Source organism: Dipodomys spectabilis, unplaced genomic scaffold (assembly GCF_019054845.1).
Source record: "Dipodomys spectabilis isolate Male_0828 unplaced genomic scaffold, ASM1905484v1 ptg000125l, whole genome shotgun sequence".
In the NCBI taxonomy this organism is placed as follows: domain Eukaryota; kingdom Metazoa; phylum Chordata; class Mammalia; order Rodentia; family Heteromyidae; genus Dipodomys; species Dipodomys spectabilis.
Window position 1 is genome coordinate 23,527,336 of NW_024870802.1, and position 144,179 is coordinate 23,671,514.

At 37.0% G+C, this 144,179-nt stretch overlaps 1 protein-coding gene across 3 annotated transcripts; it reads right to left on the minus strand.

The window, feature by feature from the left end:
* Positions 1-13,933: 13,933 nt before the first annotated feature.
* Positions 13,934-75,630, minus strand: A1cf (APOBEC1 complementation factor). Of its 3 annotated transcripts, none has more exons than XM_042689516.1 (12): positions 75,535-75,630; positions 61,611-61,754; positions 44,502-44,636; positions 42,208-42,338; positions 38,596-38,834; positions 36,654-36,818; positions 31,981-32,078; positions 26,678-26,951; positions 24,693-24,874; positions 22,298-22,434; positions 21,118-21,269; positions 13,934-17,590 (listed from the first exon to the last, which is right to left on the minus strand). In XM_042689516.1, exons 2-12 carry the CDS (start codon positions 61,707-61,709, stop codon positions 17,439-17,441), a joined length of 1,764 nt encoding a protein of 587 aa, XP_042545450.1. In that variant the 5' UTR covers positions 61,710-61,754; positions 75,535-75,630; the 3' UTR covers positions 13,934-17,438. The 3 variants fall into 3 exon arrangements, with proteins under 3 accessions (XP_042545450.1, XP_042545449.1, XP_042545451.1); XM_042689515.1 differs by having other exon boundaries at positions 24,693-24,898; XM_042689517.1 differs by lacking the exons at positions 61,611-61,754; positions 75,535-75,630 and having other exon boundaries at positions 24,693-24,898; positions 44,498-44,557.
* Positions 75,631-144,179: the final 68,549 nt, after the last annotated feature.

Sequence of the window (144,179 nt, forward strand, 5' to 3'; positions counted from 1 at the left end):
TTTGAGAAATAGCATAGGGTAGTGGTTACAAAGATGAACCTGGAAATTACATGGCTTCGGATCGAATCTCAGCTATTATCACTGAGATAGAATTATTTTATCAATAAGAAGAGAAAAAGTGTGATGGACTCAAGGAAGTAGAGGTAATTCCTGCCTGTCCATCCTGGCCATGTTCATGTCTTCTGTGCTTATGTCTCTAATTGGAGCTAATCCTTCATCTCATTGTTGTAATTAAAGATATATATATATATATATATATATATATATATATATAATCTACATTTATCAGAATGCTTGGCATATAGAATAGACTCGGTAATAGCCTGTAGCATGGTTATATAGTATTTTTTATCGAGTACTATGGTTTGAAGTTGACCTCCTGCATGCTAGTTGGATGCTCTACTACTCCAGCCCTTTGTTCTTTAGCAATTTGTCAGTAAAATTTCATTTTTTTTCCCCAGGGCCAGGCTAAAATCATGATCGTCCTACCTATAATCTCCTTGTAGCTGAGATACCAGGTATGCATGTGTATATGTGGCTAGTGGACTGAGATGGGGGTTTTCCAACCTTTCATCCCCCTGGGATGATCTTGAAGCACAACCCTCTCACTCTCCTGAATAGCTGTGATTACAGGTTTGAGCCACCACAGTTGGCCTTTTTGAGTCAGGCTGTCACTAGGCAAGCTCATGCTTGCCTTGAATTTTATGATCCTTTTGTCTCAGCTTCTTGAGTGCTAATATTTTAGGTATGTACAACCATACCTGGCTACTTATATACATATTTAAAGATTTTTACTATTAAAAAATGGAAGAAAATTTTAAAATTGATTAAAAAAATCTTGTATTAATTCCAGATGCTGAGGGTAGACAACACTGCCTTCTTTGATAAATAGGTGAAGCTCATTTTTACTACTAATGAGAAAACACATGATACTAAAAGCACCTGTCAGAACACCATACTGGGAAAGAGTTAATGGGACATGCAGTACAACATGGAGTGTACTCAAAATGATGATGTTTAGCCAGGACTAGAGAACTGTCACATGTTTAAGGGAACACAGAGGGACTTCTTTGAGATGCATAAGTGTGTGATCAGGGAAATAAGCAATTTTGTACAAATAGTGACCGTGCTAAGGGGTGGGTAATTGGAGAGCATGTGAGAAATAGTGATCTTTGTTGTGTACATTGGCCAAAGTCACATTGACCAAGGGCACAGAACATATTCATGTACCATGGTTCCCCCAGCGTATGCACCAGCACCTTATCTCTGTGTTCTTGCCTTTAGCTGTGCACTGGAGACACCTGAGCAACTTAAAACAAATGTATTGCTGCTTGGATGTGCCCCAAACAGGAGATCCCAGGGTTAGTACTTAGTAATATCTTCCAGGTATTTCTAATGGAAACAAGGGTTGATATGTGAAGATATGATGACTATTTACAAGAAGATGAAAGAAAGAACGATGGACAGAGGAAAGAAGACAGGAGGTAGCTGGCACCAATCCACCTTATATATTTTGTTATATATTTTTAGTAATGGGACAGAGTTTTATTATTGTGTTACATAATTTTTTGAAAATTAGAAGAAGGTAGTATTGACTCTTCCTAAAAGCTGACATCCCTAATAAACTTGTGGCCAGTCCTAGAAGAACATCATTCAAGGCAACATACACTAGCTGAGCTCTGTGCCAAGAGTGAACGTGGACAGGAAGCCAGAAGAATTTGACTCTTGTGAAAGAGCTTATTCATTATAGTGTAGCTTTCTTTTTTCATTGTGAAAACATCACAGAATAACCTAAATGTCCTTTAAAAGGTAAAGTGGATGGGAAAATGGCCATGTTCTACACAAGGACACACTGTAGATGCTACTTTTCTCCCCAAAGGTGATGCTAAAAGGTGAGCAGCAAAGCATATATACTGCATGTTTGTTAAGTATCATTGAGATAAGATGTGAAAGCATGTGGAATAATAGCTCCTGTTATATACCATGGATTATGATAAATTTATTCTGGAGCTCCATACACTGAATTTGAGATGGTGATAATTTCTGGGTTGTATAACTTCCACAAAAGTATAAGGTTTTGTTTAATTCATGGATACATTTCTACTACTTGAACAGGGGCTGGCGCTTAGCAGTGCTTGCTAAGTCTTGTTGAATGAAACAATGAATGATTGGGGTAAAGGCACCTGAAGTGGATTAACAAATGGGTAAAGCAAAGCAATTTAGGATGAATCCATGTTTACTCAATGGAATTTTTCCTTCATTAAATCTGTAGTGCCATCTACTGACTCAAACAGGAAGTAATACAAAGACAGTAAATTGTGCCAGATAATGGTAGGAGATCCTGCTTTTTATGACACCACGTATTTTAATTTCACAGTTTAGCTGCACTTATACATTGGTATGTTTTAAAAATATTTTAAAGGCAAATTTTTATATTATTATTTTGAGACACCATTTCACTGTATACCATAGGCTGGTCTGGAACTCACTGTGTAGCATAGAATGATCTAGAACTCTTGATCGTCCTGCCTCAGCTTCCAGAGTGCTTGGATTATAGGCATATACCACTATGCTTAGCTCAAGTTAATAGGTAATATTTTAGCCGAACACTTTTGATATGTTTTCACAACGATTTTTAATTCAATATTGATTAAATTCACAGATGTTGTCAATAATACATGTGGAATGATTCATTTCCTTTTTTAAAACTTAGCATTTTAAATGAAAGTCAATAACTCAAAACACTTCTGGTGGCATCTTTGTAAAGACCAAAACATCTTATTTAAATGTCAGCTTTGGAGGAGATGGGGCAAAAAAATTCTAGATGAGGGAAGAAAGGATGTGAGCAATGTTTGTTAGGGTCCTTTCTGATTTTGTTCCAAATAATACAATGTTCCAACATTGTATTATTGTCAGGAGAAATTATATAATCACCTAACTTTGGTAATTTTCTTATACTCAATTCATAATGTACATCAGGGCAATGCAAGGTTTGAGAAAACCACAGGCGATAATTCCACATTGCCTTATTCAATACTTCTTCAATGTAGTTGAACTTGGCCTATTTATTTAAACATAGTTCTGCATTGATCTCACCTATGCCAGACACTGTGCCAGATCCCATTATAGTCTTGTGATTTTGTCTTAACAGAGGGGAATAGGAGTGGAGAGAGCTACTTGCACAGAACATACACTTAGAAAGTGGTATTGCTACACAGGCCTGCCTGATTCCAGAGCTCATGTGGTCCCCATTTTACAACAGAGCACATCCACAAGGCCTTGTAGTTTTCATATACCTGAAGACAAGACTTGCTTGACAATTAGGGTCACAAGATTCTCACTTGCAATTGTTTTTTCTCTGGATAGAGCTATATTAAAGACTCTTATTGGAGAAATAAGCCATGTATTCCCTTTGGGTTTTGGAAATTGTGTTTTGCTTTTGAGAATGTTGTGGGTCATTCCTCAGAAACATCCCACCTACCAACTCTTAATGCTATTCTTTTTTGATTATTTGAAGAGAAAGGGCTTCTAGGGAGAGATTTTTCCCTGCCTCCCCTCCCCCCTTCTCTCCTTCTCACCCTTCCCTTCCCCTCCCTTTCTCATGGCTGTCCCTTTCCTTTCCTTTCCTCCTCCTTTGGTTTCTTTTTCTATGTCAGACAATTTCTTTATCTGTGAGCTACATTCCCAGTCCTTTGCGAAATTCTTAGTATGTATAAGACACATCACCTCTTGTGCTTTCCAAGTTTGTATTAGGCTTTAGGTTTTTTCATCATGAAGGCAGAATTTATAGTTTAATGTTCTGAGATTTCCACTTTAAATCCACTCTCTTGAAAAAGATCACACATTTTTTTTCTACCTTGCCAGTAAAAACAGATAATTGAGGAACATATCATCCCAGAAAATCACTTATCCCGAAGCTCTTCGTAGGAAGCTATTTTAAGTGCTATATATATATATATATGTATATATATATATATATATATATGAGAGCTTGTTGTGAATGAACCTATAGGAAAATGGACAGAGCAAGAGGTGTTCTGAATTCTAGCTCTAGCCCTCACATTTTTTTGGTGACAGTCTGTTTCCCTAAGAATCAACAGAAAGTTGATGTCTCTCTTTCTCTGTGCTGAATTGAATACCAGATTAGGTACTGACTATCTCATTCTCAGATTTCAATCTATCATGCAACTATTACATCCCACAGAAACAATCATATAGGAAAACATATAGAAAATCCCAGTTGAGGAAACTTGAATACAGGAACCATGTTGTGACATATATTTTATATTTCTGTCCCCATCCACTCCTCAGCTAGGTCTGGCTTTTGACTTTCTAGAGACAAGGAACTTTGGTTTGCTCTTGGCCTATAGATGTTTGCCAACTACTTGGCTTTCAAGTAATTTCTTTGTGGAGCATTAATACAATTTGGTATTTATTGAATCTCTCTCCCCACCTTATAGGAATTGCTCACAAATATCTTCAAATCCACATTATCTTGTCAAGAACATTTCCCTCCATTAGGCTACTTTTTCAGGTCAACCTCAGTGAAATCTTTAGCAGTTGAGCTAGCAACTCTGTGAGGGACTACCTGTGCCCTGTATTTTATTGGGGATGAGGTTCTCCTTGCTAGGTATATGGTGAGGGGCCAGCCCTGACACCCCATTATAGTGTCTGTTCCCTTGGACTATTTCATTGGTCCCCAATGGTTGATACCATTTGTATCTCTTTCTTTTCTTTCCATTTTGAGTCACAACTCGACTTTCATCTTTTTGCTAATTAATTGGAGATAAGAGTCCTACAGACTTTTCTTCCCAGGCTGGCTTTGAATCTTGGTCCTCAGATCTCAGCCTCCTAGGTAACTAGGTTGACAGGCCTGAGCCTAGGGCACCGGCCTAGTCTTTCAAACAAAAGCAAAAAACAAAACAAAAGCTGAGATGGATTAGACAGGCAAGAGAGAGGAACTCCCTAGGGAAAACATTCTCTTGGCATAAAGGAAGGAAGCAGGTTGAAGAACTTTCATACTCTAGTGCATATCAAGCCCTTGAGAAAGAAGAGGGGGAAAAAGTACTGGTTGGATAGGTAGATCCTCAGGCTGTAGTACAATCTTGAGATCATGAAGAAGATCATGAAGGGAGAACTCTAACCAAGGATACTTGAGAAGAGGGTCCTGAGTTTGGGTAGAAGTGCTCAGCTTTAGTATTCTGTTAAGTTTAGGCTCTGCTGGGGGATGCGGCATGAGTAATGCTTACTAAAGTATTTGTCTTGAAGAAGTATGAGGAACACCTCACCATGGCTTCCAAGACCACTCTAGAGCCAGGGTCCTTGGGTTTGAAACTTGGTTGTGACACTTATTTGCAATGTAACCTTTGGGAAGATTCTCTAAGTTTTAGTTATCATATCTTAAATCATGAGGTTCTTAATCTCATAGGCAAGCTGTGAGACTTGAATACATATAAAACATATAGAACATGGCTTGGTATACAGAAATGACAAAAATAGCAGCTAAAAATAAGCAAAATGGGATTATGGCTTGTGTTGGAATGTGTTCTCTTCTTCAAGTTGGTTTCTTGCTCTTGGATGTGAACTGAAAATGTCATTGTATTACAGAAGATGGAATTCATTCTTAATGGGGAAATTAGGTTCTTTAAAGAAGAGATTTTTTTTATTATATTTGTGTTAAATCCTTAAATTTTGATGACTGGAATGTCTAAGAATATGAAAGAAGCAAAAAAGAAGTGGGCAACAGGGAGAAATACCAAGTAGAAGAAAAGGTATAGCTGGAAGAGAAACAGAGAAAACATTTCCTGGGGGAAATGTTGAAATGTTGAAGTGGTCCATCCCAAAACTGTACATGAAAAGAGTGAAGACATCTTGTTAGAAAGGTTATTGGTGGCTATGTATTTGAATTCCCTTCCAAGATTTGGGAAGTATAAGTGAAAAATTAAATTCTTTGTAAACAGCTTCTTGAATGCAATTCTGCTCTGAGACTGCTCTGAAAGTCAGTTTTATCATGACAAAACAGGCAGTGGGTATGGAAAATCACTGTTCTCTAAGAATAGAGCCTCCATATTTGTGGCTAAGCCTGTGACTAACAGTAGAAAATTTTGTGGCTAGACAAGGAATGACTTCTGACTACTCCTGGTTATTATGCTCAGGGGTTGAGAATGTGGCAAATCAAAGCTCATCTTCAAGATAAGCTATTAACTACATAGAAAATACTTTCATTACCTTAAATTTTAAATCTTTCTAAATTAGATTACATGTTTCCTTACTTGATTAAATGGAGGTCTCTAGGAATAATTCACTTTGTCTTAATGGCTCAAGGCTATCATTATGGGCATTAATTATTAAGCCAGGCCATATTGGATAAAGCCTTTGGAACTTTAAGTCTGTCAGACTTTTTGTCTCTTGTGCTAATGGCACTCCCTACAAACTCAAGATCCATTGTTAAGAATTTATTCATTCTTCTTTTGTCTTCTAATGTTTGAAATGAGACAGTAGGTTCATTTCTAGTCATCTGATTGTCAGAATGGAAGCCAAATGATGACTCTGCCTCTTCTGTGAGGTTTAAGCATAAGATCTTGGTGATCATACTTTGTGGCTGAGAGGCCTGATCTGGAAGTAAACGTTTTTATGATGGGGCTAGGTGTAGTAACTCAGATCTCAGAGGGTGAGATCATGAGGATTTCCTGGGCAAAAAGTTAATGAGAGCCCCAACTTAATCAATCAACTGAGCACTGGTGGTCTATGCCAGCTACACAATAGCTTTCAAGCTTAAGTAACTTTTTTGGCATCACTTAATGATCCCCCGACTAATTTCCACATTTGTAATGCAGAAACTTGGAAACATGTTCTCTGAAGTCTCAGGAGGATTCACATAGCTTGGTGTCAAGGAGTTAGGTTTCATTTAAAAGCTGATATTTTGCAGGCTTGGTAAGCAGTCAGGCAAGTTAACCTCTGTGCCTCTTTCTGTTTCTTTTTCCATTTTGATGGAAAATAATATTGGTCTCTGGATTACTGTGAAGCGTGGCGAAAATAAATGGCCAAGTTCCTCTTGCATTGCCTGATCTCTGTGGAGGATGCTTGTTAGTTCCAGTGGCTTTTCTTCCACTGAAATCTGTTCAGCAAGATAAAATGCCAAGGAGGTCAGAATTCCCCAGGCTATTTGAAAGTGTCATTAGCCAAATAGACCACTGGATGTCATACTTGATCTAATCTATTCACATATTGTCTAGTGTGTACTTAACTTGGATAGTCATAGATTTTTGAGTTGGAAAGGGCCGTAGGGATTTTGTGAAGCCAGATTTTGAAAAGTATAGGCTGCAGAAAGGTTTGTCTTTGTATACTTGTCTTTGTTTTCATTGAACTTGAAAATATTTGGATAAAAGATGTACTATTTAATGTGACCAGTGTTGACACAACGGGGTCCCATTATCGAGAGTTCTTTTGGGATGTTCACTTCAGTGAGTGTAGGAGCCTCTTATCTTGTTTTACACAGGAGCAAGTTGAGCACTGGCCTCCTTGAACGATTTGATCAAGGACACAGGTTAAACTCATAGTATGTCTAAGACTAGAACTCCGATGACTTGACTTCCAGGCTGGCCCATGTCATACAGTCAGGCACTGTAGAGATATATCAGCATGATATACCTTTAAGAAATTTCTACTATACTGAAACAATTCAGAAGAATTTTTATTCGGCTCTGCCTAAACTGTCTAATTACAAGCCACACACATTTCTGTCTTCATACCAGACTTAGATTGGAAGTTTTAGCTCATGAATATTTTATTGAATAAACTTAGTTGAGAGTTGAGACTGTGATTGGTCATTGCAAAATGATTCCCAAGGCACTTAGCAGAGACACATTAGGCTAACAATAAAGTCTCTAGCAGGAAATCAGTAAGACAAGCCAAGGGCCATGCTTTATCCCAGCTCTTTACAGAAAATGCAAGCCAAGAGAGCTCAACATCATTACAAATAAATTATATTGTAACCACACGTGTGCCTGTGTGTGCCTGTATATACACACAAGTGTACACAAACACACACATGCACACAGGGGCTTCATTTTTCCCAACTATCAAATAGAGAATATAGATTGATAATGTTCATATTCTACCCATTGGCTTTAAAAACCAGGCCAGAGAAAATACTTAGCTCTGGAATTTAGTTATCCCTGATTATTTTCTCAGTATAATAGTAGAAGGTTATTTGTGGGACTATGTTGACAATTGCAGATCTACAGGAACTACTGAGATTAGAATGGCTTGGGTTTTCTTTGAAAGCATTTGCTCAACTCTGGCCCTTGATTTGAGATGCTGCACAATTTGATGAGGAAGGGATCCATGGGAATCAGAAAATGTTTCAAATAAGCCATTTAAAAAATGTTTTTTATTATAAAAATAGTGTACAGAGGGGTTACAGTTACATGAGTAAGGTGATGAGCACATTTCCTATCAAGCATTGTTACCTTCTCCTTTGTTTTCCCCCTACTATCTCTTCCCTCCTCACCTCCACAACTCCCCCCCTCAAGTTGTAAAGTTCATTTTCAACAGAGTGTCTTGTATATCTCATTGTTATAATGTGTCAACCTGTATCCTTGTCTCAGCATTTTGTTATTTCCCTTGCCCTCCCCAAATTAGCAAAATGTATATACAAGACGCAGGGCACCTACGTCAATTACATTGAAAACAGGGGTTATACCATACGGGAAGAACATACAAGAGAAACAAAAAAATCACATAGTACATTTTAGATACATTAAAAACAATAGCAAGATAGAAAAAAAAACAAGTTGTTTCCCTATCCTTTTTTATGTATTTTTAATTAATGTATATTTTGACATTCTCTAAGGAATCTCACCACAGTCTCTCTAAAGTCACTCTTGAAAAACCTTGATATGGTTAAACATAGTAGTGGTTAAACACAGTAGCCTAATCATGGTGCAAATAGCAGAGAGAATGAAATTTTAGTACTTTAACTCATAGTATCATCCAGAGACAATAGAGTATTTGCTGATAGTTACCCAGCAATCTGGTTGATACTGTACTTTCTTGTATGGAGACCACTGGAATCTTCTTTTTGTGATTTCACTAAATACCCTGTAGCTTTTCCTATTTCACATTCGTTTTGTTGTTTTGTTTTTATATTAAGGATTTATTGATACATAATTAAATGCACATAATATGCTTGTATAATTCAATGTTTTCTTTTGTGTGTGGTGTGCTGATACTAGACTTGAACTCAGGGCCTTGCACCCTTGCTTGGCTTTTCGGCTCAAAGCTACTGCTTGAACCATACCTCGATTTCCACCTTTTTTGTTGGCTAATTGGAGAAAAGAATCTTGAATTTGTCTACCTGGACTGGCTTCAAGCCTTGATCCTCAATTCTCAGCTTCCTGAGTAATTAGGATTACGGGCATGAGCCTCCAGTTTCAGGCAGCAGTTTGATACATTTGGAGAACAGAGTTTTCAAGAGATGAAGTAGAATTGAGGACTTCAAGCAATTTTTCTAAAATCAAATAGCAGTTGGCAAGGCCAGTTGCCTCTGCAGTGCCTAGGCTTGTCCCACTCTGCTGGGCAGCATGAGATACAAAAGGCCTTTTGGAACTTCAGTGAGGTGAATCTTGAATGTTGGAGTGACAGAACTCAGGGCAGAACCACTGCAGGAAAGGAGAAAGTTCCTTCATCTTTCTGTAGCTTAACTTGACTTTTTAATTGACCTCTCATATGTGTGGTTCAGGGAAATAAAGCTTTTCAGACCATCTTTGTGTTCCAAGATTATGCTCTAAGCTTTTGTATTTTTCATAGGTAGAAGTGGGAAACTTGATGTTTGTTTTTTGGTTACAAGGATAATGTCCAAGCAGGCTAATCATTTGCTGGACTCCCTTCAACTCCTTTTGAGAAGTCCCTGTCCTGTTTGGGGGCATGGTTGTATATACAAGGCTGCTTGAACTTGTTATTTGCAGTTATTCTTTGAGATCTTGTCTTATTTAGAAGCAGGGTCTCAATTCCTTGGTTCTTAAGATTCTATTCCTGTTTCTCCAACCCTGTTCTATTTTGGGGAACGATGAGAACATCAATTCTTTTTCCTCCTTGCTACTCAATGATTATTTTTTATTTTTTGGTCTCTATTATGAATTTCATTCTCCCACTCTTTTCTTTCTCTGGAAAAAAACCTGTAAATTCTTTCAACTGCTAAAGCTTTTGAAAAAGTACAGCCAGAAATGCTTGCGGGAAATCTGTTTGATGTTTGGACAGACACCTTTATTAAAGCAATGATAGACAGCTAGATCTGCTAAGAAAGGTGGGAGGTGAGGGAGCAGGGAAATACAATGAGAACAGGAGTCAGTTAATGTGTAAAATATTTATATAGTCACACAGGGTAAGACACCTGTAGCTGATTCAGGAGACCCACGCTTGGGTCATGGGTCTTGGAAAGGCCTTATGTTTCAAAAGAAGTTATCTTTGAGTGGTTTTATTAGTGATAACTTCAGGGATGTTTTTGATGTGTAATAAGGAGGAAAGCAGAAATTCATCTGCATGTTGGTTGACTACTAGTGACTACTGGGAACCATGGGTTGAAAAGGAGTCTGAGACTACGACGAAGACCAGCAGGAGACCCACTGAGTCATTTATGGATGCCTAGCAAAGGTAGGAAAGGAAGAAAGTCTGTCCTGTGTCAGCTATTTGCATTCCCCACTGTGTTTTATCATATTTTCTTCTTGTTGGGAGCAAGCAAAGGGGATAGAAAAATTGGCAAGTTGCAAGCAAGGAAGTAATGTAGTAATAATATATTGACTTGGTGCAGGTGAAACATTGCCCTGTCTGCCATTGTAAGCCCACATTTTGATTGCTGTCCTTTGTTGCAGAGTGTCTGTCAGGCAATAAGGGCAGTTAGTGGCAGAACTGACATTGAGGCCTGAACTCTTTTCTGAGTCCACTCTTTTCAGATAGTATATTAGATATCCTTTTTAAATTTCAGATTGGAATATTGTATTTTGCTCAGTGAATTTTGTTTTACTCTAAAATGGTTCCTATCACAATACTGTTCATCAAAAGGAAAGTTCACTCATTGCTTGAGATAAGGGAGCAAAAAGCATTAACTCTTTGCTGTTACTCAATATCATCCCAGTCTCTCACCAGTTGCCTTTCTCTTTGTGTCTCCCCTTCGTGTTTCCTTCCCTTCCTCTCTCTCCTTCCATACCTCCCTCCCTTCTTACCTCTCTTTTTCTTCCTTTCCTTCACTCCCTTTCTTCACCCATTCTTCCATTTCCATTCTTCTTCCTGCTTCATAAGCACTGACAAACATCTGCTTTCTGTCACCTACAGAGCAAAGGATTTTCCCATAGCCTTCATTTCCTCCCCCCGCCGCGATATGGATGCCGCAACTTACACCCCAAAACCTCAACATTGAATTGGTTTCTCTGATTTCATACAATGGCTTCTGTGACTCTCAGATAGGTAACACATTTGAATTCACCACAGCTTTGCAACTTTCTCTGCTCTATCAGTTACCTATTGCTGTGACTGGCGGATAATATACACATTTACTTTGTAATTTCCCAAGTATTGTTTCATAAACAAATTTGGGAAACTTGTTACCTAAAAATATGACATGATAAGGCCTTCCTAGTTTCTATGAGGCAGGAGCCAGGGGTAGCTCACTGTTCTCTGTTGCAGTCTTTCTAGCTGCAGTCTGTCTGGCTGCACTCAAGGCCCATAGCCAGGCCTGCAATTCTCACATGACTCCATTGAGGAGAACCTTGCTTCCGAGCAGTCATGGGGTTGTTGGCAGGACTTAATTCCCCGGGCCACAGGCTGCTTGTAGTTCCTTGCCATGAGATCTTCCCACAGCATAGTCTACATGGCAGCTTGCTTCCTAACAATGAGCAAGCAGGAAGAGCCTGCAAGATGAAAATCATAAGATTTTTCTAACCTTGGAAATGACAGCTATGACTCAGGCCATAGTCTACTCATTAAAATCAGGCTACCAAGGCCAGCCTGCCCTCAAGGGGAGGGGGTTACACAATGTTTTGAATACCAGCAGATGGGCAGGGGAGAGGGGGCATCACTGAAATCCTCCCTACTATATTTCTATTTCTTTTTTGAAAATTCTGTTTGTTTTAATGTTTTATTTTATTTTTTTATGGAGTGGTAGAAGAAAGACCCTATGTTTGGGACTGTCCTGATGCTGCTGTTGCTGCTGCTGCTTTTTTTCCATCCTCCTCCTCCTCCTGCTCCTCCTCCTCCTGCTCCTCCTCCTCCTCCTCCTCCTCCTCCTCCTCCTCCTCCTCCTTCTTCCTGTAATAAGGCTGTTTATTACTATAAGTTAGCTTGATGGTCTTTTTGACGTTCTTGACATTCTTGTTATTTTTAATATTTTTTATTGTAAAGATACTGTAGAGAGGGATTACAGTTACACGAGTAAGGTAATGAGTATGTTATTTTGTGCAAATGCCTGTTTCTGAATTCTTTTATCTAAGATCAGAGATTAATATATTTTAGTTATTCAATAAATGTGAATACAGGTAATATATTAAAAGACATATATCATAATTAGTGGATGCTTTAATCAATTCAAAAATAACCCAAAACAATGCAAACAATATATGGATCTTATTTTTGATCCAGTCTGCTATTCTTCTTTTGATTGGAGAATTGAGGCCATTAATAGTTAGGGTTATTATAGAGAGATGTGTCATGTTTCTTGCCATTTTCAATAAGCAATAATAATTCAAGAAAGTCTAACATAAATCATTAGTGTCCTTTTAGTTGGTAAAAGGCAGGATGAAGGAGAGTTAGTAGTCAAATACATCTACTATGTACCAAGTCCAGTACTAGCTAATCTTTTGTGCGTTACTTCATTTAATCTTCACACTTTTCTAGTGGTACAGATATTGGTAACAGGCTTTGCTAGTTTGCCTTCAATATTTACTCTTCCAACCTTTCATAGTAAAATCATGTGTTTGGCTGCTTAGATGAGAACTTCATTTCCCATCAACTCTTGTAGAGTGTTGTGGCCATGTACTATTTCTGGCCATTGTGATAAAACAATAGTGTTGTGCACTTTACAGTAACTGTTGTTCAGGGAAGTCAGTAGGTGTTCTTTCTCTTCTATTTTTTCTCTTTACTTGGAATGTAAATCTTAGACCATGATGGTGAAACTGTACGCATGAAGTAGCAGGAAGGGACCTGTGTTTAAGACATTATGAGCTTGACACCAGACCACACTCCCTTTTCAAGCCTTTGAGGTCAAATTTCTGCTAGTAGGGGGGTACTGCTATTACCATCCAAACCTAATGCTGGTTAGTGAGAATTCAATACCTAGAAGTAAGGTACTGTGTGGGACAGACACCAAAATATTCAGTTTTGTCTTAGTGCAGAGTTGGCAAACATTTGCTATAGAGGGCTGGATAGTAAATAGTTTTGGTTTTCAGGCCATATATGGTTATACAGTTACAGTTTCTTCCTTCCTGTTTTTCTTTAAAACAATCTTTAAGAAATGTAAAAAAAAACATTCTTTGCCAAACCCTTTATAACCATCACAGCCATTTTTAGCTCTAGTACCAACAAAGGAATATTTAGTCCTGGAGGCATGTTTGCCATTGCCGATGCCTGTCTTTATTCTCTAGGGATAAGAAGATGCCGTCAAGTGTGGGCTGCAGAGAATACATGGCTTGCTGGAGTCCTGTTTTCTCTCTATATTTATTTTTGGAGTAGTTCTTTAGTTTGCTTTATTGATTGGATGGTAAATCACTTAATTACTAAAAGTTCCATTTACTCTCAGAAGACCACCAGTAGAAACTCATATAAAACTGGGAATGCATTCATCAAAATCAGATTGCAGTTGTGGATTCTTAATATTTGGATATACCCCAAAGAAGTAAAGTTGTAGGTTTTAGAAAAGAAAAAAGTAGTAAACTCATATTGATCATTTCTAAAACTTTATTGTGTTAGGAAATTCAATTAAAACCATTTCATTATCCTAGAATTACAGACTATTATATTTCTCTTTTCATGTGATTTATGATTTTAAGGTTACCAATATATTTATGTCTTCCAAAACAATGATTATTTTTTCTAATAAGTGAATGACATGATTTTAGTTAATATAGTTAGATAGTCACAGAATTCTATAAAACATTGTACACAAAGTACAAAATTGGTGTGGTATGCACACTCTTTAATACTGCTTTTATCTCTTTCTTTTGGCACCTTAGTTAACTTCATATAAATAAAAATAATAACAAAACATAAAAGAAGAGGTTGCTTAACATCTGGAAATTAGAAATTTATTTCTCTGACAGCTTTTTTTTTATTAAGAGATAAAGGCTAAACATATCTTTATTGCGGTTAGAAAAATAGGGGAAAAAGAATTCTATCAAGTAGTAGATATAAATCCCAAACTACAATTACTATTCAAACTGATGGTAATGATAGTGGTTTTAAATAGATGCATTTGCAAAGACCTCTTGGAATTACAATAGAAAATGGTGAGTTTCCAAACAAAATTGTACACCAGCAGCAAACTATGCATATACAAGAGGAAAACATTGATTGCCACATAGTACAAGTAGTATGGCTAAAGCTTGTTGATCAGACTTCTAAGTTTTATAAATGCAAGTATAATTAGAAAACAGAAGTAGTTAATGTTCTCAAGTAAAGGAAAAGCTTGTTATCCACTCATTCACATCCCATATCAGTAAATTTGATAAAACTTCTTCAGATTCTCTAACTAAACCTTCTTTTCCCTCTTCCTATTTTTGCACAGTTCTTTCTATTTCTCATGGGAATGCACTTGAAAATTCATTTTACGTAAATGACAATAATAGGTCAAGTGTTAAATTCATCTTAAAAAAAAAAAAAAGGACTGTACCAACTCAGTGTTTGGCAGTCACAGTGGAAACTTAAGGTTTAGAATGGAGTTGATTTATTTTTGGGATTCTGACCAAGTGGCAAAACCTAGCAGCTGATTCAATTATATTTAGGTTTGAAAAATGCAGATGGACCAATAGACTGTGTGCCTCAATGAGGAATGAAATAGGAAATATATGCATTTGTATTCACAGTTTCTGGCATAAAACTATGTGCATAGGAAACATAGATCACTCACATATTCTGTGAAGAATAGGTTGGTGATTGGTTGTTTAATTATCCATATTAGTGAAGAGAATAAGAAATGGCCAAAATGCTGTGAAAATGAATATAATCAGTCAATATTATTTTCCATTAAAAACAATAAGCTCAAGCCAGGCACCAGTGGATCATGCTGGTAATCCTAGCTACTCAGTCCTTTTATTATGCATTAATTGAGCATGAAGAATGGCTTTTGCCATTTATTTTCAAAGATTCTACAAGAAATAGAAACTTTTGCTCTTGGAATTTGAAATGCTTTTTCAGGCGGAGCAGAAATTTGTCTGTCCCAAAGGACATTTGCTTTGTCAATGTAGTTACTCTCCTTGATAATAAAAGCAGATTTGGAGACAAGAGTGTCAATTTGGATGTAAGAATTACCTTAGGAGCCATTTTTTTTTCAGTTTCTCATTTTAGAATCTGGTTCAAGTTTGAAGCCAAAATGAATTACATTCAATTTCATACTGTTTATTAGGTGACTATATTTAAAATATGATTTGGCTATTTGTTTTAACTTAGGCAGTTGTTAATGCAATTTCTATTTCATTAAAGTGAAAAAAACCCCTAAGAGACAGTGACAAATTAGTAGTTCCTAAACTTAGTGGCCCATTGAAATTACTGAAGAATCTAAAAAATACTGATGCCAGGTACCTGTTCCAAAACATTCTGATTTAATTGGTGTGAGGTGTGATTAAATTATCTGCTGGTGTTTGCAGGCAGCCAGCTTTGAGAACTACTGTCCACCTGATAGTGAAGCAGTAAACGTGAAACCCAAAGCATAGTTCTCCAGAATTTCAGCTCTGTGCTTAGTCCTTTTCATGTCTGAATGCAATTCATCTGATCTTGATCAAAATCTAGCCTGTTTTTTTTTTTTTTTTTAAATGACCAAGTTCCAACAAGAGGTTGACAGAATTTTCTGGACCTTTGCATTTGTCTTCCTGAATTCTGAAGAACTTCACAAGAACCTGAGATTCTCTTCTCTTCTCTTTTCTTTTTTTACTGCAAAGTCTTGTGCTCTACATCTTGAACTGTTAATGAGATTCGAGAAAGAACAACACAGTGTTTGTACTGGACTTCTTAAATGAGTTCTGTTTTGAACAAAGCAATCCTTTACAAGTATGCAAACTAGGAATATCATTTCTGGTTTGCAGCACCCTTCTTTTGGAAGAGCACCAAGACTCTAGAAGATTGGGCAAATATACTTGCCGAGCATCTGGACAGTTTCTAATCTGCAGTGACAAATGGAAGGTTTTCCTGTGATGGTTTTAAATAAACCACCAGCTATGGTAGAGGTACTTTTGCTTACTGAAAGAAAGTGTAAGGAAGGGAAGGTAGAAGATGATTGACAGATTTAATATAAATGAGAATTCCAGGAAAGCCTGAGTTAATAAAACTGTTTAGATCTTGGTGCTGTATGCCTGTAATCCCAGTATTTAGGAGGCACAGGTATAGTAGAGACAAATAAAATGAGTCCAAGCTGAAAGTAATTAACAAGTCAAAATGTTAAATGAGAAAAAGTCGTTCCTCATTTCAGCACTGTAGGTTGGCACAGGTTTTGCAAGAGTCTTGGGGTTGAGTAGAATTTCCAGGTAAAAGTAGGTATAGGATAATGAGTAGAAAAATCATGGGCTTGGACTTCTTTCAAACTTATCTAAAAGATGGGATATCAATTTGTAGGAAGTACGCAGAGGCTTCAGGGGACAGAAAAATCCTCACTGATGACAGATAGACTAGATAGAACTTTTAGGCTGAAGTGATGCTGAATTCATACTCTTGGGAAGTTTTTATGAGGGTAGGCTTGCGGTCATGTCCCCACAATAGTGGACCGTGGTGAAACATCTTCCTACCTTTCTTTCCTCTTTGTGGCTTTGCAAATCACAAAGCAGCTGGGAGTCAAGGGTTGATTCTAGAGTTTATTTAGCTGTTCCTGGTGTTCCTGGCTGCTCAGGCCTACTTAGAATCAGCTTTGGCCGGCTAAGACCTCTTCCCATTCTGTCAGGGTATGTAAACATACTCCTAGAATATTCAGGAACCCTTGGAAGAACAACTTTTCTTTTTTCTTCTTTTTTTTTTCTTTTGCTGTCAATGGCTCTTCACTCTTCAGTTTTCTGTTGATGGAAAAACTCCTTAGTGTTTGATTTCATTGAGAAATAACATTCACAGGTCTTGATTCTACAATGAGTCTTAAGTCATGTAGTTTCAGGAAAGGCATGACTTAGGATCACTAGGGCACTGAGTTAGAAGTTTATTTCTTCTATACAGAGTGTTGTGTGTCTCACTGTTAAAGTACAAGAAAGGTATCTTCAGAAGGCTCCATATCCATCCCCCCGGGCAGTCACTGCAAAAGTCGGGTAGACCTCATACGCTGTGTAAGCTGTAAGGTCTTGTCCCAGGGTCACTGCTTGCTTGAGTTGAGCTGCAGACACCGGTGCAGTTGCGTTGGGGACAGCATATCCTAGAGGAGCAGAGGAAACTTCATGAACAGAGGTTCAGATTGGCTCAGATTTTGCCATATTTTATTCTTTGGATGTATTAAAGCTAAAAGCAAGTGTCTATGGTATACAAGATGTTCTCAGGAGCTGTGGGAGGTGGCCACAGTGATGTCTAAATGGCATCTGAAAGGCCCTGGGCCAGTCATCCTCAGAGAGGAAACCACCTGCATCAGGTTCACTTCCCACTTGGAAAATTAAACATTGAAGGTCAAGAGAAAGAAACATAACTGAGTGCTGAGTGACAGGAACGTGCACTGTGGAACTTTATCAGAGGATCTAAGAATTTAGGAAGGAGAGCAGGCCATTGAAAGATTTGCATGGCATGGTGGAGGAGAGGCCATACCTGCCTAAAATCCCACACCTGTCCTTAAAAATCCCACATCTGCCTAAATAAAACATCAGAAACGATTGGCTTCAGCCAAGAAGGACGAATAGAAACAGGATAGATCAGCAGGAGAAATACTGAAAGTCCTTGTAAATTTTGACATAGTGCCATAAAACCACCTGTCCTGTTAGACCCTTCTCACCACATCATCAAGCTTATCTTGATGTGTGCAGAAGTTTTGGTGCTGGACCTCCCTCTCAGAGAGCTAATGGATCCAAATGATAAATACCTCACTCATGTGCTGTCATATGAACTTTATGTCTACTTGTAAAGAATGGCTACTCTCTAAAGCAATATTGCTTTGTTAATGTTTTAAGCCAAACCTTGGTATTTCTGAAATGATCCCCAAGCTATGAGAGATAGTATGAAAAAGACACAGGTATACTGAAGGAACAAATGACAACAGAATGGGTTTGTGTGGTGGTGAAAGTCAGCCTAACCCCAGACACATTGATTTTTTGTTATAGTGGCTATTCAGGAAACGGCTGCAGGAAACCAGTTGGACTACATTTTAAAACTTGAATTCATGCCTGGGTTGTTTACTTTAGTCAGTGATGCTAATGAGTAAGTAAAGTGTGGTACATTTCCCTTAGGGTTTGAAAAAGCCAATTTCACCATTTTAGAAAGTAAACTAATAACATGAATGTGTGTGTGTGTGTGTAGCCCAGATCTCAGCTTTAGAAATTTTGCATTTTCTTTTTTAATTGGTGATTGTTATAAGTACAAGAATGTGCTTCAGATTCTTCCTCGAGAGCCTATTATTCTTTGCTTATTTCTTTCCATCACAGTGAGGAGAGGCTCTTAAATTCATAGGTGTTCATTCCCAAGACAAAATTCGTGCCCTAAATATTTCTAACTTTTCATTCAAGCCAATAGCAAAGAGGATCAGATTGTAAAAGTGTTGGGGAAACACAGATGCTTTCCAATATAAAAATAAACTTTAAAATTCTCTTGACAGTGGTTCATTTATTTTTATACTAGTTAGATGTCGTTGGGGTACAGCTTACTGCAAGGTAGAGGTTCATCTTTAAGACTTGAGAGGTCCTGCCCTGAGTCCTGGGTAGATGATCATTTAAACACCTGGCTGCACAGAAGCTGAGGGCTGGCACCGGCTGGGGGGGGGGGGGGGGGGGAGGGACAATGCTCTCTGCAGTGTCAGCTGTTGTCTTGGTAACTTGGGATTCATTACAGAACATCTCTAAGTTCTTACAGAGAAACAAAGCTAGAATTGAGATCACATTTGTTTAGGAAGCCTGAATAGTTTTATCTTCATTTGCCAAAATGAGACACTCATCTTTTTTTTTTTTTGAGCAACAAAGTAAGAGCCAGGTAATAATTCCAGCACTAGGGAGGCTGAAGCAGGAGGACCATGAGTTTGAGGCCAGCCTGGGCTACACTGTGAGACTCATATAACAACAACAACAATACAAAAAATAAGGCAAAATAAAATAAAGGAAAAAATAAAAAAATGAGAAGCGTCAGCCCAGGTGTGAATGAGCAATATAGAATTCATACACCTGTACATTATTGATATAAGAATTAATAGGAGTGCTGTAATTCTAGGTCTAGCAGAAACTCTAGTTTGGTAATGTGGGAAACATACTGACATAATGGCAAGTCAGAATGAGAGATTTCTGCAAACGAAATGAAGTTTCATTACTAAAACAGAATTGAATACTACTGAAAGAAGTTTCTTGCCTGATCCCCTTTAAAGGATTTTTTGGGGGACAATACTGAGATTTGAACCCAGAGCTTTGTGCTTGGTAAGCAGATGCTCTATCACCTGAGCTATTCTCTCAGTCCCCAAAGATTCTTGTTCTCTCTTTTTTTTTTTGTCGGTCGTGGGGCTGGGCCTGGGTGCTGTCCCTCAGCTTTTCAGCTCAAGGCGAGCGCTCTACCACTTGAGCTACAGCGCTACTTCCATCTCTCTTTTTTTTAAGTAAACAGAGTAAGTTTATTTGAAGATAAAAAGAAAGCTATAAAAAAAACTAGGAAAAAGAATTAGCAGACTTCCCAAACGAGGTGGGGATTTTCCTGTCATACCATGAGGGAAAAGTCCCCTAAAGAGGGGCTGGGAAGGCGGCTCAGTGGTAGAGTGCTTGCCTTTCATGTATGAGGCTGTGGGTTTGATTCCTCGGCACCACATAAGCAGAAAAAACCAGAAGTGGCTCTGTGGCTCAAGTGGTAGAGTGCTAGCCTTGAGCTGAAGAGCTGAGGGACAGCGCCCAGGCCCAGAGTTCAGGCTCCATGACCGACCAAAAAAAGAGAGAGAGAGAGAGAGGAAAAGAAAAGAAAAAAAGATGCCCCCTAAATTCACTTTTTATTTGTTCATTTTCATTCATTTGTTGGGCATACATAATAAATGGAGAAACCTTTTAAATCTAATCCTGCAGGTGTGTTGATCTACAGATGGACTTTCTACTAAGCAATCTGCATCTGTACCAGCCCTGATTATTCACCTATTGATAGTATCATTGCTTGTCTATTTACCTCATTCATGCATAGACACTATCTATACACAAACACACATTTTTATTTAACATTTTTTATCTACATATTAATTTCAGAAAATGAAGTAATAAAAAGAGAATGAAGGTTAGAACAGGCAGGTTGCACAAGGATGGCTTAAAAGTTAATTGACATTGATTACATTACTAATTTTTCCCAGTATGTAGTTTCTTCATCTGCATAATGAGCATTAGGATCTAACCTAACTCTTACTGGTGTCACAAGCAACACTGAGATAATATAAAGCTTGCAGAGCATTTGAGTGAGAGCCTAGTCCATAGTAAGTGCTCAAATAAACACCATCTATTAATAAATGGCACTTAAATCTACTACTAAAAGAAAAAAACTAACCCAACTCAGATTGGGCTAGGCTGACAAGATCATGCAGCTACTTAAAGGAGAGACAAAACTAAAACCAACTTCTTTCCTGCTCAGTTTCCCATCTCACACTTCAATGGTTCACTCAAACCCAATTCTTTTTGGTCCACAGATGGTACAAGCTGGAATTATTGTAGGTGTAATGCACACACTATCTTATGAATATGTGTTACCGAGAAGAAGTTACTGCTATTTCTGTCAAGACAGGTTTCTCTATACCTGGGAAAACTGTAGTAGAAGTGGCAGCAGCAGCTGCAGTCCCAGGGTCCCCTCCATCAGTGGGGATGCCGAGAGTCTGCAAAGTGTATTCCGCTGCATAAGTCTTCGCTTCATCCACATAGGCACTTAGCTTTGGAGGTATGAAAGGATAGCTGGAAAGAAGAGACAGTCAGAGGAGGCATTTTTAAGCTTGTGAATTGAATCAAATGAAAACACAAAGGCATGATTTGTTTGTTTGTTTATGTCATTTGTGGGGCTTGAACTCTGGGCATGGGCACTATCTCTGAGCTCTTCAACTCAAGGTGAGTGCTTGACCACTTGAGCCACAGTGCCACCTCTGGTTTTCTGATGTTAACCGGAGATAAAAGGAGGAGGACACAATAGGAAATGTACTTATTTCAATAGGAAATGTACTCATTACCTTGCTCATGTAACTGTAACCCCTCTGTACAGCATTTTTAGAATAAAAAATACAAAAAATTACTGCTCTGAACAAAAGCTGTCACAATGAAACAAGGGAAAGGTACACAATTTGAAGGGGAAAAAATGTCTCATTGACTTTCCTGCTGGGACTGGCTTTGAATGATTCTCATATCTTAGCCTTCTGAGTAGCTAGGACTATAGGCATGAGCCACCGGCGCCAGGCCTAATTTTTTTAACTGTTATTTTCTTTCTTTCTTTCTTTTTCTGGTTCGTCATGGGGCTTGAACTCTGGGCTTGGGTGCTGTCTCTGAGCTCTTTAGCTCAAGGCTAGTGCTCTACCACTTGACCCACAGCACCACTTCCAGTTGTCTAGTATCAGAAGAGTGGCCTTATTCTTTGGTCCAAAACTTAAATGATGGGAGCACAGTATTATGTATAAAAACGGCAGCTTCACGTGCTTCAACCTAAATACTATACAGATAAAAGAACTGATTATATATTTTTTTGTTCCTATTACCTTTAATATTACTAGCTGTTCACCATTGGCTGATTATATGATGTAGTCCTCCTCATCTTCATAAACTTTGGGGACTTTAGTTGGTAATCTCATAGCTAGCACCCAACTATACATGGCAATGAATTTAATGACTTGAGCATTACTATCTAGATGCTGATCAAATTTATCAGCAAATTCATAAGCAAAATAAGCAAATCTTGTCCTAAACTGTTAGACTAGGAAATTGGAGAGATTACTCACATTGCAGGATTCTGGCTTGCAAGGGCAGGAATGGTGACTTTGTATAAGAACAGTTGTCTCTGGTCTTGTCCAAGGGCAGAATGTAGCTGGTACACTGGCTGTCCCCAGTTATTCTTCTGACAAATTTCTTCTAATATCTACAAGAATAAAAAAAAGATGATCTCAACCTCAAATGTCACATTTGCATGATTTCTCTAGTTTTCACTTTCTAAGCTCAGATCTCAGGGTTTGAAACTAATATGAGATGATATAAAATGCCACATGGTTTAATGACTCATAAAAATTCAAGTTAAACTCAATTTGAACTGCATCAAAAGTGTGATAGCTATTAGTTCGTAACATTATTTTCATACCATTTAATCTAATACTGTTTTAGTTTAGTCCATTATCTGTAATTTTTTAACCAAGGACTTAATCCCATGATTTATTTGTTTAATTACAAAGCAATTATAGAATAGCTGTTACTGGGAGATAGGTGGCTGTCCTGTTTAGCTCAGGTGAGCCAAGGCCAAAGGAAGGCCAATGGTTACAGCAATTGCTCTCTTTTCTGGTTGGACATTCATAATTCTGCAACACAGCTTGTAGGGCTCCATCTGGGTTGGTTAGAGTGGCCTGGTACTTCATTGCTCAACTATATTTATAAAAATTCAAAGCAAATTAAGATTTCATTAGGCAAAAGAGATGATTCCTTATGGATGAATAGCAAGAATGATCAATTTCTGAGTTCAATGTACAAATCAGAAGACTTTGTTCATGTTATAGAAGCTAGAAGCCTTCAGGATTATATACGGAGTTTATGATTATTATTAGTTAAATTTTGCTTAAAAGATTTGTAGCAGTCTCAGCTCTTTTCTCTTTACTTCTTCTTTTTGGCAGTACTGGGATTTGAATTTAGGGCTTTACATTTGCTCAGCTGGTATTCTACCACTTGAGCCATGCCTCTAGTCTGTCTTTCAGCTGGTTATTCTGGAGTCTCATGGAATTTTCTGCTAGGACTTATTTTTGAACCAAAGTTCTAAAGATCTCAGTGTCCTGAGTAAATAGAATTACAGGTATGAACCACCAGAGCTCAGCTTGCCTTAGTACTTTTAATTAAATAAATTAATTAGCTCTTCATTTTGGGTTTTGACCTTACACTACTTGTATACTTTCTGAGCAAACACCATCACAATTATGAGTTGGTATCATTATAATTATGCTACTGGACATGCTACTGGATTATGCTACTGGATTGGCACCTTATTATTGTTGTTGTTATTGTTATTATTATTCTATGTGTGTGTATGTGGTTCATGTTTGATATGGTCTCATACTTGGTAGGCAAATGCTGTCATCTTATTTTTGGTGACAAAAATTTTGTCATATTCTCTTTTCCATCTCTAGTACCTAGTACAATACTTGATACATAAACAGAAATCCAATAAATACCTTTAAGACAAACGATTTCTCTATATTGCTGTGATAGGCAATCTTTTTATTTTTCTGTTTGTTTGAATAAGATTAGCAGAAACCTTAAACAAATCAATTTATGTGTAAAAGAAAATAATAATACATATTTTATACATACCCAACTCAATTTTTAGGCAACTATGTCTATGCAAGCATAATGGTTACTTCCTTAAAATTCAGGCTTTTGTACCTTTGGAAGAAGCTTTTAGCACAGCACACAAACAACTCTGTCCATCCAGCCAAAGTGGATTTCTCAAAGACAGCACCCCAACAGGGACTATCCTAAGGGTTAACATGGATTCCATCTTGATTTATTTTCAAACCTGATACCCAGTTTCCATACTGGAACAACCTTTATAAGTTTTTAATTTTCCACTAATATAACTCACAGCCTTGTGCAGAAATGTGGAAAATTAGGACCATTAAATAAAAGCCATCTAAAAAACACCATAATGCCCAATTATGAGCATTGTAGAAGACTTAATTTGATGTGATTTCTGGCTCACACAGTTAAAGATCACCTCAATAGCATGGAGAAACTTTCTCTAAATACAGTGTTTCCAAGAGAAAATGTCCTCAATGGTCTCTATAGGGTTCCCTGCCATTAGTACTCTATTTACCAACCAACCTAGATCAATAGGCATTTATTCTGAGCTAGACTATGCCTCATTTTATTTTCACTTAAGATACTGACAGTCCTTAATAGTTCTTTGCATTTCAGTGAAAGAGTAATGTTTTAAATTTTATGGTTAAAAAAAAAGGAAAGGACCTATAATGGCATAATGGCACCCCCAATCAGTATTCCCACAGAGCTGATTAGCCACTTTATCTATTAACAAAACAAGATCAAACAGCAGTCTAAGTAAATATCAAGTCAATGGTTGAGAGATGAAGGATAGTCATTGGCTCAACTTACAGCACCTATCTTTGGAAAGCTATTACTTACTTGGGGAGCAAGTTTAATTCCTGGGGGTTTTAAAGTGACAGGATTCATTGGAGTGAGCTCCATTCCAGGTAAGAGGTCATAGAGTTTGTCTTCTCTCTTGTCTCCTTTGACCTGGTATCCACGCCCCAGGCCTGTGTATGCCAAATAGCCACGGCCGCCCAGTCCTCTCACTCCCGCAGCCCCTACAGGTACATTCATGTAAATTTCTAGGAATGTAAGAAGGCATTAAACTGAATCAAACCACCAGGAAATCACCCTGAATCTTACTGTAATGGAAAAGTTAGCCCATGTCACATTGATTACTGTCCTGAGTAGAAAAGTCTAGGATTCTAATGTAATGAAACTCAGCAGAAAGTAAGGCTCACCATAGGTGCATCTTTCTTTTAAGGAAACAATCTGTGGAAGAGAGCAACACCATCAAACCTATTTATAAGGACAGAGAGAGAAATTTGACAACATATCTCTCCAGTTAAACTTCGGTTCATATTTTACTCTAAATGAATAAAGGTTGGGAATACACATATTGACCCACCCCAGCATAATAGGGATACTTGTGTGGCAATCAGTCTTGCATAGAGACTGCCACTGACCAGAAAATCAAAAATGAAGTCTTAACTTCTCCAATTATTCTACCACTCATGACTTACCAACATTTAGAAAGCATGTTTTAAGGTTCACCGCCCTCTTTTATATTGTCAATGTGAGGCTTACATTTCCATTGTGTTTCATACATAGATTCCTTTTGATTTGTGTTTTGCCATATAACTATTTTGATTTCCTATTTGTAGCAAAAAGAGATAAAAATTAAATCAATTACCCTTTATCCATGAATATTATTGATTTTTTCTTGTTATATGCATATTATTATTATAATTTCTTTTAGAGTTTTTTTCCTTTTTCTACATCACAACTGGTTGACAATTTATATTAAATAAATAGATTGGTTAATGGCATATTTTAGAGATATATTAATAATGGTTCAATAATAGAAATGATCATATATGTAAGTGGTTGTGAGGGAAATCGTGATGATTTCTTGCACATTTGGCAGGAATGATTGTATTCTGAGTATAGGATTTTCAAGGCTATTGAGGAATAGAAATCCTATGAGGGTAAATTCAGTTCTCCTGAAAAATAAAAAGCACAGTGAGATCATTCTTTCCACAGTCATCTGAATGTGACTCTCTTTCTGCTTCAAAGTGAAACTCAACAGTAGATTTAAATACATTGTTTGTTGATATTGTCCAGATTGTTGTTATATTTGGAAAATAGGATTAGGATCCTGATAACATCAGGGACATTCTAGAACAACCACACTGAAGGACACTATTAGGCAGAGACAAACTATGTTTTTAGAAATAAAAATATGATCCTTATCTTTATACTGCTTAAAGTAACTGGGCTTGGAAAACTGCATGGATACTGAAAATTTTTGTAGGAAGGAGAAAGAGCAGAAAAAGTGGACACCTTTTTGGGGAAAGTCAGATAAGAATGTTTCATGTTAGATTATGTTGATGGTCATTTGTGACTTTTATGTACAGCTGTTACAGAGACATTATTGAATGTTTATGTGCATTAAAATATTGTTACAATTTGAAATAGTTGGTTTCCATTAGCCCATATTACTCTCCCTTTTGACAAGTTGTGTCAAGAATAATGTATTACTGCAAGATAGTCATCTAATAATTAGGAAGAAGCTAATGATCATAGAACTCAGCGTTAGCTTGTACAAATCTTATGGGTCTATGCAAAAATCAAATTATAGGCTCATTTGCTTATGTTCTAACCAGCTTTTTTCAACAACCAGTTGTAAAGTGAAAAAAGGAGCTTCCTGTGGAGTGAGAGCTATGGATATATTTGATTTTCAGTATATAATTTTCTAGTCTTTTTCTCCCAGCACACCCATGTAATGTGTCTAAAACTACCACACTATAAATCATTTGGGATCTTGACATCATTCTTAGGGAAGAGCTGACTAGTGTTACCTCTAACAGAAGGGGCTCGGATTATGGTCCTATTGTTGAGATGGCCTTTGTTGGCTGGAAAATGAAGACTGGGAATTGCTGCATAGGCCTGGGGGGCATAGAAGACAGGTGCTCCAAGGTAGGTTGTGGTAGGATCATAAACATGGCCCAAAGAGTACGTGTATTCTCCTTGCAGCATGGTGCCCCTTCCACCAGTGCCTCTGGTATATCTAACATAACTGTCCTTGTCTACTGGTTTGGCTAGGGTCACTTCAATGGGGGAACCATCCAGCACCTGTCATAGAGAGCAAGAAAAAAGACACAAGAGTACATTTAGATACTTCAGTTGGGCTGAGACCTAGTCACCTGTCTGTGTCAGACTATTTGCTGAATATTTACTGACCTTCAGTGATTAAGTTCTTATCTCTTCTTAGGTTGATGTTTGTATATTGGTTGAATTTTCTTTGTGTGGTTGTGTTGGTGAGTTGCACAAGATGCCCACAGGTTTGACAATGACATATTGATTACTAACCTCCGGTATATTTGTTATGAATTTATAATCTATGTCTAATTACTGCTTTCTATTCCATATATTTAAAATTATGCAGTTATAGAATGACAAGAAATTGTACGAACATTATGGGTGGAATATAAATTCCACTGCATAGTGCAATAAAATGAAAATGAAGGAAAACAATACTAGAGATCTTTCAATGTTTAACATCATGTCTTAATAGTCCAATCAGGTTTTTCCAGCTGACATGCAGCTAAGTGTCCTGCTTATTAATGCAGCTACACAGTAGTTAAATTTTCACTGAGAAAGAAGAGATGCCTAGGTAGGGCTTTACTCATGGAAGAAATTTATGAAGCTATTACATTGTTTTCTCTAGGTATTTCTGCAGCAAACTTTTAATCTGCTGAGCAGTCAGGAACTAAGTGGAATAGAGTGGGAGCTGAATTGAGGAGTCTCATTTCAATCACTAATTTAAGATATATCCTTAAGGATTATTAGAGTAGATTTCTCTGACCAAAGTTTGTGAAATTTCAACTGTGGGTGCAATCAAAGATAACAGCTGTGAGATCTATCTTTATGGGCAGTGAACTCCTTTACTCTGTCTGCCTACACAAGAAACAAAAATGGTTCACAACAAATTCTTGACAAATTGACGTATTATCTCATGAAAAAGACAGTATTGCCAAGTACTGATGGTTTGTACATTCAATCCTAGCTACTCAGAGGCTGAGACTTGCCAACCCAGGCAGAAAACTCATGAGACTGTTTCCAATTGACCGTTTCCAAATGCTTGTCTAGAGGCATGGCTCTAGTGGTAGAGCACTAGTTGTGAACAAGAAAACCAAGCAAGAATACAAGCAAGAATACAAGGACCTGAAAGAAACATAGGTCCCAGGGTTTCCCTTATTTGCAATAACTAGTAGATGTCTGAGACAAGCAGAAAAGGTCAGATAAGTTGATGTTAGGCGAAATGAACCCCAAGATAAGGACTCTAATATTTTTTCTTTCTTGCTATTGTTTCTAACATATTTATAAGATATTTCTTTGTTGCTTGTATGTCCCTCCCCCACAGTATAACCCCTGTTTTCACTGTATTTGCTGTTGGTATCATTTGTGGAGGGGAAGGGAAAAAACAAATTGTTTAAGTAGGGATATAGGTGGACCCATTGCAACAATGAGATGTACAAGACATTATGTTGAAAAACGAATGTTACAACTTTGGCGCTGGGGGAGTGGCAGGGGGAAAGATGGGAAGGGATAGTATGGGGAAACAAAGGAGGAGGAAACAATGGTTGATAAGAAATGTACTCATTACCTTGCTCATATAACCCCTCTGTACAGTATTTTCACAGTTAAAAAAAAGATTTAAAAAAAAGAATACAAGGACCTGATTTCAAGCCCTAATACTAGAAAAAAAGTGTTGATAGAATATGTGGTTTCCTCTGACTATAAATAAGAATAAGATAGCCACTTACTTTTATATACAGAAAATAATGTAAAGTGTTCTTCTAAAAAATCCCCTTCACAACAATAGCTATCACCATCATGAGTACTTCAGTGGTTTTTGGATTATTGAAGAATACTGGACAAAGCTGTGTTTATAGTCATACTTACTATTCCAGATAGCTTCTGTGACAATTTGTTCCTAGTTTCATGCAACCACCTTAATCTGTGAGTGTGTGTGAGTGCGTGCGTGTGTATGCGTGCGTACCCACAATGGTCCTGGGGCTTGAACTCAGAGCCTGGGTGCTGTCCCTGAACTTCTTTTGCTCAAGGCTAGTGCTCTACTATTTGAACCACAGCTCCACTTCTGTCTTTATTTTTGAGTAGCTTATTGGCAATTAGAGACTCATGGACTTTACTGCCTGGGCTGCCTCAAACTATAGTCCTCAGATCTGAGCCTTCTGAATAGCTAGGATTATAGTGATGAGCCACTGATGCCCAGTCTACTTTACTTGTTATCAGGAAACAGTGTCATACATGGCAAATAGAGTCACACTAAGAAATAGACAGAATCCAGTTGATACTCAATACTCCTCTATAGATACTGACAAAATGAGAAGGGACTTAGAACATTGAAGGAAGGAGTGACCTTAGCTATAATAGATTATATATCTTTACCCTTGTTTTTGAGGAAAATGAGCACCTCAAATAGGTCTCTGTTGATGAGGATATGTTTTGAATGAAATGTTTCTTTATTGTAAAACCAGACTTATTATTGTAATAAGTTATGTTCTGTTTTCCTCTGCCCTCTCCAATAGCATTTAATACCACTATTATATTTTGTTATTTAGTTTAGAATTTCAAGAGCTATGACACTATCTTGTTAATTTATAGAGCTTATTAACCCAGCAAGATTTATTTCCCATCCAAGACATTCACAAATACTTGTAGAATTACTGAATAATCATGTGTAAAACTCAATTCATATACCTCTCCAAATATGATTCTGACTTCTGTAACATCCTTCTACATGGAAGAACTTACAATGACCTCTCTTCCTCAATTTCATCTCCAATCAGTTCCTGGGTCCTTTTGATTTCATTCTTCCACAGTTCTGTGTAAAGTTCTCATCTACATTCCATTACTACTATATGCAAGCTCTTCTTTTTTTTACCATTCTGTTAACCATAATAGCTTTACTACCTCTCCCACTCAATAAAACTATGTTCATTTCTAGAAATTGTAAATACAATTATTTCCTTACCTTACCAAAACACTTCAGTCTTTCCTTGTCTGATAAATTACATATAAATATCTCAAGGCACGCTAAGATGCCTTGATAGGTCCTTGGGAAACATTTTATTTTCCCATACCATATTATACTTGAATAAAACATTCAATATATATTTGTAAGTAATATTAAATATATTTAACTACATAGTATATGCAAACATTGCTCCAAAAATATCTAGCTGCAAAATGATATGAATACTTTTCTACTGTTAATAAGTCTAACATAATTATTCAGCCTTTAATTTATAATTGCTGTGTCTTCTCAGCAATCATCATAGATACTCAGGAATGTTTCCAAATAGAGAAAAAGCTAATTTGCAATAACACTTTTATGATACTAAGTATAATAATCAATGAAGAAGAAACAGTGCTTTGTTCCATCAGCACATATTTAAATATAAATTTGTTTTTGCTTTGCAGTTTTCTGTTTGCATTTCAGAGTCAATACCCCCACCCCTTCCAGGAATTAAATATTTTGAAGACCCTGAAGGAGCACCTATCATCCAGGCTCCACTGTATCTGAAAGATCTTGCCTCTCCTCTGCTCTAATTGGGTGTTATAAGTAGGCTCTTCTTTAGGACTCCAGGACCTTCAACATTAATGTTGGATTTGGGTAATGTAGAACCCTAGCAGGAGGCTGATAAGACTGTGAGTCTGGGGATACTTATTCTCTTGGCTCCCTTTCTTAAGAGTTCACCTTAGGCTGGCCATATCCCTTCATAGACAAGATCAGACACATTTAAGGTGGTATGACTGCATGTCACCATTCCTTTCCAAGAGACCTCCTCTTCCCCATTCTGCCCTCTTTTAGGATTTCTACTACTATTATTCTTTTTCCCCTTGTTCCTTTAATTCAGAATACTGTGAGCCCCAGGTTCTTCAGACCTCTTTTGATCCCACTTTTCCCCAATCAACACTTCTGTAACTTATTCTTTTGACATTTGTTTTCTGTTGGGACCCTAACCCAAGCAAGCACAAATGGGTAAAAACAGGCCTTGCCACTCAGTTGACTATTCTTCAATTTTGTCTTGCTCTTCCCAAGTTCTCTGCTTCTGAGATTGACTCTCTTATTCATATTTTTTCTTTGAAGTGACCAATGTCTTAACATGCCTTGTAGGATGTCTTCTAATATTCATGACAATTTTTTGCTGCCTGATGACCAGCTTCTTCTTTTGAACTTTTATTAATTTTTAATGTCTTATTGATGCTTACTTGACTTTGCATACGTATTTGAGTTCTTACTTTATTGTTCCACAATACTTTCAGCTCTTTGACAAGTATCTTTGGTTTGGTTCTTTTAGTATCTCAGAACTTATTAGCAGATAAATGGTCTGCAGAAGGTTTTTGGTGTTTGTTGGATAGATGTACATATTATGTTGGTTCCCAAGACAAACTGGAAGGATTTAGAAGCTTGTTTTCCCCCAACTGTATTCTTGAAAAGGAAAGAAATTCTAAGCCTTGCACAGGTGAAAGATCCAATTCTGAGTTCAGAATGATATCTTCTATGATCATTGGCCTTTAAAATACCATATTACCAAGTGTAGGTATGAAAGAATATTGGGATTTGGGGTGAAAAAATCATGTCCCATCCTCTCTTTAAAAAAATTGATGACCAGTAACTTTTCCATATCAGAAAGAAGTTGGAGGTGTTTCCCATAATTTCTCTATTGTGTATCTTTAAATGATTGCAGCAGCCATCACAGATAGGGGACAGGTGAGATAAAGTCATAGGACTTGTCCCTCTCTCTTTCTCTCTCTCTCTCTTTCTGGTCAGTCATGGGGCTTGAACTCTGGGCCTGGGTGCTGTCCCTCAGCTCTTAAGCTCAAGGCAAGCACGCTACCACTTGAGGCACAGCACCACTTCTGGTTTTCTGGTGGTTAATTGGAAATAAGAGTCTCATGGACTTTCCTGCCTGGGCTGGCTTTGAATTGTGATCCTCAGATCTCATCCTCCTGAGTAGCTAGGATTACAGGCATGAGCCAGCAACACCCGGCTTGGGACTTTTCTTTTGAATAGAAGTTCCACAGAAAAATTGGATAGAATCTGTACTTTTTTCCCTTTCTCATATGTTACCTTTCCATTTAAAGCTTTCATAGCTTCAACGGCATCTTCTCTGTTACTGAAGTGTACAAAAGCATAATCTCGGATTTTCTTCACTCTTTCCACAGAACCTGTAAACAGAGTGTAAGCAGCCCTGTTAGGAAAACTGAAATGTCCCTGAAAAAGATGTAGTTCGCTTCCAAGAGTGTATGTATCCTACCATCAAGGTTTAAGTTTTTACATATTTAACAGAAGATTGTTACTAATGTTCAAATAATGGTTACAGTCTGATTGATCCTAATTAGTTATGGATTTAGTTCAATTTTTGTTTAATTAATTTATTCTGATGTAGATATTAGAAGGCTGTATTTGTCACACTATAAGGGATATTTGTAGTTCATGAGCTAGGATCTAAAATCAGATATCCTATATCATTATTTAATACTCTTTAAATTAAGAGACATAAAGTTGCTTCTAGCAGAACATTTGAGATCTAAGACCATTTCCTCCCATACTATCATATCTAAAGATTGGAAAAAATGGAGATCTTTATTAATTCTACGTTGGGGAAAGTTTTAATACAAAATTATTTACACACATGTATAAGCATTGTGCGTATACATGTCATTTATATCACCAGTGAAGTGGTATATCAACCTAATGGCCGATTTTACAGGAATAATTAAATCTGGCATATTTATATTGATATCAAGAAATTTTTTAAGAGAGCAGAATAGACCTATGTGTACTTACTTGGAAGAACACTTTTGTTTCTTTTAAAAAGTTATAAAATAATAAGAGGGTAGAAGTTACGTTTTAGAAATCTTCACCCTTCTTATGTATGCACAAATACAGATCTACTCAAAATGGACTAAACTAGACAGACAGAAACCAAACTTTTAATGAGGAAGGGATTCATAAATAGAGAGGAAAAGTGGGGAGAATGAAGGGAGGGTATTACATTTTAATTGGTATTTTTCAAATATTTTACAAGTTTATCTATATTATTGTGTAAAAAAGCCCCCCAGCCTATTTTTATATAAAGGACACATTGTATCATATTGATGGTAAAACAAAAAATGAACAATTAAACAAATAGGATTGTACCAAGATGGTGTCTTCTACAGATGTTTTTGTTTATTCAATTAAAAAAATAGATCTTTTCTGACTGTGTATAGTGGTTCATGCTTGTTATTCTAGCTATTTGGGATGCAGACATCTCAAGGACTGTGCCTCAAAGCCAGTCTAGGTCAAAAGTTCTTGATCTCATCTCAATTTTTAAAAGAGTTGATGCATTGGTTCATCCTTTGTCAGCAATTCTCACAAGACACTGTTGGAAATGAACTTTACAAATTGTGGGGTTGGAGTTGGGGGGGGGAGGAAAGTAGGAGAAAAACAAGGGAGGCAGTAACAATGTTCAACAGGAAATATACTTATTTCCTTACTTATGTAACTGTAACCCCTCTGAATATTATGAAATTAAATTTTTTAAAAAGCTGAGCATGGTAGCATGTGCCTGTCATTTCAGCTGTTCCCGGAGGTATAAAGTAAGAGAATCACAATCCAGGCCTTCCTGGACAAGAAAGATGGGAGTCTAGCTGAAAAATAACTCATACAAAAAGTAATTTTCAGTGCCTACGTGGTAGAATGCTTGCTTAGCAAGTACAAGGATCTGAGTTTAACCTCAGTAGAATAAAAAAATAAATAAAAATAAAAACTAGAAACAAGTGAAAGCTTAACCATCAGTCAAGCCTGTTAATGATCTTCTATGAGGCTACACTAACATGAGTGTCTCTTGAACGGCCAGATTCTCTTCTCTTCCTCCTAGTTTCCAGAGAAAGCTTGGGATAAGACAATTATGCTAAGGAAAATAATATTGAGAGAGAATCCATTCTCTATCAATGTTCAGTTCTTCTTTTAGATTCAAGGTTGCAAAGGTAATTAGAGTGTCTAGTCTACTACATGGGTCAATGACTATGAATTACTTTCTTTGAAGTAAAGTTGACCTATACTCTAAGCATAATTTTAAAAGACTGGGATTGTTCTTTTTATTCTCCATTAGCATTCAGCCCTTGACTTCATATTCTAGAGAGTAAAATTATCTGGTTAAACTGAGAAAATTAGTAAAGGTATTTGAGACCATAAAGATTGGGACATACAATTAACGGAATTTCCAGTGGTCTTTATTTTCTTTGGTGATAGGTGGGGTGGTGACTGTGGCTTAACTCCTTGGCTCATCTTGGTAATTGAGCAGTAAGAGGTCAATTAGGATGTATTTCAATTCCATTCTCCATGTGGCTCTGCTGGTATCTTATATCTTAGCTTCCTGAGAATGGAGGTTTGCTTCAGTGACATCTACCCCCTTCACTCAGTTCCTGTTTACTGTGCTGGACACAGGCCATTTAGAACTGGGAAGGGGCGAGGTATTTGCATTCAATTCACCCCAACTTCCAGCATTCACATGCATTACTGGTGTTTTAGATGGTGATGAATTTAGGTATTCTGAAATGCTGATTTCAGATATTGAAAACCATCCTTCATTATTGAATTATAGTGTTCAGGTATACCTGCTTTTGGCAAACTGAATATGTTAAAATTTAGCCCCATAAAACATTGAAACTAGAGAGTATGAGCTTGTGTCATAAAAGCTGGCACTCTTTCCAGCATGCACTGTGAAACTGCTCATTGAAATGCCAGACACACAGTGATGCCATGAATCATTTGCAGACTCTGTATTAGCCCTGATGAGCTTTCGGTATGGCACTGTTGATATGTTGGAGCCAGTGTATTGCACTAAAATGTCAGGGAAGGCAAAGTCTTATAGCTGTTAGGTGGATCTTTGTAAAGAGAAAAATGACACCCTTATGAGTTGTCTAAAGGCCAGCTTATTAACCCAGAGTTGGAACAGACAATATGTATGAGTGTGTGAGGTGAATATTCGCAGTGATTTAACATGGTAGCACTGTGACTGGTATATATCTATAGCCTAGCTAGTCTGTTAGGAGCCTGAAAAATTCTTAGTTTTGAAAAGATATTATCGCAATGGTAAACTTAGGCTGTCTGGATGTATTCTATGACACGTAAGTCCCACCAGCTGCTCTGGCATAAAAGAGGATCCATTCTCCAAAAGTTTGGGAAGTGAGACAACTTATATCTCTTCCTAGAGACTTTGCAAACATATTAGATTAAAAACTCCAAGTCCCACAATTTAAAAAGTCCACTTAATTTTGCAAAGCCTGGTATTTATGAGCTTATTTAACCAGAGACCATTTTATCAGTACTAGTCACTAACAGTTTCTAAAGTTTATGTTGTAAGTTGGTTTTCAAAAATTCTGATTTGGACAGTGTTTCCTAAACTGATAACTTCTCTCAGTGTTGTGTCTTTTTTTTTTTTTTTTTTACATTTTTTTATTATGAAAATACCGTACAGAGAAGTTACAATTACATGGGCAAGGTAATGAGTACATTTCTTATCAAGCATTGTTGCTTCCTCCTTTGTTTCCCCTTCCTGTCCCTTCCCATAGCCCACTTCCCCCACCAATACCTCCCCTCCCCAGCCAAAGTTGTAAAGTTCATTTTTCCACGTAACGACTTGTACATCTCATTGTTGCAATGGGTCCACCTGTATCCCTATTTAAACGATTTGTTTTTTCCCTTCCTCTCCACAAATTATACCAACATCAAATACAGAGAAAGCAGGGGTTATATCGTGGGGGAGGGACATACAAAGCAACAAAGAAATCATCTTATAAATATTTAGAAACAATCACATGAAAGTAAAAAAAAACATTTGAATACTTATCTTGGGGTTCATTTCACCTACCATCAACATATCTGACCTTTTCTGCTTGTCTCAGACATATACAAGCAGAAAAGGTCAGATACATTGTATCTTGATAAGAAGGGAACAGAGTCAGTTTTATGACTTGGAATTAAAACTAAAAAGTATTGACATGATGGATAACAATTAATTATCCCCTTTCATCTTCTGCCTATTCCTTTCTTTTTTTCTTCATCCAGATAAGTTCCTTAGGATTTTTACGTCCTTACTTATGTACCTAAAAGCCACATATATATTCCTTAGCATGGTTCTCACTTGGGGAAAATTTTGGACAAGTCTGGAGGTAGTTTTGGTCATTACATCTTGGAGATTATTACTGGTATTTACTGGGAAGGGAAGTTGGAGGCTACTGATTAATGTGTACTAAATATACTGCACAGATCACTATCACTAAGAATGGTCCATCCCAAAATGGCATTAGTGCTGAGATTCAGGTGGATAGGTGTATAGTGATAATGGGGTTTGGACAGACATTCTACTACTTGAGCTCTGACCCTCATCCTGTGTTAGAACCATAGAAATAGCCAAGCATCTACTGATGTAATAAATATGTATTGATTATTTATCTACCTGGGCCTTCAGAAGTATAGGACTGAGGAGATTATAAGAGGAAAGAGAATTCAGGGAATTCATAGTTTAGTAGAGAATATGTATTCATTGAATATCTTCGCCATTAAATGTAAAATTATAGTAGCATTTAATGCTGTAGAAATATTTTCAAAATAGTTGAAGTAGTCTGCATTTTGTTATGAGAAGGGGAGACATAGAAGCTATTCTTTTGACAGGTATAGAAAAATTATCTGAGTCATACATAAGTGCTTTGAAAGTACATTTTGAACAAAAAGACCTTATATGAGAGTTCTACCTGGTTTAATATTGTTGAATTCCTTTTCAATCATTTCTTCAGAGGTAGACAGCATAAGATTTCTTACATACAGGATTTTCACTGAAGACATTGTATCCTCATCGACTTCCACTTCTGGTTCAGCCCAGTCTACTGCAATAGGATGTCCCCATAACTGAATTCTTCCTGTTGACAGTGATCACAAGAATAATAAATTATTTAGAAATAAGGACATCCTCATCTTAGTATTAATGGACTTTTAAATTGAACCAACCTTTAAGATCTTGAACGAATAAGACCATTAAAAAAGGTTGTTATTGATTTTAAGACATACAAATAAATATGAGTTGGCTAGTAGGTAGTTCTGTGTGACTAGTGGCTTATTAAAATGATTGAGAATGAAAGGAAGTAGGATGTGGTTTGAAATGGAACAGAAACGAACCAGAAGCGAGCATATTTGACTCTTAGGATAGCGTTTAGGGTAAATGTGGTTGGTTAAGGTGAAACAGAGTCTGAGTTCACAAAACATTAAAAGGGGCTAGGACATGTGCCTGCTGCTCTAAGAATTGATGTCATATAAGCCAGAAAGTAACCAAGGAGATCTACAGAAAATAGTACCAGGGCAAGAGTTATTGCATCTTAGGCATCTCTAGTTTTTGTTGCCATTTTGTTTTACATGACTTTTCCATATCTTTCATGAAAAAAGTTAATTCCAAAATGACCAAGTGTTTAATCTATCATTATCATTCTTCATTTTTCTCCCTTCCTGCCCCCCAGTGTGTGTGTGTGTGTGTGTGTGTGTGTGTGTGTGTGTGTGTCTTTTTCTTTCTTTCTTTTTTTTTTTTTTTTGGTTGGTTGTGGGGCTTGAACTCTGGACCTGGGCGCTGTCCCTCTGATCTCAAGGCTAGCGTTCTACAACTTGAACCACAGTGCTACTTCCAGTTTTCTGGTGGTTAATTGGAGATAAGAGTCTCATGGTCTTTCCTGTCTGGGGTGGCTTTGAATTGTGATCCTCAGATCTCGGCCTCTTGAGTAGCTAGGATTACAGTGCAGTACCTGTCTGTCTTTTTCTTTTATAAGATTATGGTGGCCCAGGCTGACATGAAGCTTCCATTTGTCCAGCTTCCGCCCCAAGTTCTAGGCATGGACCATTATGTCTTGATAATTTTTTATTCTTGAATTTCTCTTATTTTAATAAGAATTCATGTGAACATGTAACTTTGTATAGTTTTTCTGAATATTCTCAAATGATCTGGGTATCTTGAAACATTTTTTTTCCCCCAGTATCTTGCTGAAATCTTAAACACAGGAAATGATAGCTGTTGACTACCTGTGGTGGGAGAATTCAACTAAGGTACACTTTTTTGAAGAACTTAATTTTTTAAAATTATCTTTAAGTGACTGTACAAAGAAGTTCCTATTCTACTAAACAGTACGAATACAAAGTGTCTGATAACATTGTCACCCATCACTCCTAACCTACCCCTTCTCTCACTTTTCTTCTTTTTTTGAAGAAGAAGAACTTTTAATTCTTTTGAATAGAAAATTATTAGACACTAAGGAGCCATAATAACTTGGTTCACTTAATTTTCACTGAAGTCATGTCTCACGGGCAGGTTAATTATGTCCACATTGTAATATATCCTTTTTCTAACAAGCCTGATCACATTTGATATGCACACATACCATGACTGGTGCACTTAATTTTTAGAAGGTCCTTTACTTTGGGTCCACTATCTATGGCTATAACCATCTCCAGTGAAGGTGAATCACCCACGCAAGAGATGTTTCTAAACCAAGTCTGTGAAATCTCCCGAGTATGAGATAATTAAGAGAGAGGAAGAGAGTTTAAAAGTCACCGGAAGTGAAGACCAATGTGGGGGAACAGGACCAGTCAGCACTTGTTTCCTGTGGCAGGCGGGATGGAGTGGCGGGGTCTGGTGAGTGGGCCAGGGCAGCTCACCTGGCAGCAGCTTTCTCCTGGCCATGGCAGCGGCCCTGTGACTCTCATACTCCACAAAGGCGAAGCCCCGATTTTTGGTCTTATCTGCAGCGCTCGGGTAGACAATGACGTCCACAACACCTTCGGTGACCTTTTTCATCTCTGCTAGGATTTCCTCTCTCTTTTTGGTTTTGGGGATTCCCCCAACAAACAATCGGCAGTTGTCGACACTGGCACAGACCCCCAACAGACGCCCATTTCTGCCATAAAAATAAAACCAAATAAATAAATAAAGAGCAGGCCAACAACAACAACAAAACCCCGAAGTGGTGAGAATCCTACTCTATCTTGGCCAAAGGTCTAGAAGTGACATTGAGGAGAATTTTCGGGTGATTGTTCTTCATGGGGGGGGGAGGGGGTTAAAAGCAATTGGGAGGAGGAGGGTTTCAAAGCATTGTGTGGAGTTTGGCTTCTTAGCTATGTTATTATCACCTCTGTATTTGTTAAAGGAGCTATATGATATGCAGCCGAGCAGGACCTGCACTCTTTAGGATAGCTATGGATTAGGCTAGATATGGACATCTTCACCACTGCCTGATGGGCTCATAGCACTGTGTCTGCCACTCCAGCCTAGATTCCTCATGTCCCCTCCCTGGCTGTGCGGAAATGAGTGCTCATACACACAGCCCTTTGTCCTGGAATAGACATGCTTTCTCTTTTGAGCCACAGAGAGGAGCATTGCAGTGGGTAAGATAGCCTTGGCCTCCACCTTACACATAAAGTACTTGAGGCTCCAAGAAAGTGAATTGACTCCCTTAAGAATTTACACACTCTAAGGGAGAGACTGGCCTCCATGGTCTGTCCCTGTTTCTTTCAGTGAGCAGAAGTGGTTGATTAGTACCCAAGGTAAGGGCTACCTTCCTTGGCAGAGAATGGATTAAACTACTCCTATGTGGACGTGGCAAAAAGTGTCAGAAATCTTAAATGTGTATGATGTGGGACTGAGAATACTCCTACTGGGAATGTGTCCTAAGTAAGAAGGGGTGAGCATCAGTCTTTATGTATATCAGTAATAATGTGTTGTTTAAAATAGCTCGCCAAATTGGACTTGAGCAGTACTTCATAATCAGGAACTGCTCTGATGCATCTCTAATGAGAAGCTTTAGCCTTATGACTGGATATTCTCTCACTAGATAATGTAGTATATGTATCATCTTTATTTCTTGCCAATTGAATGCCAGTAATTATCCAATCAAGTCATCAAAAATTGCCCTTCACTTTCTAAATATCTCTTATGATGGAGAGTTTTGCACCTGGCTAAGAATACCAGCTAAGCAAAGGATAGGAATTCCTGCCACAGAATGCTTTGCTGGCCTTAAAAATAGTAATATCTATTGGCTAAAATGACAGTTCACAATATGCTGCTCATGTTTTTTTTTTTTTTAAAAGAGTATTAAAACAGAGAGAAAATATGGAAAGACAATAAAATGCTAACTTAGTGGTTATCTTTAGGCACTGGGGTGAAGGAAGAATGGTTTCAACTTTCATTACTTAGTGCTTTTTGATATTTTCCACATGACATGTATTAGGCCATATAGGTTTTTGTAATAACATGGTGTTATTAAAAACAGGTAAGGTATCCTTAACAGAGGCAACCCATTTGTCATGAATAAAAGCTTTTAGCCAGGTGAGTGGGAGACTGGTCTGCTGTCTTGGGAACGATGGCTCTTGATTGTATGCCAGGCATTCTGACCAGGTTGGGCCACTGTCCTACTTGTCTCATTTCCTATGTTTTCCTGGAGAACCAAGAGCCTTGTATCCAGTCTATGACAAGTCTACCTCAGTCTGGTGACATTGCCGATAGAATATGTTTTTCGGGAGAGGTAATAGGTGATACAGCTATCTTCCAGTTGTTTGGTTTTTAGAAATTTGCCTTCAAACTTGGATAAACGAACTCACAGTCCAACAAAACAAATGCAAAGAAACTGACCCTGAGTTCAAGCTCCTGGACTGGTATATACACACATACACACATACACACCAACACACACATACGTGCACACACACACACACACACACACACACACTAACACACACTCACACATTCACATACTCATACAAAAGCAAAAATATTTACCTAAAAAAGACTAAAATCCTCTCATAATATATTTACTTAAAACTCATAATTCTGATAGCTAAAAGACTGGTCTAGTATGAGTTACTGGAAAGGGGAGGATAAAATGTCTATTTCCTATTTTTAAATGCATGTGGTTTGTTAGGATTCTTTCCCAGAATTACATGGAGATAAAAAGCCATCTCTCCAAAGCTGAGGGCATGACTTTAATGTGTCTAGAAGCCAGGCATTTAGATGATGTTCAGTGAATATTTGATGAGGAGGAAGATGATGTGATAATCATGAGCCTTTTTGGATTGAAGTCTCATCCATCCCCTGAGAAATGGTAGCTGAGAGCAAATTGAAGGTTATTACCTTCTCTGCAAGAAAGGTTTTCTCTCTGGCAGGATTGACCCAAGATAACATAAAAATCTATGAGATTGCCTCTGGGGTCTCTATTTGACTATTTCATATTCCATTGATCTCGCTTCCTAATTTGTACAATATCTTTGCTACTTTCACCTTGCTCTGTCATCCAACTAGAGCTTTGCCTGTAGTCCTGGACACTAATGCTCTCTTTCCATTTTTGTCATATTTCCCCTTCTTTTCCCTTCTCTGCCATATGATCAGTGGTTAAATTTTATAAAGGACCTGACATTTGTCAGGTGCAGAGATGTGCATTAGTTCATTTTTTTTAATAACAGCCCATGAGTTAGGTCTATTTTATCTCTGTTTTACTGATAAGACAATGCAATTAACAGTGGATGCTGTTAATGACCAGGGATCACAATAGATTGATTTTATTTTCTACACCTTCTCTATTTTAAAGTATTGACAGTTCCTACTGGGTGGCAAGGTATTAAGTAGATACAAGAAACTGGTGATTTTCAACAGAGTCAATTTCAGTTCTATATCTATTTCAACTCAAAAGCCATGTTTAGAATAGCTCTGTTAGTATGTCCAGATTTTATGAAAGACTAAAGAATAGAGAAATCTTCCAACTTTGAAATCATATGCATAGAATATTATACTCTACTCAATATAGCTTTTTGTAGTGCTTTCTAAAGCACATTGATGTTTATTATTTTGTAGGAGCTCAGAAGATCTTGTGTGATCAGGTTATGATAATAATAAAAGTGATGTTCAAAAAAGCCAAAGGATTTTTGTCCAAAAGAACCTCAGCTAGAACTTAGGTCTCCTGATTCTACTTTAATTTCCTACACACCACATACAACTCTTTTGAGTCCATGGAGGTGTGAGGGGGAGGGGACTGTCCTTTGTGTTTTCTTCAACTCTGTTCTGAAATTCAACCTTGACATCACATGGCCATACCCAATTGTTATTCCTGTGCCAAAAGAAGTGATTTGTAGAATTATAAAGAAAATGTGTGAATTACTGTATGCCTTTATTAAATGGGAGAAAAATACAGATGGGAAATTAGTTATTGTATAACTTGATAGAAAAACAGAAACAGATTAATTATCTACTTCAGTTTAATTTATGAGCTGCGTAGATCTTACCTAATTTCATAATTGTTAAGTTGCTTGATTGCATTCTTGGCTTCTTGTTTATTTGAGAATGTTACAAATGCATATCCTCTATTGTTGCCATTAAAATCCATCATCATTCTCATTTCATAAATTTTACCAATCTGTAAATAACAGAAACATTAAATTAGTATATTTATATGTTTGTACTTACAAATGGACATGGGTATACATGCATATATATATGTGTACACACACACACACACACATACATGTGTGCACATATAATAGTTTCTGAATTCTGCCTCCTGCTAGTGTTTGGCATTTGAATTCCATTAATGGTTTTCATAGTTTTATGCTAGATTTAGATTAATTATCTGACTCATGGGAGTCAGATATTTAACTCAAGTTAAATAAAGATATTACGTGCAAGTGGCATTTCAGTACAAGTTAACAGAATGTGCCTTTGACAGAGCAAATGACCTTTTGTCCTGCAATTACCTGGAGATTTGTGCAATGTCTTAGAGACCAGAAAACACATTTATCATCAAATGTACAATTTCTTACTAGATTTGTCCATGTCTTCTAAATTGGCTTTCAAAGTCTCCCTGATTTGACCTTTACTTGGTCATCCTTTATCACTGATGTTTAAAATATCAGTGTTTAAAACAAAATTCAGAAACCCTCATTTAAGACCTTGGTAAATGAACTGCTTTTACCCTGTCAAGATATCAGAATAAAAGGCTGTGTTGTTATTTTCTCAGTATAGATTGAAGGTGAATGCAGCTCAGTATCATTGACACAGGGTTAGGACCACCCTAGAAAAAGAGTATGCACTCTATCTAACTGGCTTTTGTCCTCTACTTGCTTATATTTGACTCCCTCCCATACCTAACTGTTCTTAATAATCCAGACTTGGGCTGCTGTAAGACCCTGATAGAGTCAATAGGCATGTGGGGAAAGAAAGTAGCTCTGTGCCTTAGTGTTGGCTTTTCTCGCTGCTCAGTCTTATCTTACTCTACCCGAAAAGATTCAGTGTTGGACATTTGTTTCCTCAGTGCTTATTGAGAGTTAGAGCATGTGTCATCTGTATTTTAGGCATCTCATTATGCTCATTTTTCAGGTTAAGAAAAATAAAATTCTTATAGGATTAGGTCCTTCAAGTTTGTATATATGACAAATGGAATTATATGTACAAAGTTAGTTATGATTCTGAATCCAAAGCTAATCTATAGAATGCAAACATATAAACATGTGCACATACAATTGATTTTGGCATTTAGGGGAAGAGCTGCACACTCAAATTTACTAAATTTGTCCAAGAATGTGATTGTTGTTAAAAACCACTTGATAAATTACTAAAAAAAAGAAATTTAATTTTACACTCTTCTTTTAGTTTTAACTTTAGTAAGAAAGCATAAAAATTTTGTATCATACCCAAGGAAGTGTATTTCTTGGTAATTATATAACAACATTGAGAAACTATGTCCTTAACCTTATTGACACATTGGGCTGAACAAGATTTAATAAAAATCTTGTTTGGAATCAATATGTATAGACACACATTTGAGCAATGATGAGTATACACATTATTATATTATAATTCTGAATTTCATAAAATCATACTAAAATCTCAATTTGGAGCCCGATCTTTTATTTTCCCTTCTTTTCTTCCTTCCTTGCTTCCTTCCTCCTTCCCTTCCTTCCTTCCTTCCTTCCTTCCCTCTTTTCCTTCTACCCTCCTTCCCTCCTTCCTTCCTTCCTTTCCTCCTTTCTAACTTTCTGTTTGTTTGTTTATTTATTTATTTGCATTAGGATTGAATCCAGCACCTTGTATACATTTTACCATTTTAGCTATACCCTTAGCCCTTTTGTTCTTATTTGTCTTAAGGTAAGATCTCTCTAACTTTTCCAGGGCTTTCTTTGACTTCACAATCCTGCTTAAACCTCCTGAGTTAGCTGAGATTATGTAAGTGTCCCACCATGCCTAGCTAACAATATCTTATTGTAGACAGAGTATTGTTGCACTTTTCCAGATTAACAGACATGCCAAATTTTGCCAATAGAGAGGTTGGGGGATGTGTTACAAACTTGAGAATCATTGGGAGTGATAGTTAGAGGTGTCCTGAACAGGACAAAGAGTTGAGTCAGGCAGTAATAATGAGTTGACTGAATAATGAGTCCTAAGACTTTAACTGTGTCCACAATGGAGTCCTGGCCATTGGAAGAGGAAAGAAACCATTGGTGATCAGATAGAACAAGAGTGACAGCAAAGTGAATGTTATTTTTCCCTTGGAAGAAAAAAAGAATAACAAATTTAGACTCACTTTTTCACATAATGGTATAAGTTCATCCTCAAAAAGATCTCGGGGGAGTTTTCCAATAAAAATCTCACAGCCTCTTTCTGGGGGTGCAGCATCCCAACCAGGTGGAGGGCCACCATATTTCCTCTGTCCATTTTCCTGCAATTCCAAAGCAGGGTTATGAGTAGAGAAGAAAATCATAAAATATTTAGTTTGATTTCCTTGGTTACTTTAAGAAAATCATTTTACCATAAGGAAAACCATTTTGAAAACCATTTCATGATATATTTGCCATTGACATGTAATAAAAGTGATTGATTGGAAAGTAAAAGTCTTTGATATGATTGATGACATCAAAGATTTGTTCAATTTAAGCCTCTTTAAAATTTTTTAAATGCTAGACTAATATAATGGTGCTTTAAAGATATTTTAGTGTGAGAGAATGACAGCTATCTCCTTAACAAGTTAAGGAACTGTTTTCCTATCATTATAGAAGCTTGATCATCAAATGACTGTCATTGGAATCTGGGGCTTTGCTTTAACATTGAGGCATGTGTAATATGGTTGCAAGGGTCCTGGAGCTGGAGTGCTTGGCTTTGTTGTTCAGTATCTGTGGGACTTTAGGCAAGTGAGTTCAGTTTTCTCAGATACAAAGTGAGTTTAACATCAGACTTTGATTTAGGGGACAAAATTCATCAAATACACATGGCATTGCTCTTAGTCTGTGATACATACTCAGCACTCTCTCCCTTTTTGCCTCCCTGGATTTAAATTATGGCATAAACCAAGTCAGGCAATGTGGGCTCCTAAATAAAAACATTTGTAGATGGGAACTGGCTAATTTTGAAGCTACCTGGTAATTAGGATTTAAATCTGTTCCCAAAGCTAATGAAAATGTAAGCGTACTTGACTGAGGCTGGCTCTTTATGTGGGGAACAATGAGGTACTTAGTTCAAATAGAATGAACTTCTTCCCTTTACCCTCCCACCTTTGTTCTAAGAAATGTTCTTTTTGAGAAGGAGTGACATTGATGTTTTCATGGAGTGCTATATTTGTTTTTCCATGGGTTAAAGACCAAAGTGAAGTATGGGGGCTAGTCCACCACTATTGATCTGAAAGTTCATTTGCTAGGGAAAGATAAACAAATTACTTTTCACTCTAGCACATTTAGAGCTTTAGGGCACTATATTTTATTGCGATTTGTGTTGAAATGAAAACATAAGGAATTAAATGTTGACCAGCAATTTTTACTAACTTCACAATGAATATTTCAGGAGGTTTATGCCATAAGAGGACATGTGTAGTTTGTGAACTAGCATGATAATGGACAGAATTTTAAAAATTCCCTAGTGTATCACTTTATCATCCTGAGAAGTCATTTTTTTTTTTTTTTGGCAAATGTCAGCTGCCTTCCATAACACTTTCTATATATACTTTTGTTTCTTTGGCTGGTTTTGGGGCTTGCACTAAGGGCCTGGCCACTGTCCCTGAGCTTCTTTTTTCTCAAGGCTAGTGCGTTACCACTTGAGCCACAGCTCCACTTCCAGCTTTTTCTGAATAGTTCATCAGAGATAAGTGCCTCACAACATTCCTGTGCCCAGGCTGGCTTTGAACTGCAATCCCAAAATCTCAGCCTCCTGAGTAGCTAGGATTATAAGCGTGAGCCAACAGCACCGAGCTCTCTATGTATATACTTTTAAAAGATCTGGGCTAGTTTGTTTTGCATAGTAGATGTTTATTGTTTATAGAATCACTTAAGTTTTTATCCACCTTAACTTGAGCCTTTTTCAATTATTTTTTAAGGGTTTGCATAAAGGCTCTTCTGATCACAGCATTTAAATGATACCTGTGGGCAAGATCACTTTTTTAACCTCATGATGATTTGGGTATAAATCCCAAACAATGCTAAGTCAGTGTTCTGTATTGCCTTAATTATTCTTGCTTCAGGTAACTGAGCATTTTTCAACCTGCTGAATATTTTGACTCTCAAGTACTTACTTATAATTTCTTTCTTAACCTGTGATACTTTCAGGATCACCCAACGTTAGTATCACTGATAAATCTGAGAAATGGACTATTTCATGCTTTTAGAAAAGAAACCTAAAGAATTCAGTCTGTATCCCAATGGAGAATCTTCTAAAAATACAAGTTTGATATTTGCAGAGATAGTAAAGGTTTTTATTTATTTTCTTGCTTTCTAACAAATCCCAACATCTCATAATTATTTGAGGTTACATGGTTATAGTTTGGAGAGGTTTTAATTTGAACACAGGAAATCTGCCTGAGTTTATCAACTTAATTGCTATTATCTACTGCCTTGGATATAGGGAAGCCTAGATATTTACCACAAATGCATACCTTAAAACACTCCTTATTTATGAAAAAGTTTATCCTGACACTGAGTAGACAACTCCCTGATACATTTGAAACCAGTCATTGTATCATGCTAGATTTTAGGGAGAGTGTATCTCACATCTCTTTTTTATAAAGGATCATGTTCTTATAACTAACCATTGTCTTTCTTCCTTCCTTCCTTCCTTCTTTCCTTCCTTCCTTCCTTCCTTCCTTCCTTCCTTCCTTCCTTCCTTCCTTCCTTCCTTCCTTCCTTCCTTCCTTCCTTCCTTCCTTCTTTCCCAACCTTCTCCATTTTAATGATGATAATCCCTCTTGCATTCTTTTCTATGCATCTTAGATGTTTACAACATTCAATTAATTACTAGAATAAACATAGTATGGATTTAGCAATATTTTTATACTTGAAGTTGAGAAAATCAACCTGTCATCTCCTACCAGCAAATGGCTATTCCAGAATCTCTAATTTGCCGAGCTTCATCTGAAAGTTTGAAAAGAAATAAATAGGCAACTTGCAGGCAGACCTTTTTGTTTTCCCCTTCAACCTTCTTGATTGCTAAAATTACTGAAAATACCAACAACCCGTTTTCTGTAGAGCATGGGCATGAGAGCATTCATTTGCTTATGATCCAAAATGATTGGTTCAAGCTTATAAATTGTGTTTCTATGGTTTCTATAAACACTTAAAAAATTCCCAAGAATAGCCTTTGGAATTGCAGGCTGACTAGTTCAGAGATATTCTGAAGTTCATATAGTGGGGGATATTTGTTCTCTGCACAACCCACTGGGCTTGGAATGCATCCGGAGAAGTCCAGACCAATTTAAGACAGGGACTGGGTGTTAGTCATGGAGTTAGAATAGCTGTCCATTACTCAGAAAGGACACTGGGACTCTGGATTTCTGATATTTCAGGCACTATTTTTATAGTTGAAGAATTTAAGATAGATAAAGCCTAATTATTACTGCTCTTTTCCCAGCTGACATATGTCTTTCTCATGGGATGCAGTCTACCCAATGGCCTGAGTATATCATAGTTCAGAAAAAGAGAATATAGAGCATGGATTTTTCAAATGACAGAATTGTTATTAAACTGAAAACTTTTACTTTCAACTCAACCTCTGAAACTTTTCTCTCTAGTCACATATAAGTAGGTAGGTGGCCTGTAAGTGTATAAATTAAGAATTGAGAATGCAATTCTAACTATAAGTCAAATGGCTTCATTTTAAGTACTAGATATTGAACCTATCTAGTAACTTAGTTTATGTCAAGAACATTTTGAAATTCTTCCTGTCATGATAGAGTCATTAGGTCTTAAGGGGACTAGTTACTCTTATTTTGGTGGGTGGTACTGACGATTAAGCTCAGGGCCTTGCATTTGCTAGGCAAGTGCTATACCATTTGAACCAGCCCCTTGCCCTGCCACCCTAGTCAACCTGCCATGTTCTTGACCTTGAATAAAACCAGACAGCCTTCTTCAATAGATCATTCTGGACAAGAAACTTTAACACGAAGGTTGAAAAGACTGAGTTCATTCTGGCCATGAAACATCAGAATTTTTGTATAGAACTTCCCTTTTTTACAGGATTGTGGGTGTAATGGTAAGGATATTGGAGTGAAATAAATTGGAATGCTGATAGAGAAATTGCAATGGTGTCATCTTTGGTGTTAAACATTTGTGATAATGGGTCCATTTCCTTGTTACAAATTTGTGATGTGATTTTAGCTTTCATACCTCAATAGCTTACCCTTGAATCTAGTTCTCCAATTACAAAATTCCTACAATCCAAAACTCCTTTAATCCATTTTTCTGCTTAATTAACCAGAATTATTTTCTATCATTTGCATATAAAAGTAATAGCAGAACAAGTGTTGACTGTAGTTGAGTTATACATTGGCATAAGTATTAACATGTGTCAACTTTAATCATCCAAACAAAGCTATGAACATGAGGAATCCAAGCACAGAGTGTGCCTAGATTCATATAAATACTGACCACACAGGCAAAATTGAGTCCTATGGGTGTGCGAAATGGAGTCCATAGACATTTCAGGAACTGTGATTCAATTTATTGCATAATTCTTAGCCAGATGATCTTCCTGGAATAGAGCTGTCAAAAGTTGTGGTCACTTTTGTTCTAGGTTTACTAGCCTCATAATTCTACATGATATGCATTATGCCTACCTTCCTGTTCCAAGTCACTAATCATGAAGACTAAGTGGCTGTTTGCCCCCTTACGTGAGCCCATTCATAATGTGGAAAGACACTAATCAATGAACTCTCATCCAGTCAGTAATTCCTCTAATGACTCTGGAAATTTTACTTTCTAAATCTGCAATCATCTTATAGTTCTCTTTTTTCTTTCATTCATTTTTTTTTGCATTTTTTCTCTCCAAAAGGAAAGAAATTACATACTTTTCTTTTTCTAAACTGCTTTCAAATGTCCTCTTATTTTCTAACTGAATGGATTTTTATTCCTGTTCTTATTTTCTCTCATTTTGGGCAATTCACCTATGCTTGGTGGCATATTGAGCCTTTATATGCCTTCCAAACTCAGAACAGTGATTCTATATATGGTTGTCAGAGTTGATAACAATGTATTGGGAATGTCTCTTTGGATTGTGCCTAATAAGATGAAGCCAAAGTTACAGAGATACAACTTTGCATTTAGTCTTCTTACTAAGTTTTCTTGCCTAAGTACAAAAGATATCAGTATGTGGAATAGTTATTTTGTTAATTGTGCCAAAAGACAATTCTCTGTTGTGCAGTGTGTACATTTTCACATTTTATTATGATCAACAATATCATTTTGGCAAAAATCTATTTTTTTGTCAGTTGTGGGGCTTGAACTCTGGCCCTGGTTGCTGTCCTTCAGCTTTTCACCTCAAGGCTAGCACTCTACCGCTTTGAGCCACAGTGCCACTCCAGTTTTCTGGTTGTTTATTCAAGGTAAGAGTCTCTTGTACTTTTCTGCCCAGATTGGCTTTGAACCACAATCCTCAGATCTCAGCCTCCTGAGTAGCTAGGATTATAGGCATGAGCCACTAGTGCCCAGCACAAAATCTATTTTTAGACTGGAAAGTTGTAGTAAGCATTATTTACTAAACTTCATACTTACACACTTCTGCAAAGTTGTGTTATTTTCATAATCTTATAAGGCATATGTGACATAAATACTAGATACTCTTCTTTAAAAACCTACAAAACCTCCAAACAACCCACCAGACTATTGAATGGCTATTGTACGGATATGTAGTCAACTTGAGTTATTCCTTGTTTCATAAGAAAGCAGAACCAATTTTTTTAAAAAATTAAATTGATACATTTGAGTTAAAGGAAAATTATTTTTAAGTGATATCAACTGATTCTCAGGGAGTCAGTATCTCAATATTTGAAGTATTTGAAGGAAAACAGGCTTTTAGTAATAACTTGTTTTTTTAAACTTTTTATGTTGTAAGATTTTGGCCATTTATAGGGATATTAAATTCAACAATAAAAAATCTAGGAGTCAAAAAACTTAAAAACAAAAGCATACATATGTATGTATGTATGTATGTATGTACATATGTATGTATGTATGTATATATGTATGTATTTTTATGTGAAAGGGCAAGTAAAAAGCCAACTTGCTTCTAAGACCTCTGGTTTTGCAGCAAAGTTAGTGTAAGGATGGGCTGTAAAGCAAGTGTTTTCTTTGTGAGACGAGGCATTGTTGGATTCATGCTCACCTGTGGTCACAGACAATGAGTCTTGACCTTTGATCCAATCTACAAAGGCCTCTAAAATCTATTTAAGAAGTAAGTTTGCTGATAAATTCACCTGTTTGTGTCTTTTAGAGTTATGTAATTTATCCAAGAGTCCTCTCTAACTTTTTTTAAAGTTAGAGAGTTGCTTTTGTGAATTAGTTAATACTATACACACACACACACACACACACACACAAACACACACACTTTATATATATATATATATATATATACTCTCTCTATATACAGTATATATATATATATATATATATATATATATCATAGCTAAAGATCTGATGAAATTATTTCAACTTCTTCAGGCAGAGAAAGATATAATAAGGATCATTTGGCTTGGATGGTTTCTAGTTCAACATACGCCAAGCGCAATCTCCTCAAATGCATTTAGTTTTTGGCATGCCAGGTATTCAATAATAGACATTATTCTCTTTCTCACACTCCTGTGAATTTTAATTTTTTATAAGCTGGGAAAATTGGCAAGTTACTCAATCTTTCCTAATTTTAAATTCTTCACCTATAAAAGTGTGGAGTTTCTTAGGTGAACTGGAGGCTAATTCGGACACTACATTTAATGTGGAAAAAATGTTCATATGGTGTTAAGTGACTTAAGAATAGAAACCCTATATGGAAAGTTATTGGAATTTTATTGTAAAATATATTTTATATTTTTGTTGTAGTATAAGGTTTGAATTCAGGCCTTATGCTCTAGTTGGGCTTTTTGTTCATGACCAATGTTCTACCACATGTGACATGCAGCCATCCTGGTGTTTTGCAGGTTAATTGGAGATAAGAATCTTGTTAACTTTTCTAACCAGGTGGATTTGAGCCATGATCCTTATCTCTTAGCCTCTTGAGTAGCTAGAATCACAGGCATGAGCCTCAGCATATTGTTGGAAAATTAAAAACAAAAAAACAATATATCACTAGTCACATTTCTTATCCATGTGACACCTTTTCTTTTAATTACCTCATGACTTAACACTGATTTACTTACAGAAATGTAATACTGCATATTCACTATATCTATATTTTCCATATGGACTATTAGTATCATTTCTCAAAAGTGCCTAGTAGGTATATAAACAGTTACAAAACAGGGCAATGATGATCACTTTCTAGCCAGCCTATGTCCCATATAAGTTCTAAACCATTGTCCTGATCTCTCTGCTCAAAAAGATTAGAAGGACTAGAGAACTCTTTAGTCTGAGAGCTAAATTTCCACATTAAAAAGTCTAAGAGAATGGAAAGCCAAATCACTGTCTTACTATGTATTGAGTCTAAATGCTGTGGCAGTGTACCATTTGACATTAGCTCAACTTTCTGCTCAGCCCTTCTGAAACATTATTAAAAGGATCTGAGCTGCTAAAAGTCTTAGAAAGATTCATGATATGTAGTTCATGTTCTCACTAGTTGCATCTTTTCTATTTCTGATGACTACTTTTACATTTTACAATGATTAAGTTCTAGGTTCTAGTCAATACTTTGGGTTGCTAATACATATTACCAAATATCACTTAAAAATTCTGAAGTTGTCTGAAAGCAACCTAAATTCAAAATCCCTGTCCATTTTTCTTCCTATTTGTTTCTTTCTCTTTTGTGTGTGTATGTGCATATACTATTTCTGGTGCTTTAATTCAGGGCCTGGGTGTTGTTCCTGGGGTGTTTTGTTTTTTTGTTCATAGCTAGTACTCTACCACTTGAGCCATAGCTCTACTTTTGGCTTTGTGGTGGTTAATTGGAGATAAGAGTTCCATAGACTTTCCTGCCCAAGCTGGTTTCTAACCTCAAGACTTCAGATCTCAACCTCCTGAGTAGCTAGGATTACAGGGATGAGCCACTAATACCTGGCTCATATTTGGTTCTTGAAGTTCATGCTAAGTTTTCAGCTGATGACACAGAACAAAGGCAATCATGCTATTTAATCTACGTGATATGGAAAATGACCTATGTAACTTGTGGGTAGAAATGAGAGGGGCAAACTGGGAGAGAGCAAAGGAAGGGTTGATGCTGTCCATGAAAAGAAATGTGTTCATTACCTGACTTAAAAATGGTAACCCTCTGTACAACGCCTTAAAAACAACAATAAAATTATATTTAACCATATGCCATGGGCCTGTGGCTGGCTGAGGTGATCAACCTGGAGAAGACCTGCCTGGGATGACCTACTAATCTCATCTTGTTCTCATACTTCTTGATACCTATTTAAAGTATTGAAATCCCTGCACTTAGTGGATAACCTCAGTACTTGGTGAGCAGGTATATCAACAAGAGGTGAAAATAGACAATAGATGACAAAAGACACAAAAACTACATTTTTACACTATGAAGTCAAATTCCTAATTTAATGTTTGCTTTTTGTGCAGTGATTGGGAAAAAGGTCAACTTATCATATTGTCTCCTTCCTTCCTTCCTTTCCCCCATCCCCTTCCCTCCCCCTCCCATCCTTTCTCCCTCTCTTTCCCCCTCCCTCCCTTCCTCCCACCCCCCTTCCTTCCTTCCTTCCTTCCTTCCTTCCTTCCTTCCTTCCTTCCTTCCTTCCTTCCTTCCTTCCTTCCTTCCTTCCTTCCTTCCTTCCTTTCTTTCTTTCTTTCTTTCTTTCTTTCTTTCTTTCTTTCTTTCTTTCTTTCTTTCTTTCTTTTTCTGTTGGCTTTTCTTGCAGTCAGTCTACATAAAGCCAGCTAGAAAACATTTGAATCTCAAAGTTATTTATTTTGATTATACTATTCAGAACCTCTGGTTCAATGACTTCTTTTTATCATTATTTAATGATCTCTTTCACTTGTTTATAGATTTTGACCTAGAGTGCATTTTATCAGGTATGTGTCTAACTTCTCCCATTCCCTTTGCATTTCATTTGCATGGCAAATCTTTTTCCATTATTTCAGTTTATGTGTATGTCATGATGGTGGGGCAAGTCTCTGATAAGCACCCTTAGATGGGTTCTGTTTCCCTCTGTTTGTCTATCTTGACTTAACTAAAGAATCTAATTCTTTTATATTCAGGTAGTTATTGATAGGTAGATACTACTGCCCTTTTAGTTTAGTAATTTTTCTTTAGTAGCAGGTTTTCACTTCTTGTGTTTTAAAAATGTATCTATTTTGAATTTTGCTTTATGGTTATAATTAGCGTATAAAAATATAAGGTTAAATTTTTGAAGGATAGTATTTTAGCATAATGGAGTTAAACTAGAAAAAATTAGAAAAATAAATACTTCCTGATCCCTGTACATGAAACATGTGAAAATATTCTTTAACTACCTTCCTTTTAGATGTCACGATTTGTATCTTATATTCTTCTAAAAGTCAGCATTGTCTTCCTCCTCCTCCTCCTCCTCCTCCTCCTCCTCCTCCTCCTCCTCCTCTTCCTCCTCCTCCTCCTCCTCCTCCTCCTCCTCCTCCTCCTCCTCCTCCTCCTCCTCCTCCTCCTCCTCCTCTTCTTCTTCTTCTTCTTCTTCTTCTTCTTCTTCTTCTTCCTCCTTCTCCTTCTCCTCCTTCTTCTCCTTCTCCCTCCTCCTCCTCCTCCTCCTCCTCCTCCTCCTCCTTCTTCTTCTTCCTTCTTCCTTCTTCTCCTCCTTCTCCTTCTCCTTCTTCTTTCTTCTTCCTTCTTCTCCTTCTTCTTCTTTCTTCTTTCTTCTTCTTCTTCATCGCAGCAGTAGCAGCAGCAGTATTTGTAATGCTAGGGATAGAATCCAGGGCCTTCTACATGCCAAGGGAGTACTATACATTGAATCATGCATGAAACCCTGTTATTGCTATTATATTTTACTTGTAATAGTTCCATTTCTTGCTCTTTGTACTAAATATATAAAAATGCCAAGATTATAATAATAGAATATTCTGAATTTCACTGGATCCTTGCTTTACCACTGAATTTTTATATCTTCAGATGTTTTCCTTCTATTCACTAGTATTCTATTGTCTTGAAAAAACTTCCCCTTATCTTTTTCTGTAAAAGTTCAGTGATGACAGATGCCCTCCACTTTCCTTTATCTGTGAAAGTCTTTATTGTTTTTATTTCTGAAAGATCCTTTTGCTAATACAGTATTCTTTATGGCTAGCAAGATAGTTTCCTTCAGAACTGTGAATGTATTATCATATCCTCCTGGCCTATAAGGTTTCTGCTGAGAGCTATGTTACTGTGTTACTGTGTTATACACCCACTGAAATTCCTTTTCATCTTATTTGTTTCTTCTCTCTCCCTGCCTCTAGGATTGTTTTTGTCATTGACCTTTAACAGTTGATAGACCTATTGTGTCTGCTCTAGAACTGTACATCTCAACTTTAGTATCAAGTTTTCTGAAGAAGGTCACCTGAACCTGTTATACAACCTGGTTTTTGATATTCACAGCACCTATTTCCTTTGCTTACTTTATTTCTTCACTTATTTTCTGTCTTCCCTCTTTGTAGAGGCAGAAACCATGTTTCTCTTTGTGGAATCCATAGGTAGAATGAATGAGGGTTGAGATCTTGAGTTATCATTGAGTTATATTTTGAGCTTCCTCTGGAGAAACTCAAACATTTCTCTGTGATAGGGTGTTTTGTTTAAGATCTATTGGTTGGCTTCTAATGCAGAGTAGTGGATGGGATGAATATTTAGATCACAAATGTTTTCTGTAAATAGTCAGATAATTGCTGTTTTTGGATTTGTTTTAAAGCAACCATTAAGAAAGAGTCAAGACCATTTGTAGCCTTCACCACTAGGAAAATAGCTTTGGCCACATTTGGCCCACGGATCATAGTTTGTTTACATGGGCTTTTAAATGTGTAATTTTGAGGCTTATTTCCTACCTGCAAAATAAAAATATGAGACTATCGACAGAAAGCAAATATCAAATGTATAAAGGATTAGAAAGAATAGCTGAATGAACCTGTATGGAAATAATGAAAAATTTCCGTAAAATTTTCCCAGAATTTTTTTACTCTTAATGTGCAGTAATTATACTTTAAATCAGATATAAATCCAGTCCTGAAAATTAAATCATTCTTGGAATTTTTCTACATTTTTCTTTTATCACAAAAGTATCCATATTTATTAGAGAAACTTTAGAAAGTAAAGAGGAGCATCAAACAAGAAAAATCATGCCCAATGACAGATTGTATATTTTTTATTTTCCACTTTTAAAAATTGCATGTTAATAATTTAAAATATTTTAAACAAATATAAGTAGCATTCAGAATTTTAGTTAGTTATTGGGATGTAGACACTCATAACCAAGAAAAGAATTTGAGGAAGTAGTTTTATGTGGTTATATAACTTCAAAATATAAAGATGATTTTGTTTTAATGTAGCCATCACATTTTATTAAACAGTTAAGAGATATTTAATTTTAAAAATATAAATTACCCTTGATAAATATCCCAATATGTAAATATTTTTCTCATTTCAGGCATAAAATGCAGGAAATTATAGGTCCTTATCCAAAAAATACCCTTATCTTTTTTGGTATTGTTTGCTGTATTCCTCATTTGAGCCTGCCTTATGTAATCATTTTAATCTTTGACACATTCATTTTAGCTCATGTATTTTATATGTACTTTATGTCAGGAAATGTTTTATGTATCTGCAATACCAAGGTATACCATTGATTCATTGTTTTCAATAATAGAAAGAAAACAAACAGAAAAAAAACTTATATTTTTTCCCAGGGCAAGCATTGGTTTAAAAAAGTGATGAGACTATTAGAGCTCATAATCATGAATTGTGCTATGATGACTTGAAGAAACAACAGGTGATCAATAGGATAACTGTACAAACTAATAATATAGTTTAAACTATTTAAAATATATGATAGCATTGTCATCCTGAGTCTGCTCTACTCTTGAGTCTACCTCTTTCTTAGGTGTATATTTAACATTAGTTATAGTAGAATTAAAATTAGTATAACGACCCACATTGGGTGGGAAGCTTTCTGAATGTGTTCATCTATAAGAATGCGCTTCCTCATTCTAAGGAGAAATTTCCAGGTGGGGGAACCAGCCTATTTCCTAGTGTATATTCACTCTCGAGAAAAGGATAATTAGAATGTGAGAGTTTTCTTTTCTTTTCTTTTTCTTTAACTATCAAATAAATGCACACTAGCTTTAGAAAATCTGAGAAATACTATTAGGAATTTTAAAAAAAGAACAAAACCTCACAAAAATAATTCCATTATTCAGACTCAAAGACTGCATGTTAACACTGTAGCTCATTTCCTAAATATTTCTCTATGGCATTGTACAAATACCAAGGTTTGTAAGGTCGGCTCTGGGAAGGTGGAACAGACTCCTCCCTCCTCTTGGTTAAGTCTCCACACAGTACCTGCATCACCTAGGTAAGTGGCACACTTGGAGGCAGCGACCTTCTCTCCCAGCCCGCCCCAGTTCACATCCACATTGGGTGTGGCCACATCTTCTCCCACCCCTGGCCTTGGTAAGTTGCTGCCAGCCTCTGGTTTAGCCTCTTTATTGCTGCTGCATGGGCTTCCAACTTGACTAGAGGAAGCCTACAAATAAATCTTTCACTTGCCTGAATACCACGCTGCTCTCTTTCTCGGCTGCCAATTTAATTTACCTAACAAGGTTCAGTTGTCAACATTTTATCAGTGGTATTTATTGAATGCTTACTGTATGCAAGGTAGGGTCTGTGTTACACTCTGATGAAAAAAATTTAGTCATCAATTACCAAAATATTCCATTTATAAAGCCTCCAAACTTGTGTTTAAACTCTCACAAGTATGACAAGTATGTGTTATTGTAGTAGTTGCTATGTAAAAAACTAACTCATGTTATTAAGTAACTTGCAAAATGCTATTTTTGGTAGTTGTATTTGTCCTGCTAGTGATAAGAGAGCACAAATTCATTACCCTGTGTTTCAAATTCTTGTTTAGCAAGAATCCAACATTTAATATCAGAGACTTCAAAGACATAGCAAAAGTAAATCCTTTGGAATGTAAGTAGCAAATTCCAAAATTCTAAACCCTCAGCCTAGGGGTTTACTCATTTATAGATTGAGATGCTCTTCATCTGCACTTTTGTACAGAATGAGGTTTTTAAAACTGTAAAGCAGATGCTGATGCTGCCTTCTTTCAATTTTGATAACCACCTTCATCTTTCTTATAATTCAGAGAAAGAGGATAGAAGAATTGAGACTAAAGAATTATTTTTTCTTAAATTCAAGAATTTGAAGCTGTGTCTTGACACATGCCTAAGTTTATTCTTTCACTATGAGTAATCTAGATTCCAAGTACAAAGAATCACAAAATCATGGCTGATAGAGTGGGGTAAGGAACTTGCTCATCTTTTGGGAAATTAAGGACCAAAGTAGTTAAAGCACCTGTTCAAGATCATACAACTTGTATGTGGTGAGGAACAGGCTAGATTGTAGCTCTTCTAATTGGAAATCATGGACAATTTACGTTTTCCAATACAAATTAGAAGGGATTTTTTAACTCAAAATTATTTCATCATGTATATATTTAATTTTTATTAGAGATTTTAGTTTCAAATACCAGCTTTTGAAATTTTAAGTTTCTATGTTATTAGAGAACTTGTGATCCAAAAGTAATTCTTCTAATAAATATTAACATGACTTGTTACAAAATTTGGACTCAAATATTAAGACATTTTTGGCACACCTTGATATGCTAATCTCTAAAATTACAATCTTAAAGATTACAATATAGCAGCTTTTAGTTTTCTCAAGCTGGCCAGAAATTTGGGCCAAAAAAAATGGAATCATGGCTTATAAATCCTCTATGTTATATAAACTTTTGACATTGTTTTTCTCATTAGGTATTGTAAATGATCCTAGAAGCTATCTCATTGTGTGTTAGTAAGGATTAAAAGAAGTAATATACACAGAACAGATAGGACAAGAATGCCCAATAAATGTTTACTATTATTTTGTTGGTTTTATGATTACTATTAACTTATGAGCTAAATCCTAATTATTAACATTTTTGAGTTTATAGAATATATAGATGAAAGTAGCATACAAATTGGCTATATAGTTTAGGAGTATTTTATATGAAACCATTTTAAATTATAGTTTCTATTTTTTCTCTTATGAAAATATTCTTAAATCATAGCTATGAGGTTTTTTACTGGGGTAAAATTTTTTATGAATCTTTAGTATTGACTCTCTTTAAAAAATAAATTTGCAAACTTTCTTATAATGTGAAAATGAGGAGTCACAATTTCCTGTCCTGCTGAATTTTTTAAATAATCGCTGTTAGTAACTGAGTATGATTTTATTTTAAGAGGATTTTAAGAGGGAGTTTGGGCCTCTGGTTTATGCACTGAGATAAATTATCTCAGTGATATACATAAGGTCCTTGCCCACAGGAGGATGAAGAGATAGAAGAAAGCCCTTTTTGTATTTTTACTTCCCTTATATCCTAGCAGCTTAGCAAAGCTTAGTGAAACACTTCAAAAGAGTCTTTAGAATTTACACAAAGATGTTTGGAGGGAGGAATTGGGAAGTGCCTTTTATTTTATGTAAAGCAGGGGAAGAATGGTAAGAACAACACATAAAAAATGTGCTCCCAGCCTTTATACTGGGGAATGGTCCTGAGTTATCTAAAGGTGAGTGGTGAAGTGGCCTTGGTACTTCACCTTTGGTATGGCTCTCATATGTTAATCCTTAAAAATGCTGTTCTAATGCTATATATACCTGTAGATTTACTAAGATAAGCAATATATGTGTGTCTCCCAGAAACTAATGCTGGACTACATAGAGGAACCAAATGTTATCTTTCATCCTCTCCAAAATCCACTGCCTAGTGCCTAAAGGAGCTCAGAAGAAAGAAGTTGAGTCTGAGAAAAGTGCAGCCAGGTCTTCAGTAGAAGTCTAAAAATCCTATAAACTACACCACATGCTTTCAATACTTATCAGGTCCAGAGAGCCAATGCTAGAATTAGTGAAGTAAAAACTTTCCTTCTCTTTGGCAAAGGAAAAAAAAAACAAACTTTTTTGACTTTTTCTCCTTTGCTCTTAGTTCTCTTTTGTTTAGTTTGAGATGGGGGTCTATCTATGCAGTACGGGCTGGCTTGGAATTTAAGATTGATCTGCTACAATATTGGAATTACAGGCTCAAACCTCTATATCCACTCCCTTTCCTGCTTTTACCTTTTCTCTCTCCCTCTCTCTCTGTTTCATATCCAAGTCAGAAACTGTAGCTAGCAAGGTGGAGCAGAAATATATGTCAAGATTATCAAAATCACTCTCCACTCTGATGTGCATGGGGAAGGGAAATGGTGATTTTTAAAAAAAATAATTGTACTAGAATTAATGTTTCAGTAAAAAAAAACTTTTAATATTAGAAAGTCATGAAACTTGCCCTCAATTTTATTTTGGGAGAAAAAGGAAGAACCAGCATCAGAATAAAGAAAAATGGGTAATTTTTAACATTTCAAGATTATTTCTCTTAAATTTTATTTGTTGGACATAATGATTTAGAAAACAGCTCTAGTTCACGTCATAATTTCCTTGTTTTTAAACTTTAGGTTTGTGATGGCTAGGTAATCGAAAGTTTACTCTAGATAGGTTTGTCCATACTTAGTCTCTATGACTGGAAAATAAGAGACGTGAAGCACCTTAGATATATGAAGAGTGATATATGGCTCTTTAAAGCTTTGAAATGCTTTCTCCTACCACTGCCCTTGCAACTGGTATATTTCAGATGTTAGGAAGATAAAAATAAAAAAAGATATTATTTAAAAACATGTTTTATTTTATAAAATATTATAGAAGCATTGATTGCCAAAGGAAAGGAAACTCTCTCTTTTCATTTAACTATACCAGACGTTAAAAATAAAGTTAAATATACTTATTTTGTAGATTACATATTCTATAGAATTTTCTCTACTGATTAGAAAATACTCCTTTAAGCAGAGTGAAAAGCTACCCAAAACTTTTAAATTATTTACTTGTGGCATATGGATTTTAGAGAAGAAAGCATTAAATGATTATTGATGACTATAAAATACTTTAACATTCATTAAATATTGAAATAAATACATTAGTGTCTCCTTTGATTTAAATAAAACTTGAAAAAGTTAAGCATGAAATAATAGGGTTTTAAAATCTTAAGAAAGTGTAAAGTAGCACTCTTCATTGTGTGAATATAAATAATGTTGAGCATTGGATTATGCATAACAAAGCATATTATGGTTAATAAAATTAGTTGGAAATGGAATGTAGTATGATTAGCAATCTGACAAATATAATGAAAGGATCCTGCTACGTATTTTACTATAATCACATGGCACTTTTATTCATAGTGGCACCTAAATTTGTTTAAGGTAGAAAGGCACCGTTGAAGGATTAAGATAAATTCTCTTACTAGAAAAACAGCAATATTATTTGTTCTAATAGGATAACTTATATGTATCTAACACTACTTTGCTATTTGGTGCAGCATATATTCTTTAAAGGAACTACAGATAATTCCTAAGAATGAATATCTATGAATAGTTTGACCAGTCTTGTTTTCTTTTCCAAATGTTCTACTATGGACAAAAGTTAAGGTTATATATTTTAGACTGGATTAGTGTCTACTTCAAGCAAACAAACAAATAATGAGATTGGCAAGGTTCTTTCCCCTACCCCCACTCTCATCTAGAAGTATTCCTATATTTGTAATGATCTCTTTAGAAACCAAAGTTCCTTCCTGAGGAGCTTGTTCTCTGCCAGTGCTTGAAACATGATTTCTTCATCTCCAAGAACTGAAAATCCCACCTGCCTTTTCGTATTTTAAGACACTCTTTGGCAATGGTGACAATCTCTCAGGCTTTAGGTACTGATTCTTTTTTCAAATGACATGTTTATGTTTGACTAGATAACCCATCATAGGATCAACACCATCAAGGCTACCTACAAAACTGAAAAGAAACAAATCTTTTTCTTTTCTTTTCTGTAAAGAGAAATCTATCTGACGAGTTGCCTAACCGACTCTGCATGTTTTACCTCTGAGAATGCTACGAGTCCCACTGTGCTGTGAGTTCAGTGACGAATCTTAGCAGACTTCACAAGTAGTTCCTACCTGGACCAAGCTATATCCTGTGCGCTGGACCAGTGCGCGGAGGGCCGCTTCCTTCTGGGTGCCGCTCAATCCATCCCCGGATTTGTGATTTGATTCCATTGAGAGTGATTATCAGCAAAAAATCAGGTTAATTAGGGTTGCTCACTGAAACCAAATTTAAGATAAATTAAGTAAATTACTGTTGCCAAGTGCAAACCCGTCCTGTTCATAAAGGCCATCTTTACGGAGGGAAACATTGTCTGTAAACGAGCCCACTCGTTAAGATTCAAGCAACTAACAGCCACAATACAATGCAACCATAAGAATAAGACCAAACAAGTCAAACCAACCCCCCCCAAAAATCCCAACAAGTTGTTAAAAAATGTTGAATTTAGTTGAAATTTGGAAGTTAGCAACAAACAGTACTCATAATCCATTTAGACTGCTGATCTTGTGTAAATTGGTTCATGACAATTTAAAAAATTGGAAGGATGGTCCCTACAGATACAGGAAGAAGGCATGATTATTAAACCAATAAGATAGGGCATCAAAAATTTGAAAGATTGGGCTTAATTTTTCTGTTCTATGTTACCTAAAATGTTTATCTTCCCACTTTCTCTCTTTCAGAGAAAAATGTCTAGCACAGTGTGTGCAAATAACAGGTGATACAAATCTAAGATAGATTTGAACAAAACCAGGGTTATGGATTATTTTATGAGGGTTTTAGAAAAGTTTAATGAGCCTGGATTATGTACCACTCAATGAAGCATGTGGACCCTTTGTACAATCTAAGAAAGGATGAAAAATTTCACAGGTCCATATTGTGTACAAAGATATAAATACAGAAGTATAACATTTTGTTAGATTTTTCTGTTGGAACAGAAACATGATTTGAACCTCATTGCAAATGTGGTGGTTGCTCAAATTTACAGGTTCTCAGGACAAGGATAATAGTTATTCTGAAGACTCTAGGCTGTGGTGGGATGATACCTGGAGTGCCTCTCTATGCTGGGATGAATGTTATTGGGCTGGGTTGAATAGGAGCTGCTCAGGACAGAGGGAATGGCTTTACCAGTGGAATGGACCAAATACAAGCCTATTGGTATTTGATCATGGTTCCTCTTGAAAGTTTTCTAATAAATGCATTAGATATTTCTTTATATTACTTTTATTATCATTTAAAGAATAAGAATTAAAGATAACTAATAATGTAGGAAAATGGGTAAAGAAAAATCAAATGAAAGAAAAAATGTGAATGATAATTTCATAAAAATGCAGTTCAAGGTATTTTATTGCTAAAAGTACTATTATTTAAGTGATAGAATAGTGATATATAATACTTAAGGAATGTCAATGCTATCATGATAATTATGATTATTAATATTGCACTATTAATAATAGTAATAATAGATATTCCAGTTTTGAAGTGATAGAAGAATAATCCTCCATCATATTTGTTAACTGTTATTCAGAACATAATATTTTCACCCAAAGGAATAATGTAAGATGCCAGAAGGGAGAACATCTGTCAGCTGATTCAGGGATGGATTAGGTCATCCTCTGCATACAATGTGGCTATTTTACCTCTGACTTTTCTGATAATTCTTGCTTACTCTTTGATCACATATGACTTCACTTTGAAGTTATTTAAAAAAATTAGGTTGAAGTCTTTGAAACTAGGACAAAAAATAAGATTTAGAATTTGCTGTAAGTAACCTTTTACAGACTGAGGTTACTCAGTGGTGAAGCTCTTCACTACAGGAGTGAGGCTTCTGTCCCATCCCCAGCACAGCAAAACAGTGCAACAAAAACAATGCAAACCATAAAGCAGACTCTTGATCTTCAATTTTTACTTCTCAAAAGTCATATACTCTCCCAATATTGACCTAATCTAGTGGGTGAATTTGAATTTCCAGATAAATATTTTTAAAAGTAAGTTGAACTTTTGTTCAAAAGCTTAGTCAATTTTGAAATGGAGATTTTGTAATATATTGCCTAATTTAGTACATTATTAATTCTTTAGATCTCGGACTAGAACACTTTGAAAAAAAATAATTTCCAATGTATTGATTAAGGCAATAGAATCAAAACCAAGCACTCATAAATGTTGATTACTTTTTTATTTTTTATTTTTACTTTTTTGGGGGGGAGGTCCAGTCGTGGGGCCTGAACTCTGGGGCCTGGGCGCTGTCCCTCAACTCTTCAACTTAAGGCTAGCACTCTACCACTTGAGCCACAGCGCCACTTCGGCTTTTTTCATTTGCTTATGTGGTGCTGAGGAATCGAACCCAGGGCCTCATGCATGCAAGGCAAGTGCTCTACCACTGAGCCACCTTCCCAGTCCTTGTTGATTACTTCTTAACTGAAATAGTAGTATATACTATTTTTCCAAGATCTTTCAAGACATTGAAAATATAGCAGAAAACCAAGTGGGTGAGATGGTTTGGAAGTCAAGTAAAGAAAGGGTTAAACAACCAGTGCATGCTGCTGCTAGTTGAATAAGGCTTACATAGGAACACAGACAACGGAATTAGAATTCATGGAACTAAAATTTTGTTCCTCACTGAATTCTCTAGAGAAGTTCTTTAAACTGTCTTGTCTAACCATCCTCAACTGAAGCATGATTCACTTTTTTTTATATTGTGAAAATATTGAACAGAGGGGTTACAATGACATGGGCAAGATAAATGAGTACATTTCTTACCAAGCATTGTTGCCTCCTCCTTTGTTTCCCCTTCCCATCCCTTCCCATCCCTTCCTATCTCCCCCCTCCCCCCGCCAAAGTTGTAAAGTTCATTTTTCGACATAATGATTGTACATCTCATTGTTGCAATGGGTCCACCTGTATCCATATTTAAATGATTTGTTTTTTCCCTTCCCCTCCACAAATTATACCAACAACAAATACAGTGAAAGCAGGGGTTATACCATGGGGGAGGGACATACAAAGCAACAAAGAACTCATCTTATAAATATGTTAGAAACAATTGCATGAAAGAAAAAACATTTGAATAGTTATCTTGGGGTTCATTTGGTATATATACACAATTTGAATACTTATCTTGGGGTTCATTTGGTATATATACACAATGGAATTCTATGCCTCCATCAGAAAGAATGACATTGCCCCATCTGTTAGGAAATGGAAAGACTTGGAAAAATTTGTGTTAAGTAAAGTAAGCCAGGGCCAAAGAAGTATAGGTCCCATGTTTTCCCTTATTTGCAATAACTAGTATTTGTCTAAGACAAGCAGAAAAGGTCAGATAAGTTGATGTTAGGTGAAATGAACCCCAAGATAAGCATGATTCACTTTCATTTAAGGACTGGATCCTAGGTATATGCCCTGACACTCACAGAGCATGCTCCTTTGTAACTCCTAGCTTATTGCTTGGGGTGTCTTTCCTTCCCATGTCTCTTGATTTGCCCATTTTGGCCTTACCATTCCTTCCTGGTTTTATTGAAATGTTTGTTCTGCGGTATTTTCTTTGACAAGCTCCATGGATATCAATGAGGGCTGTCTGTACAAATCCAGTACATGTCCATATTGTTGCTATACACATCACTGTAATTATTTGCTTCTGTCTTTTTTATTCGTGTCCATTTGCTAAGTATGGAGACTATCTTTACTCATGGTTGTTTGCCCAAAAAGTTTAACTTGTGATTCTCATGCTAACTTAATAGATATTTGTGGAATAACTGAAAAGCATTAACTAACAATTTGAAGGAATTGAATTGATTTGCTCTCAATGAAAAGTAAAAATGACCTGAACCAAATACCCTATTTCAATGACTTCCTGAGAGCTCTATTCTAGAAGAAACTATTATTATGTGACAAATTGATTTTTATGGTTTCTCTGCATTTATTTATGCCTACCTCAGAGAGGGATAAGAAAAAGAATCTCATGTTTGAAAAAGAGTTTTCAACATGTTTGAAAAAGAGTTGATATTTTGAAATACTTCTTTGTTTTCTAAAAATAAAATCATCCTTTTTTCTTCTATATGCCTTTCTTATTTTATATTTGCAAATGTTAGTGCCCATTTAATGAAGAAAGAATTAGAGGTCAGGGGAGGATAGAATTCATTCTATATCCCTTGGCTGCACTGCTCAATAGAGTTCATCCAGAGTTCACAGATGGACAAGGTCAGAACAAGAGTTCATGACCCTGATGGCCTCCAGTACCAGTGGGATCTGGTTCAGAGAAGGTGGCATGGATACAGAGATAAGAAGGAAGTTAGAAGAGAGGAAAAGAGATGAAAAGGAAAAAAGCCTATGTTTTTCAAAATTGTACTGAATCTGATGAATGTAATCTGCTCTTCTGCAATTACAACTCTATTCTGGATAGAATAAAATGAATTTTTTTTGTACACAAAAAATTGTTCCCACATGGAGAACCAAGTTGGGAAAGCAAATTAGAAGGGCTTTGCACTGAGAATTGTGATTTGGATTTGCTGGAAGTTGTGGGAATGTTGGAGGGTTTTGTGGTCCAGGTATAATATATATGGATAACTGAAAACTCAAAGTGAGGTATTAAACTTTATTTTTTAAGGTCTACCAAAATGATAAACAGGGAAAAACATCAGTAAGACAAGAAAAGCACATTTAGAGAGTCTAGAAAAATAGCTTGGAGAGGATAAAATAAAAATTGAATATGGAGAAAACCTTTTTCAATGATGAGCAGTGGAGAGGTGTTCTTTTGTAATTGAGTAGGAACCTCTGGACCTGAGGTGGTAACATCTCACATTGTAATGTTTTTATTTGGTATTGAATACAATTGATCTCAGGTTTATTTTGGAAATATGTTAGAGAATTAGCCCTTTATTTGGGCTTTTATCATGAGGCAAAGAAAAATTAACACAGAACATCCATGTATAAATTCCTATAGTAGCTATAGTAATGTACACAGTCTCAATATGTGACATCTTATTTTTCAAAAGTAAAAACCATCAGAAAAATAACCAGAATCCTCTCTATTGTCATTAAAGCATTAACAAACTATTAATGCTTTAATGACAATAGAGAGGATTCTGGTTATTTTTCTGATGGTTTTTACTTTTGAAAAATAAGATGTCACATATTGAGACTGTGTACAAGTTATTAAGGAATATGTAATAAATTTTGCATTAGTTTTGGCTATGTCAATTTTGGACTAGACAAGTCTTATGATTTTAACTTTTCTGAGACTTGTTCTATTTTTTTAAGCATATAAACATTGATACTTGTGTATTGGGGTTATATATTTAAGATTAAATGAAATTTTTGTTGTTAAAAAATAACAAACACTTCTTAGGTTATCAGTAGAACAATACATCCTTTTATTGGCAAATAGCATCTGTCAGTAAACATGTAACACACTTTATCCTCAATATTGAAACAGTGCAATTATTCAGTCTCATTAGGAACTAATAAATCAACCATGTAAGACTATTACAACAAATAAAAGAATGCTGCAAAGGCAAGTATAAATATTTTCTAAGAGAAAAGTCAAACAAAATGTGACAAGAAAACATTAAGGAAATAGAATCTTCCACTGAAGTTTGAGAAATGTCAAAAACTTACATGGATAAAATGGTAAAATTCTACTGAAAGACCAAAAGAGCTTGTTATTTCATTATTATAAAAATGTCTATTTTTCCTATAAATCTATAAATCTAGCATGTTTCTCACTAAAATTCCAATAATATTTTTTGACATTTGAAAATTTGTTTTTGTCAATCACCTGGCAGTATAATATGCAGTAAAGTATTGATATCATACAGTGTATAAACAAAGTGTAAACAAAATTAACAAGAAATCAAATGTGGAAATAGACAATTAGGTAAATGGAATGGAATAAAATCCTTGGACCCTAGTTTTGTTTATATTGGAATCTGCAAATAGCAGTGTCATAAACAATTTGAGAAAGAGACACAGTTGACATATCACCTAATAACCCATGCTCCAATTCTAAGTGTAAGGGATAATCTTTAAACAACGTTGTATAACCACTAGAAGAAAGCATAACAGAACAATTCACTCATTTCAGGAGAAGGTCTTCCAAACTAATGTGTAAAGAGTCATAATAAACAAAGACTAACTGGCTTATCTACATAAAAAATTACACCTTCTATATTGTCAAAATAACATTAAAAAGAAGCCAGAGACATGTAATATATATATATAAAGATTACTTTAAAATCAGCAATAAAGTGACTCAAGGGATAGTCAATTTAACAAATGAAAAGAGCTCATAAACTTGTGGCTTAATTATGGTCATCTTGAACAATCAGGAAAATACAAACTAAAACAAAAACTGAGATACTGTTTTATTTTTAACCTGTTATATGGCAAAAGTTTTAAAATAAGAATAATAAAATAGCAAACATTTACCAAGCACATATTGCATGACATGTTTCAAAACCTTAAAATATGATCCATTTTGTCCTCATAAAGGTAGAGTTGGGATAGGTGAGAAGAGAACAATGGAAGGGGTAATAGACCAAGAAGCATTGTACTCGCAAACTGACATGATGAACTGAAACCTCTCTGTACAACTGTGTAATCATAAAAAAATTGCTCAGTAAAGTAGGCATTATTATTCTTTTAGCACAGGTAATAAACCAAGATGGAGAAATGTGGGTTAATGTGGCCAAGATCACATAGGTAGGAAGCGACAGACAGATGATCTGAATCTTCGAATCCTGACTTTACTGTTCTAGAGTTTACTTTTTTTCTTAAGAAAAAGTAGACAGGAGATGGAGTAATAGCTACCTGCTTCCCTTAACATGTAGCTGTGACAAACCCAAGGGACCATAATGAAACTCATGATGGTGGTAAGCTGTGAGTCTGCATTCTCTTTTGTGGGACCACAAACTTCATCTGCAGCACTTTGTAATTTAGTGTCTGTACTGAAATGAAAATGAGCTATTATAATAGCTCTTGGTTCACTTGGACCCTGATCTGACCCCCTTTAGACATAGTCCAAAATGGCACCTGTTCATTACCAGCTCTCTGTTACGTGCTGATTCATATCGCACCCAAACAGTAATCCTTGCAGAGTGTTTTCCAAATGATGCTTGATCACTAGACACAGGATCTAACCCAGCTTTCATATTTACTTTTAATCTTATCTTGGAATAGAAGGATTGGCTCCTACGTTCCATTGATCTTTGGTTTTCTAGGTTATAGTTGGAAAGCAGTCGGTTCAAGATGAAACATCTTATGAAGTATTGCCAGAGTGGGTGACCAAAACAACAGGTGCTTCTCACAGCCCCATAACACAGGTACTTTGGGAGGTGAGTGGTTCACCTCCACCTTCCAGTGTTCATATAATTCCTTTTTCCTCCCATGCCTCTTACGCTCTTGCATTTTTATTCTTTCTCTGGCTTCCTTGGAGTTACAGAAGTTTTTGTCACCTCTACTTTTAAGAGGAGACTCTAAGTATTCTTAAGAACAGTAGTGATGAAAACTTTCTAAAAAGAAACAATTATTTTTGCAGAGGTATATTGCGCCAATGATCCTTTGACAACTATTTGTTACTAGTTAAAATCCATCTAGCATTTTATTTGGGATCATTCTAAGTCCTAACTCTAGGAAAATAAAATAGTAAAACCTAAGATACTGGGGAATTTTCGTTGGAGTAAAATTATGTACAGAGAAAAAAATTAACTGATATTAGGAGAAAAATAACATTGGAGCTCCTGAGAGTTTGCCAGTGAAAAATAATAACCATATATAATAAAATTATGCATATATACTTTTATGATTAAAATTATAATTTGCACACATTTTTATATACCTATATATGTGAGTACACAGGTTATATACAACTGGAATAAATCAGGACATTAAAATATACAAGGGGAAGAGATAGGTTTTTTCCCTTTATTTTTATTTTGTATTTACATTTTTTAGTGAGTCAGAATTAGGACTCAGAGACAAACTTATTTCAAAAATTTCCCAAAGTCTTAGGAAAGTTAAACACACTTATCGGTCCAACAGATTATCATTCTTGCAAAATGACCCTGACATCTAGAAATCTTTTTTCACTTAAGATTAAAGTAATTTTAGACATAGAAATCTATTTTCATTTAAAATAAGCTTTAAATACTATGACTTATGGCCCAATAGTAACACATGTGTGTTTTAGCATATTCTTGTTAAAACGGCATTACAGAGACACATTTTTATCTGCTTTAAAAGATACTTCACCATTTACTTGCTTTAAAAATGCCCTTTAAGTTCAATGAGAATCCTTTTAAATCCTTGAGATTTAGGTTGGAGTGCTAACTTACAAAGACACGAGGAAGCATTAACCTATGCATATCTCTACAAAACAGGACTTTGAAATTTAACTGCCAGTGTTCTTAAATTTTAGGAAGCAACATTCACTCTATTTAGTCTTATCTGCCTCTATTTCTGTGATGCTCTCAAAAATTTCACAGAATCTGTGCCTATAGTTTGAGCGAATTTCTGAACTGTGATTTCAATAATTTGCTTAAGGCCCCATTTTTATCCTATAATCTACACATTCTTTCCATTGGCATTAAATAATCACTGCATGTTGGCCTTAGCAAAGCCAGTTTCCTCGGTTCTAAAGATAAAGGCATACTACACTCATGTTTTCACTATAGCATCTAGAAAAATCCTGAACTCAAAACAGTATGGATGAGGGGTACCATTCAACTAATTCTGACCATATATGTTAGCATAATGCCAGCTTCCTCAAGGAAAAAGTCAAGATCCTGATCTCATAGGGAAGGTATACCAAATATCAATTAGGACAGTAGGATCTGCCATGTGGACAAGTGTCCTCAAAAAAAAGATAGTTGTTGAATGGTATGGAGTAGAGATGGCCTCAAGATTCAATGATCACTAATGAACATAGTAATATGTGCTCCAATTCCTTGATTTCAGAACAAAGGTTTCAAGAATGGAACTCAGTATAGAACAGCACATTTTGTTCTAAAATATAGGCAGTAGAGTCTGACATTTTTATCCAGCCACTTCTGTTAAATGGATACTGACCACGATGGCTCCCATGGCAGTCCTGATGGTCCACAGTCCCCTCACCTCCCACATTTAGTTTTTTTTTTTTCTTTATGAATCTGTTCTTCCCAAGTCCCTTTGCCTCTGCCTCAGAGACTGATGTGAGACAGATCTATTTACTTTGTGCTTACATTTTTTATTATGCTACTTCTTCTACTACAGTCATTTTTAACTTTTTTGGGGGGGTAGGGGGTTTCGGTTGTGGGGCCTGAACTCTGGGCCTGGGCGCTGTCCCTCAGCTCTTCAGCTCAAGGCTAGTGCTCTACACTTGAGCCACAGAACCACTTCCGGCTTTTTTCTTTTTGCTTATGTGGTGCTGAGGAATCGAACCTAGGGCCTCATGCATGCAAGGCAAGCGCTCTACCACTGAGCCACCTTCCCAGCCCCACTACAGTCATTTTTATCAGTTGTTTTGAGGGCTAAGTATTTTTTTTTGGGGGGGGGGGGGTCCAGTCATAACTGGTTCAACTTCTTGAAGCTTTTTTTTTAAACCAGGACTTGCATGTCCCAGACTGGTTTGTCTCTTTCTCCATGTGTACCATAATATTCATTATTTTATCTACCATCTTAATGGATTAATAAATGCACTAATATGAGATAGAGTGAAGGGCCACTACCTCATCAGTACTTAAAGTATAGACAGAATAGGCAAGAGTAATTTGTGGTTAACCAACTTTGTACCATTGGAATGACAAATCGTGATTCAATCATTGTGAAGAAACTACTTGTATGACAGTAAACATGAAGAAAGTTGACATCAACCCATGCAAAACTCTTCTGTATAAAATGTTTGTAAACTAGAATATCTCTGGCAATAAGTGCTACAGTACTTATTTAAATCTAGTGCTTTTTTAAATCAATTGGGCATCCCAAAGCAATGATAATTTTCTAACTGCTGGAGGAAGGGAAGACATTACTGCCTAATTGGAAGTGGGATTTTTACAGAATTACAAATTCAATTTGCTCCCTTAGACATTCTGTCTGGCTGAATTGTTATGTACAAATTCTCTTTAGACATATTATTTACTGGCACAGAATATGGCACACAGGAAGTTATGTACCTGTTAATCTTCCTCTCTTGATATTATCAGAGGAAAAGTCTTGTTGGAAAATATATTCCATGGGAATATTAATACGTGTAACACTCTACCTAAAAGTCTGTATGCTAATAGCTGGCATATTTTAATACAATAAAATTAGAGAGTGATCAAGACATCAGAATAGTTTAGTAAATATGACTATTTCTACCAATAGAAATACATTTAACCCTCTGAATCTGTGGATTCCCCATTCACAGACTGAAAATATCTGAAAAATATTGTGTTTGAACAAAACACATAGAGGCTTTTATCTTGGATGATTTCTAAATAGTGCAGTATAACAACTATTTAGTCTTTACATTGTATTAGGTATTATAAAAAGAGTCTGAAGAGTACTTAACCATAGAGGAGTATAGGCATCCATTATATCATTTTTGTTAGGGTCTTGAGCATCTGAAGGTTTTGGTACACACATGGGGCTCTGGAATTAATCCCCAGCAGTTACCAAGGGATGGCTGTATTTTAAAGCTTGATTTGCATCAAACAAAAATATTCTACATAGCTGGGAAGGTGGCTCAGTGGTAGAGTGCTTGCCTTGCATGCCTGAGGCCCTGGGTTCTATTCCTCAGCACCACTTAAGCAAAATAAAAAAAGACGGAAGTGGCGCTGTGGCTCAAGTGGTAGAGCGCTAGCCCTGAGCTGAAGAGCTGAGGGACAGCGCCCAGGCCCAGAGTTCAGGCTCCATGACCAGACCCCCCAAAAATATATTAAAATTATTCTACATAAAACTGTACTTGTGAAATGAAAATTTGTAGTGTTTAAGGCCAGTAACCTAATTGGAGTAGTTTTGATAGGACTTTGTCACTACAAACTACCTTTCCTCGTCCAATTGGCAATAAATATTTATTAATAATAACTGCCTGAAATTGCTGTGTCAGGTCAAGGAGCAGATGGGATTTGAATGTCTAATAGAAGCTGTCAATGCTGCACTGACTGAGGATCCTTTTCCAGCCCTTTTCCTAGGAGAATTTGGACTGTTAGAAGTGCACTTAAGAGGAGCCTGGTTACTGTTTCCATGAATAAGATAAAATGGTGTTTATCCTCTGTAGATCAATGCTGTCTTGTTTGAACTTATTGAGTCATTTAGAGACACATGTGGCAATGAACACCCTTGTGCAATAGTACCCAAAGTACTACCTTGCTTTCTAGGTGATGACAGTATTTTAAAAGACAGTTACTAAAACAGTTGTTTTTTTTCTCCAAATATCAACTGGATGTTTGATAAAATGAGTATACACTGAACAAGAGTGACCTGTGGGTTTAAGTAAAAGGGGCATTGGGCATTTTACTAAGAGTTTTGAGAAGTATTCTCACAAGTATGGCTTGTGTTTTTTTAAAATAAATTTTATTGAGATTAGGTGATTATATAAATCTCACATATCTCACAGTATTGTGGTAGCTACAAACACATTTTATCCTTCACAAGGCAAATTGTTATTATCATGGTCTATAAAGTTTGTGAATTCTATGAGCTTTTACAATACAACTATTTCTTCCACATCAGTTGATATTTTACATTTCTTTCATTTTGCTTAGTGTAAGCTGTTCCCTCTTTCCCTCTCAATCTGCCTTGTATTTTAATGTTTAAAAAAAGAATTATAGCTTGTCTCTCAATAAATGGAAGTGAATCTGTGATTAATCAAAACTTCCTTATTTATGTAGTTTCTTATTTTAATGACTTGTTTTGACAAAGAGATGTTAATGAGTAAGTATGGACAGTTTTAGAGGTTCTTGGAGGCTGTGACAAATACGGGAAGAGGAAGGAAAAAGAATTGCAATCTAGCTCTGTCTGGAGACAAGTCCACTGTTCTTTTTCTAATTAATTTTAAAAGTCTCTAAGCCTGGTACAGTCTTATTTGCTGAAAGATAATGATAGCATATGATTCCTTGGTGTGTTTGACTGTAATGATTCAAAAGCAATGAATTCAGTTGATCCTGGTTATGAGTATTGGACATGGGCTATAAAAAGTGATTTATTCTTTCTTAATCTGTATTTTAAGGAACATCAAGTTTGAGAGCTACTGATGGATTTTTTTCCTGGAAAATATTCTGTTGTAAAGTTAAGCTTAAGAAAGGCAGTGTACTCTCTTGCATGAATGAACATATTTACGCACATTGTAAATTGTATTTGTTAGCTGTAGTCAGACCACCTGGTTTATGAACCTGGCTCTCCTCTTGCTCATTGGGTTTTGTTGAGTCTGTTAGTTAACTTACTGATACCTAAATTTTGTCCTAAGAATATCTTCAAATTATATTGTTACTCTTAACAACAACAGGAGATAAACATTTGGAGGCTACTTAGAAATGCACTTGATAACATAGTGTCATAATATGTATTAATTTTATTATGCAAAATAGATGTATAGTAAGATGACCTTCTTTAAATGATCTCATCCCTCTTTCTCTGCCTACATGTCCAAGTAGTAGACAATTTTGTTGTTGTTGTTGTTGTGGCACATTTGTTACACAGTGCAGGAAATGTTGATATTTGAAATATCACAAGATGAACTTGGTACTAGCTCAGTTGGAAATAACCTAGTATTCAGTATATTTAGAGATTATGTCATGTTATTAGGTTTGCTGATAGCAACTTATTTTTCTTTGAACTATTTTCTCTCTTCTTTTATACATGATAAAAACTGGAACAACAAAATGCACACATCTTCTAAAATTGCTATTGTTAATGGTGTTCCAGTGCAGTTCCCAGACCCTGTATGTCATTGATCTACTGCTCTGTCTTTAGCTGGGGATAGTATCACTGCTTTAACAAGTGGTTTAAATTTTATTTACAGATTTATTCTCTCAGTACATGTTCCCTAGAAAGCATGCATTGGATTGGAACAATATATTTTACAATGCTCTTAATTTATAACAAGAGAGGAGTTTACCACTGACAAAATTGTGTTCTTCATCTTTTTAGAGATATACAATACAATCTGAGAAGTGCTATTGTAAAGAAACATGTGTAACTTGTAGCCTGTTCTTTGAAACTTACTAATCACAAAACCAAAAAGTTTCAATTGGGGAGTTTGACAGTTCTGGTAGGAATAGGATATTTTTTATTAAGAATTGATTTATTTCCTTAGATAGAACCATCATATCCTGACATGAATTTTTTTGGGGGGGTGAACAAATTGATAATGTGAAACACATCTGCACACACACAGTAGAACTCATCTAATAATTAGCCATGCTAAGGTTCAAATTTAACACATTTAAAGCCAGTCACTTTTGCATAACTATTTCTCTTCCTAGAATGAACAGCAAATAGCATAAGAATTCTTTTTTGATTAAAAAACTAATAGCAGAAGAAATATCAAGGATACAGTATAAATTATTTTTCTGATGGTGGTAGTGTGGAGATAATTGAATATAAGAAGTCTAATGTATGATAGTAATTATGATCCATACAAGGAACTCAAAATCTGCCAGAATGTTAATCCTAGTACTCTTGCTATTTACATTTCTGTTTCCTGGGCTTTAGGATGAGAACAGGCAGTCAAATACAACTCTCTCACCAGGGCTAAATAAACCTTTAAACACAATCATCCCACATTTGAACCCACAAAAATGAATCTATTTATCTTTAAACTCTAGATATATGAAACCCAGAAGCAAAGCATGGCAGTCTTCTCATTTTGAGATGACTTGATTATTCTGATACATTTTTTTTGTTTCTATTTGTCTCATTAGTATAGAATCAAACCAGACAATTCCCTGGGTTAGTCTCAGCAATAGAAGAGAGTTCAAGCTCTAATTTGTCTCAGAAACCACAGTCCTATGGAGTTAAAAAGAAAACATGAAATTGCATGGACCATACCTGAGTAATTTCAGAGATCCCCACCCGGAAAAAGGTTCCTTGATTATGGCGAATTCAACGTGTCACTCTGGTTATGTTCTAATCGTCATATCAAACTCCAAAGGTTCAGTGGCTTTAGGTTTGGTTTACGATTCCTGGGAGTTAAACTTTAACTCACTCTGTCTCTTGCATCCAGGCAGCCCTTTGACCAGATAATTGGATCACTACAGCCTAAACAGAATCTATGAAACTGCTCTCCTTGTTTTTGTTTACATAATTAAATGTCCCCTGTATTGAAAACAATAGGAGGGAAAACTATTTTGAATTTATTTTACTGAGATATATCTAAAAAATAACATTTGCTACTATTTGAGTAATTAAGCTTGCTCTCTCCTTCCTTCCTTCCTTCCTTCCTTCCTTCCTTCCTTCCTTCCTTCCTTCCTTCCTTCCTTCCTGCCTGCCTTCCTTCCTTCCTTCCTTCCTCCCTCCCTCTTTCCCTCCCTCCCTCTCTTTTTCCCTCCCTCCCTCCCTCCCTTTCTTCCTCCCTCCCTCCCTTTCTTCCTGCCTCCCTTCCTTCCTTCCTTTCTTTCTTTCTTTCTTTCTTTCTTTCTTTCTTTCTTTCTTTCTTTCTTTCTTTCTTTCTTTCTTTCTTTCTTTCTTTCTTTCTTTCTTTCTTTCTTTCTTTCTTTCTTTCTATACCAACATGATTTTAAGGTTAAGGTAGTTTAGGAGAATATTTCTTTAATTTTTCTATCACTGTATTACATGGAGTAACATGTTGAATTTTAGATCAAGTATCTAGATAAATGGCTTGCAAACATAAAGTACACAAAACAGGTACATAATCAAGTGGAAAGCTCAAGTTAGGGAAAATAGACTTCTTTTATATAAGCTTTTTATGACACAAAAGAGGGAGCCATCTCTCATATGAGAGCTAATGCTATTGTTCATTACCTGAAATCTCATTGGTTAGCTATGTTTCTTACAGAACAGAGAAACAGTATTTTCAACAAGGTAAAGTCTACACTATAAATTCCCCATTAAGCATTTCAGTCTGTATCTGAAGGGTAAAACAAGCCAACTTACATAAAGAAGAACCCAAATCCTCTAAATTTTGAACAAATTTTGATTTAAGAATTATAGACCACAACTTCTCAAATTCAAGTTAGAAATAGTCTCCTTGGCCTCAGTTCTAGTGAGAGGAATCTGATATATTAGGAACCAACTATTTAGAGAACACTTTTGTTCATGAAAAAACATAGGACAAGCCATTCTTCTGTTATATAGACACAGATGAAAATCTACCAGTTAAGCTCATCTATGATTACACAAGAGAAAAGAGAAATGTTAGCATTCAACTTCTGCCTGAAGTTTTTTAGTTCTCAAACATGAAAAAGGCTTGATTTATTTAGACATTTTTTGTTTTATTTTTTCAGATGCATCGTGATTTTTGTACATATTTTTATTCTGAAAATACCATACAGAGGGGTTACAAACATGAGCAAGGTAATGAGTACATTTCTTATCAAGCATTGTTGCCTCCTTCTTTGTTTCTTCTTCCCATCCCTTCCCATCTCCCACCCTCGCAGCCCCCCCCCCCCCCCCCCCCCCGCTAAAGTTGTATCCCATGCAAAAATCAAATGCATACTAAAGTGTTTTTGCTCTGGAATTGTGTTCCTTGGGGAGAGAACTAGAGGAAGTTTCCATGCACCACCCTGCTTATACCTGTGTGAAAGACACTTTCTCCTCAGGAGTGAAATCCCTGGTTAGTTCTCCTAGGCTTGTTTGATTCCCAATGAGTGGGGAATTCTCACTTCGAGTTAGCCTAATCCAACAAAGACTTGCTAGTATTATGAGGTTGGTAATGCTGAGAAGGTTTCCTTGATATTTTATATGGTGGATGCCTAGGATGGTTACAAGTAGAGATGAAAAAAGGGAAGAAAAGAATTACAGGTATCTGGTGGAAACAGCAAAACATGACAAGTACAAGTCGTTATGTCGAAAACTAACTTTACAACTTTGGTGGGGGGGGGAGGGTTGGGTGGAGGATGGGGGGAGGATGGGAATGGATAGGAAGGGGAAACAAAGGAGGAAGCTACAATGCTTGATAGGAAATGTACTCATTATCTTGCTCATGTAATTTTTTTTATTAAAAATATTAAAAAATACTAAAAAATGAATCATACAGATGCTCCTTGACTAACAACGAGATCACTTCTCAGTGCGTTTACTACACCTATACTATGGAACGCTATAGGTGAGTAACATGGTGCACAGTAGACTACAGATTGTTTCCCATCCTGATTGCAGGGCTGGCTGGAAGCTGTGGGCCATTGCCACTGCTTAGCTCTGTGGGACAGAACGTGTCATATGACATATCACTAAAAAGGATCAAAATGAAAAGTTTTAGTACACTTCTACCAAATGCATAATGAGACAGAAATATGATAGATAAGGACACAGGAAAACTAACACTAACAAATGCTGAGTCATTTTGAGAAATTAGAACTAGAAAGTAAGCTGAAAGACCAGAACAACAAACTCTTCTCTCATCCCCTCCTTGTAGACATTAAAAATAGAAGACATACAGAGGTATCTGCATCTGTCTTTTCCTTTGGGACATTAAAATGCTGCCAATCTCCTTGAAAGAGTGGAAAGATGGTAAATTGGAAGACATGTGGCAAAAGGAAGTTCGGAACTTAACTGTTGTCCACGTTTTGGTAGGCCTACATCACATTTCCAAATGTTAGGATAATGCGCAGCACTCATCTTGGTTAGCGGAAACCCACCTGATTAAACCCAAGAGTCTAATGATTATTGATTGTTGGACTACATGACTAAGTGTATGTATTTCCTCGGCTCAAAGCATATAAAACTCACAAAAAGTCTCCCTACATTTCAAGCAGGAGGGTCCTATCTCTACTCAACTTCCCCCACTTTTCTCTCTTCTTTATACTGTTATAATAACCTCTCTGCACCCCCCCCACCAATGAGATCTTGTATGAGACTCTTTGAAGTTCTTATCATTGTAATTACCAAGCTCTTAAGATTTTGAGTGGGAAGCCAGGATGTTAGCAAAATCCCTCATTCAGTACGTTCCACAACGTTTCTGAATTGGGAGACAATAGCAGTAAATAATTTGGTAGCATTACTATATTATTGCTTTTATTTGCTGAATCATTTTGTCACAGTTGATCAGAAATAAAAGGCAAACTATAAAAGCTTAGCTTCTTTTTTCCCAAAGGCTATATAGGAGGGAAGACTAACTCTGGGAAAGAGAAACCAAACCAATCAGAATGAGATTGATTAGAGTCATGGTGTATAGTAAACAATTTTTTTCCACTAGTTATCTAAATACAATATGTAGCCGTAAAGTTTTGTTAGGTAGATAACTATTTTAAATGAGAGTAGGAGGAGGTTATAGAATGAGGTTATAGGTGGTTATATCCATCTTATTAAAAACAATAGAACATATTGCTCAGAATACCAAGTGAATTATAATGATCAAGGAAAAGCATTACTCATGAGATCCCTTTTTAGGTACATGTATGTCTGTGTGTACGGGTAACAATGCAAAACTTATTTGTAATCATTAATCCCAGTTTTAAAAGTTTGTAAAATACGATGCTAATTTTTTTGGATCCAATAGTTGGCAAACTAGACAGAGGGTACATGGAGGAAATGCTACACCATTGTGTAGCATTATTATTATTATTATTATTGTTATAATAAATATTATAAAGGAGAAGTACAGGGAACTTAACCTACTATAGGACTAGTGGACAAGGAAGTAGATCAAGAAAGCTTTCTAGAGTACATCATATTTGCATTGAGACATGGAGGATGTGTGGATTGGGGATTGTCATTCTAGTTGGTGGAAATAGTATATATGGATGCCCTCAGTGGGAAGGAGTGGTACACTGAGGTAAGTAATAGAAGGCCATTGATAGTAGTAAGACAGTAAAAGAGAAAAATGCCTGGAGTATATGGCAGAGTCAAAGCCAGCTAATAAGGGGCCATGTGTACGAATACTACAGATTTCCAACATTACTCCAAGACAAGTAGCCAATGCAGGACCTACAGAAGTAGGAATTACTGCATCAATTTGTTTACATTCTGGGTGTAAAGAAAAATTGGCTATGGGATGACATTGCCCTGATTTTTTCAGTTGCTCAAATTTATTTTGTTCATGAATTTGTTTAAATGAATGTTTTACATTTGGAAAGGAAAGTATCTAAGACCAGCCAAAGGGGAGATGGCAAGTGGTGGTCTTCAAGATGAAGGTTGGTGGCTTTGGGGATAAAGTAGGTGAGCTCTGTCAAACAAGGAAGAGGTAAATCCTAAATAGGACCTGGAGTCTGAGGGAGGCAGAGAAATACGTGCAGTGGGTGAGTTACTGAGCTACTTGTCACAGTAATTAGTTGGATGGTAGTGCTACCTGATGAAATGGGAATACTCAAAAAGGTAGGAGTACAAAGAATGAGCTACATTGAAGTGCTTGTTAAAAAATAGCAATCCTTAGTCAATCCCATGTGAGTTGTTTTATGGATTTTAATCTTGCTCTTACTATCATTTAGTGGAAAAAATAATTGAGATTTAGTGGCTACGATGAAACACCAAGCTTTCAAAAACTTAAAGTAGAATCTAAAACTAAAGATTTCCAACGATAAGACCCTTATCTCCCTGTTAACATCCTTCGTCTCTTCAGTAAAATACTTTGTGTATGTGTGTGTGAGTGTGTGTGTGTGTGTGTGTGTGTGTGTGTGTGTTGGCCCTAGGGCTTGCACTCAGGCCCTGACCACTGTCCCTGAGCTCTTTTTACGCAAGGCTAGCACTCTACCACTTGAATCATAGCCCCACTTCTGACTTTTTGGTAGTTAATTAGATCCTCACAAATTTTTCTACCTGGCTGGCTTCAAACCACAATCCTCACATCTCAGTCTCCTGAGTAGCTAAGACTATAGCCATGAGCCACCAGTGCCCAGCTCAGTAAAATACTTCTTTACTGGTTTCAACTTCAACTGGACATTCATTAAGTTTTGTATATTTGTTAGGTATGTCAGAGATATGCCATTCACTCTAAGGGAAGATTGTAAAGATAGGAAGTGCTGCATTAGATACATGATATATAGCAAAAGCTGAATTTCTTTCCGTTTTTACTACACAGAAAAGACACTAACCTAAGAGACAGGACCTTGAGATTCCACTCCAACACAATCACATATGAGGTATGTAACCTTGCATATGTTTTCAGCTCCTTATCTAAGTCTCCATGTGACCTTTACAGAGAAAAAAAACACCTTCTTTGCTTATCTGTCTCACTGATAATTGAGCGTCAAATGTATTGATAGATGTGAAAACAACTTGGAAATAATATAGTACTATCCAAGTATAAAACAATAGTTCTAGAGCAAATTAAATCTATATCCTTTGAGGCCGCATGAATGAACTTTTTATCTGTAAAATGATTCATGTCATATTTATACCTGCTCTCTTGGAGATTCATAGCATTTCAAAAACTGTTCAATGTTGTTCTTCATGTCTTCAAGGTTTTAGAAGATAACAAGGTTTTAGATCCCATCCATTTTTTCTTCTGGGGTTTTAGAATTTTGAGAGTGTATTGGTTTTGTAACTAGAGCCATCTAGTGTTGAGTTGATGCGAAACACACCCACACCTGGCTCTGTGTTCACACACCCAATTCTATATGGATTTCCTGGCACATTTGAATAGCATTTCAGTATCACATATATGTAGAGTTAAATGATAGAAATTGAGTTTATATAAAGTCTAGTTATTGCTTTAAAAATGGCAATATGCTAGGTGCTGGTAGCTCATGCTTGCAATCCTAGGTACTTAGTAAGGTGATATTTGAGGATTGTGGTTCAAAACAGGAAAGTCTAGGCGACTCTTATTTCAGATTAAGCACCAAAAATGTTGGAAAAGGAAGTGTGGCTCAAGTGGTACAGCAATAAAAAAGCTTAGGAACAATGATTAGGCTTTGCATTCAAGCCCCAGGACCAGCACGCGTGCACGCGCGCGCGCACACACATGCACAGAGCAAGGACAGCAAGTGGCATTCTATGCTGTTCCTGCATTTTAAACCTAAATTGAATATCTCTCACCTCTCAGTTCTGTTCCTTTTCATAGTCACTGCAGTCCTCAATGAGTGTTCTCAGAGTTAGAGTGTGTCTATTGTGGTTGTACAAAATGTGATTGCACTCCCAAACGTGCCTTAGAAACGTGCTCTGCAAAAGGTCAATAGCATCCCAGTTTGTTCAAGTTGTTACTCAAGAAGGGAACCAAAGGAATCCAACTTCCAATTTGAGTATGACCATACCTATTTATACTCTGTGGTAGCTTTATTAGAAATTAATGATTTTTTTTCAAAAGGGAAAATAGCCATTAAAAGATTTTTAGTGTGACTTAAAAAAAAAGAAAAAAGAAATGCGCTCTTCAGTACTCTCATTAGGTCTTTATACCCACCATGATAGTATGAGGAGTTGGCAGAAAGTAATCTTTAAAATCATGGGTATTGTTTGAGTTGAGATCCCAATTCAACCATTCACTAGTTACTTTTAACATTACATATGTCCTATCGGTAAATATCTGTTCACTTCTGGAAATGAAGGTAATGATGACACTTGCATAATAAGGTTTTCACAAGACTGTAAAGCGAGATAGCATCAGAAGAGTTTAGCTCAGTGACAGATTTTTCTTTTTCCATCCCAAACTAGGACTCATACTTGCTATCTGATGTTTTATGCTGCTGGGCTGGTACCCACTTGAGCTATACATTCAACTTGTAAGGGTTGGTTTTATTTCTTTTGAGTTTTTCAGTGCCAGATTTCGTGCTGTCATTTTTTCTTTGCAGCAAGATCTTACTAGGTAGCCTAGATTGGAGCTCATATTGTAGCCCAGACTGGCCTTGATATTGAAATCCTCCTGCCTCAGCCTTCACGTGCTGGGATTAGCTTCATGGTAAATGTTTACCTATATTAATTCCGTATTAATGTTTAAAGGTATCTTAAATGTTGGCTGCATTTCTCCCACTTTCCCAGCAAACAGAAATGAAAACAGCAATCTAACATGATCTGATATACTGCTCTGGAAAGTTTAGTGTTTCCTGTCTCCAGATCCAAGCTCACCTGCATGGTTTGGTTAATAGCATCATGTATTTACATTTCAGAGTAAATGATGTGAATGTGCTCTGAAACCCAGAGATCCCTGTGGAAATGAACTCCTTCTATGTACTTGTTTATCCTTATAGCAATTCCCGGAGCAATTAGAGAAGGGGGCACAATTTCCTCTGCTTTAAGGAAGAAGAAGATGAGATAATGTGGTTGAATATTTTGTGCAAAGTGGTCTTTCATCAGGAAACAGCACAGGGTAGGGCTGAGGCGTTTAATGCCTTTAAACATCAGTTCTCACTTGTAAGGTGGGGTTATGGTGTCTATAAAGGTGTGTATGCTTAAATGAGCTATATGTTTATACTACAAATGAGCATACATTCAAATATGCACGCTATGTGGTTATGTTTCTCTGCAAAATGTAGATTAGTTTTCTAGATCATAGAAAATTCAAACTGAAAGGAAATCTAGAAAACATTTAATTATATTAAATTATAAAATATGAAATAGTATTCAAAGAAAGACAACTTTATGAAACAGAAGCAACAAATTTAGAAAGTACACTGTGCAAGAATTATTATGCCAGAGATAGGCGATAAGAATCTCTATTACTCTCTTCCCCCGCCCCTTTCCCTTTAGCCATGCTTCTCTACCATGCACGGCGGGGGCAGCAGTTCAGTAAATAAACTTCTTCTCCTGCCTGAATAGCACGTGGTCTTCTTTTCATCGGCTACCTAATGAAACCTACTTAGTTAATATACCTTGCATATGGTGCCGTGACTCGGGTTTTTGAGTTGGAAATGTTAGAATTTCCTGACCACCCCTTTTCTGTGAACTGAACTTCCTTGAGACACCACGTGAGACTTTTCACCAATACCATTGCTGGCCTTCATATCCACGCCCACACCACTTCTGTGCTCTGGTGAGTGAAACTACTCTCTCTACGGTTCTCTGTTGCTCAGTCTCTGTCCAGATGTGGCACCATGCCAGAGAGCTCTTATGGCCTTTAGCTGAAAGCTTGGTTTTGGGGGCTTGGCCATTTCTTTCTAGATTGCTCTGGGGGAAGTCGGGACGCCTCTTCTGCCTGGTCAGCTCTCCTTCACTCACCAGACTGACTCTCCTATACATTTAATGGGATGCTGCGAGTCATGCCTGAGCCATGAAACCCCTTTGAAAGGCCTCCTGTGCTCCCTGGAAAGCCAGAATGCCTAATTGTTATGCCATTCTCAGATGTAGACAGTTTTTGCCTCTGCAATGGTAAATGGTCAGAAATCTGTTTACTTTCAGGCTCTCTTTGCCAATCATGTCTAACTTTCCCTATCTTTCCCTTTCTCTTTTCTACAACATTTTGGATTGTGCCCTGAAGGCTGGGCCCCAGGGACTCCCCTGTAGATTCCCTCTCAAAGGCTAGCCATTCCAAGTTTGAAAATTGTCAGAGTTTCCATTTGTGTAGGTTTTCTTTGCAATTTTTCAGAAATCCTCATCTTGAGTTCTCCATCTTGGCCACAAGGTGAGTTATAGATTGGGTCTCATCTGACTTTTAACCTTCCACCAAGCTTACTACTCCACCTACTTCTGCAGCCTCCCCTGTGAGGCACCCCCATTTGTGGCCTCCCCAGCGAGGTACACCCTGTTTTGTGGCCTCCCAAGCAAGGTGCACCCTCCATTTGTGGCCTCCCCAGTGAGGCCCCTTCTGTTTTTTGGCCTCCCCCATGAGGTACCCCCTCTTATGGGGCCTCCTCCACAAGGTACCCCTTCCTTTGTGGCCTCCTGTGCGAGGCCCCCCTCTGCGGCCTCTCCTGTAAGGCCCCTCCCCTGCGGCACCCCTCCTCTGCCTTTGTAGTGGGTGTGGAACCTGAAGCTCCATGTGTGCTATAAGCAATGCACCCTCACTGTCAAAATCTTTAGCTCTCTCTAGCATTGACCATGTGGTGGGTGCGCCATCTTGGCATCGTGGGAGTTCAGCTGCTATTTTGCACCAACTTGATTTCGTACCGACCTCAACTTGATGCCTATATGTGTATGTCTGAGTCTGCCTAAACTTGTTATCTGGCATTGTAATCAAGTTATTTGGCTTAAATTGTCTGATGTTCCTGAAGTTTGTTCAGTTTGGAGTCATAGTTCAGTGCCAGCCAGTGTACATGCAGTCCAGATCCAGTCCATCTCTTCCAACCTGGAAGATAGGCCTCACTCCTGCCTAGACAGACCATCCTGACTACCTTCACCATGGTAAAAGTAGACTGAAGTCTCACTTGGCTCCATCACACGCTGCTGATTTCTTGGTGAAAGATTGCTTTGGATTTGTAAAAGCTAAGGCTCTTTCTGTAACTCTGGTTTAACTTAAGCACTGTTAGGGTTACCAGAAAGAAATCAATACTATATCTGTGCTAAAATTCTCATCACATCTAATGAGTTTTGTCATTTTAGAATATTTGTTGGTCAATTCTTTTTTTTTTTTATATTTTATTTTATTTTAATTGAGAACATACTGTACAGAGGGGTTACAATTACATGGGCAGGAAAATGCATACATTTCTTTGTTGGTCAATTCTTGATAAGAACCAGGTAAACTCTACTTATTCTACTTGATCTCCTTGTTGCTTTAATTGGCAATAATAAAGGGCTTTTGTGGCAAAGATTGCAGTTCAAAGTCGGCCCAGGCCGAAAAATCCCTAAGACTCCATCTCCCAACTAACCTGCAAAGAGCCCTACTATTAAAATAAGCTAAAAAAAAAATAACACTACTTGGGCCAAGCGGGGATTGAACTCAGGTCCTGGCATATGCTAAGGCAAACACAACCTCTGAGCTACAGCCCATGGCCTAAATAATTCAAATTCTTGATGCACAACTTTCTTTTTTTCTAAAATGGGGTATTTGTTGAGTAGTTAGGATAATTATATCAAGTGCTAACCCTACTGTGTGACATACACAAATGTTCAATGGATGTTAGCTATAGTTTATCCAAATGAAACATGAATTTTCAATGAGACGATTAGTTCATTATCCAGAAAAGTTCATGAGTAAGGGGGCAAGGGAAACAATTATTTTGTACTGTTATTTGGCTGAAATATAAAAGAGAGAGAGCATAAGGGCTTATACAACACATTCAATCCATGTCAAAACACAAATGAGGATGGGAGCGTGTTGCTCAGGGTAGTGGTCTCAGGACTCAAATCCTGGGGTGAGAGAGTTGAAGAGGAAGGAAATTCATGGCTAAAAATGCCAGGATGTGTTTACCTTGGCCAATCACAGTATTTCTGGGTTTTGTTGCTGGAAATACTTTGGCTTGTCTGTACAGATTACTTCTGACCCATTACCATCATACAATGTGGCAACCTGGCAAATGGAACAACCAAACTTTACAGCCTCACCCATTTCTGCTCACTCAGTTGGAAAAGGAGCTCCGTGTTAATGGGCGCTATTGTGGATTGGTTTGCTGCAGCAGGGACATTCACAACAAGCACCAATTAAAGGCCCACTTAATTCATCCAGGCCGACTTTGCAGAGTTCTATGGAGTTCAAATATCTGACTTCTGGTTTTATTCCAGAGGAGTTGTGTTTTTGTTTTTCTCTTCTAAAAAATGAGCAAGGGAATAGATTGACATTTTCTCCATTCTGTGAACTTTGTACATTTGTTATTCAACTGTGGCCTGGAGAAGATTTTAAAAAATGATTATAGTTCATCAGGGCTATGTTCTGTGTGAGGAAAAACTATATAAATTATTCTACATTGTACAGAGAAAGCAGGGCAAAAGAAAGCTTTTAGCTGGGGTCTGAGCTCTTGTGGGTCTGGGCACATAATTTGTGATCCTTATTTTTTTTAATTTGTAAGATGGGAGTTTTCATGTCTGTTGGAGGCCATAAAGAGAACGAGAGCTTGCTGTCTACAGTGTCTTGCTGCTGTAATGCAGACTCAGAATTTCATACATATGAAATTCTTTCATACTTTCACTCCCTTTACCAGAAGGTGGATAATAGTGGTATCTTGCAAGAAGATCACAATTAAGACGATTATTCCTGCTCCTTAGCAGTGACCTCCATTAACCTACCTCCATAAGAATATCTTATCTGAAATGTTATAAATAAGATTAGTAATATCATCTACCTTGTTCTTGTTCCTTTTTTTCTTAATCTATCTTACACATCCCATGTTCTATTTCAGTTGTTGGTTTTCTTTATTGTGTTTCTTCCTGAAGACCATGTAAACTCCTGGGGGTAGGAAATTGGACTCATCCCCCTGTAAATTTCAGTCTGTGTACAGTTCAAATGCCAGAACAAATGGACCAGATCTAGAAATAGTATCTTTGAGTACACAAGGGTTCAAGGACACTAGGTAAAATGAGATAGACAATAAAGAATAGGGTTCAATACATCTCCAACTGTAACATGAGTGAGAATCTTCTGGAGACGGTGTTAGAAGTACAGGTTTTAATTCAGTAGGGCTGGAGTGGGGTCTGAGTTGATGTCCAGGCTGTTTTTGAGAACCATATTGTGAGTTGCATGATTTAGATTACTGGGTTGGACATTGCAAGGGTGGACTAGAGAACCATATTTTTGTCAAACTTAACAAGTGACTATAATGTATAAAAAATGTCCAAAAACTACTGAGAATAATGAGAGAAAACCAGAGAACATTTAGGAAGCAGGAAGAGAGCAGCTGAATCGGAATACTATGACTGCCAATTGAAAGTCAGGAAGCAAGCGTAATGTCCCATAATGCCTACTTGGAGTTCTAGGATTCTCTAGGTGAAATAAAAATGATGCTTTTAGCGTGGATTCCAACTTCGTTAAGCCTTAGGTTGTTTGAATATGAAATTATGTGTCCTAACTAATTCAGTTATCTGTACAATCTGGTCACTTAATCATGAATCCTCCTGAGTTGCTTGGAAAACACTGTACACAAGTTGATGTTGGCTAGTACCTGATACTGATTTTCATAAAGAACAAACTATGTCTGACAACCAAAATTTGCCTCTGGGAAAAGTGACAGACCCCTTATTAAAGATAATGAGAAAGCAGAGGCCACTGTGTGGTTATGCTTCAATAATATTTTTGACTCTCTTATATTTGTGAATGTGGTGTATTTGCAATGCTATATTTAGACTGTGATGTCAGTGGTTTAATATTAACTGGTAAAGAGAGGAAGGGAATAAATTAGGTGATAGTTGGTAAGCTTTTGGACTTAGGTCACTGTTCTATACTATTTTTATGTAATGGAAAGAACAGCCAGCCATTCCACCTGCTAAGATATAAGAAATGTCACAATCTGGATTGAATTCAAATTTAAATTCTATGTCTTTGAGGGGACATAGAAAGTGGTTTATTTATTTATTCAGTAAGTATTTTGTTAACTGGATGATTATGTATACATCTCATAAAAAATGAATGCAAGCAGATTCAATGAATACTTGAGTGTTTGGATACATAAAATGGTCCTTGCTAGGCACTGAGAAGAATATGGGGTCAGAGACTTGAGTGTTGTCTTCAAGGAGGTACTGTCCCCAAGAAGAAGGTGAGATAGATATCTGACTAAATGTTATAAGGCATAAATATATTTGTCTTGCCAGGAATGTCAACAAAATGTCATGGAAATTCTAAGGAGATAAGGAGTGGTTTATCAACCCAGATTACAAACTTCATTTTAGAATTTATTAGTACTTGTAAATATGAAAGACATATGCACTGTGACTCTTGTGTAACAGAAAATTTATACTGTGTCCAAGTGTTGACCAAAGTTCTGTGAATCTTGTACTGAAAACAGTTTTGTGAGTCTTTATGAGAAAATGAGCTCATACAAGTGAAGGACCCCAAAATTCGAGATGCATACTAACTTTCTTATAGTTTTCTGATTTAGAGCTACAACAGAATTGATCACCATTTGAACAAATTGTTTTTAGTACAGTATTGACTGGATGCATTTTATAATAGAATATTATGCACCTGCTGGGGATAGGAAATACCTATTTATAAATACTGATATAGAACAGTTTCTAAGCATTACATGTCAAAGGCCTAGTGCAGAAAGGTGTGTGTGTGTATATGGAGCATGTTTCTATATATTTAAAATAAAGGGACACACACACACACACACACACAAAGACACGCCCAAACACACAGACATACACATTTGCAGAGAAACGTACTTGTAGATGCTTCTGAAAGTGAAGAAGCATCCATGGCGGTGTGCTTGTTTTCCCCATATATCTGTTTATACTATTTAAGTATTTATCATTTGAACTTATAGCATTAAAAAAAGTTAAAAAGCAGTGACAACAACTTAGACAAAGAAGAGCTTTTGAGTTGGGCCTTACTGGAAAACAGCATAGAGGCCTGACTGTTGCTTAGCTTTGAATTGGGTCCAGCTGTTGAGGAAAACCTTTCCCAGAGGCTTTCATGAGCCATGGGAGCAGAGGACTGTCTCATAGTGGCTGTGTTTTTTAAATGCTTCTCTGGCAGTCGTGATAAAATGCATGGGACTCAGCAACTAGTTCTGCACCTGTGATTGTGATTGTGGATGCTCAGGGTAGACATAACCAGCATCTAATAGTACTGTGCAAACAAGAGAGCTGGTGGGGAAAAAGGGACATGTGAGAGAATTCACAAAGATGGATTTATGAGAGTTTGGGACCTCATTAGATGTAGAGTGAAGCTAGGTAGAAAAGATCCACAGAAAGTACTGCAGAAATAAGATTAAGTTGGTTAGGAAAAGTTGTGTTCTAAAGTTATTTTTTTCTCTGGTCATTGGTGACTGTGTAAACTGTTGGTCGAAATTCTACTTATTCAGAGAAAGCTCTTCTTGTATAACAGCATCCTGCCTCCCACCCATTTTTATAGTTGTATTGATCAATAGTTTGTGTATTCTTGGGATACATAGCTTGATGTTTTGATATGTGTAGACACTGTGAAACAATCACCATCACCAGTCATCTCACAGAGTTACCATTTTCCTTTTTAAAAAATTTAGTGTTAAGATCATTTAAAACCCTTCCTCTTGATGAACTTCATGTGTTCAGTATGATACTAATTGTAGGCATATTGCTATGCATTAGATCTCCAGACTCAGCTTAGCTTTGAATTGCCACCTAGAAATAATAGAATTCTAGAAGCAGGGCTAATGATTCTCTTGGAAAAAAATTGCAAAGCAGTTTATTTATTGTTTCACTGCATTTTGGTTAACATATCTTTCAATTGGCACATTGAAGTTGTACTTAATTCTGGAAAATGGTGCTGTATTTCAGTTCATAGATAGGAAGTATAAAGATTGGATCAGGGCAACTGTCACATCTCTCACTTCAGACACGCTGTTGTACCTTACTACAGAACCTGAAAAGCCATTCCTCTAAGCCAGTTGCATCCTCTCCCCCCTCTCTCTCCAGGATCTGAGACCCACTATTCTGTTCAAGGATTCTTTGATATCAACTTTATCTCCCATAATATAAGTGAGGATGTGTGGTATTTGTCTTTCTGCAGCTGGCTTAGTTTGTTAACCCAAGATCCTTTATGTTTGTCATCAGCCATGTAAAGCTTCCTCTTCTCTCTTCTCAGTGCCTAAGGAAAGGAATGGATTTCTCCGGGACCTAGATTTGAGGAACCCAAGGGTCATCCTCAGAGGTCATTCTTAGATTGTCTAAGCAAAAACTCACTGGATCACAAGAAACTTCCTTCCACATCCCCTCTCTTTCTCTCTCTCATCTCTGGATTGGCTGTTCATCCTCCTGTTCTTATAACTCTGGATTTATCTCAATTGTAGCATCCAGCATACAAGACAATGTTGTCTAACACATTTCCTTGTCTTTCTGCCACCACAAGGTATGTTCTCTGAGTCAGGAGATGTGTTTCATTTTTATCTATCCCATTCTAAAATTTTAAACAGCAAATACTACACCAAAAAGCATCTTAAGGTGAGAGATTTGGAATAGTTCTGACACAAGAGCTTTTTAGTATTACTGTAGAACTATGATATTTCTTTCTCTCCCTTCTTTGGGGAGTAATGATGTTATACATTTCTACAATCCTACCACCAAAAAACTTGAAACCTACTGAAATAGAATTCTCATGAGTGTAGTTCAAGATCTCATTCTATCCTATTTGATTCACAAATGGACATAATACATAATGTGCAACAAGATTCCCTATAGCAGCCTCTTCTTTAGTCATGTATGTGACTATAACCCAAGCGCATTTGTGATCAATTTTGAACAAAAGGAAGGAAACTTATGTACACATTCATTCTTTCTTTTATTCATGGAAATCCAAAGCTACAGATGTTAGGAGAGCAGTAATTTGAGAACAGATAGAAGAAAGGTCAAATTTATATTCTGTCTGATACTTCTTACAACTCATATTCCTGTCCTTTCAGCAATAGAGTTTGAAAATGTGGGACTGTCCCCACTCCTCTCCTTAGCTCTTTTTGGTGGCCTTCAGGCAATCATTAGTATAGATATTCTCTCATCATTCAAATGCTAGATATTAGAGTTTGAACTCACCAACTCCAGTGTAGGAGGAAGGTGGTCTTCCTCCTAAGCCACACCCCTAGCCTACCCTCCTATCAGCTAGCCTCTGCATAGTCTCAGAAAGATGCATAGAGTGGACAAAAGTCAAACAGACACACTCCATAAGGCAAGAACTCTTCAGTTTCAAAAGTGTTGAATGGAATAAAGCAGGCTCAATGAATTTTATGACTCATTAGTATCCTGTCCTCAGCAAGAATTTGGAATAATATGTTTATGAAATCATTCATAGAATGCTTGTGTCTTTGGGTCTTTCTAAGGTTACATTATTATGAGCTTTGTCAATATGGAAGCCCAGAACACTATTTGCAAAATTTAGATACAAAAAACATAATATTTTATATTTATGAGATGAGTTTAACTTAATGCACATGAACACTGTGTACATTAACTGTTATACCAGAGATGTGAAAACAGGTCAGTGACAAATTGAGGTCCTGATTTAATCAGGTAGTTTGGCAGATAGCCAGGTTATTAGGACATCACAGAGAGAGAAGGGAAATGTATTTCATTCTACCTCCCACTCTTCAGGCTTTTAGCCTCCATTCCTGAGTACTTGAGTAGTTTGCAAAATACCTTAGAATTAATTCTAATCAGATTATGGATAGTAATGTTGAACCAATGTCAGACAGGGCGTAGAATCATTTCTAGGATTTATCGTGTTCATCTTTGTCGTTTCACACAGCACAATTGGGTTTCGCTCCAAGCTAGAATTTTATGAAGTAAAAAAGGATGATCTGAAGTAAGCAAGACTTTGAAGAATTTCCAAGAGCTCTTGTCACAAAGTAGGCTACTTTCCCTACTTTCCCACAGAGCTTTGGAGCTGGAATCAGAGGGGAGGCAGGGCTGGCCGGGGGCGGGGCGCGGGGAAGGGAGAAGGCACTGGCAAGGCCAATGTAAACTCAACTCCATCTCTCTTAGGCTTAGGTGACATTGTTTTCCTTCTCTTATGCAACCTCCTGCCTCAGAGATTCAGGCCTCCTCTATTATTTTCAGTTAACAGCTCTCAAACCTAACAGTGAATACAAGATTGTGTTCTTGTCTAAAACACACACCCCTAGGCTGTGTCTCTGGGGAAGGTGATTCTGTAACCCAAGGACAGATTTGAGAGTCTTTTAAAAGCACCCAGGAAATTGTTTATTATTGTTGGTTTATTTCCTCAATTATATTGTTTTAGTTTTGCTAATTTTGCTTATTTTTCTTTGGTGCTGAGAATTGAACAAGTTGTCCAACGTCCTAAGTATTATAGTCTGATACTGCGCAACACTCTCAGCATTTGGTAATTTTAGACTTACAGAAATGTTTTCAAAATGGTGTATATTTATGTTTATGCATATTGCACACCCTATCTTTTCTTTATGTTTTGTTGGGAAACTAGGACTCAAACTTTGTAACTCATGTATTGTACATTGGCTAGCTCTCTACCAGCTGAGCCATGCCTGCATCCTTCATCTTTTCTTTTTTCTTTTTCTTTTTGTTGGTTGTGGGGCTTGAACTCTGGGCCTGGGTGGGTGCTGTCCTCAGCTTTTCAGCTCAAGGCTATCACTCTACCACTTGAGCCACAGCACCACTTCCAGCTTTTTCTGTTTATGTGGTGCTGAGGAATTGATCCCAGGGCCTCATGCATACGAGGCAAGCACTCTACCACTGAGCCACCTTCCTAGCCCCTCATCTTTTCTTATTGTTAGAAGTTTATGTGATCTTAATAAAGTCTTCAAAACTGGGAAATTACACCATAAAAACCACCCAGCATTTCCTCATGAAATTCTGACACGAATAGGTCTGTGGTAGGCTAAACAATGGCCCTGAAATTTCTACAACCCAATCTTCAGCATCTGTGAATGTTAACTTAAATGATAAAATGACCTTTATAGATATAAAACATCCTGCATTTTTCAGGTGGCTTGATAGAATCAAAATGGTCCTTCTGGTTGTACAGGACACAGAAAGGATCAAGATTAGAGGAGAAGCAAAGTAATTATGGTAATTGGAGGGAGGGCATATGATCCTTGTGACACAGAGCCTATGCCAGGAATAGAGAACATCCTGTAGAAGCTGGGAGAGATGTGCAGGCCAGCTTTTTCCCAAAGCTTCTATTGCTTTCATCTCAGAAACTTATTTCAAACTTCTGTTGTTCAAATCTGCAAGAAAACACATTTGTCTTGTTTTAAGCCATGAAGTGTGTGGTCATTGTTACTGTAGCAGTAGGAGACTAGGGCACAGTACAGAGATAGATTTGAGAAGCACTGAACCTGGACAGAGTTGTTTCTGAGTAAGAAAAGTCATCTGAAAGTGACTGAATTTGTATGAAGAGATATGTAGTAGGAACTCAAGCAAGGGTGTTGTTACCACAGATTTTTAAAAAAGCAAATATCAAGACTCAATAGCTAGAAATGTATTTTTTGAGATAGTATGTCACCTTGGAATAGATTGAAAAAAAGTAACTGTCTAGGGAGGCTCAAGGTGTCCTTGGTTTGTTCTCTGGCACTGTGACCTATATTTATGGAGACTGTTTAAGGGACTGTGCCTTCTGGTAGAAGAAATTGCTTGATTTTTTAGAGGCCTTTTAGCCTCAGTATCAGCTGTTTATGATTTTAATGTTACTGAGAATTGCAATTATTTTTAATTAAAAACTCACACATGTCATTTAGAACATCCTATCATCTTGAACACAATCTTATTTTGAATTGGGGGATTTCCAAAATGGTGTTTCCTTTTAGGTTTGTTTTACCTGTATCATCTATTTTTTCCTCTCTTGATTTTAATCAGATCTTTACATCTCTCACTATCTTAACTGTGCCCGAATCTTTTATTTTTTCTTTACATTTTAATTGAACAGTTCTGATTCTTGTTTTTCTTTTTTAACACTTACCTTTTGTGCTTATTATTTTGTTCATTGTATTTTTTTCTGCTAACAACTTTAGGCTACAAATAACTTATTATCTTTGTTTGGATAAAGCTCTCTTTATATTTTCCTTCAATTTTGTAACTTGTTTTTATAATTATGACAGGAAGTCTGATTTGTGGGGGATAAGTGAACTACTCCACCATAAATGGAAAAGTTATTGGCCTTTCTCTCCAGCCAACAATGCAGGTGATACTCTCTTTTATTTTTTTGTCAGTGATGGGGCCTGAATTCAGGGCCTGGGTGCTGTCCCTCAGCTCTTCAACTCAAAGCTAGCACTCTATCACTTGAGACATAGCACTACTTTTGGCTTTTTCTGCTTATGTGGTATTGAGAAGTCCAACCCAGGGCCTCATGCATGCAAGGCAAGTGCTCTTCCACTGAGCCACCTTCTCAGCCCCATTACTCTTGATAAAGGTCAAATTTTGTTCTCAAGGACATACACCTCTCACACACACATACTTATGCGTATATACATGTATCAGGAACACCTTTGAAATATAATCATTGCTTTCTCTAGAGGGCTTTCTTTCCTGTCCTTCTTTCTCTCTCTCTTTCTTTCTTTCTTTTTTCTTTCTTTCTTTCCTTTTTCTCCTTTTCTTTCTTTCCTTTTTTATCTTTCTCTTTCTCTGTCCCTTCCTCTCTCCCTTCCTCCCTCCCTTCCTTCCTTCCTTCCATCCTTCCTTTGTTCCTTTTTTATTTAATGTGGATCAAACTCAGGGCATGTCACATGCTAAGAATACAGTCTTACACTGAGCTAAATCTCATGCTGGCTATTTGTTCTAAAGTCTTTGGGGGAACAGAAGAGAGGTGACAAACATATTTTATTCATTCCTGAAAATCTGACTTAATTTCCTAAGAATCTCCTCAATCTGACTTTTCCTCCCTTGGTTGATTCTAGAATTGTTACAAAGAAATTCTAGATGTTCTTTGAGAGTTCTAGCTCTTGTTCAAGAAACATGAGCCTATGAATCTGGTTTCTTGGTTGTGACAAAGAGGTTCTGGTAATCCCAAAGTAGAATATAAGTTATTTGAAATATCTTGGACATAGTCCCTAGAAGCTTTCACGAAGTCATAGAACTTTACCTTAAAATACAAATAGGATCTAGGAAGATTAGACATCAAAGAATTCTTGTCCAAGTTCATCCTACAGTGTTAGTCTAGTTAGGAAACAAGGACTGGTGTACCTTCACTGCCCCATCAAGGCCAAGGATCATACTACTATTAACTTTAGAACTGCATTGGCAGCTCTTTTCTCCCATAAGGATTCAAATTCTATGTAGGTATTCAACCACCCCATTTAAGTCAACTTTTATTTCTCTGATTATCAGGAGAGGGGAACTCTTCCCTTTGGTGTCCACAGAGAGAGAGAAAGATTCCTAAAATAGAAAGATTATTCGAATGAATGGCATTCATAAAGTAACACATACTGTAGATGGTTCTTCTCTAAACTAATTCATAATGGCAAGAGGTGTCTGGGGTGTTTCATCTCTATGCTTTTCATTACATACTACAGCAGCCTACTACTGTATTTATAAATCTGTCTTCTTTTTTTTCTCTTTTTTTTGGTCGGTAGTGGGGCTTGAAATTTTGGCTTGGGCGCTGTCCCTGTGCTCTTCAGATCAAGGCTAGCACTCTACTGCTTGAGCCAAAGCACCACTTCTGGTTTTCTAGTGGTTTATTGGAGATAGGAGTCTCAAGGACTTTCCTGCTCAGGCTGGCTTTGAACTGCAATCCTCAGATCTCAGCCTCCTGAGTAGCTAGGATTACAGGCGTGAGCCACCAGTACCCAGCTAAATCTGTCTTCTTAAAGCATCATTTGTTAAAAACTCTTTTTATTGATCTATAAAATGATTTACTTTTCAAAGAGATAGCTTTCATGGCTTCTCTTAAAGCTAGAAATGGTCATAGAGGTAATGCAATTTATTGAATTAGGATGTTTTGTCTAGAGGAATGGCATACCTCAATAAAAATAGTTTAGACAATGATAAGTTCCAGAGTGGAAATTCAGGAGCTCAAAATTGTCAAGAGGGCTAGGGATGTGGCTTAGTTGTAGAGGGCTTTTCTAGCATGCATGAAGCCCTGGTTTGATTCCTCAGTACAACATAAACAGAAAAAGCCAGAAGTGGCACTTTGGCTCAAGTAGTAGAGAGTTAGGCTTTGGGCAAAGGAAGCTCAGAAACAGTGGCCAGGCCATGTGTTCAAACCCCAGGCCTGGCAAAAAATTGTCAGGGTTCTGACCCTGATTATATGTAGCTATGGATATAGATACAGATATAGCTAGATAGAACTATAGATATAGATATATATTCTCCATTTAATTGTTGCTTGACACTTCCTACAACTTAAGTTGTGCAAACTTCCAACAATACATAGGAAGAAAATTTGCTTTCCGAAGCAAAGCAAACCGTTCCTAAAAGGCTCAAGGAAGAATGATCAGTTTTCATTGGCCAGAAGCACCCAGTATGTGTTAGATACCCGTGTCCTAGCAGAACAGGATACTGGGAATTAAGAATGGTTACTTAAACTTTCTATCCTAGACAGTGAGATAAACCAGCAAGAAAGAAAGTGTTAGAAGGACTCATGACAACCAGCCATGTTTGCTTTTGTGTCTGATCCACTACTGCACAGTTGAAGAAATTGTGACTCTCAAGAGTTAGTTTTCCTAGTATAATAAAGTTGGTCAGGAAGCCAGGGGAATTATAGTAGTTGAGAACTTCTTCTATTCTCTTTGTATTACCATAATCCTCAGTTTATTCTTATTTACAATAAAGCTGTTTGCAAAGAACAAAAAAATGCTTTTCAAATTTACCATGTCATCACACACATCAATCACTATGAAATGTGGTCTGTGACACAGCCTTTTAGTCTGAATTTATAGTTTGGAATTTAATAAGAGATTTCAGAGTTGGTGTAAACTTTCTTCTGCATTTTCCTTGGCATAATTCTCTGGGCCATTTTGTATTGTGTGCTAGTAGAAAATATGCCCATATCAAATTCAATTTTTCATTTTCTGTGCCTGCTAAGCTCAGAGTTAACATACTGGGAGAAGGGGAAAGTAAAGAAAGATGAAAAGCGATAGATATGTAAAAAGATCAGGAAAGTATAAGAAAGAAACTAGATTATGTTATGTGGCAGGGCCAGCCTGATCTTGTCAGTTAAAGAGAGGACAGTCCAGAGCTCTTGCTTCCCCTCTTGTTTTTGCATTATGAAAGGCACTTATGAGAACCCCATGCTCTTTGCTCACTTGTCTCTATGGTACTAAGTGTTCCAGCCACAGCGTGCCAGCCAGATGGATTGTCTGAGCATCCTCTTACCACGATTGCTATGAAAGTGGGCAGTCATGATTGCTAGCAGGCCTCATTAAGTTCTGAATGTTGAGAACTTGAAGAGGAGGAGAATAACAGCTGTGGGAGGAAAGCAAACAATGTAAAATGGATTGGGACCTAGAAATTCTATAACCATTGGAAAAGAGGAGGAGAGGAAGTCTATGGTAGGTTCATGATGGTTCACCCTTATGTGGAATTTACAGATACGGATGTTACAGCAATAGGGAATAGACAGTAGTTACCACAGAGCAGACAAGTTAGTGGGAAGAGGGTGATGTGGAAAGAGGGTCAATGTGTACAAAGCTACAATTAGCTAGGGAGAAATATCTGATACTATTGTACAGTAGAATGATTATGGGCTGTAAATATTTTATTATTTCAGAATAGCTTCATGAGGGAAATCTGAACTACCACAAATAAATGATAAATATCTTCAGTAATATACTAAAATCCCCTGATTTGATTATCACATAATGTAAACATGTCTTAAAATATCACAGTGTACTCCATACATATATGTCTTTCTTGCATACACCTTCTAGAAAGGTATTTTATTGCTGTCACTACCCACCGTATTTTTGGACACTTTTGTTCTATTCACATCCTATGTAGACAGATGTATATACTCTGGTACTTTGACCATCAGATAATTGGGACAGGGGAGACCTTGCCTAATATTTTCCTATGCAGTGGCTAGCAAATCTTATGGCTTGGCTTAAAGACATGAGCTGGAAAAATCCAATTATGACTCACATACTCTCCTTCTGTCTCTTCATTCATTTAACAGGAGGAATGAGTGGATGATGAGCAGAGGATTCAACTCTGTTATAGAGTTCGGATTGCTGGCCACTTTGAGCCATGTGTAAGGTAAGGTGGGAAAGCATCTGGTTGAGGAAGGGAGGCTGACCAAACTGAGAGATAAGTATGTTAGATACTTTGAAGAAAACGGGAGAGGAGAAAAATAACTGTCTTTAAAGATTCTCATTTATGAAAAAGTCATTGGATGCCTAACCACTCATTAGCTGACTTTGGTCTAGGAGATATTTGTATTCTTACAATTAATCTTACTTGGTATTTATGTTAGTTTATTACAATTTAGTACTACGTGGTATTCATGTTTATTTCCAACTCTTGCTACCATAGAGATGTAAGACATTGGGTAAACAGGGAATCCGTAGTCTGAAAGTTCATTGTTGTAGACTTCATATCCTGACATAAACTTCATCCTATCTTCTGTTCCTTTTGAAGGAGTGAAAAATCAGTGAAAAGTAATTTTCCTGCCTCATGGTACACATTCTGTAGAAGCCATTTCTTAGTCTGTTAGGAGAGGTGAACTGTTCTTGAAGGTACAGAGAAGGAAAGGAGAGGCTAGTGGCATATTCACCCGCATAGATGCTAATTACAAATCACTGAGAATGGAGAGGAGCATTGACGGAGTCCAGAAACAAGGATAACACCATCACTCTGCATAGAGATCAGGGCAGGCGAACCCAAGCCAGAGCTCTTGCCTTCAAGGTAGAAATAGAGCCAATTTATTACCCTCAGAGTCTTTCACTCTGGAACATACACTCAGTAATTTAAAAGTGATAGAAAAAGCAATGAATAGGGCTCCTTTGTCATTAGTGTCTCACAAGAGATTCTATGGAAAATTTTTAAGTCAACAATGATCCAGAAATTGTTTTGTATTTTTCCCCTCTTCTTTTCATCTTTAGCAAATCTGAGTAGCAAGGAAGATCTTTATGAAATATTAAGCCAGAGGTCAAGGACTTTCTACTTGTAAAGCCCTTTTTCTAACCTGTGAAGGAAGTGTATAGTAAACATGATTTTGTGTTTCATTCTCACCTCTTCTATCTTTACTATAGAAGAGAAAGACAAAGCAGCTTCTCAACCCAAAAGATTAATTTAGGTTGCCCTTCAATGTCATAGTAATGATTAATTTTTTTAGAGCTGCTTATAAAACCTATCATCTAGGCTGAGAAAAGATAGCAACAAGTTTTAGTAGTATTATTAGCTTCTCTGTGCAATCTCATGTTCTAAAATTATAATTCTAAAATTACTAGTACAGAATTTAGGACACTGATGAGATTTCAGGTCACTCCCTCCCTGATTTAGAAGGCTTTCTCTAAGAAATAGCAGCAGCCCAGTTCTTTGTAAGAGAGAAAACAGTTTTGGCTAAACTTCAGGTATTGGTGTGTAAAAAATAAGCCTAGGAAAATAAGTTTTATGCCTGTCCAAAGATTAGTCTTATTTATTTCAGCTTAAAAAATCAATAACCATTCATTTTAGGATCTTCAAAGAAAGAAAAGAAAGCTACAATACCTTAACCAAACCAGGCTGATTCTTAACAGTCTATCTCAGGATCGCACATGCTTGAATGTGATAGATGATTAAAAACATACCTTGGCAACCAAAAGAAAATATATTTGATAAGATGATAGAATTTTGTTGTTAAAAAAAGGCTTTCAACTTCAAAAGCTTATCTGGGTTAGAGGTGATAGATGGAGGTATAAGGCAAAATAAGCATGTCACCGAAGACGATTAAATGAATAAAAGGATTTGGGGTGGGGGGAGCTCCCCAGTGATTCAGTCCTTCATGCTGTTGGTTTTCCAGGGCCTTATCCCTAAATTCTAAACTTGCCCTTATTCAAAGAGCTCAGACATTTTTAAGCCTAAAGAGCTTCTATGGGGTCAGATGAGACAGAGTCAGTAAGTAGATCAGGGCTACCAAGGAGATGTGAAATGAAAGGGGACCAACATTAGAGGCCCTGGTAGCTTCAGAGGCTGGAGGTATGAGCAAAGGAGATGTTACACATCATTGTGTAAAGATGATGGAAAGAAAAGGAGAGTAGCTTGTTGCAGCTTGTCTCTTCCTCTTCTTCTGCAGGAGTGAAAAGCAAATGGAAGGCATAGGTATCGGGCTGAGTCATAGCAGGATTGAGTCCCTCAGGCGATCTTAGTTCAAATGTATGCAAGTAATCATATCATTAGTATAATATTAATACATTTCTTCCACAGGCAAAGAAATCGCTCTCTATTTATTCTGCCTCCGCCATTTGGGAACTTGTTGAGGTAAGTACCTACCGATCATCACCATCTGGGTGGTGACTATGCTCAAGACACATCTTTCCTACTCAATGTCAATTGTATCAACTGAGATGATTTAGACAAGTGAATCTTATTTCAGTCTCTGATTTGGGGCTAAACAACTCTTCAGACATTGACAAAATTGCTTTTAGGCATCCTAAGTTTCAACTTTCTATATCTTTTCCCCAGATGTATAGGCACAGAAACAAGATCATGTTAAACATAAATATTATCAAGATGAAGATGAATATTTTCTTCTAAGGATATTTTCTTCCATGAATGTGAATAGTTCCAAAAAATATACAGTGGGAGAAAAAAATATCTATTGAATATGTGTGAGAATATCAGCATATGGATAAACTTATGAATTCTTACTCAACTGATGTTCTTGCTCTAATGTCCACTGCTTTCCTGTAAAGGCACAGGAAATTCTGATGGAGAAAAGAAGATTTGTTGAAAGTCTGCAAAGTTCTCACTATTTTCTAGATGATTTATGAGAATGACTTCAGTTATTTGTTAAGACAGTATTTTTTTTTACCTTTTTATTGTAAAGGTGATGTTCAGAGGGGTTTTACACGAGTCAGGTAATGAGTACATTTGCTTTTGAACAATGTCACTCCTTCCTTCATTCTCTTTCAGTTTTTTCCCTCCTGATGCCTCTCCCAGTAAGTTGTATAGTTCATTTCCAACATAATGTCTAGTGGGTTTCCCTGCTGAAGACAAAGGGTACAGAAATCAAAAACTTAAGAAAAAAAGGAAAGAAAGAAAAAAAGAAAAAGAACTACAAACAGTCCAATTTTGAAAGGAGCAGGTAGCTATGCTTACTTTAGAGATGAAGAGAATTTGGACCTAGAGGAAGTTAAAAGAAATGTTAAAGATAAAGGGCACTGGAAGAGCTTAAACTTAAGCAGTTTGTATCTTTGATGACTCACCCATTCACTGATTCTCTCATTCCTTCACAGACTTAACTTTGTGTTAGGAACTGAGGATCCAAGAAGGCAAGATTTTCCTCTGATGAATTTTTCATTCTACCAAGGGTGTTAGACCAATGTCAATCACAGCAACCAGATTATGTAGGATTTTATAAACACACTACAGTAAGGAGTGAGGATTTTGTTCTGAATTGGATGGAAAACCAGTGTTTTAAACCAAGGATGACACTAACAGATTTCTAGTTTCTAAAGATAATATTTGGCTGTGTTTTGGGGGGAAAGGAGGACTCAGAGAAACAGAAAGAAGAGAGACTAGGTATGATACAGTTGTCATCATAAAGGTGAAAGATGGTACTGGAAAATGGTGAGAAGTGATGACTCAAGATTATTACCTTCAAATTACACTTCTTTCATAATTTTATTATTCCAGGCAAGTGACCATGCTCTCAACTATATTGGACCTTCATTTGTCTTTTTGTGGTTTATTCTTCTCATATCTTCAGACCCAATGGGACAGAACATTGTAGATAAACAACAAATAGAAGGCAAGAAATTAGGGCCAGGAGAACATTGCTCCTTATAAATATGAGACAATTCAGGATTTCAACAGAACTTGATACTTTTTGTTAATTGTCTTTTCTTATTCTGCATTGAATTGTTAATATCCCTATCTTATATCTTAATATCTACATCTATATAATATCTTTATCTATATGTTATATCTTAAGGGATGTTATACCTTAAGGAATGACGTTTTTAAATATGTCCTTTTGTGTAATTTTACTTTTCAGATCTGTTAAGACCAGGAAACTTAAGCATTTATCTGCTCTGTGATTTCAAAACAGAACAAGATAGGATTTAGACTAGAACTCTCCTGACACCAGGGAATCTGAACTTGTCATTGTTGGCCTGAGAATGAAATGTGCTCATTAACAAAGAAAATTGGAAACTAGGCGGCACTTTTCCATTAGTGCTTTGCTTTCTGAAGCATTAATGGGCCTTGCCACTGCTCTAGAAACTATTAATAATTCTCCCATTGGTGCCCAAACATAATACTACTGACTCATCATCAGTAGGGCATGAGATTCAAATTTCTTAATTGTTCAGAGAGTACAATGATGGATATGATATTAATCAAAGTTATTTTAGTTCTGACTAACAGAAACCAACCTCTGCTAATTTAACAAGATGTCCAATTTATTATATAAGTGTGAGTTCTTTTGTTTTATTTATTTATTTTTGTTTATTTGTTTTCAGTGGTAGGGATGGAGCCCAGGGTCTTCACCATGCTAAGCACTACCATTGAGCTACAATACCCTAGTTCCAACTGTGTGTCCTCCCTGCCTTCCTCCCCCCTCCTCTCCTTCCTTCCTTCCTTCCTTCCTTCCTTCCTTCCTTCCTTCCTTCCTTCCTTCCTTCTTCCCCTCCCTTTTTTCTTTCTTTTCATCCCTTCCTCTTTCCCTCCCTTCCTTCCTTCCTCCCTCCCTTCCTTCTTTCTTTCCTCCCTCCCTCCCTCCCCCCCATATTTCTGGAATACCAGTCTTGCACATGCTAATCAAGCACATCACCACTGAGATACACACTAAGCTGTTACCCAAAGCAAGAAGGTTTTGTGAAAGTGAAAGGGCAGAATTGCAGCTAATTTTTGGGTATTACTGGAATCAGAAATCAGGAAACCAACAACAAGAACCCCGGTTCTTGTTTTTTCCCCCTTGTTCCCGTTCCTTTTCTTTTTCTCATTTTTTTCCTCTCAGCTTTTGTTTTTCATCCCAGCTTTTTACTTTACTTTGCCAAATTCTCAACAATAAAATCAAACTAAGTGTGTTGGGCTGACAAAGGCCCGAGGCTTTGTCTGTGGCCACCTTATTCTCAGCTTACAATAATCATAGAAGATAGGGACTATAAAACTTATTTCCCAAGGGAAGAGCTGAAGGTACAGAGAGTTCTCTAAGGGCACTACGTACCAAGTAATTCAGACTAATCAATGTGGGACTGGCTGCTGACTGGAGAATTCACCCTTAACCATACTGTATTATGCTTTCTTCCTGCTGGCAAAGCCATCACAGGCACCCTGCTGGCTTTCATGGTCTGACACAACCCACTTGCTACTTTTTCTACCCTGAAAAACCAGAAATGCCTATCCTTTAAGTGGAACACACACACACACACACACCACACACACACACACACACACACATACACACACACACACACACATACACACACACACACACACACATACACACACACACTGATAAAAAAGACACCCAACTAATCAGAGGGAAAGCAAATTCGTGAAGCGTTCCATATTTTTAAGTGAAAAAAAAAGGTATAGTGTTCAAAGTAGCCAAAATGTTGTGTTGTCTTCTTCTCATATGAAACCTCTCTTGTATATGTGCAACCTCCTTCAGGCTTTCTGAAAAACTGACACTTTCATTCTATCAAGACACCTGGAAAAGTCTCCACTTCCTGAACTTTAAATTCCAAACTCATTACATGGAGAAAACTCTTCAGCAAACAAAAGCACTAAGGACTCAACTAACCATCTTCACAAAACTGAAAAATCTAAGAAAATTGTTTTGCCTTCAATTCAAGTCTCAAATCGTAACTTCTTGTTGGAAATATAATGAGCTCCTTATGCAGGAAGAAATGGAATGTTATTTTTTTTTTTACCGTACTCAGCTTGTTGTCCATATATAATACACTTCCATTACTTGCCAGACTCTGAAAAGATTCTGTGAAAGTTGGTAGCAAGAACATCTCATACCTAGGCAGGTACTAATTACTATTATTTATGTTCAATTGGCATTTACAGACAGGTTTAATTATGTTCTTCTGAACTATCTTTTAATATTCAGACTATCCCACTCTTGACATTCAAACAAAAATAAAGTGTTAAAAAGTGAATTCAGAAATACACTGTAAGAAGGAAATAACACTAAGCTCCTTTCACAACTATACAAAGGCCACATTACACTGGGGGTAGGATCAAAACAAGTAAAAGCAACTAAGTTGCTAGGTACTTCACAGGATTGTAAAGAATGTTCTTTGCTCATTAGAGCTTATTTTGCTTAGAAAAAAGGCTATGATTAAGCAAAAAAGACTGGAAATACATGATGTTAGCATCATTTCAAATCTGTTTTCACCTATGAAGTGTTATGCAGAGTTTATTGGTTATGTGGCAGGAACTGTTCCTTCATTTGAATAGACCACATTCCATGCTAAGAACAATACTAGCTAAAGGGATTGATCCACATTGCTCTAGACTAGTTTCCTTCATCAGGCACCCACGAATGTGGACTTGGCATTGTAAACCCTCCAAAAGAAGTACCTAAAAGGACAAATGGCTTCATGATTACAAGGGATCCTTAAGAATTTTTGTAATATTGTATTGACTTAGGCATAAATAAACTGGAAAATGGATAAAACCTACAGGTTCATGGCTGAGATAAGCCTTAAACCTTCAATTAGCTTTTCACAAAGATAACTGGAAATGTACCTGATTGTTTAGACAATGTGCTTTGTCTAGAGATGAGGCAGGGAGAAGATGCAAGCAGAGCTCTCTGTAGATTGTCTCATACTCTCAGGATAAAGGCCACAACTATAATTTGGCTAGTGTGTCCAGCCTCCTGCCTCCTGGCATTAGAGGCCACTCCACAGTGGTCTGGCTTTTTCCAGTTCCTCAAATATCCCAGATTCTTCTCCACCCCTCCCCACCCCCACCCCCATCGTGGGGGGAATCCCTGCACTCTTCAGCTCAAGGCAAGCGCTGTACCACTTGAGCCACAGTACCACTTCCGGTTTTCTGGTAGTTGATTGAAGATAAGAGTCTCACGGACTTTCCTACCCAGGCTAGCTTTGAATCGCAATCCTTAGATCTCAGCCTCCTGGGTAGTAGCTAGGATTATAGGCATGAGCCACCAGCAACTGGCTATGTCCCAGATTATTTTTGTCTCAAATTGCTGTTTTCTTTCTCCCCCAGGATACCCATTCAGCCTTCTGCCTTTTGTATTCCCCGCCTCATGTTTGACATCAGTCTTACATGCCTTATCCTCCTGATTTTAATTTTATTTTACTAATATTCATAACTCCCCTGTGTTCTGTAAGCTTCAGAAGGGTATGGTTCTTGGGCGTTTTGCATCTCCATTCCATTGCTGCATAGTACCTAATTCACAGCATATATTCAACGTGCATTGCTAAATGAAGACATAATGTGGATGGATGTATTCTTTTCATTGTGGCAGATTAGGTGTAGGAGAGGTTTAACAGAGTTACCAAAGGGAAGCAAAATGAACAGATAAAAGGATTTTTCTAGGGAGATAGATTTTCCAGACATAGCTTGGGTCCCCACTGACGGCCGTTTAGGTGGTAAACAGTTCCATCACAAATTGGATTATTTCTATATTCTTCAGGAAGAACACATATAACACTAATTTTCACAGGTACAGAAAGGCCTGTATGATAATATTAAGGTCTAAAGCATCATTTCAACACTCATGATAAGATGCTCCATTTTATAGAAAAGAAAAAAAACAGACTTGCTTGGTCACAAGTACATTAAAACACCCAGAAAACTGGAGCCAATGGATTTGCCCTGATATTCAGTGGTAAGACAATGTAGCAAGTCCTCACATTCTTCGAATTCCTCTAGTTCTGACTTAGTAATGCTAGAGGAGCAGCTAGAGAAAATGGGTAGAGGAATGAAGAGAGGAAAGGGGAATGCAGAGTTCATTGTATATACCACAAAATTAAAAAATAATAATAAGGGAAGGGGTGGGTTGAAGGGAGTGAACATGTTAGAAGGATGACAGATCAAGATTGCCTACATAAACTGCTTTGTTAAATGACCCCAAAAATCAATCTACATCCTAAAAAGTATTTAAAAAGTGAAGGAAAAGGTGGGCTATAAGGGGTATGTAAGAATGTTGAAAGGGATGACATTGATCAAGATGCACTACATTTATAAACTGCTTCGTGGAATGGCAACTCCTTTGTACAGCTACTTAAAGATCATAACACATGCAAAAAAGGAAAGAAAAAAATTTTTAAATGAAATACTAAACTGAATTTTTTAAAGCCTCAAATTCAGTTGGTATTCTGTCTTTGTAGAAGTCTGGGGTGGGGGAGGTGGTGATTTTTTTTTTCCTCCACTAAGTTGTCCCTTCAAGGTCACCTGCACTCCCCACTAAGTTGTCTCTTCAAGGTCACCTGCACTCCCAGTCTGAAGATCGGTTCCATGGGCTGACTTGGATGGGTTGCAATCCTTCTGGCAGTGGATGTTGGCCGTGTTTCGCATCCTTTCTTGCTGCTTGTATGAGGCTCAGGGGCAGGTCAGTTACCCGCTGGCTGGAACAATGCCACAGCCCTTGTAACTGCTTGCGTGGGGCCCCGATGGGATGTGCACTGGCTCACCCATTAGCTTCAACCGCAGGTTCCGCATACTGGGCCTGCAAGACAGTTCCCTTGTTGTCACTGCTGCAGGTGGCCTAAGGAGGCTACAGCTCTGGTTGGCCGGCAGGGGACACAGGTGGGCTTCTAGGATTGGAAGCCCATCTCTGGCTTCTGTGAGACTCAAGGGTTTCACCTGTGGCAGAGGGTCTGCCTGTGGCCTCCTTCCTGGATTCCCCTTGCGGCCCACCCTCTTCTGCAGAGCAGAGTGGCTTCAGGTGTGAAGTTGTTCTGTTTATGACTTCCCTGGAGGAGGGCCGCTGCAGCGTGTACCATTATTCCTGTCCTTTCCCAAGCCTCCAGTCCTTCAGGTCTCAGGATGAAGTTTTGTTTCCCTGCGCTAGTCGTGGTGGGTACGTGAATCTCCAGAGAAAAACAAACAAGAGAAGCCAGAAGAAGGTCACGGACTTCTGGGAATCTGCAGCAAGTGGCACCAGGCCCCGAATCCGTGATGGTAAGTGAGAAATTTGCTGACTTTTTCTCCACTTTTAGTTTAACATTTGACTCGCCTTGATTCGCACCGAACTCTGACCACACATACACACCAGTCTGAATTAGTGTTTGACGACCTTGGTTCTTGGATATGCTTTTAATATTTCTCCTATTTATTTATTTTTGCTGCCAAAGCCCATAGTTGCTTTTGGAGTCTATCACCTGAGTTTTGATACAATTAAAGACTCACAGCAAAGCTTGAAAGAGTATTGTTTTTCAGATTGTCTCTGGAATTGTGAAGTGAATACCAAGTGGAAAATTATTCTGAAGTCATCCCAAGCTCTTAACACTAGATGGCGTGCTAGAGTTATCTTACTATTCTTAGAAAAGGAGGTACTCTCAAAGCTTAGGAGAAAAATAATCTGAAGTAGCAGAATATAGCGTGATATGAGTGTGATTTTTGTCCTTATTATCTTAAAAACTATTAACTAAGTATATATTACACTCCCTTTTAACCTTCTTATGAATAGCTGTGCTTTAAAATAAAGGAATAAGCAATCAGGATTACTTATAATCTTTCTACCCAGTACTGTCTAGTGCACGAAAGGGTAAGAATAAGTATGGAAAGGAATAAGAATCCGTATCATTCATAATCTTACTATCCAGACATATCCAGGGCTCCTTTTTGGAAATTTACTTGAGTCTTTTTAATGTATGTGAAAACATTTCTAAGTTAGATATTTGGAAAATGCCAACATATGCATTTTGCCAAACAAATTAGTAGTTTTATGCTACTAAATATACATCGAAATAGAAATGATTATGTTTTCTCACAGGATATATTTATGTTAATTGTTTAACCAATCTATTATTTTAACTTTAGCTTGTTTTAGAAGTTAATGTCAACTGTGGTTGACATTAGTTCCTTTAAGTTCAATATTTTTTATGTTTATCCAATTATTTTCTCACATTAAATTTCTAAGCTAAGTGATAAGCATATTTAAAAATTTGACATATATGTTGTCAGGTTGCCCGCTAGAATTACAAAATCAATTTATTTTTATTATGCATAGATCACTTGGGTGGCCTACTTCCCAGTGCTTATGCCAGCATTGGGAGGTTGTCAGTTTTGCTTGAGTGCTTTTCAATATAAGAGGTACAAATTTAATCTTGCATCGTTTTGTTTTGCCAATGTCTGTCTTTTAAAGAATTATTAGATTGCCAGGTGCTGGTGGCTCACACCTGTAATCCTAGCTACTCAGGAGGCTGAGATCTGAGGATATGTGGTTCAAAGCCAGCTCAGGCAGGAAAGTCCACGAGGTTCATATCTCCAATAAGCCACCAGAAAACTAGAAGTGGTGCTGTGGCTCAAATGGTAGAGTGCTAGCCTTGAGCCGAAGAGCTGAGGGACAGTGCCCAGGCCCAGAGCTCAAGCCCCATGACCAACAGAAAAAAGAAGAATTATTAGATTATTATTATTATGCATTTTCCCTATGGCATTTGTTTTTTGCCCTTTTTGAATCTGATGCTTGCATGATCTGCTGATGGCTTTGTGTTTTGTCAGTAAGTTAAGAAATCCTGATACAGATGTTTGTCTTTCATATCTATGTGCTGCAAAGTTTTTGTTTTTGTTATTGGTGACAATATTTGTTGTTGGCTTGTTTGTGTTTGTGGGTGATGCTGGAGCGTGTGGATGGTGGTGTGAACCATGGTAGTGTCTGCAAAGACTGAGAGAAGTAACTGTAAGAAAGAGATGACACAGAAATGAGATTGGCAGAGCGCAGAGGTAGGTTGGCAGTGGAACTGAGGCAGAAGGAACGCTGAGGATGGTTGGTAGGCTTTTGGTTTTGTGAAACCCTATGGACAGTGATCTCATTTGCCAAGGAAGGGAAAACCGGAAGTCAGGCAGGTTTGAGGGGGAAGAACCATGTGAAGTCTTTTGTATTTGAGATATCAAGTGGCCAATTGATATCAGACCTAGAATCTGAACAAGAGATCTGGCAAGACACATACATTTGACAATCACTGGTCCATATCTGGCAGGAACCAGGTCCAGGAATTGCAGCAATGAGCCTGGTAGAGATGATAAAGGAGAATGGAAAAGTGGGAAAGAGGAAAAGGCCTGAGGTTCAGTCTTAAACATCCAACATTTAATGCCAGAGGAAGATGAGCCTAAAAATGACTGAAGAGTTGGTAGAACCCTCAGGAGGGCATGTTGTTGTAGAACCATGGGTTCTATTTACTGTGACCCTATGACCCTGGCTCATAGCTTCTGGACAATGAGTAGGCATTTGATCTAAGTGCAGCTATTCTGCAAGCTAATTAGAAGCATATGATGTTCTGTTACACAAATACTTTTCCCAGCACAAGCTCTCTAGTGGATGAAGGGTGAATAAACCAATTGGATCCTCTGCCTTGGAGATATTGAATGCCAGACCTACAGAAGGAGAGAGTCCTTGGTGGGAAGAGCAGAAGCCAATGTGTTCCAGGAAGGGAGGGCAGCTGAGTTTCAATCATGGCAGAGTAGAAAATGAGCCCCTGCTGTCAGAGGGAGTTATGTTGGATTCTAAACAAACTTCCAGCCTCTGAATTATGTTTCTCTCCTTGTGAAGCCCAACTGCATGGCTGTTTATAAGTTTTTGTAAACACAGGCTACTTGGTGATCAGTCCCATTATTCTTATTTCGGCATGAATTCTACAAGAAAACACACTGCAGGATAGCCTAATTCTGTTCCCTACAGCTTCAAGCTGCCCCATTCTCTCCCCTTGTTGGGTCCTCACATGCTCTTTTCTTTTCCCATGCTTGAGTTCACATGGATCTCATCCACTTTAGCTTCCACCAGCTTCGCTCTGATTATGTCCACATGGATCGTGTGGATTCTTTTATGTATAAACTCCAGTTAAAGCTCATAAACTATATGATCCTCCAGTCTAGCTCTGGAGTGTTTTTGTTTTTTTTTTTTTGCATTTAAAGAAACAGGGCCAAGAGAGGAATTTAATCTTATCTCTGTCACAGGGTCTGAGCACTTTTTACACATCCCCTGTTATCAAAGCTCCTGTCCTTTTGGAAATCCCAGCACAGCCAAGCTCCAGAACAGATCTCACTCCCTTAATCTCAACAGATAGTGGCAGCACCCAGGGGGCTACCCAGAGGAGCCTTAGCTAGCCTGAGCAAATGTCCCAGGCTTTCACCTGTTGACTCCTCCTCCTCATTAACAGCGTCCCTTTCCACTTAAAGGTGCCTCAGCTCGGAATATGAATTTTAGAATCATTCTAGCTTAGTTGTTTTTGCCTGTTAATAATTTCTAGCAACCTTCTCCTCTCCCCTCCCCCCAACAAACGTTCAGTCTGTTCTTTCTCTTTTCACAATGCTCGCAGCTCCCACATTCTCTCTGTGTCCCTTCAAGTCCCTATAGGAATTATAAGACCTCTTCTATGATAGTGTATCTTGTAAGGATTTACTCATGTGGCTTTCGTCTTTGCTTTCTTCCAAATCACAGGGAGGAGGTAGAAAATGGCAAGCCCCATATACTACTCATTTGATCTCCACACACTCATCTTTTCTTGTATATTGTTATCTTCTTTTTCTAACAAAAAATATGGTTGATCATTGCTTTCATTAGAGAGAGAGCCCTTTCCTGAATCCCAAGAGCATGGTCACTTTTATTGTTTCCCAGACTATTACATGGAGATATCACTAAGCCTGTGGGGGAGGGCAGAGTCTAGAATCAGACTGTCCTGATGTACATCCTGATTCCCACAATTTACTCACTTTGTGCTCTTGGGTAAAGTATTTATCCTATCAGGACTTTCTTCTCCTCTTCACAAACATGGGCATAAAAGGTAGAGGGACCTCATAACATTGTCAAGTGCTGACAATTCATGAAAAGCATTTGATTTCTGGTAGCTTATAAGTGCTCACTGTGTGTACCTATCCCCATTTCTCATCCGTAGTAAAAATCATTCCCAGCCATCATTCCTGCCTTGTTTAACATCACCCTGGCTGTAGTTTCCAGAAAGACTTGAATGTGAGCTTCTTGTTTTTTTTTTTTTTGAAATTTGTCCCGTATCCTCTAAGCATTTTTAATTTGTGGTTCAAGAAAACGGAGATGACTTTCACCTTTAAATCTTTATTATACTGGAAAGGGTACTGTAAGGGTATATGCAGACACACGTGGTTAGTCTGTAACTTCTGTTTGTAGACCACAGTCTCGTTTCCTCTTCTGTTGATCTTTAGTTAGCCAAGCGTCATCGCTAAGCTACAGACCCCTGAATGCAAAACACATGCTTTTTCTTTTATGTTCCATTGCATATTCAACACTGAAGAACTCCTTAGTGTCTTTAGTTTATATTAAGTCAATTTTTATGCTCTTTGTACAAAATGAAACTGGGATTGTTATTGACTCAAGTGTATGCATCTGATTAAAATACTGGTTAAAGCCAGATATCAGTGGGTAGCTACTCAGGAAGTTGAGATTTGAGGATCTCAATTCAAAACTAGCCCAGGCAGGAAAAAAAAGCCAGAAGTGGAGCTGTGGCTCAAGCTGGTTTTGAGTAAAAAAGCTCAGGGACAGCACCCAAGTTCTAAGTTCAAGCTGCAGGGAAACACTCTCTCTCTCTCTCTCTCTCTCTCTCTCTCTCTCTCTCTCTCTCTCCTTAATTTCCTGACAATTCTAAGGATCAACATAGGAAAAGAGGTACAAAAATGGCAAGATGAGCCACTTAATTTCTACTGCAGAGCAATTCCATCTGAGTCACCTCAGGGGTTTGCTTGCATTGTGGATATTTATATCCCAATTTTCCAATAAAAAGGATTTTCTTCCCCTATAAGAATTTGGAGAATGATCTGAAAGAAAAAAATAGACTCTCAGGAAAATTATTCTAGGGGCAATTCTGAATTACTAGTTAGGGTAAACATGGAAGTTCATTATTACTGCAGCTATAAACTTTACACTACATTCTATGCATTGTGAAAGGCAAAAGTTCAGAAGTATTTCTAATCACCAGTTTGAAGGGCATGCAGCCATTCAGATGGACAGACTAATTTTGTCCCAATTAAAGAAGAATTAAACTTTGTAATATGAGCACCTTGGAGACTATGACTTATCTCTAATATTCCATTCTGGATAGACTGATGAAAGGTTTTAATTTATTGTATAATTGGCCACACAAAGGATCCCTTAACCTGGTGATGAAGCATCAGTAAAAGAAACAAGCATCATTAAGTGATAGAGGACCTACCTAGTCAGCACAAGGCCCTGAGTTCAAACCCCAGTTCTGACCTAAAAAGTTCAGACTTAAGCTGAAACATGTGACTCACACCTGCAATCCTAGCTACTCAGGAGGCTGAGATCTGAGCATTGTGGTCTGAAGCTAGCCTGGGCAGAAAAGTCCCTGTGAGACTCTTTATCTCCAACGAACCACTCAAAAATTGGAAATGATGCTATGGCTCAATTGGTAGAGCGCTAGCCTTGAGCATAGAGAAGCTCAGAAACATCACGTAGGCCCTGAGTTCAAGTCCCACAACCGGTAAAAAAAAAAGTTAAGACTTGCTTAGTGTGATTGTATACACCTCTAGTACCAGAACTCAGGAAATTAGGACAGGAAGATCATGAGTTTGTGGCCAGCTTGAGCTCCATTGTGAGACCCTGTCTTATAAAATAACAATTATAACAAAATAATAAAAAGAAATCAGACTCAAGGCTTCTGTTTGAAAGTAAAATTTGGCATCCCAGGATATAGCAATGAGCTTTTCAGACCTTCAGTTTTCTGGACTTGAGGAGTTGGCAAAGTTGGCCCATTAGAGCAGATGCTTTTATTGTCAAATTGCAGTGATTAAGTCATAAGAGAAGTCTTATTTTAAAGCATCAGTCTTTGTGTAGTTAGTCAGTCCATAGAGACTGTAGTTGTCATAAAACATCTGAATGGAAAAGTTGTATCAGAGGAAAACATGAACCATTTCCTCATAAAAGTTGACTCCATCCCCTGTCTGCCTCACTAAATTACTTTGTTATAGAGCAACAGCTCAAAGGATCTGGCCTTAGCTGCTGTCAAGTTATTTTCCTTCTCTAGGAGAAGACAGAAAGTCAAATGTAAAGAAGACAAGCGTTTAGCCATGGAAAACCCATAAAAATAGCTAAAATTTCAGATAACAATCATTTTCCCTTTGAAACTCTTTGTAATAAATTATTTACTCTATTTCAATTAACAACAATTTCCTATATTATACATGTAAGCCATTTAAATACTAGTGGTTGGTGTGAAACTAATATACTGCTTATTAACATGAACAATGATGTTTTGATGGCCTCAACAATGAATAGAACATGACTGGTAAAGTTTCCATTGACTGATTCATAGTATTGATACCATTTAATTGTACTCCTCTTTCATATGGCCCTTTGCTAGGGAGCTTATATGTTTCTTAGATGTGGCTGTCTGGAGATTCCAAGGAGCTGGTTGGATAAGAGGGGATAGAATTTTCATCCTACGAGTATCGAGAATATAGCTTTTACCCTTGCCTATTGGAAGACTCTTGGTTAAAGGACCTCTATTTAATAACCTCTACCAGTCCTCATTTTGTGAAAGGGAAGGTAGTAGATTCCGATGGAAAGGTTAAGGTCATGTATGTTTTGGTAAAAAGAAGCTGGGGACTCATTTCTCAACTCAGAATTACCAGATCTCTCAATAATGAAAAATCTGGGCTTTGGAGTTTTATATAACTTTAAAGATTGCGTAACACACTAGATGTATGACCTTGGACAATTGATGTAACTTAAGCCATAATGGTAGAAAGGATTGAAATTAGTACTATATCTCTGACTGGATTATAGCAATCATGAGATTGCAAAGTTCATAGCTTTTGAAAAGTCCTCAGGTGAATTGTTCATTCATACCCAAATTAGACATTATAGATAAGTTAAAGGGTGAGTTTAAAAGGCACACAGAAAAAAGTCTTAGTTCCTAAAATTTCTACAATTTTTAATCTTTTTTAGAAGAAAATATCATAAACTCTGTGTGTTGTAACTTTTTAAATACTTTTCTCCTTTTCCTTGGTTATCTTTTTTCCTTGGTTGTATTTTTTTTCTTTTTCTGTGGTTCTCTTAAGTGGTTCTTTTTCCTTGCTTCTCACTCTAATTTGGCCTTTTTCTTAATCATTCTATTGTAAATGATGCTACTTAATAATGTTTCAGCGTCCATGTTAAATCTTTGATTGTTTCTACTTTCATCTTATTTGACTTCTCCACAATATTTTCCCCCTCATAATTCCTGTGTTGAAAATCTGGGTTTTAATGACATTGCTCTCATCTGATTTTCTTTTTATCTTTACCTCATCTTTCAAAGCTGCCTTCTGGGATCAGAATTTCTGTTCCTGTATTTAAAGCACTGTCACTTCATACTTGTTCCTCTTCCTTCTCTCTCTTTATATTTTCTTTTACTGGTCATACATCCTGGCTTTGATTGTCATCAAGTCTCTGTCCAACACAGATGTTTCTCCTAAGATTTGGTCCTACATTTTTTTCTCCATCTGTTGAGATACATCCACTTTAATTCACCACGGGTATTTAAAGTTGATACATTCAAAGTAAAAGTCATGTTTTTTTCTCCTACTCAAACTATTTATCTTCCCATACTTTTTTTATCTATCAAATTTCCCAGTCATGAAAACTTTTTATACACATATTTGTCAAGTTCAAATGTGTGAAAAACTATTTGTGGCCTACCACAAAGCCATTCCTGGTTATTTTCCCTGATAAAAGCAGCCCAACTCTGTAGCATTCTTATGACTAGATAAAAGAAGAGAAGTCATAGATTGATTATTCTGATCTTGGCAATCTCATGCATTTTTTTCCAGATATTCATTTCTCCATCTTTCTCTGTCCCAAGAAATAGCCATTGGACTTACTTTGACCCAAGAAAACTAGTGGGGACTTAGCTGACAGTTTCTCAGAGAACTTGACTGCCTTCTTGGGGTACTGTCATGGAAGAATATAATGCTTGGACTGTGGCAGCTATCTGATCGTTATGGAGCAAAACTCCTAGGAGGAAACCAATTCAATGAAGATGGTTTGTGAGGCGCAGTGTCTGAGATGAAGGTATAGTGCCAAATGGAGGATGCCATGTGAATCTACAAAGAGCTGAGAAAAATTTAAAAGCAAAAGAGTTAAATTTTGCCCATCTTGGTACTTATATTCAAATGTGTGTACAAAAATGTAGGAGAAGCAGGAAACCTGACGGTAAAGCCATAATGATAATTAAATGGTTGGGAAGGAAAGCTTAATGTGGAAAGATCTGCCACCATTTATTAAATAATGCAATCAAAAAAGCTCAACTACCATGTAGCTAAAAAGAGGTTATTGATGTGTTCTTAACACATCTTTTATAATGACTTAATGTAAGCTAGACTCCACACTTACCAGCCAACCCTTTGTAAACTTACTTAGTTGTCTTTCTTGTAATTCTGGTACAGTTCAGTATAAATGTCTAGACTACAGTCCTCATGTCACATTTAGTGATGGTTTTCCTTTCCACTAAACTCCGTATTGCATAATAACATTATAAGGTAACTTTTAAAAATGCCTAAAAGAGTTCTCACTCTGAACTTGGCAAGCTTGTTGAGTACAACCACATAGAGTTCTTTCCTTGACTTTACATATCAAGGGAACTCAAGAAAATTATGAAAAATGAGACACCATGTCTGGGTGGTTTGAACATGAGTGAATCTGAGGTTATAATCTAAGATGATAATGTGACTTGTTAATTGGGAGACTAACTATAACTAACTGGAAGAAACTGAGGAAGCTGTGGGTCACTCTGAGGTGGAAGGATTAGGAATGATAGATCGTATGTTACTGGGGCCTTGCTCCCTTCTATTGATTGATAAGGGCAATGTTGCTGATGAAATCATGACACGTTTTTGCCTTCCCACAGGCCTTGACAGAACCAGGAGATCATAGTGAATGCTGTGAAAATAATAATTTTTTCCAAAATCAAGAAAAAGTAGTCCACATTTAATAAATATAGTCTAAAAAAATTAAGTAGGAAGATCAAAACCTGGGCCAGGCTAGAAGCCAGAGGCTCATGCCTGTAGTCCTAGCTACTCAGGTGGATGAGCTCTGAGGATCACAGCTTGAAGCTAGCCTGCAAAAGAAAGTCAGTGAGTCTCTTATCTCCAAATAACTACCAAAAATTCTGAAAGTAGAGCTATGTCTCAAGTAGTAGAGTGCTAGCCTTGAGCAAAAGAAAACCCCTCAGGAACAGCACCAAGGCACTGAGTTCAAACCCCAGGACCAATACCAAAACCAAAACAAAACAAACCAAAACCTAGGCTAGGAGCCATCACTCTCTCCCTTCACCTCTAATGCTGACATTTCTGATGAGTCTAACTGCAACTTCACACTTATTCTTTACTCCAGTTTTTAGTTTAAAGAATCATTGAATTAGAATTTGCAATCCCAGGCTTTGAAGATGGAACCTCAGCTTTTAGACAGAACAATCAAGGCCTGCCTATTCTTCATTCACCTCTTGCTACTCTAGCTTGTAGCATCGGGCCTCGTGAATCCTGAATTACTTTGGATTCTTCCAAACAGTTAGCATGCTTGTATACTTTGGTCAGTATGTCAATATGTCGATATTTTAAAATGCCCTCCCCATTTAAATATTTTGTTTTTTCCCTTCCCCTCTCCAAATTATATCAACATCAAATACAGTGAAAACAAGAGTTATACTATGGGGGAGGAACATACAAAGCAACAAAAAAAAATCACATGGTACCTTATCAATACATTAGAAACCATACCAAGAAAGAAAAAAACCCACTTGTGTCCCTATCTTGGGGTTCATGTTTAAATAGGGATACTGGTTGACCCATTGTAACAATGAGATGTACAAGACACTATGTTGAAAAACAAACTTTACAATTTAGGTGGGGGTGAGGGATGGGAGGAGGGCACTTTTGGAGGTGGGAGGGAAGGGATGGTAGGGGAAAAACAAAGTTGCTCATGCAACTGTAACCCCTCTGTACAGTATTTTCACAATAAAAAACTTATTAAAAAGGCCCTTCCCCAAGTCTTTACCTGGCTAATTCTTCCTCCATCACTCAGTCCTATGTTTTTCATGGGGATAGAATCTCTAGAGTGGTTCTGAAATTCCCTGGGTGATAGCCTTTGGAAGTCATTAAGCATTTCTGCTTAGATCCTAAGACATAGTCACTCAAGAACTTATTATACCTGTATATCTATTACAACGTTCCCTCTACTGTTTATTAGACCAGTATCTGGCATAGGGAAACCTTGTCATTCTGCTCTCTCTTGTGCTGTACTTCTCCTCTGCCTAAGTCCACACACTTTTCCTTGTGGCTACTGTTTCCTTTTCCCCTATGTATATACTCCAGAGACAGGGCATTAGTCAAACCACCATTTCCTCACAAATCATACCTTGATTCGGAGTCACAAGGAGGCTTGGCTGGATCCTGGAATGTATTGGAAGCTCTTACCATGAGGAATTTGATCCACATCTTAACATTTGTAACAGGTTCCTTCATGCCATTGAGAACCTGGAAGGAGTGATGGAAAGAGACTCAGCATACGGAGAAAAGTGTTTTAGATGTGAGTTGAGGTGAGGTGTGAGCATGTCAGGCTTACACAAGATGGAGCAGGAAAGATACTAAAATATTGACAGAAGTAAAGCACAACCATCAAAACTGTCTCAGACATTACTGTACATCACAAACAGTGCTTTTTAAATTATAAATGTATATCTAACACTGGGTCAAAGGCAAGGAACAGATGATGCTTTCTGAAGACCAGATCTATCCGTTTGAAACAATTAAAAACTCAACGCAGAACAACCAGATAACAAGACTTGTCATTGGTGGCTTTGAGAACCCGTATTGCTTCCCTGGCTTGTTAACACACTGTTGAGAGGGATGGTAAGGAGGCAGGGCTACCCATACTAATGAGAACAAAAATCCAACCAGTCATTTTAAGCACTAAGTACCATAAATATAATTAAGCCCACTGAGAAATACGCTGTGACGAGAGGCAAACGTGTTTTTTTCCCCTCCACTTTGAGCTGTAAAATTAGAGGCTACCTTACCCTGATTATTAAAGAAAGGCTTTCAAGGACTTTGGCAAGCATCTGTCCTGCTCTCAGCTTGTTAATTTTTTTCTTCCTCTAGGCTGGAGTGCTTACTCTCAGTGGAGCTGATAACTGACATGAGCTAAAGTGAGACAGGAGTAACTCTAGGGAGCTGAGTAATTACCCTGGTTATTCAAACCCCAGTCATCAATTCTGCACCTTTGCGCAGACAACAAATTAATGTGCAAAGGCTCCAGGTCCCAAACGAGAAACGTCTCCTCAATGAATTGAGAAGATATATTTTGCATTTTTAATGAGCCATTTTGGGTTCCTGGAAATGTCAATTATAAAATTGCAGTGTATTATTTCATTCTTCAGCACTTCTACTGGGCCGGAACCGATGTGAACTTATCTTCCTACAGACTCATAATTATACTACAAACCTTACTGTATCCTAACTGTGCTACTATTCCCTTTTTACAATCTTTCTTGCATTTAATTTCCTCTTGAAAGGCTTCCAAGTGAACAATACTTTTTCAAGTAAAAAATACTTTTTTAGACATTTTAGTAACATATTAATTGCACACAGGGGCTAGTTGTAACATTTATATATACACACATTATACATGTATATGCATATATACACATATACATATATATGTATACATAGTGTTTATATATCCATTTGATATGATCCATATATATATATATATATGAGAGTGTGTGTGTGTGTGTCTGATCCATATATACACTCCCTGCCTCCAATTCTCTTCCTCATCTCCTCCCCATTAAATCATTTCAGCAGGTTTCATTGCTCTATTTCCACGCATGCGTATAGAATACTTCAACCCTATTCATACTCCTTGGAGGCCTTCTCCCCTCTGGCTGGTATTGCCCCCTAACATAGCCTGTTATATTCATTTTTTTAGTATATATTAATTTTACCAAAGAGGTTCACCATGGGAATTAATCTCATGTAGTCCTCTCTTTTTCAGTCTCTCCAGCCCCTATTACTCAATAGTTTCCTTATGTTAGCATCATACACCGTCACCATGTATTCCAATATTATTTTTCACCATCATTCTCTTTCTCCCACATTCCTTCAGCCACTCCCCCAAATAGTTTCACAGTTACATTCATGTTTCTCTAAATATTATTTCTTCTAGTTTTTGGATATGATGTTTCCTAAACCCTTCTACTTCTCTTCAGCCTCAAAGTCCCAATCCTAATTAGGACTGTAGGCATACTTTCTGGGCTCAGGAGCAGACTCCAACCAATCTTCAGGTCTCTAGATTTTGATGAGTCTGATTCATTATTCATAGCTGATCTTTCTTTTTTTAAAATAAGTTTTTTTATTGTGAAAATACTGTACAGAGGGGTTACAGTTACATGAGCAAGGTAATGAGTACATTTCTTATCAAGCATTGTTGCCTCCTCCTTTGTTTTTCCCCTACCATCCCTTCCCTCCCACCTCCAAAACTATACTCTCCCACCCCCAACCCTAAATTGTAAAGTTCGTTTTTCAACATATTTTCTTGTACATCTCATTGTTGCAGTGGGTCAACCTGTATCCCTATTTAAATATTTTGTCATAGCTTATCTTTCTTAAACACATAGTCCTGCTTAAAAATCCTTTTAATGATCCCTTTAAAACTAATAGAGAGAGTGTCAATCTGATTACAATACTGTGTATGTACAAGTGAAATGCTTTGAACAGTTAACAGACATTTCAAATATGAATAACAGGATATAAAACATATCCTGTCCAGAAAGAGAATGAGTATTAGTAGACGGGGGAAGGAGGAAAATAAGAGGGTGATAGGACATGACTGTGGTCAACATACTTCACATACTTGTGTGAAAATGGACCAATGACACTTGGTGGGATTTTGTTTGGGAAGGGCAGGAGGTCAAGGAAGAATGATCATGAAGGAGGTCAGTGGGATTAAGCTGTGCACTGCATGCATATATGGACATGTCAAAATGAAATCCCTTTGGGCAACTAATTGACACAAATGCAAGAAAAGATGTGCACACATTTCAATTCACTTTTTTTTTTTTTTTTTCATATGCGAATTTTATTTAACTTTTGACAATTTGACCTTGCCATACTATTTTTTTTTTAATTTAATTTAATTTTATTTGTGAACATACTGTACAGAGGAGTTACAGTTACATGGGCAGGATAATGTGTACATTTCTTTTTTTTTTTTTTTTTTTTTTTTTTTTTTTTTTTAATTTAATTTAATTTTATTTGTGAACATACTGTACAGAGGAGTTACAGTTACATGGGCAGGATAATGTGTACATTTCTTACCAAGCATTGCAGCCTCCTCCTTTGTTTATCCTTCACATCCCTTCCCAGCCTCCCCCCTCCCCCCCTAATCCCAATCCTTCTCCTTCCTCCCTCCCCCCAGCCCCCCCCCCACCAACATTGTAAAGTTCGTTTTGGACATGACAACTTGTACTTCTCATTGTTGCAACAGGTCCACCTGTATCCTTAAACAACTGGTTTTTCCCCATCTCTTCCACAAGTTATACTGACATCAAATATAGTGAAAGCAAGGGTTATACTGTGGGGGAGGGACATACAAAGCAACAAAGAGATAATCTTATAAATGTGTTAGAAACACATGCATGAAAGAAAAAAACATTAAAATACACATCTAAGGGTTCATTTTCCTGACATCACATTATCTGACCTTTTCCGCTTGACTCATACATATACTAGATATTACAAATAAGGGAAACCATGGGACCTACGTTTCTTTGGGCCTGGCTTACTTCACTTAATATAATTTTTTCCAAGTTTTTCCATTTCCTAACAAATGGGGCAATGTCATTCTTTCTGATGGAGGCATAGAATTCCATTGTGTATATATACCACATTTTCTTGATCCATTCATCTACTGAGGGGCATCTGGGTTGGTTCCATATCTTAGCTATGGTAAATAATGCTGCAATAAACATAGTTGTGCTGGTAGCTTTAGTGTGGTCTTGTTTGTAAACATTAGGGTAAATGCCCAAAAGTGGGATTGCTGGGTCATAGGGGAGCTCTATGTGGAGTCTTTTGAGGAACCTCCATACTGCTTTCCAAAGTGGTTGAACAAGTTTACATTCCCACCAACAATGAATTAAGGTTCCTTTCTGTCCACATCCCCTCCAGCATCTGTTGTTGTTAGAGTTCTTGATTTTTGCCGTTCTCACTGGAGTGAGGTGATATCTCAATGTTGTTTTGATTTGCATTTCTTTTATGGCTAGGGATGTTGAACATTTCTTCATGTGTCTATTGGCCATCCTTCTTTCTTCTTCAGAGAAGTTTCTCTTTAAGTCTTTCGCCCACTTATTTATTGGGCAGTTGTTTCTTTGAGGATTTGTTGTTGGGGGGTTTAATTTTTTGAGTTCCAAGTATATTTTAGATATGAGACCCTTGTCCGTTGTATGGCTAGTAAAGATTTTCTCCCAGTCCATGGGCTTTCTATTGATCTTGCTAGCTATGTCATTTGCCCTGCAGAAGCTCTGCAACCTTATACAATCCCATTTGTCCAGCCTTTCTTTGATTTGTTGTGTTTCCGGGTCTCTATTCAGAAAATTTCGGCCTGAGCCAAGGAGACCCAGGGTTTCTCCTATTCCATCCTGTAATGTTTTCAGAGTGTCTGCTTTGAGTTCAAGGTCTTTGATCCATTTGGAGTTGATTCTGGTGCAGGGTGATATATAAGGATCTAGCTTTAGTTTTCTACATGTAGTTAACCAGTTTTGCCAGCACCATTTACTGAAGAGGCTGTCTGTCTTCCATTCTATTGTTTTAGCTCCCTTATCGAAGATTAGATGGCTATAGGTCTGTGGGTTCATTTCTGGGTTTTCAATTCTATTCCATTGGTCCTGAGGTCTGTTCTTATGCCAATACCAAGCTGTTTTGATTACTATGGCTTTATAGTAGAGTTTGAAGTTTGGTATTGATATTCCTCCAGCAGTGTTCTTTCCATTCAGGAGCGTTTTTGCTATTCGGGGTCTTTTATTGTTCCATATGAATTTTTGGATTGCCTCTTCTATTTCCTTGAAGAATGAGGGTGGAATTTTGATAGGTATTGCGTTGAATTTGTAGATAGCCTTGGGAAGTATTGCCATTTTCACGATGTTAATCTTTCCAATCCAGGAGCATGGGAGGTTTTGCCATTTTTTAAGTTCTGTGTTGATTTCCTTTTTCAAGATTTTAAAGTTTTCATCATAGAGGTCCTTCACTTCTTTAGTTAAGTTAATTCCTAGGTATTTTATTTTTTGTGGGGCTATTACAAATGGAGTTGCTTTCCTAATTTCAGCCACACTTTTCTCATTGTTGGCATACAGAAAAGCCATTGATTTTTGGGGGTTAATTTTATAACCTGCTACTTTGCCGAAGTTTTGAATCAGCTTGAGTAATTTGGGAGTGGAGTCTATGGGATTCTTTAAATACAAGATCATGTCATCTGCAAAGAGGGAGAGTTTTATTTCTTCTTTCCCTATTTGGATCCCCTTTATGTCTGCATCTTGTCTTATTGCTGTAGCTAGGCATTCTAATACTAGATTGAAGAGAAGTGGAGAGAGTGGGCATCCTTGTCTTGTTCCTGAGTTAAGAGGAAATGGCTTTAGTTTTTCACCATTGAGTATAATGCTGGCTGTAGGTTTGTCATATACAGCCTTTATCGTATTGAGGAATGTTCCATGGATTCCTAATTTTTCCAAAACCTTCATCATAAAGGGGTGTTGGATCTTGTCGAATGCTTTTTCTGCATCTATTGAGATAACCATGTGGTTCTTATTCTTGCTCCTGTTGATGTGGTGAATAATATTAATTGATTTGCGTATATTGAACCAGCTTTGCATCCCTGAAATGAATCCTGTTTGATCGTGGTGTATGATTTTTTGGATGAATTGTTGAAGTCGATTGGCCAAAATTTTGTTGAGAAGTTTTGCATCAATGTTCATCAAAGAAATGGGTCTATAGTTCTCTTTCTTTGATGAGTCCCTGCCTGGTTTTGGGATGAGGGTTATGATGGCTTCATAGAATGTGTTCGGTAGTGAGCTTTCTCTTTCAATTTCATTGAAGAGTTGGAGGAGTATTGGTGTGAGCTCTGCTTTGAAGGCCTTGTAAAATTCCGCTGTAAAACCATCTGGTCCTGGACTTTTCTTAGCTGGGAGGTCTCTTATTGCTGTTTCTATTTCAATGCTTGATATGGGCCTGTTAAGCTGGTTTAACTCATCTTGGTTTAGTTTTGGCATGTCAATATTTGCTAGGAAAAGGTCCATTTCTGTCAAGTTCTCAAACTTATTAGCATAAAGTTTTGAGAAGTATTCCCTTATAATGTTCTGAATCTTGGTTGTTTCCGTGGTGATGTTTCCATTTTCATCTCTGAGTTTATTAATTTGGGTGTGTTCTCTTCTTTTTCTGATAAGATTTGCTAAGGGTCTGTCAATTTTGTTAAGTTTTTCAAAGAACCAACTCTTTGTTTTGTTGATTCTTTCTATAGTTTTTTTGGATTCTAATTCATTTAATTCTGATTTAATTTTGATTATTTCTTTCCGTCTACTGGATTGGGGTTTATCTTGCTGCTCTTTTTCAAGGAGGTTTAGATGTGTCATTAAATTGCTAGTTTCAGATTTCTCCAATTTGTTGATATGGGAGCTCAGAGCTATAAACTTGCCTCTGAGTACTGCTTTTGCTGTGTCCCAGAGGAGCTGGTAATTTGTGTGTTCATTTTTATTGAATAGCATGAACATTTGAATTTCCTTTCTAATCTCTTCCATGACCCACTCTTGATTCAGCAGTGTGTTGTTCAGCCTCCATGTGATACTGGACTTTCTTTGGTGGCTTTTGGTGTTGAGTTCTAATTTTATTCCCTTGTGGTCAGAGAGAATGCAAGGTATAACTTCAATGTTTCTGAATTTAGACAAGTTTGCTTTGTGGCCTAAAATGTGGTCTATTTTAGAAAACGTTCCATGTGCTGCTGAGAAAAACGTGTATTCTGATGCTGCTGGGTGAAATGTTCGGTAGATGTCTGTTAAGTCTAGTTGATCTATGCAGTTGTTTAGATCTGCGGTTTCAATTCACTTTTTACTTGAAATAGTTCTGTGATTTTGACAAATCCATAGAGTTTTGTAATATCTACAACCATGATTATGATATAAAACCATTAGCCTCACCTGGAAGACCTCCCTCATGCTATTTCACAGTCTTGGCACTACAACTGAATCTGAGAATACTATTACATCACTCTGTCAAACCAGTTGTCCGAGGATGGTGGGAGTAAGTGCCATTACTGCACATCATTGGCTAGGAAAGATCTTCATCAGAAGAAACAATGCTGCCCAAATTATGACGGCAGACAAGGTATTCTCTAAGGCACATTGATGGTAGTTTGGGAAGAAACATTGGCCACTGAGTATTTCGTGGATTCAGAAGGTGGTAATGTGAGTCGTCTCAGGAGTCTGACTCTCCAGGACTTTTCCTTACTGATCTCTGCTTTTCCCTTTGCATTGGCTTCGTGTAGCCTGTCTTGTTCATCAACAATTCAGGATGTTCTCTAACTCTTCCCACCAGGCAGAATGTGAACACTGTCTCCTCCTAAGTTTTGTTTTCTCAGCTCCAGGAAAAACCAACACTTGGATGAAATCTTTTAACATGTATTTCTAGGGATTATCTTTGCTTTCATTATTTCATACTACCCTCCTTTACTCTGAACTATCAGAACAGGGCAAAAATGTAGGTGATATTTATTGCCAACATAGAAAGGGAAAGAACAGGAAATTCATGGCAGTAGTAGGGGGAACACAGTGGGTATGGATGCAGATCATTTTTAGGGAAAGAAACTGGTGCATAGACAGACAAGTCAGTAGAATTGCTGGTGTTTAAACTCAGGATTTTACCCTTTCTTGGGTTGAGTATTTGAGGCTGGTGATCTATTTCAGCCCAAGCTCTTGTCAGCCCAAGCTGTAGTCATTTGGAGATGGGGTCTCATGGACTTTTCTTCCATGGCTGGCATAAAGCCATGAGATCCTCCAGATCTGAACCTGCAGAATGACCAGGATTTCAGGTAGAAGCCACAAGTGCCCAGCTCAGGACTCTATTTAAAATATTCAAAACTACTACTATGTCAATGAGAAAATGTACTTAAAATGCTTCCACAGGACCTCGCCAAAGGTATCATTGCAGTCTGTCCTGGTGCTGCAGTGGCACAAGTGCACCTTCATGGAGAAATGTTATTGCTTACTCCATGTGCTTCACTTGAGTTTTTGATGAGGGTTAACTGAAAATGGCACAAGACTGATGTTACACTGGAAGGTCCTCAGTACAGTGGTTCCCCCTGGCCTCCCTTCTGCCCTCTGGACTTGTACGACCAAATATCCCAAGAGGTCCACAGGAACACCTCAAGGGCATCTCAGAAGCAGTGGGGGCCTAACCCCTCCTGCTCTGCCATATCTTCCTCTCTCAATATTAACAGCCACCTGTCCACAGTGCTGATCAAACTTAACACAGAGGTTTGTCCAACCATGCTTTTGTATCTTACTCCCTGTACCCCAAGAGACACTAATTCCTGTTGACTCATTCTCTGATGTCTGTCTTGAACTGATATAAACATCTCTTCTCCAGATTAAAGAATGGACTTTGTCTCTCTCTCTCTGGAACACATTCTCCATGAGCAGGTCCAAAACTCATTTATTTCTTTATTAGACAGCAAGATTTCTGAGTAATTTGTCTGTTGACATGCTAGTAAACAAATGCTTTGCTACTTTATTCAATAGAAGGTCACAATATTTCTTAACTTTCCCCAATTGTGGATATTTCAGAAGGAAATTAGTTTACATGTATTTTATGCTGTAGGATCAAGATGTACCAATGGGAAAGTTTTCAAAACAAACATTTCTTGGAAAATAACAATCGACCTTACTTTGTATTCGGGTGTAATCTGTTGCCAGAGAAACTGTTTTGGGTGAATAGGGGTTTTGTTTCAGGAATAATAAGGATGATTAGGAAAGTGGAAATTGTTTTTAATGTTCCATCCATCAGCTATTATCCTATACCCAGGAGATCACTTTTGTTAATAAAATCTATGGAAAAGTTCATAGTTTAGATAGAATAGATATCTAATAATCTTATTCAAAACACATGAGCATTCTAAATACAATGGATTTTTTTTAGACTCTTGAAAAATCAAAATTGTGGATTGCTTATACTACACTAATTGAAGAGAAAAAGGGGAGAAATTATTTTCTTATAATTTCTGGGATTTAAAACCATTCTTTTTTTTTTTTTTAATCAGTCGTGGGGCTTGAACTCTGGGCCTGGGAGCTGTCCCTGCGCTTGTCAGCTCAAGGCAAGCGCTCTACCACTTGAGCCACAGTGCCACTTCTGGTTTTCTAGTGGTTTTATTCGAGATAAGAGGCTCATGAATGTTCCTGCCCAGGCTGGCTTTGAACCGAGATCCTCAGATCTCAGCCTCCTGAGTAGCTAGGATTACAGGCGTGAGCCACCAGCTCCTGGCTTAAAACCATTTTTTAAAGGAGCATTATAAAACTGGACACTGGTAGCTCTCACACCTATAATCCTCGCTACTTAGCAGGCTGAGATCTAAGGATTTTGTTTTGAATCCAGCCCAGGTAGGAGAGTCCATGAAACTCTTTTCTCCAATTACAACCATAAAAACAAGAATCTGAAAGAAGAGCTGTGGCTCAAGTGGTAGAGTGCTAGCCTTAGGTGAAAAGTATTCAGGAGAGCCTTGAGTTCAAGCTCCAGTACCAGCATAACAACAACAACAAGAACAACAACACCCTAACTTTATATCTCTATTAGGTACTTGATAGTAAGAAACCTTTTGGTATTTGCCTTAACTTATGATCAAAATTTATTATCACTAATGGAACATATTGGTGTCAAATGCCTCCTAGTGTGTCACATGGTGACAGATACTACATCTGCTATTTACATATCTGAACCAAAGCACAAAGAAAAATCAGACAGGACTATATATCGGTGGCCATAAAACACATACAAAATGACTAAGGAACTCTTCCAGGTTAAAGTACTTAGCACTGAGTACAACTCATGACCTGGGATTTTTTTTTTAACCACAAAGTACCTAATCAGAACAATTGGCAAACTCATATGAAGTTTGTAGCTCACATAATGGTTTCGCTTCAGTATTAACTTCCTAGTTGTGACAATTGTATTGTTATCCAAAAGAATGCATGTGTCTTTTGGAAACTGAACCAAGTCCATTTAGAGATAAAAGGAGTATTGACTACATTTAATTGACTACATTTAGTCTCAAACTTCTGGGGAGAAAAAAATACATATGTATGTGGGTGTAGGTTTGTGTGTATTTGCAAGAGCATATAAAAGCAAACACAGTGAAATATTAGCATTTAACTAATCTGGGTAAATGATACATGGAAATTTTTACACTAGTCTTAAAGCTTTTTTGTTTGTTTGTTTTTGTTTTTTGCTGGTCCTGGGGCTTGAAGTCAGCCTGGGCCCTGTCCTTGAGCCTCTCTGTGCTCAAGGCTAGTGCTCTACCACTTTATCCACAGCACCACTTCCAGCCTTTTCTGTTTATGTGGTACAGAGGAGTTGAACCCAGGGCCTCATGCATGCTAGGCAAGCACTCTACCACTACGCCACATTCCTAGCCTAGTCTTAAAACTTTTGACCATTTCTATGTCAAAATAAAAGTTTAATAAACTTAATAAAAATAAATTTAATAAATAAATAAATTTAATAAAAAATAAACTCTCCCTTTTTACTATGTAGTGCCATAATCTCTTAGGGACAGAATCTCTTTAACAATGTCCCACCTGCACACAATTATTCTCTTTTCTAGAAAAACATTTCTCTTTTTCTTGACCTTCTACGTTCAAACATAGAGGCTAAAGAGATCATGTGTCCTTCTATGCAAATCTGAAAGGAAGGAAGGCTAGTTTAGCCTGTTTTGTTATTTATAGATGTATGGCTTAACATGTTATATGCAATGATTATAATAATTCTATTTTTATCTTAACTGTATATTTTTGTCTTTTCTGTTTTGGTACCGGGGAATCAAACCCAGGACGTTGCACTTGCTAGGCAAGCGCTTTGCCGCTGAGCTACATCCCAGCCCTAGTGATATGAATATATTTACAGAAAATGGGCCCTCCCCTTGACTTTCACACAAGGACTTTCTAATTGTCATTAGAAAGTTCATGGGATTCTTTGTGATTAAGTGGGAAGGTGGGATGCTAGGGAGGGAAGGCATAAGGGTAAAGGAAATTGGCTCTGAACCTGTGTATTGTTCACAGTGTCACTGGAAGATGTGACGCCTAAGTCAAAGATTACAAACGCCCACATAAAACAGACATGCCAAAGGCAGGGGATTAATTTACTACTGAGTTGCAAGCAATAAATGTTAGTTAGCAGGCACAGGAGATTCATGAAGATTCCAATTTCTTTTGATAGGTGAGGAGGCAGGAACACGGGCTTCCAGGCTAGACCAGGAGAGATTTGAGTCTTGACTCTGCTCTTTTGTGGTGTGGTAATCCAGAAAATTTCCTTAGGTGCTTCCAACTCAGTTTCCTCATCTGTCAAATGAAGACAATGATTTCTACCTTAATACATTTTGGAAAGAGGGAAATGTTGGCATATCAACTGATGAAAAGCATTATTTATTAATTTGTATTCTTGTTCTTGAACCCAGAGTTTTCCATGGATTTACCTGAAAAAGGTCAGTAAAGCTAATAAAATCCTTTGAAAAATTCTAAAATTTTGAGACATTGAGAATTGTATATTTTATAACTTAAGTAAAATGAAAGTTTGTCTCCCAATGGGAAGCTTGTCTCCTGTCTACAAATGTTTAAAAACTGTTGTGTTGGCAAGTACTTTATAAAGTCTAATGGTTGTGACTATTTTTATTTTTTATACACCTATTTTTTCCCTTTATGTAAGACTCTTTCAGTCTGGAGTTGAATTTGTTTCAACATTTTAGGACTAAGACAAATAGCCACAGCACCAAGCGTGGATTAAATGTGTTAAGGAAAGTTTTTATAGGAACTCACTCTAACATGTTTCCATGTCCTCCCTCCAACTTTGAACATGACCTTCACTTGTCAGGCTTAAATGGAGTAGTTTTATTTGGCTGTTGAACCTAATTATAATGAGTGAAAGGCTCTAAGACTTATCACAGATGAGGTGGTGAGCTGTTTTCAGAAATGGTGTCTTCAAATAGGCTTTTGTAGCTTGATATATTTGTGGTACCTAACAGCTGTGTGCTTCTCCTAGAAAATTTAATCCCCACAGTGATTGCTTGGTACAAAAAATAAGATTGTGTGTGTGTATGTATCCATTAAATTTAAATTGTGTATACAAATATTTATGTAGTCACGGAATACTATCAACAAATACACAATGTATTGCTCACCCTGTAGGTGGTGACCAAAAGAAAAGATTTATTTTCTTCTTGACATTATTTCTACACATTAGTTCAAATGGTTTGGGTATACTGTCTTAAACAAATTTCAGTGATGTTGAAGGTGGCTGTTCATTTAGTGAGCGAGAAACAAGCAGTTAAAGAAGATAAAGAACATAAAAAATACAAGATACTTCCTCCCCTTCCTCAAAGAAAGCTTATAGATTTATGAATGAATTAAATCCTTTCCTGTGGAAAGCCAAAATAATGGTAGGCAGATTGAGGATACATTTCCATTCTGTGCTTTGCAGATAGAGGATTTTAGAGGCAGGAGAAGATCTAGAGAGGAAGTAAGTTTAAAAGATCTTTCTTAGAAGAGTGTTGGGATGGAACTTAATGGGAAGACTTATTTACATAAGTCCTTGGGGGCTGATTAAATCTTGTTTATTTTGTGTATAAACTGTATGTCACAGATTACAGTCTTCCAGTATGATCCCGAGAAATGAGAGGACTATTTATGCTATATTCCTGATGTTAATGGGGAAACTTCATGTTTCTCATCATCAAATATGATGCTCGCTAAAGAATTTCTGTAGATATTCCTTACCAGGCTAAGGAAGTTCCCTTTCAATCTTTGTTTGATGAGAAATCTTAGCATGAATGGTTGCTGGGTTTTTGTCAAATGTTTTCCCTGCATCTGTAGAAATATATATATGATTTTTTTCTTTTTCTTTTTTTTTTTTACAACATTGAAGTGATAGATTATGTCAATCGTTTTTTGAATATTAAACCAGCCTTGCATAACTGATCATAGTACATAAATCTTTATAGCTTGATTTTACTTACTAAATTTTTAAAGATATTTCATGTCTTTTCATAAAAATAGTGTCCTGTAATCTTCTTTCCTTATAATATCTTTGTCTGATTTTGGTATTAGGATAATTTGAATTAGAAAGTATTCCTACTTTGCAAATCAGGATGCAGTTGGGACATCTGAATACCCATATTTATTACAGCACTATTCACAATAATCAAGCTACTGAAATAGTACAGATGCCCTACAATTGACAAAGAATGTAGCCCAAATGCCCTATAATTGCTGAATAAATTAAGAAAATACTATATATGCATATACTATATATAGCATAAGTACTATATATAAATATATACTATATAGTATAAGTACTATAGATAGTATAAGTACTATATAGATACTATATATGTGTGTATGTATATATATAATCCTCTAGTAATAATGGATATTATTCTTATAATATCATTCCAGTTTTCAGTGTTAAGAATTAGTTTTCAAATGAATGACCATTGAGTTTTTTATCTTTCTATTAGTGAATTTGTTCATTCAACAAGTACTCACTGAATGTTTAAGAAACTTTTAGCCAGGACAACATCTGAGCGATGGTACTAGTCTCGAGGGGTCAGTGATGCATTTGAAAACATATGTTTATTGTTGTTGCCTTTGTTACAATTACTGCTTCTACTAGCATTTAGTTGATAGAGTTGATTGTGTTAAATATCTTATAATTTATCCTGGTGTTAATGGACATTTGAAGTTGTTTCTGGTCAGTATGAACATTTTGTACTTGTGTTTGGGTAAGATTCCTTTCTTGGATGATATGTACCAGAGTTTCTCTAGGGCAAGCAGAAGCTCACAAATTCCTGATGATGACCAACAATAATTAACGCATTTTATGTTACTGCTTAGAAACAAGTATATGTATGTGTATGCATAACTGTAACAAAATACTCTTGTTTGCTATCTGCTATGTACATTGATCTATTCAATTACATGCCACTACATCTCATTAAATTATCTCATTAATCAGTTTAATTAGTCAAAATTGAGTTATAAAACAAAGCTTGCATACTAGTGAAATCATTAGGTCAAAGAATATGTTCATGTTTAACTTTTCTAGGTAATGACAAACTTTTCAAAGTTATTATCCCAAGAAAGGATAAAAGATCATTTCTTCACAACATTACTTTCAGTTTTTAAAAAACTGTATATATGTATACTTGGTATACATATCATATATCATGCTATGCATATAATACTTATACTTTTCAAAATTTAACATTAATAGGAACACTTTCCAATGTCATTAGATAGTATTAATATAGAAGTTTTAAAATAGAGCATACTATGTCATTACAAAGAGATGTTTTATATTTGACTCTTTGCTGTTTACTATTAAGTATGCTTCTGGAGCTTCAAAGAACTTTGTAATGAAAGTTATTATTTATTATAATCTCTGACAAATAAATTTCCAGTCGCATCTTAGGAGAGATTCCAGGTTTCAGGATCATTGGGTCAAAGTGCGTTCCTATGTTTATAGCTTTTGAAACATTTTTCAAATTACCCTTCAAAAAACTTATGCCTATTCTCTTTTTTGATGGATTTAAGTTTTCCTAAGTTTTTTTTTTTTTTTTAGTAAAGTCAACTTTAACTGTATTTATAACATCAGATAGTTGATGTTCTGTTCATTATATGTTACTGTTACATAGCTTTAGAAATGTGTTTTCCATTCTCCATTTTTAGAACTGTCAATGTAAACAGAAGTAGGGGAAGAATTTCTGGCCTTAACACTGCATTAATTCATTTCACTTTAATAGTTGTTGGCCTCACTATGTAATGGAAATAACACTGTACCCAAAGTGTTAAATTAGAAGAAGGCTTAACTTTTAATTTTGCTCCTCACAAACCAAGTGACCTTGAGCAAGCTTTTTAACCTCTGTGAATCTCTCAGCTTGGACTTGTGATATCTGGCTGGCTCTGTGCTTTCTCTCTTAGAGACAATGTGTCCAAGTTCAATGACTCCCGAAAGGTGAAACCATCCGTATTAAAACTGGCCAAGCAAATTGAGTAAACACAAAAACAAGACCAAAAACAAAAGATTTTTCCTAGAAAATCTTCCGAATGTAGGCAGTATATTTACCACCAGGATGTTGGATTACAGTTAAAAGGACAGGCATTCTTTTATATTGAGAAGAAACCACTGGGCTGGTGATGGTGAAGTGGAGCATCCTGGGAGTGGAAGCATGTAGAGGAAAGGCTGTTTACCTCATGGAAGACAGGGAGTACAGAGAGAGAGAAAGAGGAAGCAGTTGGGGACCTCAGGTAACCTTCTAACCCTGTGACCTATGTCCTCCAAGTAGGTCCACTTTCTAAACTTTTCAGAACTTCCAAAGAGAGTGCTGCCAGCTGGGGACCAAGCAGTCAACACAAAAGCCCGTGGGAGATGTTTCCTATTCAAACTCTCACGTGTGTATTTCTGATAGTTGTTTCTCTGAAGGACTCTGATGAGTTTACCATATACTGTATTTAAGCTGAGGTTAGTAGATATAGCTCTCTCTGTTCCCTGGCAGATAGAAACTAAGACTGACAGGCTTAGTGAAGCAAATGTTCCCACTGAGCTTTGGATTCTTTTTTTTAAAATTTAATTTAATTTTATTGTAAAGGTGATGTACAGAGGGGTAACAGTTGCATAAATAAGGTAATGAGTATATTTCTTGTCCAACAATGTTACCCCTCCCTCGTTTTATTCTACGCCCTTCCCCTGAATCCCCTTCCCCCCAAGTTGCAAAGTTGATTTCCAACATGGTGTCTTGTGAGTATCATTGTTGCATTGGTTTACCCTTTGTCCTTTCTCTCACCATTTTGTGATTCTACTTCCCTTCCCCAAATCAGATGAATGTATATACAAGACACAGGATACCAAAATCTCAATGTTGATAAAGGCAGAAACGAACTTGTACACACTTGGCCATGGCTTCTCTCTGTAGATTCCACACTTTCCAGAAATTCTGCTTAATATGCTACACCAGGATTCTGCTTCTCTGCAGACCGTAGAATACCCTGAATTATACAGGCAGGGAAATAACAAGATGAAGGCTCTTGGTTTATGTCAATGGATTGATAAAAAGTTGGTCAATTCTGAGAACAGCCTTTTTTCTTGAATTGGATTCCTTTGAAGTATTATAAATTAAAATGCATGTCCCTCTGCACTATTTTAATCTGGGCCATCTTTCTGTGGTTAAGAGTACATGTATACCAAAATGAGTCAAATGACACGGTGAAAAGAAGTCTACCTTTCTTCAAGTCTACCTCCAAGAAGTCCACCTTTCTCACTGGCTTTCTGGAAATTCTAGCTAGGAATCTCCACATGTCAGTGACCATCTCAGGACCCTTTGGCTTCCCTGCCCTCCAGCAGCAGTGCATAGTCACCAAAAGGTCAGATGCAGGCAGAGCTCCATCCCAGTCTTCCCTGGGCTATCTGTGACATTGGGCAATTCCTGGAGGTGCCTGAGGTTTAGGTGGGGTGATGTATCTCATGGAGCTCAGCACGTAGAAATGTTTAAAATGGTAAGAGTGATATTAATACCTTGGAACTCTAGAGGGCCGGCGTATGACAAAAATGTTAAGGTTTTGCTGACTGAAAGAAGTGTTGCATGTTCAAGTCCATTTGAACCTAGATCATTTGAAAAAACTTATAGCCATGGCTACCTTTCTGTATAAGTTTAGTTTCATATTTATAAAACATACAAATGTGCACTTGCATTTTGTATCTTTTGAACTATAAAAGTTTGTAAATATTTCATGATTCTGCTTGTATAATTATTTAGTGTTAATGATTTATTTGACTTACATTTCTTATCATAAAAATCCCTCTGCCTACATCAAAATCCTTTTGAAGTGATAGTCAAATCAATAGATTCTTGCAAGGTTATAACATTTTAATAAGTATTACTTTTATGGGTGAGGCTTCATATAGAAGGGAATTTCCTCCAACTTTTTACCATGAAAAATTTTAACATTGCTAATTTATATTTTTTCATATTTTCTTGATATTTCTTGAATTGTACCCCAAACATGTATTACTTTACACCTTTTCTATTGGCTAGAGCATTTAAAAGTAAACCAAGCACACCAGAATATATTCCATAAGCCCCCCCTTAGGTACCTTGTACATAGTCATGATCCCTTCATCACACTGAAGAAAATTAACACAAGATTCTCTAATATCTTCTTTAATTCTATTTTGAGAAGTCTTTCATGGTAGATTTTTCAAACCAGAATTGATGGAATTCCAGGATGGCGTTTGGCATGACTCCTTTCATTTTTCAGCATAGATGTCCCATCGGCTTACTCCTGTTCTTGTCTGGATATGATTATTTCTTCATGTAGCGGTTAACTTGTACTTCATTCTTCCTTATTTCTTATAAACTAGTAGTGAGGTCTAAAGACTTTTTTTCAGAGTTGGAAAAATGATTTATTATTGAATTAGCAACATTGGTAAAATGAGGGGTTGGCTTATGATATTTCCACATGCACACCAGTGCACTTTGAACACACCCCATCTAGCATCTTCCCATTCCTTTTCTTCCTCCTCCTACCTTTTTCTGACTGTGTTTGGTGAATTTCAATGCACTGTTTTTCCTGGGTATGTGTGTAACATTCTTTGATCTCCTTCACCCGTTAGTATCTTCTCTGTTTTTCCTCCCCACTCACTCTGAGCCCCTGCTCAACAGGATGCACCAGTGTCAGAATCCTTAGGTTGAAACATTTAGTAAGTCTGGTGACCTGGTGTCTCGGCACTATAAAGTTCACATGTCCCTTTTTTGCAATGATTAAGTTATGTGTAGGTGAGGTTGAGGGAATGGTGAAATTTTGGCCTTGTGGGAAAAAATGCACTGAGGTAATCTTCTTAACTTTTTACTCAGTAGTTCTAGCACTCTGTGATGAGCCTTACCTGCACTGGTTACCACAATGGGATCACAAATAGTTATTTCTCTGTATTTATTAGCTAAAATTCTTTCTTTCTCTGCATAGATAGATAAACTTATAATCACATACATAAACATGGATCATAAATACACATAGAAGATAGATTTGTAAATACATAAACATAGATCAATAAATTTAACAATACAGAAGCACTAAATTGAATAATGAATCAAATTGGCCCAATATGGTATTATATTACATTTTATACTTTTCCTTTAATAATCAAGAAAGAATTTCACTGGAAGAAATGAATGAGTAATCTTCGTAACTTTGTGGGATTGAGGTTCTTAATGGTTTTGACATGGTAGGTCCTGTGAACAAAGTATCTTTGATACGAGCTGCACCAACTCAGCCCTGCATGAGGCTGTCAGTAGGTAAGGAGAACATTTGTGTTTATTCGGTCTAAAATCTAAGAACCTGGAGATGCGTATGAGGGCTTCAGGGGTTTAGGGTGAGGTAAGGCACAGGGGGACTGAGGATGCTATATCCATGTAGGATTTAAACCACATCACCAGGCATTGTATGAGTATTTATTCTGGGTAAAAGACTGTTGCAATTTTTGTTGCCATTTCCTTCTTTCAGCAAGTTTAGTCTTTCACTTTTTCTTTATTTATTCAGTTAAGAAAACTGACTACACACTGACTACTGTGTGCCTGGCCTGGAGGAAACTCTCCTCACACCTAAAACACTTATAGAGTCAAAGAGAAAAGCTCACATCAGTGAATTGCACCAAACCTCTTGTGTCAAGGTTTAACTCCATCTCTCTCACTTATGGTAACTTGCTCATTTGCATTCTGAAGCAAATTTGAGTGGCATTTTGGTTGTTCCATTTTTTTTTTCCTGAGCTGTTCTTAACTGCCTCCAGCAATGAGTACCATCTAATTTCCAAACTACTTTTGACTCCAATATTTATGTTCACAAAGCACCAGAAAAGACTTTATGACATAGGTATATCTCATTGAGCCCAGAACTAAATAGATGCTAGGTATGATAGCAGTGTTAACTTTACAACTTTGGCGCAGGTAGGGGATGGTGGCAGGGAGCAGGGGCGGGGTGGGGGAGAGGCGGGGGGAGATGGAAAGGGATGGTAAGGGGAAACAAAGGAGGCAACAATGCTTGATAAGAAATGTACTCATTACCTTGTTCATGTAATTGTAACCCCTCTGTACAGTATTTTCACAATTAAAAAATAATGATAATATTTGGTACCAAAAAATAACCTTGTACGCATTTATTCTAACAGTAAGATGTTTGAATAAATTTTAGGTGCTTTCCCTTGCTTTGGTTGTTTCTCATTTTATGTGTGTGTGTGCTTGTGTGTGTGTGCTTGTGTGTGTGTGCTTGTGTGTGTGTGTGTGTGTGTGTGTGTGTATGTATATGTCTGTGTGTGTATATTCATCAAGCTATTCTTGTATCATTTTCTCCCTCCAAAAAGTTCAGGTCCTTATGGAATGAACAACATATTCCCAAGGCTAGTTTTCAAGCAATCAAACTAGATGGTTCTTCTTCAAGTTTCCTATGTATGAATCTCCTGCACTGTCCCTCCCATCCCTCCCCTAATACTACCCCTTCCTTCCTAAAGCTCTTTACCTAGGGATTTTCAAGTCTTATGACATTCAAGTCATATTAGTCCCTCAATGGTCTGCTCAAAGTTATCTTTAGAGAGGAAGATATCTAAATCCAAACAATACTGAAGATTGCTGCTTCCTTCTTCAGATTCTTACAGCTCTGGCCTTTTTTCACATGCATATAATTAGGCTTATGAGTGTTTAGCTCTTTTATACTGAATGCTATTGTGGTTCATTTGCACTGAGTTTTATTGTTTTTCCCCCTGATGTGTAATAGCTGACCTCTCCCAAATATTCTTGGGACTTTCCCTGAAGATCAACAGGAACTGCCCAACCTATCTCATCTTTTATGTATCATATTGCTATTCTCGAGTCCTGTCTTCACAGGTTCTATGTTGCCCAACACTGCCAATCCATTTACTACCTCTACCTGTCAGAGATACTAGGTGCTGTGGTGTTTGCCTCCCATTGTGGTTTTTTCCAGTGCCTCTTCTTTCACAGCCAACATGGTGAGATATTTTTGCAAAATGAAGATGAACGCATCTCCTACTTTCAATTACACTTGCAACTTCAGAACTGGGAAGTTTCAGCTCATTGCTTTTTTTCTTACAGATTCATCCCTAAAGAAATCAGTCCAAAGTTCTGGGTGGCTGGACCAGAAGGTAAACTGTCTTGGCAAACACTGTGTGCTCCACACATACCTTCCTTTGACAGCTGAAGCTTTGTTACTGATTAAATCTCTGTGGGCCTGCTACTTTCCTCATTAGACTGTGACTGCCAACAAGATCCTAAGGGCCATTAACAAAAAGCTCTCTGTACATTAGTTTTCCAGGTGTTTTTAAAGACATGGTTGAACCTCAACTCCAGGTATAACTAAGGCTCCTGCTGAGAATTCTACTCAGTTTACCTCATATAAGAAGGACTGCGTGGGATGATTCCTCAGGGTGGTGTTCAGGACCACAGTGCCTGAACAGTGTGCATACAATAAAACAATAATATCTAATGCTATTGAGGACTATTTTTAGTGTTTATTATTCATTAGTGTTTATATTTATTGCTAGGAGATGGCTTTATTATTCTAGCATGTCAATCATTATCTTCTATTTGTTCCTAAACCATCATTCTCAAACTCTCCACCAGCTCACTGTTCTAGAGGTTGACCTAGAAGAATTGGTTTGTGTGGGTTTGGTCCTTCAAAGACCATGGCAGGAGATCTGAGTGGGAGAAGAGGGAGGTATAGAAGCTAATCATTCCTGATCTCTTCACTGGGCTTCTCCTGGTTCAGGCCTGGCCCCTATTCTGAAAGTCACAGATCTTGGCAACATGACTTTCTTTCTTCTTGACATCTCTTATGTGTCCTTCTTTCCCCCTTCATTCTAAGGGTGGTAATAACCTACTACCCCCAGGTGCCAGGGCCCTTTGCCAGACATGCTCTTTCCCTTGTACTAAGACCTCTTCTTTGTAAATAATCACTTGACTAAACCCTATTCTATTTATATTACTCTGAACAAGTCATCCTTATCTCTGGAATTCTGAATGCAAACTACATTAACTGGGATAACTGAGGCCCAAGGAGGATAAAAATGTTGCTAAAGGGCTGGGAAGGTGGCTCAGTGGTAGAGCACTTGCCTTGCATGCATGAGGCCCTGGGTTCGATTCCTCAGCACCACATAAGCTGGGGAAAAAAAGCCAGAAGTGGTGCTATAGCTCAAGTGGTAGAGCACTAGCCTTGAGCTGAAGAGCTGAGGGACAGTACACAGGCCCAGAGTTCAGGCCCATTACCGGACACCCTCCCCCCCACCAAAAAAAAAATGTTGCTCAAGATCAAGACTCTGAACATGATGATAAAAGGTTTTACATCTAAGTCTGGATTTAGCCACCATGTTGTGTGGCTAAATCCACAATGTTCAGTGGATAAGGTATTATCATTGTAGTCATATAGGTCAGGGCCCCAGATTGGTTCTATTACTTAGTTTCAATTTATTTTACTCATTTGGAATTCAGTCCCTAAATTTATGAGATAGGGTGCTACCTACCTTGGAATTATGAGGTGAAAATTGATATGCTAATATATACACAGTACGAACATACTATTTGCTCTATGGTACATAATTACCATAATAGTTATTACTAAATTATTATTTACAACTGTAGTGTAAACAGGAAAAAAGCCTCAATTCCAGGAACACTTGTTTCATGTTAGCGATTGTCCCACTGACCAAAGTCATATGATGAAGGCCAGAGTCAGTTTGAGAGGTGAGTGCCCTGAACATATAGATACGGGAAGGAAATTATTAGGGGACCTCTTGCAAACAATCTACCACAGTGACATCTTTCTTCCAGATACTTGTGGAAACAGTAATAGAACAGTAACTGTACTGGGAGGCTGGAACAGACATTGGTTGGGAATAGACAGACCAGCCTGCCTTGTGTGTTTCTTTCACTTCTTTCTGTTGAGTGTCCAAACATTCCCCAGGCAATATGGCCCGAGAGAACAAACAGAAGTCAGAGGGCTTCATCATAATCCTTCCTCCTGGCTGTTTGTTCTGTGGTGACAAGCACTGCTTTTCATAGCACTGCAGAGCTGTTCTAGTTGAAGTCTGTGGAGGAAGGGAAAGGAGAACCAGGATGCTTCCTTTTAAACATCCTGGGTTGAAATGAAAGTCTATCTTTTCTGTGAGGACAGGTTGTAGTATTGTATTTCCATGACAGCTTCATAATTTAAATGATAATTCTTTAAAAAGTTGCTGGTAAGTGAAAAATAAGCTTTTATGCTGAACTTGGTAGAAAGATGGGCAATGTGTAGTAAATAATGTGTTTCTTTTATGGGCACAAATCTTCCAAGTCTCGTCTAAACTGTGACAAATATATGATCTGTATGTACTTCTTACCTCCTATAAAAATTCAAGATGATTAGAAACTATAACTACAATATAGGAAAGTGGTATCAGTCATTCAGCTGGAGTTACGATAAAAGATAAATTTTTTCTATTACTCCTCTATGGAGAAGATTCTAAGTTGATACGCATCATATCCCTTTCCCCTGTTTGTCACCAAGTAAAAACAAATAGCTTGTTTGAGTTTATTAGCCAAATATATTGACAATGTTTTATTAGCAAGGCTGTGCTCTTATTTAGGAATATAAATTTAGACTATTAGCCACATCTTAAATTATGATTTTTTAATCTTTATGTTGTCTATGAGCACAATATAAATTAGCTTTTGCTGGGTAACAAACCACTTCAAAATGGAGGGGCTTAAACTAGCAAACATTTAATTTGTTATCCAGTGGGTCATCAGTGTGGAACTCACCCTGTTCATCCAGGTCTCTGCCCCCAGGTTTCACTCAACTGTTTTCAGTCAGCCAGGAGCTGAGGCTCACTGTTGCATGTCTGGTAGCTGGCTGCCTTTTAGCAAGTACAATGGGGGTAACTGGGTCATGTTCCACTTTGCATCCAGCAGACTGAATGTGGTTGATTCTCAGGATGGTGATCACAATGACCCTCAAAGCAGCACAGAACAAACCCCAAATGCATGAGTACTCTTTTGGTCTCTGCTGTGATGTATTTACCATTGTCCAATTGGTGAAAACAAGTTATATTTAACAGGTTAAGCTTATAGTCAGCATAAAAGAGACAATTTCCCCCAAAGCATGTATATGGGAAAGAATTATCACTGGCTTTTTGCAATCTACCACAGGACACAGTTCCAATATAATGATGTCTGTTACTAAACCAACATATATATATTGATAGAATTTTCCAGAAATGAATTGCTTTTATAATTGGATTATAATAGTTCTGCTGAGAAAAATCATGAAGATATTTAATGTTATTTAAATACTGTGCTGAATTATTGCTTTTGATAGTTACTACTACTAATACAGTTTTTCATAATCACAATGATAAATGATCCATCATTATTAATAATTGGACATTAGAAGTTTCTTTAAGCATTAAGCTATGTATAGCTATGAACCAAGACCTTACTAGCATATTAAATTTCCTATTATACACATCTGTATAAGTGATTCTATATTCTGCTTTAACTGGACCTGATTGTAAATGCAATGGAAAGATGAGTTTTCAAAAAGTCATATAATTTTACGCACTACTAAATAATCAAAACTGTTGTAGTAGCATCTGTTAAGCAATCACATTAACCTGAAGCTGTATTACCAAAGCACTAAATGATTGGCCAACCTTTCTTCATTTCCCCAATGATTACAAAAGCATGTCTTTTTCAAATCGCGGTGGTGGGGGACATTCATTATTTATTTTGATTTAAAATAAAAGAGTTTATTTGAAGGGAGAGATTAAATTCCACACATTGCATGTATATTGCATCTGTACCAATCATGCCTTGAGAAAAGAACAGAGCAGGATATCCTGTATAAAAAATGAATCTTTAAAGGCTATCTTAGGGAAATGAGAAACAGGTTTATGCTATGCTTGATAACATTGTTTTATTTTCCAGAATAGACTCTGAGAAGATATTAAATGTCCACATGTAGTCATCAAAGGATAATTTTCATATCAAAGTTCAATGTGAATAGCTCATTAGTTCTTTGCTTGATTCTGTTCTCTGATAATTAACTTGAAATCAAAGAATGAATAAAGTAAAATATAAGGACTATAGATCTTCAGCATAACTATTTGAAACCGTGTCAGACAAGGATGTCAAAGAAATAGAGAACAAGCTACTCTGACCAGAAGTAAATTGGCTTTTCTTACCAGGGCTGTCTTTGACTATCTACCTAACTTTCAACAGGATTTCCTTTGGTGTTCCAATATGGCTTGAACAACTTCTCTACTATCCCTAGGGGATATGGAAAGTAGATGCAGAGATTTCAAAATACAGAAAAAGATTTGAAATGATCCCAATGAGAATTCATTGTAATGGTTAACCATTAGCATCTACTGACATAGCAGGTATCCGTTCGTCATATATTATATTCATGCAATGGTGAGTGTCACTTGACAGTATCTGCAGATATTTGGGGTTGTAATAATTCTAGGATGAGGGGCTGTGCAGAGCAAAGCTGAGCAGAGACCAAAGGCTGTGATACCTCTGCAGCCTCCCACTAGTACCACAGGCTGGGGACTAGCCTTTATAAAACAGGATGACCCATGAGGCCTGGGGGACATTTCAGATCTAAACTACAGCAGTATCTTCCTACACTGGTATCTAAATTATCCCTCGACACTATTAAAATTAGGTACAACATTCCACATACTGTCACTATATAAATTCAACATGGATCTTGTAAAACGACCATTTTTAAATTTTGACCTCTCCTCACCCCACAGTGAAGGACTGTTTGAACTAATTTTAAACATGCATGCCTCTAATGGAAAGTGAAAATTTGTAAGTGAATGTGAGGTCATGTCAGGAGAATCATAATATTTTCCTTATTGTTTTGTTCACTTTTTATTAAGTCTTTGAGATCTCTATTCAAATTTACATCATTCTTTTAAGGGCTTCCTAGAATTTCCTAATGCATTTGTGTTACCAATTTTCTATTTTATTTTATGGTAAAGATGCTGTACAGAGGGGTTACAGTTACATGAGTAAGGCAGTGAGTACCTTACTTGTCCATCATTGTTACCCCTTCCAATCCTTGTTGTTGTCCTACTATCCCTTCCCCACCCCCTCCCACTCTCCTCCCCACCCCCTCTATCTCCCTACCAAAGTTGTAAAGTTCGTTTCCAATATACTGTCTTGTGGGTATTCTTGTTGCAATGGGTCATCCTGTGTCCTTGTTTCAGTGTTTTGTTATTCCCCTTCCCCTCCCCAGATTAGACATATGTATGTACAAAATACAGGGTACCAAAATCAACTACAGTGACAACAGGGAATTCAAATTTACATCATTCTTTTAAGGCTTCCTAGAATTTCCTAATGCATTTGTATTACCATTTTTTTTTTAAAAATCTTAGTTATTTAGGAATTTTTCTCAAAATTTTTTCTCAAAAATACCTTTTAATAAACCCTATTGCTGCAATCTTAACTTTTAGAAGTAGGACTATTGAATAAAAGAAAATACACATTTGAAATTTAAATGGCTACATCTAAATCAATTGCTATGAAGACTTTTTAACAACTCACACTTCCATTGGAAATTGGGAGATGTCTTTTATCAATAGTTTGACAATTAGGAATTGTCAAGTTAAGTCTTAGTTTTCAAGATTTGGTTGTTAAGACTTTATTGTCAATTAAGTCACTTAAATTTTGTCAGTTTGACAGGCAGAAATTAATTTTATTATTATTATTTTGTCATTTGTATTGGAATGGTATTGATTTTATTGAACTCTTTGCATGCTTTAGATATCAGCTGTGTTTTATGTGTTTATAAAAATAATCTATGATTAAAGAGAGAATTACCATAGGATCCATCAATTTCACATCCATGTGTAAACCATCAAAAAACAAAATCAGAGACTTAGAGATGCTTAGTGATCAGTGTCCATAGCAGCCTTATTCATAACAGGCAAGAGGTAGAGTAGTACAAATGTCAACTGACAAATGAGCAGATTATAAACAAATATGACATGTGCATACGAGGAATAGTATTTAGTTGTAGGTTAGATAAGAAGGAAATTGTGACATACACTACACTATGGATGAACCTTGATGACATCGTGCTAAGTAAGATAAGCCAATCACAGGAGGGCAAATGTTGTAAAACACCACTAATAGGACATAACTAGAGTGAAATTTACAAAGATGAAAGTACAGCTATAGTGGCTATGAGGTGGGAAAAATGGCATTATTGATGGGGTTAGTGTAGGAAGAGGAAACAATAGTGACATTCCCAATCATGTGATATACACTTAAAGATGGTCAAAATAAAAATTTTATAGTATGAATATCATAATAAAAATGGAGAAAATTATGTAATAAATATATTAAATTGAATAAGCATACATAATTATAAGAATCATATAATATTTTCTCTTACTGTTAGCACTGTTTTGTCTCTCCTGTAATTTAGAGTGCTATGTAATTAACTTATTTATGTATAACTTATTATTTT

What these genes read in the sequence shown, in the direction of transcription:
- A1cf (XM_042689515.1), bottom strand. Translation starts at nt 61,709, where the DNA reads ATGGAATCAAATCACAAATCCGGGGATGGATTGAGCGGCACCCAGAAG. An exon ending in CAGGAGAAAGCTGCTGCCAG is followed by an intron (nt 36,819 to 38,595) that starts GTGAGCTGCCCT and finishes CACTGTCAACAG; the next exon opens with GAAGAATTCAGTTATGGGGA. An exon ending in GAATTAAACTTGCTCCCCAA is followed by an intron (nt 22,435 to 24,692) that starts GTAAGTAATAGC and finishes TTATTCTTGTAG; the next exon opens with ATATTAGAAGAAATTTGTCA.